This window comes from Mustela nivalis, assembly GCF_964662115.1.
Source record: "Mustela nivalis genome assembly, chromosome: 2".
In the NCBI taxonomy this organism is placed as follows: domain Eukaryota; kingdom Metazoa; phylum Chordata; class Mammalia; order Carnivora; family Mustelidae; genus Mustela; species Mustela nivalis.
The window spans coordinates 89,311,293-89,455,471 of NC_139021.1; the positions used below are offsets into that span (position 1 = coordinate 89,311,293).

At 37.5% G+C, this 144,179-nt stretch overlaps 1 protein-coding gene across 1 annotated transcript; it reads right to left on the bottom strand.

The window, feature by feature from the left end:
• Positions 1-81,714: 81,714 nt before the first annotated feature.
• Positions 81,715-83,596, bottom strand: PPDPFL (pancreatic progenitor cell differentiation and proliferation factor like; the record flags this gene model as incomplete). Its single annotated transcript, XM_082719262.1, is given in 3 exon segments — positions 81,715-81,836; positions 81,938-82,007; positions 83,537-83,596. Coding segments are annotated over 3 exon segments (252 nt in total).
• Between the last annotated feature and the right edge of the window lie 60,583 nt (positions 83,597-144,179).

The window sequence follows — 144,179 nt, forward strand, 5'->3', positions numbered from 1 at the left end:
ATGACTCCAAGGAAAGTTAAGAATAAAGGAGACACTGAAGAGTAAAAAGGAAACTCTGTCTTTAAATATATATTATTTACTTATTTGAGAGAATAAGTAAATAAAACTTATTTCCCCTGGGGAAAGGACAGTGGGGAGGGAGGGAGAGAATCTCAAGCAGAGTCTACACTGTACATGGATCCCTATGCAGGGCTCAATCTTACAACTCTTAGATCATAACCTCAGCCAAAATAAGGAGTCAGATGCTTAACTGACTCAGCCACCCAGGTGCACCAGTAAACTCTGTATTTTACCAAATGAGAAAATGTACCAGAAAAATCCACTGACTAATGCAAGATCTAAATAGAAATTAATAGAACACAGTTTTACCAAGTACTCCATGTCTTTACATGCATTTTTAAAATTGCCATATTCCACAATTTTGTTTCATAGCCTTCCCTTAACGATTTGTCTGAACTTAATGTCTTGATCGTTTCTAGTACTACTCCAATGCAGTTTTGTATCTGCTTTTATTTTTGGCAGTATACAAACTAGACACTAAAGCAGCTTTTCAGCTTAAACATGTTCGGCCATTTTTTAAATATTGAAAACAGCTAAACTAGGGGTCATGTCCAATGTTTTTATAAAATATTTGGAGTTTTGAAACACAACCAAAGTAAATAGTAAAAACTAAAACATTGGGGGAGCCTGGGTGGCTCAGTGGTTTAGGCCTCTGCCTTCGGCTCAGGTCATGATCTTAGGGTCCTGTGATTGAGGCCCACATTGGGCTCTCTGCTCAGCAGAGAGCCTGCTTCCCCCTCTGGCTCTGCTCCCCACTTGTGACCTCTCTCTCTGTCAAATAAATAAATAAAATAAAATAAAATAAAATAAAATAAAATAAAAAACCTGAAACATTGAAGATTTGAAATCTGAAAACTCTGAAAATCTGAAAAACTGAAATATTGAAGAGTTAAGGATTATTAATTGTTAATGCCAAGAACATATCTCCAAGAATTTTTTCAGTGGTACTTATTTGTATGTTTTACATATACATTTTTAAACGTAAATATTTTAAAATAAGTGATTATATAAACACAATACAGAAACTGCATGAGGCACTATTTATATTACAATCTATAAAAGTGACACCCCTACAGTGTATAATAGGTACACTGATAAAATATAATCATTCCAAGATTCATTACCAAAGAAAAATTATTTATTTGGAAACTGTTTGGAGAAGTCTAAACAAGCTGATTACAATGAAATGTATTCAATTGAAGTAAAATTTAAAAACACAGCACTTTACCACATGCTCTCTTTCCCCTCTGGATGTTAAATCTGGACAGTAATACTAGAAATTTTTTTGTCTTCCAGACCAGGGGAGGAGGACAGTTCCTGGAGAAAAGAAGAGATGACATACCTGGCAAAGAGGGCATGGGGACTTGTACGTAAGAAACAAAACCTGAACTTCCTTGGTTTCCACCAGTATTTTGTGAAATTGAAAATGTTCACCAGACAGAGATGTTTTATTTAATTAGATGACAAAGCAGTTTTGGGTCATATTTTTATACAGCCAAATGGTTCATGCTCTTGACTAGAAGCAAGGAAAGAGTAACTAAACCAATACTGAACAATATTTATTATCCTAATTTTGAGCCTTGGAATCTCTGAAGATTGTACATCCAGGAAAAACTTTTTTTTTTTTTAATTATATGTGTGTAAACTGCACTGTGTCTAAAACTTAGCAACTATACTCAGAATGGTATATGTGGAATATTTAAAAAGTGTTACCTGTTTGAAGCCAGAGTGACATGCCCCTCTCTCACAGTGGTATATCCTAGAGTGACCTTGTTTGGAATACCAAAGCCCTTTTACTGTCATGTTCCAGAGAATTTTGGAAATGTTTTGTTGCAGAATACTGATGCTGTGGTTTTCCCTGTCTAGACAGGGTGATCGAATACAAAATAGTTATAAGAAATTAGAAGAAGGGGACACCTGGGTTGCTGAGTCAGTTAAGTGTCCACCTTTCAGCTCAGGGCATGATCTCAGGATCCTGGGATAGAGTCTTGCATTTTTCTGCATTGGTCTCATTTCTCAGAGAAGAGCCTACTTCTTAATCTGCCTGCTTCTTCTTCTCCCTGCTGGCCCCCCTGCTTATGCTGTCTGTCTTATTCTCAGACAAATAAATAAAATCTTAAAAAAAAAAAAATAGAAGAAGGGCCAGACTGAATAATATCTTTTTTCAAAAGAAGAGGAAGAAGGGCAAGTCTCCAAATGAGAAGCAAATTTTAAATTTGAAGACAACATGGTAAGAGCTTATATGAAGGACTTAACTATTTTTCTCCTTTTGCACTAGACTATAGGAATATTTATGATTAAAGTTCAATTTTTAACTTGACTTTAAAAAAATTCTTTATTTTAATTTTGTTTAGTTTATGTATCTTGATTTTCTCTGAGATACAAGTGAGCATTTATTAACATTTATAATGGTGGTGAGAAAACTAAAGGAAAAGATAATAAATAGGTATGGCTTTCTCTGTTACCTTTCTTTTTTTTCAATTTTTTTTTAATTTTTTTAATTTAATTTTATTTTTTTCAGTGTTCTAAAATTCATTGTTTATGCAGCATGTTTATTGCCGCATTGTTTTTGCATCATTGTTTATCCAGTCCTCTGTCCAATACATGGCCTCCATGATAACCACCACGAGGCTCACCCAGTCTCCCACCCCTCCCCTCCAAATTCCTAAGTTTGTTTCTCAGAGTCAACAGTCTCTCATGGTTTGTTTCCACCTCTGATTTCCCCAAACTCACTTGTCTCCATCTCCCAGTGTCCTCCATGTTATTCCTTATGCTCCACAAGTAAGTGAAACCATGTGATAATTGTTTCTCTCTGCTTGACTTATTTCACTCAGTTTAATATCCTCCAGTCCAGTCCCTGTTGATAAAAAAGTCTGGTATTCATCCTTTCTGATAGAGGCATAATACTCCATTGTATATATGGACCATGTCTTCTTTATCCATTTGTCTGTTGAAGGGCATCTTGGTTCTTCACACAGTTTGGCAACTGCGGCCATAGCTGCTGTGAACATTGGGATACAAATAGACCTTCTTTTCACATCTTTATCTTTTGGGTAAATACCCAGTAGTGCAATGACAGGGTCATAGGGTACTTCAGTTTTTAATTTATTAAAAAATCTCCACACTTTTCCAAAGTGGCTGCACCCACTTGCATTCCCACTGAGAGTATAAGAGGGTTCCCCTTTCTCCACAGCCTCTCCATCACTTGTCATTTACTGTCTTACTGATTTTGGCCATTCTAATTGGTGTAAGGTGGTATCTTAATGTGGTGGTTTTTGTTTGTTTGTTTGTTTGTTTTCAGCATAACAGTATTCATTATTTTTGCACCACACCCAGTGCTCCATGCAATCCATGCTCTCTCCAATACCCACCACCTGGTTCCCCCAACCTCCCACCCCCTGCCCCTTCAAAACCCTTAGATTGTTTTTCAGAGTCCGTAGAACCATGGACTCTTACCGGGTTGACTGTTGGATTCATGTGCCTCAGCTAAGGAGACACAGCATCCTCAAATCCCAGGAAGACTGCCTCTAATGGTGACCTGATGCTGAGGGTCCTTAGGATCCACCCTAAGTCCTGGAAACAGCTAGTCTTTGGACATATAGACAACTTCTACACCAGATTCATAGAACTAGACCATGATTGTCACTTTCAATCTGCATTTCTTCTCTAGTCTAGCTACTTTTTCCTCTTCCTGGCTTATGGTGACTTTATTTGCCTATAAGTCTTCTCCCATTCCGTGGGTTGCCTCTTTGTTCTGTTGACTCTTTCCTTTGCTGTGCAGAAGCTTTTGGATCTTGATAAAGTCCCAAAATTTCATCTTTGCTTTTGTTTCCTTTGCCTTTGAAGACATATCTTGAAAGAAGTTGCTGTGGCTGATATCGAAGAGGATACTGCCTATGTTCTCCTCTAGGATTCTGATGGATTCCTGTCTCACGTTGAGGTCTTTTATCCATTTTGAGTTTATCTTTATGTATGGTGTAAGAGAATGGTCGAATTTCATTCTTCTACATATAGCTGCCCAATTTTCCCAGCACCATTTATTGAAGAGACTGTCTTTTTATCACTGTATATTTTTTCCTGTTTTGTCGAAGATTAATTGACCATAGAGTTGAGGGTCCATATCTGGGCTCTCTACTCTGTTCCACTGGTCTATGTGTCTTTTTTTTTTTTTAAGATTTTTATTTATTTATTTGACAGAGAGAGATCACAAGTAGGCAGAGAGAGAGAGAGAGGAAAGGAAGCAGGCACCCTGCCGAGCAGAGAACCCAATGCAGGGATCAATCCCAGAACCCTGGGATCATGACCTGAGCGGAAGCCAGCGGCTTTAACCCACTGAACCACCCAGTTTCCCCAATGTGTCTGTTTTTATGCCAGTACCATGCTGTCTTGGTGATCACAGCTTTGTAGTAAAGCTTTATATCAGATAACGTGATGCCACCAGTTTTATTCTTGTTTTTCAATATTTCCTTAGTGATTTAGGGTCTTATCTGATTCCATACAAATTTTAGGATTATTTGTTCCAGCTCTTTGAAAAATACGGCTGGAATTTTTATTGGAATGGCATTAAAAGTATAGATTGCTCTAGGCAGTATAGACACTTTAACAATGCTTATTCTCCTGATCCAAGAGCGTGGAATGGTCTTCCATCTTTTTGTGTCTTCTTCAATTTCTTTCATGAGTGTTCTGCAGTTCCTCGAGTACAGTTCCTTTACCTCTTTGGTTAGGTTTATTCCCAGGTATCTTAATGGTTCTTGGTGCTATAGTAAATGGAATTGATTCTCTAATTTCCCTTTCTGTATTTTCATTGTTAGTGTATAAGAAAGCCACTAATATTTGTAGGTTGACTTTGTATCCTGCCACATTACTGAATTGCTGTATGGGTTCTAGTAGTTTGGGGATGGAGTCTTTTGGGTTTTCCATATAAAGAATCAAGTCATCTGCGAAGAGAGAGAGTTTGACTTCTTCATTGTCAATTTGGATAACTTTTATTTCTCTTTATTGTCTGATTGCTGTTGCTAAGACTTCTAATACTATGTTGAACAAGAGTGGTGAGAGTGGACATTCTTGTCATGTTCCTGATCTCAACGGGAAGGCTGTAAGCTTTTTTCCATTGAGGATTATATTTTCTGTGGGTCTTTCATAGATAGATTTGTTGAAGTTCAGGAATGTTCCCTCTATCCCTATACTTTGAAACATTTTAATCAGGAATGGCTGTTCGATTTTGTCAAATGCTTTTTCGGCATCAATTGAGAGGACCATGTGTTTCTTCTCTCTTCTCTTATTGATTTGTTCTATCACATTGATTGATTTGTGAATGTTGAATCATCCTTGTAGCCCAGGGATGAATCCCACCTGGTCATGGTGGATAATCTTTTTAATGTGCTGTTGGATCCTGTTTGCTAGGATCTTGTTGAGAATCCTAGCATCCATATTCATCAGTGATATTGGTCTGAAATTCTCCTTTTTGGTAGAGTCTTTGCCTGGTTTGGGGATCAGGGTAATGTTGGCTTCATAGAAAGAGTCTGGAAATTTTCCTTCTGCTTCAATTTTCTGAAACAGCATCAGGAGAATAGGTGTTATTTCTTCTTTGAAAGTTTGGTAGATTTCCCCAGGGAATCCATAAGGTACTGGGATCTTGTTTTTTAGGAGGTTTTTGATCACCGCTTCAATTTCATTACTAGATATAGGTCTATTCAGGTTGTCAATTTATTCCTGGTTCAATTATGGGAGTTTATAGTTTTCCAGGAATGCATCCATTTCATCTAGTTTGCTTAGCTTATTGGCATATAACTGTTGATAATAACTTCTGATGATTGTTTCTACTTCCTTGCTGTAGTTGTGATCTCTCCCTTTTCATTCATAATTTTATGAATTTGGGCTTTCTCTCTTTTCTTTTGGATTAGTGTGGACAATGGTTTATTGATCTTACTGAATCCTTCAAAAAAACAGCTTCTAGTTTCATTGATACATTCTACTGTATCTCTGGTTTCTATCTCATTGATCTCTGCACTAACCTTGAGTATTTCCCTTCTTATGTGTGGCGTTAGTTTGATTTGTTGTTGATTCTCCAGTTCTTTAAAGTGTAGAGACAGCTGCTGTGTTCTGGACTTTTTAATTTTTTTGAGGGAAGCTTATATGGCTATGTATTTCCCCCTTAGGACCGCCTTTGCTGTATACCATGGGTTTTGGACCAAAGTGTCTTCATTCTCATTGGTTTCCATGAATTGTTTCAATTCTTCTTTGATCTCCTGGTTGATCCAAGCATTCTTAAGCATTCCAGGTGCTTAAGCTTCCAGGTGTTTCTTTAGCTTCCAGGTGTTTGAGCTCCTTTGGAACTTTTCCTTGTGATTGAGCTCCAGTTTCAAAGCATTGTGATCTGAGAATATGCAGGGAATAATCTCAGTCTTTTGGTATTGGTTGAGTCCTGATTTGTGACCCAGTACGTGGTCTATTCTGGAGAAGGTTCCATGTGCACTCGAGAAGAATGAGTATTTTGTTGTTTTAGGGTGGAATGTTCTGTATATATCTATGAAGTCCATCTGGTCCAATGTGTCATTCAATGATCTTGTTTCTTTATTGATTTTCTGCTTCGATGATCTGTCAATTTCTGAGAGAGGTGTGTTAAGATCTCCTATTATTAATGTATTCATATCAATATGACTCTTTATCTTGATTAACAGTTTTCTTATGTAATTGGCTGCTCCCATATTGGGGGCATAGATATTTATAATTGTTAGATCTTCTTGGTGGGTAGTCCCTTTAAGAATTATGTAGTGTCCTTCTGTATCTCTGACTACAGTCTTCAGTTTAAAATCTAATTTATCTGATATGAGAATTGCTACCCCGGCCTTCTTTTGAGGCCCATTGACATGAAAGATGCTTCTCCATCCCTTCACTTTCAGTCTGGGTGTATCTTTAGGTTCAAAGTGGGTCTCTTGTAGACAACACATGGATGGGTCCTGTCATTTTATCCAATCTGCAACCCTGTGTCATTTTATGGGCACGTTTAGGCCATTCACACTGAGAGTGATTATTGATAGATACATTTTTATTGTCATCGTGTTACCTTTGAAGTCTTCTTTCTGTAGATTGTCTCTATATTTCTGTTCAATGCTATTCTTAGGATTTTTCCTCTTTTATATTACCCCCCGCCCTTAATATTTCCTGCAGTGTTGACTTAGTGGTTGCATAGTCTTTTAAGCCTTGCCAGTCTTGGAAACTCTTTATATTCTTGGCTGCATGTTCTTCTCATTTAGTGCCCTGAATATATCTTGCCAGCCCTTTCTGGCTTTCCAGATCTCTGTGGACAGGTCTGATGTTATTATGATGAGCTTTCCTCTGTACTTAAGGAGGCTCTTTCTCCTAGTGACGTTCAAGAGATTATATCTACAATTATGATTCCTCAATTTGACTATCAGGTGCCTTGATGTTTTTCTGGTATCTATAATCTTGGGTGGAGACCGTTCGGCCTCTAGTACATGAACACTGGTTCCATTTGCGAGATTGGGAAAATTTTCATCAAGAACTTGTTCCATTATATCTTCTAGACTTCTTTCTTTCTCCTCCCCTTAGGAGATTCCAGTAATTCTGATGTTGGAACGTTTCTTGGCATCATTTATTTCCCTGATTCTGTTTTCATGGATTCTAAGCTGTTTGTTCCAGGCTTCCTCCTGATCCTTTCTCTCTATTTATTTGTCCTCCAGATCACTAATTCTATCTTCTGTCTCAGTTATCCTAGCTTTGAGGAATTTAGATTAGATTGGAACCATTGAGAGCTTTGTGAACCTCTTTCCTGGTAGCTTTCAGCTCAGCCCTAAAATTGTGAACATCTTCCCTGGTCGCTCTCGGTTTGGCGCTAATCAATTCCATTTGGTCATCCATGGATTTCTCCAACCTAGCTATTGCCTGTATAATTGTTAGCCTGAATTCTCTTTCCGACATATTGTCTATGTTGATAGCTGTTAGCTCTGTTGCAGAAGGCCCATCCTCTGTATTTTCATTCTGTTGGGCATTCCTCCTCCTTTTCATTTTGGTGAGAGATGACTGAATGGATGTAGCTGGATGTATCAACCGTGGTGCAGTCAAGGTGCACCCTAGAACGCTTCTGAGCCGTCAGGATTCCCCACCCAAATGAGAGAAAAAAGAAAAGAAAAATTAAAAAAAGAGAGAGAGAGACAGGAAGAAAAGGGAAGATAAAAGAGAAGGTTCAGCCCAAATGGACCCCAATGTAAGATTTAGGAAGTATACAAACAAAAACAGACAAACAAAAAGACTATTTGCACCATTTCTTCATTACCAGCTTGTCCATCAGCTGAAGTCCTAACCTCTACTAGAGTGGCCGCTATCAACCAAAGTGATAGAAGAACCATCATGAGTCGAGTTCACTTTTCAACTACTAGGAGAAGCCAATGCCCAGAGTAAACCCCCCAAAATAAGTTTCTTTAAAAAAAAAGAAAGGAAGAAAGAAAAAGAAAAAATGCAGAATCCAAAAAAAAAAAAAAAGAAAAAGAAAAAGAAAAACAAACAAACAAAAACACTGTATTTGCTTCAATGAAAATGAAATTTGAGCTCTGAGACTGGCCCCTCGGCTCCACAGTCCTTCCCACTTCACCTTCTCACCTCATCCTCCCAAACTGAGTGTGCAGGAGTGAGTGAGAAGGTGCTGCGAGCTGGGCACGGGCTGTGCCGGGAGAGGGGGAAGGGACTGGGGGCTTCCGACTATCTCTGCCCAAGGTGGCTTTCCCTGGGCTTTTCAAGCACCACTGGTTCCTGAGGTTGGCACAGAGAATGCTTGGGTGCCCAGGAGCACAGAAGGGGTAAGTAGTGGTGAGAGAGAGGAGTGAGCAGAAGCGGGAGAAAGAGGCAGAGAAAAGGCGACTCTGTTGCTCACACAGAGGTGGGTTCAATGTGGTTTTGATTTGAATCTCCCTGATGACTAATGATGATGAACATTTTTTCAAGTGTCTGTTAGCCATTTGTATGTCTTCTTTTGAGAAGTGTCATCTGTATGTCTTCTGCCTATTTTTTGACATGATTATCTTTTTTTTTTTTTTAGTTTGAGGAGTTCTTTATAGATCTTGGATATCAGCCCTTTGTCTGTAGTGTCATTTGTGAATATCTTCTCCCATTCCATGGGATGCCTCTTTGTTTTGTTGAATCTTTCCTTTGCTGTGCAAAAACTTTTGATCTTGATGAAGTCCCAAAAGTTCATTTTTGCTTTTGATTCCTTTGCCTTTGGAGATGTGTCTTGAAAGAAGTTGCTGTGACCAATGTTGAAGAGTTTACTGCCTGTGTTCTCCTCTAGGATTTTGATGTATTCCTGCCTCATGTTGACGTCTTATATCCATTTTAAGTTTATATTTATGTATGGTGTAGGAGAATGGTCGAGTTTCATTCTTCTACACATAGCTGTCCAATTTTCCCAGCACCATTTATTGAAGAAACTGTCTTTTTTTCACTGTATATATTTTTTTCCCTGCTTTGTCAAGATTAGTTGACCAGAGTTGCAGGTCCATATCTGGACTCTCTACTCTGTTCCACTGGTCTATGTGTCTATTTTTGTGCCAGTACCATGCTGTCTTGGTGATCACAGATTTGCAGTAAAGCTTGAAATCAGGCAATGTGATGCCCCCAGTTTTGTTTTTGTTTTTGTTTTTGTTTTTCAACATTCCCTTAGCAATTCAGGGTCTCTTCTGATTCCATACAAATTTTAGGATTGCTTGTTCCAGCTGTTTAAAAAATGCCAGTGGAATTTTGATCGGGATGGTCATGGTGAATAATCCTTTTAATGGATCCTATTTAAAATCTTTTTAATGGATCCTATTAGCTAGGATCTTGTTGAGAATCTTGGCATCTTGTTGAGAATCTTGTTGAGAATCTTGGTAAAGTCTTTTTAATGGATCCTATTAGCTCAGATCTTGTTGAGAATCTTGGCATTCATATTCATCAGGGATGTTAGTCTGAAATTTTACTTTCTGACGGGGTCTTTGCCTGTTTTGGGCATCAGAGTAAAACTAGCTTCACAAAAAGAGTCTGAAAGTGTTCCTTCAGTTTCTATTTTTTTAAATAGCTTTAATAGGTATTATTTCTTCTTGAATGTTTGGTAGAATTCTCCAGGGAGTCTGTCAGGTCCTGGGCTCTTGATTTTGGGGAGGTTTTTGATCACTTCAACAATCTCGTTCTTATATATTGGTCTATTCAGGTTGTCAGTTTCTTCCTGATTCAGTTTTGGAGGTTTATAGGTTCCCAAGAATGCATCCATTTCATCTAGGTTGCTTAACTTATTGGCATATAACTCTTGATAATAAATTCTGATGATTGTTTCTATTTCCTTGGTGTTAGTCGTGATCTCTCCCTATTCATTTATAATTTTATTAATTTGGGTCTTCTTTCTTTTCTTTTTGATTAGCTTGGCCAGTCATTTATCGATCTTATTGATTCTTTCAAAAACCAGCTTCTGGTTTTATTGATATGTTCTACTGTAACTCTGATTTCTATCTCATTGATCTCTGCTCTAATCTAGATTATTTCCCTTCCTGGGCATGAGGTTGGCTTAATTTGTTGTTGATTTCCAGCTCTTTAAGGTGTAAAGACAGCTGGTGTATTCTGGATTTTTCAATTTTTTTGAGAGAGGCTTGGATGGCTATGTAACCGCCCCCCCCCCCCTTAGGACTGCCTTTGCCATATTCCATAGATTTTGGACCAATGTTTCTTCATTCTTATTGGTTTCTATGCATTGTTTAAGTTCTTTGATTTCCTGGTTGATCCAAATACTCTTAAGCAAGGTGTTCTTTAGCTTCCAAGTGTTTGAATTCCTTCCAAATTTTTCCTCATGTTTGAATTCCAGTTTCAAAGCATTGTAGTCTGAGAATATGCAGGGAATAATCTCAGTCTTTTGATATCAGTAGAGCCCTGATTTGTTACCCAGTATATGGTCTATTCTGGAGAACATTCCATGTGCACTCGAGAAGAATGAGTATTCTGTTGTTTTAGGGTGGAATGTTCTGTATATATCTATGAGATCCATCTGGTCCAATGTGTCATTCAATGCCCTTGTTTCTTTATTGATTTTCTGCTTGGATGATATATTATTGAGATTGCCACCTTAAGATCCCCTACTATTAATGTGTTCATATCAATATCTCTTTATCTTGATTAACAGTTGGCTTATGTAGTTGGTTGCTCTCATATTGGAGGGATAAATGTTTACAATTGTTAGATCTTCTTAGAGGATAGACATTCTAAGAATGATGTAGTGTCCTTCTTTATTTCTGACTACAGTCTTTAATTTAAATTCTAATTTATCTGATATGAGAATCACTTCCCTGGCTTTCTTTCAAGGCCCTTTGGCATGAAAGATGCTTCTCCATCCCTTCACTTTCAATCTGGATGTATCTTCAGGTTTCAAATGGGTCTCTTGTAGACAGCATATGGACAAGTCCTGTTGTTTTATCCAATCTGCAACCCTGTGCCATTTTATGGGAGATTTAGACCATTCAAGTTGTGAGTGATTATTAAAGATATGTTCTTAATGACATCATGTTTCCTGTGAAGTCCTTGTTTCTATAGATTGTCTCTGTAAACTCCTGTTCTATGTCACTCTTGGGTTCTTTCTTCTTTTATGGAACCCCCCATTAATATTTCTTGTAGTGCTGGCTTAGTGGTAACATACTCTTTCAAACCTTGTCTGTCTTGGAACCTCTTTATCTCTCCTTCCATTTTGAATGTCAGCCTTGATGTATAAAGTATTCTTCGCTGCATATTCTTTTCATTTAGTGCCCTTAATATGTCTTTCCAGCCATTTCTGGGTTGCCAGGTTTCTGTGGACAGGTCTGAAGTCATTCTGATGGACGTTTCTCTGTATGTAAAGAATCTCTTCCCTCCAGCTGCCCCCAGAAGCTCTTGTCTAAAATCATAATTCATCAGTCTCACAATCAAGTGCCTCGAGGTCTTTATAGGTTTGTCGATTTTGGGGGTGTTCTTTCTGCTTCTAGGACATAATGCTGCTTCCATTCCCCAAATTGGGAGCATTTTCATGGAGAATTTGTTCAACTATATCTTCTAGTCTTCTCTCTTTTTCCACCCCCTCGCGGATCCCATAATTCTGATGTTAGAACATTTAATAACATCATTTATTTCCCTAATTCAGTTTTCATGGCTCATAAGTTGTTTCTTCCATGCCTCTCCTGATCCTTTTTTTTCTATCAGTTTGCCCTTTAGATCACTAATTGTATCTTCTGCCTTGGTTATCCTAGCTGTTTGAGTATTTAAATTAGATTAAATATCATTGACAGCATTTTTAACTTCTTTCCAGGTGGTTTTCACTTTTGCCCTTGGAGATTCTATGTTGTCACTAATGGTTTTCTCCAACCTAGCCATTTCCTGGACAGTTGTTACTCTGAATTCCCTCTCTGAAATACTGTTTATGTCCATATCCACTAGTTCTGATGGGTAGGGCACAGTCTATGAATTTTTCCTCCCTTGGGTATTCCTCCTTCTAGTCATTTTGGTAAGAGGTGGTTGAGGGGATGTATATGAATATATCAACCATGATCCAGGCAAGATGCACCCTGGAATGCTTCAGAGCAATTGGAAGTCACCACCAAAAAGAAAGAAAAAAGAAAAAAAGAGAGAGAGAGAAAAGAGAAGACCCAACCAGAATGAACCCCACAAGTAAGATATATATGTTATACAAACAAAAAGGGAAAACAAAAAGAATGACAAAAGTAAATGACAAGGAAAAAAAAAAAGAACCCAGCCAAAATGAACCCCAAGGATAAGATTTATATAATATCAGAACAAAAACAAATACACAGAAACACTAACAAAGATAAAAGATGGGAGGGTGGTTTTTATATCTTCGATGTGGGCAAGGTCAGTTACTTTGATTTTTCCTGGGTGTGTCTTGATATCTTGATATCTTTGCTAAGGGACTCAACTTTTCCAGAGATAAAGGGAGGTTGAAACTGACTCTCTCTCTCTCTCTCTCTCTATATATATATATATATATACACACACACACACACATATATGTATGTGTATATATATATATATATATAATTGATTATATATATAATATATATATTTTACCTTGAAGCTTATATCTATATGTATATTTTAAAAAATAGTAAAGGAAGAACACAGTTATATGTATGAAAAAAGGTTTAAGTTAAAAGGTTATTATGTAATATGTTGTATTAAACCTCTAGCTATAATGGTAAATAGGTTAAAAAATTAAAAATAACAAGAATAATGAGAACAAATTAAAAATAATAGTTGTATCTATGAAATATGCAGGTTTTAGGCAATACTAGGAGCTTAATATATTGTTCTCCCCTAATATTGAGAATTTACAGTTTTATGGGGACCCTGTGGTGATTGTCCTCTCTTCTTTTGGCTGACTTTTTGGGGGAAGCACCTGCTGCATTGTTTTTCATTCACTTCTGCTTGGGTTGAGTTCTTCTGCTCCCTATCAAGGGGCTTGGCTCTGTGGAAACCGGTTTTTCTGGCTTTTGTTCTCTGGAGGTTTTTTTCTTTGCAGATTTTTGTGGCCTTTTGGAGGACTGGAGGAAAGCAAACTGCACCCAGACCTCCATCTCAGAGAAAAGCCTCAGTCTGCTCCCCTCTGGGTGGTCCAGAACACACAGACTCGCCCTCTGCAAAATCCACTGAGCCATGCAACCTCTTACAGGTAGTGCACATCCCAGCCATCATCTGATGGGTCACCCGAAGCACCTGTTTGCCTCTAAACCTCTGTGCCACTAACCATGAGTGATATTGGTCCAAGGAGCCTGCTTCTGGTGGCTTCCTTTGCCGGGACTGCTGTGTGGGGTCCAGACTTCATGGTTGCACAGGTTACCACCATGGGATTGGGACCAGAGATGGCACTGAGTTCCTTCAGGCCCAGGTTTGCAATGTCCAGACCCTTGGCCAGTCCTATAGACTTCTGGTTAGCATCCACACGGAGCTTTCTCAGGCACGGATGGGGAGTGGGTCAGATCCTAGTGTCACAGTGCTCACAGAGTGCAAAAGGCTGTGAGTGTAGGCTGGCACCCACACTAGACTCCCTTAGGCAGGATGGGAGTGCGTCCAGCTCAGTGGTGGTGCAAGCTGTGCAATCTAGGGGCCTCAGGGACCAGGAACTGGAGGCTCTGCTGCACTTTCTCTGTCGGGGTGGTCACCAGCGGTGTCCATCCTGGGTCCATGGGCTTATGCCCATGCCCATGACTGCCTATTTCCACCAGTTGTCCCTTAAGATCTTTTGTTCTTTTTGAATGCTTTTAACTGGACTCCAAGTTAATGCTGGTCCCTAATCATAGGCCACATTCATATTGGGGTATTACTTTCCAATGGGCCACTTATGGTGACTCCCTCCTTCTTCTGTTTATCCTTTGATATCAGAGTGTTCCCACTCTGCTTTACCTCTCCACTAGTGTCTTCTGCTCCCATAGAGATCCAGAAGTATATAATCTTACATCTCAGTCTGATTTTGTGGGTGTTTAGAGTGTTCTGGTAGATAATTAGCTCACTTTAGGGGACTGGTTGAAATAGGGTGTCCTACTTCTCTGCCATCTTGCCCCTCCTCATCCATTTATTCTCTCCATTACCTTTAAATGAAAAGAAGAATGTAGGTAACGGAGTATGTTCCAAGCACAACTAACTACTGATTATAAGGTATTCATCTCCATCTTTATTTGGAATAGTTTAACTTATTCTTCAAACTTAGTTCACATATCACTCCATCAGATTTTTACCAACTCCTCAAGTCTAGCATTTTTTCTCTTTGTGACTACATTTTACTTTACATATACCATCTCTGATACATTGCACATATGTTTCCTTTCTTCTCTAGATGTATCCTCTATTCCTAAAGTTATCCCAAATACCTGTGTCTTTAGCATTACAACAAGACATTGCATATAGAATATGCTTAATACTTGTGGGGTGATGATGGCTGAACATGGCTCTTGAAAAGAATCTGTAATGGAAATGGAAAGGAAGAGTGAAAGAAGAAGGAAGAAAAAAAGGAAAGAAGGGAGGAAGGGTGGGAGGAAGGAAGGGCTGTTTGTGAAGGAAACATGAACTTGGCTACGCTAATATATATAAATCCACCTTTTAACAAATATTTGTGAAAATATATTTTATCACTTGCTGTGTGCAAGTACCAGTCTAGGAGTGTCATTGAGCTCCATGTGGAAGCTGTCTATGAAACTCTGGTATATCCACATATATTGATTATATTACCTATTTTCAAATTCTAATTGGAATTCCAAATCCAAATTTGAAATCCAAATTTCCAAATTCCAAATTAACCTTGAGAACAGGTTTGTTGGTACTCATTTTTGGAAGTAGTAAATGAATGTTCAAAATCCACTTGCTAAATTTTCTTAGATGCTTATAAAATAATTAAGGGGTCAAAATGATTTGTGTACATTTAAAAATCTGACTCTCAAAAGGACTTAAAGTCAAAGTTAGAAATAAGCAGTCTTTGATTTATTACTACTGCTCTAAGTTCAGTTTCTAAGTTGAAACAGGATCTAACTATCTCCCAATGTCTTCTTTCTTCTGGTTCTCTTCCTATACTGAGTCCCTCTTGATAAAATTTTTGTTTGTTTCCAATAGAATCAACTTGAAATGTTGAGAAAAAATGTGACCTTAAAGAAATAGTCATCAATATTAAAATGTGGATGCCATTGTTGCTTTGCCCAGATATTCTTTTTCAGCAGATGCTTCTCTTCCCCAGAGGCTGTAAATATTGCTTAATAATGGCTTGCAGTTAACTTTTCTCTAGAACAATGCCTTCCTTCAAAGAGGAGCTGCCTAATGCAAGAGTATGCACTGGCACTTTCCATACTGGAGTGATCAGGACAAAAGATTGACTGAAAAACAGGTGTGCAATTCCAGTCCCTCACCTCAAGGAGAAAAGCAACTATATGGCCCGATTCCTGTTCCACAGTTTCTCCCATGGGATCAGAATGAACCTGTGGGTAGGGGCAATTGCATTCTTGTTAGACTCTCCCCCTGCTCTAGCCAACTATTCTTTTCTTGAGAGCACTCCCCGAGTAAATAACTTGAACTAAAATCTCTCTCCAACTCCTCTAGGGAAACTGATCTAAGACATCAGCAAAGTTTTTAGAATTGTTTTTCACTTCCCAAAGAATTTCATGGCATTTCTCCTTTATCCATAAACAAAATATATTTGCTCTTTGATTATTTTTAGATAAACAATTTTCTTGTTGGAAAGAGATTTCAGTGAAGAACAATGTTAAAAGTTTAAAGTTTTATTATATGAATAAATATATATGCAATTTAATGATATATTTTTCTAAGACACTGACACTTTACTATGAATCAAATTCTATTACTCATAAATCAGAATTACTAGATGGTTAAGAAAGTGTGAGAGCTTGCACCATTTTCCCCACTAAATACACCCATTTCTCCATGTCTCTGGTCTTTCTGACATGGAATCTACTCATGTGATGCTTTTTGTGCATAGGCCATAAAATGCTTCCCTCATTATTAGGCATTGTCTCTTCTTAAGTATAACCACAAATAGAAAAAAAAAAATGCTATATTTAGTCTTGTACATAGTTTAATAGTTTTTGAACTTGAGCTTGAGTATTTGTCAAGTTTCTCCAGAGAAGCAGAACCAATAGGAAAGATGATAGATAGATAGATAGATAGATAGATAGATGATTAGATACAGACAGATATAGGTATATATGATGAAGATATTTATTACAAGGAATTGTCTAATGCAGTTCTGAGAGATAAGAAGTGCTATTATCTGCTTTCTTCACGCTAACATCTGAGGGAAGTTGGTGGCATAATTTAGAATAAATCTGAAGACTTGAAAATCAGGAGCACATGCAGCCACCCAAGAAAGTCACTTTAGATTTAAAAATATTTACTACTTATAATTTAGCTGTTAGATAAATTTAAAGAGATTGCAATTTAAAATCTAAGTTTGAGGGCACTTGGCTCATTCAGTGGGTTAAGCTTCTGTCTTCGGCTCAGGTCATGGTCTCAGGGTCCTGGGATAGAGTCCTGCCCTGGGCTCTCTGATCAGCAGGGAGCCTGCTTCCCTCTCTCTTTCTCTGTCTGCCTCTCTGCCTACTTGTGATCTCTCTCTGTCAAATAAATAAATTAAATCTTTTAAAAAATTATAAAAATATTTATAAAGTAATAAATTTTATAAGAAAATCTTTGTTATATTTTCTAGCTTGCTGAATTATATTTATTAATCTCACAGTAAAGTGAATTATGTCAAAAATTACTCCTTGTCAATTTTAAACAGAGGACAAAGGAAATAAATGCAAATGAAGAATAATTTTCTAGTGTTTAAAAGAGGAAAAATAGATGACCCTCTATAGAGCAATAGGTTTTCATTTACCTTTAGTTAATAAGCCATTTAACTCAATTTCACTCATTTTAGCCAAAATAGGGATGATTAAATCCAAATCACTGTATGATATAGAGAAACATATTATAAGTCTAGACAACCTGAAATCAAGGTTTCGATTCAACAAAAATTTAGTTGTATTTGGTATAGAATTCAAGTTAATTATTCATTTACACCACCACTACAAAATATAGTCATTTTTCATGTTTTTCAACATAAAAGAAACTTATTAGAATTATGAGAGAATCATAAATTGCTGCTTAAAAAAAAAAGCATCTACTAAAGTGGTTATCACTTAAGTTATTCATGAAGAATGAACTCTGAAGAAATGATCACTGGCCATGCTCCCTTTGAATTTATGAAGAAATGGGTGAACAGAGAAAGTCAATGAGGAGGTGGAAACAAGAAAGGAAACCAAAGCTGAAAAATCTGTTTCTGAGACAGACCACCTTATTGTATGCAAAGAGCTCCAAAAATCTCTTAGAAGTACAAGTGGGGAAAAAAAAAAAAAAAGGAAGGATGAAATAGGGAGGCAGAAAATTGTATATTAATTTTACTTCAATTAAAAAAAGACTACCTAAAATGGACACATTGGTAGACCGGACACATACAAGAAAAAATATTCAGTGAACTTGAAGACGAGTCAATACAAAATTCCCAAACTGAAAAAAAAAAGAGAAAAAAAAAATAAAGAAGAACTCAGGAAATTTTTAAAAAGTAATATGCACATACAGGAACACCAGAAAAGGAGAAAGCAGAGAAAGAAACAGAAGAAATATTTGAAGTAGTAATGGCTAAGAATAACCCAAAATTAATGGCAAACACAAAATCACAAAGCTAGGAAGCTCCAAGAACACTAAGCAGAAAAAATCATGACAAATATGCACCTATAGCATATCATCTTCAAACAAACAAACAAACAACAAAAAGAAAATCTTAAAAGAAGCCCTAGGTGGGGAAGGTCTGATATCATTATGCTTTACATATAAAAGAACAAGAGTAATATTTACATTGGATATTTCTTTAGAATTTATGTAAACAGAAGGGAATAAAGCAAAGCATTTACAGTTTTTAAAGAAAAAGAAAATGAAAACCACTAATGTAGAATTCTGTATATAGTAAGTTAATCTTTAAAAGTAAAGAAAGAAAAAACTTTTGTGAATGAAATGTAAGAGAAAGGAATTTGTTACCAGTAGACCTGCTTTGCAAGAAATGCTAAAAATGGTTCTTGGAAAATAAAGAAGATAATATAGGTCTGAAATTGCGATTTATGTAAAGAAACAGTTTTAGAGAAGGAATAATAAAATTAAAATAAAATGTTTTATTTTACCAATTGGTGATAGTTTCTTCAAGATAATAATAACAATGTATTGGACAATTATAGCTTATGGAAAAGTAAATGAAAGACAACAAATGTGCAAGAGCTAGAAGGGAGGAATTGGGGATGCTCTGCTATAAGGCTCCTATATTTCCCAAAGTAGTTTAGTATTGTTTGAAATTGGACTTCAATTATTATAAATATATGTTGCAAAATGTATGGCACCTATTTAAAAAATGATAATTTATATGTTAAGAAAGAAAGTGGAACCATATTAAATTTTAAAATAAAAACAGAGAAGGAAGAAAAGAATTAGAAAACAAAAACTAAAAACAAAAATAATATCAACAATAGAAGAGAGTTACAAATAGAGTAAATATTAATCCAATAATATCATTTAAATGTAAAATCCTCAAAATATACCAATTGAAAGACAGATTGTCAAAGGATTTAACAAGACCAAATAAAGCAACACCAAACTATATGTTGTCTACAAATAACCTACTTTGAATATAAAGACACAGATAGATTAAAAGTAAAGGAATAAAGAATGATATGCCATACTAATACTAATCAAAGTAAAGCTAAAGTAGCTATATTAATTTCAGTTGTAGCTCACTTCAGAGCAAAGAAAATTATGAGATAAACAAGAGCTTTACATACTCATAATGTAGCCATTTCTTCAACACATCAAAACTCTTAATGTATGCAACTAACAACAGAGTGTCAAAATAGATGACAAAAAAATAACAGATCTTCAAGGAGAAATATACAAATAGTTGGAGATTTCAATAACCCTCTATCAGTAATGGAAAAATTTAGAATACATAAAATCACTAAGAATAAATTTCAACTGAATTACATCATCAATCAAGTATATCTTATTAACATTTATAAAATACCTTAGAAACAGTGGAATGCATATTCTCTTTAAGCTTACCTAGAACATTCACAAAGACAGACCACATTCTGGAACATGAAGCATGTTTAAACAAGTTTAAGTGAACAAAAATTATAGAAAGCATACTTTCAGACCACAAAAAGAATTAAACTGGAAATCAATAACATGAACATAGCTATAAAAATCCCAGAACACTTAAAGACTAAACAACATATTTTTTATTAACATATAATGTATTATTCATTTCAGGGGTACAGGTCTGTGAATCATCAGTCTTACACAATTCACAGCACTCACTGGGGCATATACCCTCCCCAATGTCCATCACCCAGCCACCCTATCCCTGCCCCCACTCCAACAACCCTCAGATTGTTTCCTGAGATTAAGAGTCTCTTACTGTTTGTCTCTCTCCCCTTTCCCATCTTTAAACAACATATTTTTAAATAACACAGGGGTCAAAGAAATTTCAGGAGAAATTTTTAAATATTTTGAAATAAATGAAAATGAAAACACAATTTATCAAAATAGGTGGATACGCTGAAAGGCAAGCTAAAAGGGAAATTTATAGTATTAAATGTGTACTTAGAAGAAAGACATAAAATCAATAATCTAAACATACATCTTAAAAATGCAGAAAAAGAACAAATTAAATCCAAAGTAAGTAGAGGAATAGAAATACTACTAATTAGAAAACAAGTTAATGAGATTGAAGGAAGGAAAACAACAAAAATAAATCAGTGAAAACAAAAGCTTGTCCATTAAAAAATAAGAAAATTGATAATTAGTCAGACTAAGGAAAAAAGAAGACAAAAATTAGTAATATCAGAAGTGAAAGAGAAGACATCACTAAAGATCTCAGACATTAAAATGATGATGTTAATATTATATATAGCTTCATGTTCTAAGATCCATAATTTAAATGAAATGGACAAACTCCTGGAAAGATATAACCAATAGTAGATATTCTAAATAGACCTGCAACTGTTTTTACTGTAGCTGTCTGATGCTTTTGCCATATAATTTTGGAAATGACCCAGGTTTTCTACTTGTTTTAGAAGAAATATTGGCTCATCATTAGCTATCTACCTCATTAAAAATAATAGTGTCTCCACAAAGCCTTAGTATTTAAGATTTACATTACTATTAAGGAAGTATCAACACAAGCGTCTATGCTTTTTTTTTTTTAAGATTTTATTTATTTATTTGACACAGAGACATCACAAGTAGGCAGAGAGGCAGGCAGAGAGAGAGAGGGAAGCAGGCTCCCTGCCAAGCAAAGAGCCTCATGTGGGGCTCCATCCCAGGACCCTGAGATCATGACCTGAGCCGAAGGCAGAGGCTTAACCCGCTGAGCCACCCCATCTATGCTTTTAAAAAATATATATTTATTTATTTGTGAGAGAAAGAAGGAGAGAGAAGCAAGGGGAGCAGATGGAGAGAGACAAGCAGACCCCATGCTGAGGTCAGAGCCTGACACAAAACTTGATCTCAGGACCCCGAGATCATGACCTGAACCAAAACCAAGTCAGATGCTTAACTGTATAAGACACCCAGGTACCCCACAGCATCTGTGCTTTATGAGAAGATATTTACAATCAAAGTCAACCTCAGCAAATCCACACCTATACATATGGAGATAAAGAAACTATGCCCAGATTATCTTTGTAGTGTCTCTGCCACTCTGCATCCCCGGAATATATTTTCCTGCTCACATCAGTGGTATCAAAAGTGGATGAATGTAACCCAATAATATTCAATATTTAACATCTAAACTCTTATACTTGATCAAAGCACAAGCTCCACAGGTTTGAAGAGGCATAGCTACTTGACTTGAAAATGTGAAAGGAGAAAGACTTTAATCATAAGCCCCATGTTATTCATCTTGTGTCTTATATTCATTAACTCTATTCATCTGTTTAATACACTCCAAATATTAATTTGGAGTAATCAAACACAAAACAAGGGACTTGATTGTTCAGTATATTCTCTCCTTCTAAATCTACACAGAACAGGTATTTATTTCCTAGCACTATTTTCAAAGGCAGGTTGTAGTGTTCCCTGGGAAGATGACCAGCTACAGAAAAGGGTTCAATAGTTTTGCATGGGAAATGACAAGAGGAATTAGGGATATTTAACATGGGTACATGATTTAAGTAAAATTAAAACTATAAATAGTTTAAAAGCTGCAGATTAAAGTATGGTTGGATGCATTTTATATTTTTCAAAAGATCAAGCTAGCATAGGGAATAAAGGAGACATAGAGTCAGCTTTCAATTACCAAAAACTTAAAATATAATTAGATCTGTCTGAACAAGGATTAACTAAGTACAATGAAGAATATATCATAAAAGTCAAGACTCTGGGGAAAAGACACAGACTGCTTTAGAGAATAGTGTTTTAAAAACAATCCTACTCATAACTGTCCTTGGAAAATTAATGAAGGTACAAAGTATTCCTATAGGAGAAAAAAATAAATCTAAGCTTGAACTGATGAAAGAAAAATGGAAAATAGTTAAATCTTAAAAAAATAGAATTTATGAAAATTTTTAAAAATCCTATTGAAGGGATAAGATGGGGAGGACATACCAGTAACAGATTTGCGGTCTCTGTAAACCATATGAAGCAGACTGTAGTTTGATAAAGTTTAATCAGACATTTATAGTGAAAGGATTCATCTGGCAAAAAAATTTAGAGAATGAGTTCCAATTAATGGAATAGTTTCAACCTATAAATTTTAATGAGATACAATTTGGTCTATAACTATCATGAGTATAATATTCAACATTGCTCATATTATTCCAGATTTTATAAACTTACTAATTATGAACATAATTTCCCTTTATGGTGTACTGAAACAAGTCAGTCTAAATCTATACTCAACCTAGTACATATCAAGGAAATGTTTTAAAATTTTATCCAAAAGCAGCAATCATATAGAAGACTGGGAGGGGGATCAGGTCTTATATCAACTTCCCTCTTTTTTGAATAAAAAGAAGCTAAGATTTGATTCTGGCTATCCCTACAATTTACACTATTACTCTTTTAAAACTACAGTAACAAAATATGTGAACATATTTTAAAATAGAATATAGAATATAAAAATAATTTTGTCAGAAACTTTTCTGTATGAATTTTATTGTTAAAAGTTTTCATTCTTATCAGCAAAATTCCTTGTTTAACTATGTTTAACTATGCATTAGGTCATAGTTAGACTCCTTGTTTAACTATGCATAGGTCATCAACTCGGTCAGATTTTAAAATTGCCATAATACCTAAACATTGTGTTACGCAGATCATTAGCTGAATATTTTCTATGCTTCATATCTCATGATAGGAACTATAGAGAGTGCAGAAGTTTATCTTTATATCCAAATGTGGACACATTGAACTATCTTCTGGGATCATGGATGTTGACTTAGTAAGAGATAAACATCACTAGTTTTCACAAACTATTGAAGGTACATTTGAAAAGAGCATTGGTCCTAGAAAACACAGATAAAGAAAGCTGGAGGGCTAACCTAGTCTTTTGAATGTCCCCTATGTGTCAGGCATGATGCTGACCCATTCACCCCTAAGGAAAATGATTTCTGTCCTTTAGTCCAGAGGAGCAGGAATTCTTGGAAAATCATATAAAGTGATTATCCCTGCCAAAGCAAAAGAAAACACATAATAACATAAAAAAATATTTTTCCTCTAAAATGACAAAAAATTCTAAATGTTACATATTGAATTTCTAAATCAACTAAATTCTAAAAATAGAAAAATCTTGCAAGTGCAGATATCTTTTAGAAATAGTATTTTCATTTCCTTTAGATGTATATTCAGAAGTGGAATTTCTGGATCAAATATTTTTAGTTTTTTGAGGAACTTCTATAGTGTTTTCCACAGTGGCTCTACGAATTGACATTCTCACTAATAGTACAATTACCTAGTGATGTTGAGCATATTTTCAGGTAGCTGGTTGGCCATTTGTATGATTTCTTTGGAAAAATTTCTATTCAGATCTTCTGTCCATTTCTGAATCAGATTTATTTTTTGTAATTGAGTTGTAGTTCTTTATATATTTTGGATATTAATTCCTTATGCTGCTTTCTGTGTGTGTGTGTGTGTGTGTGTGTGTGTTTATGTGTGTGTGTGTTTCCCTTGGCTGTGTAGAAGCTTTTCAGGTTGATGTAGACCCACTTGTTTAATTTTGCTTTTGTTGTCTTTGTTTTTGGTATCAAATACAAAAATAATCATTGCTAAGACCAGTGTTAAAGAAATGTATTTATTTACCACATACATTTTCTTTCAGGAGTTTTATGGGTTCAGGTCTTATGTTAAAGTCTTTCATCCATTTTGAGTTTAATTTTGTTCTATTTATCCTAATAAGGGTCCTGTTTCATTCTTTGGCATGTAATTGTTCAGGTTTCCCAAAACCGTTAATTGAAAGTACTGACATTTCCTCATTGTATATTCTTGGATCATTTATCATAGATTAATAGTCCATAAGTGCATTGGTTTATTGCTGGGCTCTCTATTCTGTTCCACTGTGGCATGTGTCTGTTTTTATGTCAATACCATACAGTTTTGATTTCAATAGCTTTGTAATAGAGTCTGAAATCAGGGAGTATGACATATCCAGCTTTGTTCTTCTCTCTCGAGATTGCTTTTACTATCTTTAGGGTCTTTGGTGGTCCCATACAAATTTTAGGAAACTTTGGTCTATTTCTGTGAAAAATACCATTGGAATTTTGATAGGGGCTGCACTGAATCTGTAACTTGGTTGGAGTAGCATAGACATTTTAACCATATTAATTATTTCAAACCATAAGCACAGATGTTTTTTTGCCATTTATTTGTGTCTTCTCCAATGTCTTTCATCAGTGCCTTATAGTTTTCAGTGTACAGTTCTTTCATTTCTTGGTTAAATTTTTTCCTTCTACTTGGGATTATTTTCTTAATTTCTCTCTCTATTTTTTTTAAAGATTTTATTTATTTATTTGACAGCCAGAGATCACAAGTAGGCAGAGAGGCAGGCAGAGAGAGAGAGGAGGAAGCAGGCTCCCTGCTGATCAGAGAGCCCAATGCAGGGTTAGATCCCAGGACCCTGAGATCATGACCTGAGCCAAAGACAGAAGCTTTAACCCACTGAGCCACTCAGGCATGACTTAATTTCTCTTTCTGATAGTTTATTATTAGTAAATAGAAATGCAACTGATTTTTTTTGTTGTTGTTTTGAGTTTGTAAACTTCAGCTTTACTGAATTTATTAGTTCTAACAGGTCTTTGGTGGTGTCTTTAGAGTTTTGCATATGTAACATCATGTCCTCTGCAAATAGACACAGTTTTACTTCTTCTTTCTTTCTGATTTGGATGCCTATCATTTCTTTTTCTTATCTAATTACTCTCTAGGACTTCCAATATTATGTTGAATAAAATTAGTGAGAGAAATCATCCTTGTCTTATTCTTGTTTTAGAGCATCCTTGTCTTATTCCTAACCTTATTTTTGATCTTTCTTATTCTTCAGTATGGTGTTAGTTGTTGACTTGTCACAGATGGCCTTTATTATGTTGAGGTACATTCCCTCTATTCTTATTTTGTTAAGAGTTTAAACCAAGATTCAGTGTTGAATCTCGCCAAATGCTTTTTCTGCACCTATTAAAATGGTCATATTATTTTAATCCTTCAATTTGTTGATGTGGCATATATCACACTGATTGATTTGCAGGTAAGAAACATCACTACATCCAAGAAATAAATCCCCCTTGGTTATTTTAATGTATTGTTTAATTCAGTTTAATATTTCATTGAGGATTTTTGCATCTATGCTTATCAGGAATATTAGCCTTTTTAATTTTTTATTTCTTGTGGTTTCCTTGTTTTATTTTAGAATCAGGGTTATTCCTGCCTTGTAAGATGTTTCAAGTGTTCCCTCCTCCTCCTCCTTCTCCTCCTGCCCTTCTCCTCCTCCTCCTCCTCCTCCTCCTCCTCCTTCTTCTTCTTCTTCTTCTTCTTCTTCTTCTTCTTCTTCTGAAAGAGCTTGAAGACAATTATCATTCAATCTCTCTGATATGAGGAATTTGAGAGGCAAGGTGGGGGGTTATGGTTGGTAGGCAAGGAAAAAAAAATGAAACAAGATGGCATTGGGAGGGAGACAAACCATAAGAGACTCTTAATCTCACAAAACAAACTGAGGGCTGCTTGGGGGATGGCATGTAGGGATAGGGTGGTTTGGTAATGGACATTGGGGAGTGTATGTGCTATGGCAAGTGCTGTGAAATGTGTAAGTCTGATGATTCACATACCTGTATCCCTGAGCAAATAATATATGTTAATAAAAATACTTTAAAAAAAAGAAAGAGCTTGACAAGGATTGGTACTAATTTCTCTTAAATGTTTCGTAGAATTCACCACTGAAGCTATCTGGTTCTGAACTTTTATTTTTGAGAGGTTTTGATTAAGGATTCAATCTCCTTACTAGTAATTGATGTGTTCAAAGTTTGTATTTCTTCATGATTCAGTCTCAGTAAGTAGTATGCTCCTAAAATTTATCAGTTTCTTCTAGGTTGTCCAATTTGTTGGCATATAATTATTGATAGAAGTTTCTTATGATTCTTTGTATTCCTGTTAAATCAGTTGTAATGTCTCTTCTTTTATTTCTGACTTTGGGTCCTCATTATGTCTTCTTGATTATATTTTCTTGGTGACCTAGCTGAAGGATTGTCAATTTTGTTTATCTCTTCCAAAAAAAAATAAAAAAGCTCATAGTTTCATCATTTCTAATCTTTTCATTATTTTATTTACTTCCACTTTGTATATACTTCCACTTTGTTATTTCTTTCCTCTTACTTGTGGTTTTGTTGTTGTTCTATTTCACTAAAGTGTAAAGTTAGGTTGTATGCTTAAGATCTTTTGATATTAAGATCAAATAAATCTTAAGATCTTAAGAAATCTTTGATTTCTTAATGTAGGCATTTATTCCTATGAACTTCAATCTTTTAATTTCTCTTGCTACACTGTGCCCATTTGGGTGTATTATATTTCCATTTTCCTTTGGAGATTTTTCTGATTTTTGTTTAGATTATTTTTCTTTGACTTATTGTTGCTGAGTAGCATGTTGTTTATTCTCCACAGATTTGTGAGTTTTCTAGCTTTCTTGTAATTGATTTTATTCTTCTCCTACCCCTTAGCCCCTCCCCCATTGTATCTCCACTTCCTCATATCAGGGAGATGATATGATAGTTGTCTTTCTCCGATTGACTTGTTTCACTAAGCATGATACCCTCTAGTTCCATCCATGTTGTCGCAAATGGCAAGATTTCATTTTTTAATAGCTGCATAGTATTCCATTGTATATATATACCACCTCTTCTTTTTTTCTTTCTCTCTTTTTAAAAAAATATTTTAGTTATTTATTTGACAAAGAGAAATCACAAGTAGGCAGAGAGGCAGGCAGAGAGAGATGAAGAAGCAGACTCCCCACTGAGCAGAGATCCCAATGTGGGGCTCCATCCCAGGGCCCTGGGATCATGACCTGAGGCGAAGACAGAGGCTTAACCCACTGAGCCATCCAGGTGCCCCTATACCATCTCTTCTTTATCCATTCATCTGTTGATGGACATCTAGGTTCTTTCCATAGTTTGGCTATTGTAGACATTGCTGCTATAAACATTCGGGTGCATGTGCCCTTTCGGATCACTATGTTTGTATCTTTAGGGTAAATACCCAGTAGTGCAATTGTTGGGTCATAGGGTAGTTCTATTTTTAACTTTTTGAGGAACCTCCATGCTGTTTTCCAGAGTGGTTGCACCAGCTTGCATTCCCACCAACAGTGTAGGAGGGTTCCCCTTTCTCCGCATACTCACCAGCATCTGTCATTTCCTGACTTGTTAATTTAAACCATTCTGACTGGTGTGAGGTGATATCTCATTGTGGTCTTGATTTGTATTTCCCTGATGCCGAGTGATGTGGGGCACTTTTTCATGTGTTTGTTGGCCATCTGGATGCCTTCTTTGCAGAAATGTCTGTTCATGTCCTCTGCCCATCTCTTAATTGGATTATTTGTTTTTTGGGTGTTGAGTTTGCAAGTTCTTTATAGATTTTGGACACAAGCCCTTTATCTGATATGTCATTTGCAAATATCTTCTCCCATTCTGTCAGTTGTCTTTTGGTTTTGTTAACTGTTTCCTTTGCTGTGCAAAAGCTTTTGATCTTGATGAAATCCCAATAGTTCATTTTTGCCCTTGCTTCCTTTGCCTTTGGCAATGTTCCTAGGAAGACGTTGAGGTGGCTGACGTCGAAAAGGTTGCTGCCTGTGTAGGAGAACAGAAGTTTTAAGTGAAGTTTAGACTTTGATTAATATTACTTAACATTTTAATTTTTCAAATGAAATTACTTTTGTCATTTGACCAGAGGAAATTCCATTATATTATTGTTCAGAAAATTCAGAGGTTCTGCTCAATAATTTATCCAAAAAATGAGAGAGAAATAGCCTCATAGATTGTGTTTGTACAAGCAGTCTTGGTAGGATAGAATAAACGTGTTTTTGTTTTAAACTATAATCCCCCTTGGACAATTCCAGTATCATATACATGAATAAGCTATTATTTCCATTAATCTTGGTATATAGACAGATATCATAAATGCTAACCATCCATTCAAAATACTTCCTGCCATTACCAGGTAGTATGCTAAACTTGTTAGGCTCTGGAAGTATAGTAACAAGTGAGAAATGAATGTGAATGAAGCAGGCTCAAATGAAATATAAAGGTATAACTATGATCTTGTTATATCTTTCCTATAATATAGGGATTTGACCTGTTCTTTTTCATTATTCAAGGTATACCTAAGACAATAACAGTGAGCTAAGCTAAGGTTAAGGCCATAAAAAATTAAATCTAGGGTAGTAGGAAGAACATCTGGGGTTTATGTTGTGGTAAGAAGCATGGAGTATATGAGAATTAGAGAAACATCATTATGAACGGAGTAGAAAGAGTAGAGGAGGTTTTGGATCAGAAGTTAGGAAATTAGGTAGAGGGTAAACCATTCAGGCCTTTATATGCCTAATGCATGAGTTTTCTAAGAAAAGGGCTGGAAAGCCACTGGGATGTACATATCAGCAGCTTAACATCATCCATACCACGTTTCCTATCTCCCAAGTGAAATTTCTATCAGGTAGGGGGAATTAAAAATAAGATTAAGTCCAAAATCTAAAATAAAATTTAAAAACAGAATCAACTGAATTAGAACATAAAATGTGCAGATTGGACTTGTTAAAAAATAACTACTTTTTGTTTGTTTTTGAGGAGTTATTTTATTATTATAAAATGACAGGGGATGCCTGGGTGGCTCAGTGGTCTCTCTGCCTTCAGCTCAGGTCAGGATCCCAGGATCCTGGGATTGAGCCCCGCATTGGGCTCTCTGCTCAGCAGGGAGCCTGCTTCCTCCTCTCTCTCTGCTTATCTCTCTGCCTACCTTCAATCTCTGTCTCTCAAATAAATAAATAAAATCTTTAATAAAATAAAAATAAAAATAAAAAAAACAAATGACAAGATAGAAAATTCAACCTTAATCCAACTGTCAAGTTAAACTTTTTAATTATACTAACCTATTTTAGTAGTGATTTTTAGCAACCTAAAATTTTATTGAAAACACACATACATAAGCAAAAGGAAATAAATTGTGATATCAAAATAATTTGGGGAGGGAAACAAAAATGTAAAACATTGGAATGTGTTCAAACTTAAGTTGTTATCAACTTAAAATATACTCTTGTAAACATAAGTTGTTTTGTGTAGTTTCATGGTAACCACAAAGCAAAAATATATACTAGATATATAAAAGATAAAGATAAAAGAATCTAAGCATACCAGTATGGAAGCTCATCAAGTAATAAGGGAAGAGATGAAGGGAAGAAGAAAAGAATGGAGGAACAACTAAACAGCCAGAAAGTGATGAAGAAAATGGCAACAAATCCATACTGTCAATAGTTATTTTGAATGTAAATGGACTTAATTCTCCAACAAAGATACATAGTGGCTAAATGGAAGAAAAAGCAAGACTCAACTATATGCTGCTATAAGACATTCACTTTAGATGGATGAACACAAATAGACCAAAAGTGAAGGAATGGAAAAAGATATATCATGAAAATGGAAACCAAAGAAAACTGGGGTAGCTATAATTAATTAGACAAAATAGAATTTAATAAAAGACTTTAATAAAAAATCAAAATGATCATTATAAAATTATAAAGGGGTCAGTCCAACAAGAAGATATAACATTTGTAAATGTTTATGAATATGACATAGCAATACCTGAATATATAAAAGAAATATTAACAGATCTAAAGGGGGAAATAGACAGCAGTACCATAAAGTAGAAGACTTTGATACCCCATTCTCATCAGTGGATAGGAAACATTGGTCTTAAACAGCATACTAGATCAAATGGACTTAATAGACATATTCAGGATGTTCACTCCAAAAGCAACAGAACACACATTTTTCTCAAGCACCCATGAAATTTTGTCCAGGATAAGTTATATATTACTCCACAAATGAATCTTAATAAATTTAAGATGATTGAAGTTGTGCCAAGGCATCTCTTTTGACTACATTAGTTGAAACTAGAAATGAAACAAGATGAGATCAGGACTGCACAGCAAAGGAAACAGTCAAGAAAACAAAGAGGCAACCTACGGAATGGGAGAAGATATTTGCAAATGACAGTACAGTCAAAAGGTTGATATCCAGGATCTATAAAGAACTCCTCAAACTCAACACACACAAAACAATCATATCAAAAAATGGGCAGAAGATATGAACAGACACTTCTCCAATGAAGACATACAAATGGCTATCAGACACATGAAAAAATGTTCATCCTCACTTGCCCTCAGGGAGATTCAAATTAAAACCACATTGAGATATCACCTTACACCAGTTAGAATGGCCAAAATTAGCAAGACAGGAAACAACATGTGTTGGAGGGGATGTGGAGAAAGGGGAACCCTCTTCCACTGTTGTTGGAAATGCAAGTTGGTGCAGCCTCTTTGGAGAACAGTGTAGAGATTCCTCAAGAAATTAAAAATAGAACTTCCCTATGACCCTGCCATTGCACTCCTGAGTATTTACCCCAAAGATACAGATGTCATGAAAGGAAGGGCCATCTGTACCCCAATGTTTATAGCAGCAATGGCCACGGTCGCCAAACTGTGGAAAGAATCAAGACGCCCTTCAATGGATGAATGGACAAGTGGACAAGGAAGATGTGGTCCATATACACTATGGAGTATTATGCCTCCATCAGAAAGGACGAATACCCAACTTTTGTAGCAACATGGATGGGACTGGAAGAGATTGTGCTGAGTGAAATCAGTCAAGCAGAGAGAGTCAATTATCATATGGTTTCACTTATTTGTGGAGCATAACAAATAGCATGGAGGACATGGGGAGATAGAGGGGAGAAGAGAGTTGGGGGAAATTGGAAGGGGAGGTGAACCATGAGAGACTATGGACTCTGAAAAACAATCTGAGGGTTTTGAAGGGGCGGGGCAGTTGGAAGTCGGGGTACAAGGTGGTGGGTATTTATTATAGAGGGCACGGATTACATGGAGCACTGGGTGTGGTGCAAAAATAATGAATACTGTTATGCTGAAAATAAAAAATAAATTTAAAAATAAATTAAAAAAAAAAGATGGGATTGGGAGGGGGACAAACCATAAGTGACTCTTAATCTCACAAAACAAATTAAGGGTTGCTGGGGGGAGGGGGGTTGGAAGAGGGGGGTGGGGTTATGGACATTGGGGAGGGTATGTGCTATGGTGAGTGCTGTGAAGTGTGTAAACCTGGCAATTCACAGACCTGTACCTCTGGGAATAAAAATACATTATATGTTTATTTAAAAAATAAAAAATAAAAATAATAAAGATTTTTAAAAATTATTTTTTTAACAGAAAAGAAAACAACAACAGCAACAACAACAACAAACCACTTCTGTTCTCCTTCAAGTATGGTGTGATATAAAGGAGATTCTGTGTGGCTGACATTTCTTAGTGTTAGCTCCCTTAACTGAGATTGGAAGCTGTTTAAAGCAGATTAATTCCATGTAAAATTTTGGAAACCAAGAATTCTCTATAGATGGTGGAGTGTCATCTGCAGTTCTGTGATATAGAAGTGAAGGTTTTCCTGCCTGTATTTTTTATATCTCATCTTTCAGTTCCTGGCTCCTGGGGGTTCATCTTTAACATTTGCTGAGATCCTATCCTCATACTTTCCTTTTTAAAAAATATCTTATTTATTTATTTTTTGTTTTTGACAGAGAGAGAAAGAGAGGGAAGGAACAGAAGCAGGGGGAGTGGGAGAGTGAGAAGCAGGTTTCCTGCTGGGCAGGGAGCCTTTTGTGGGGTTCAATTCCAGGACCTTGGGATCATGATCTGAGCCAAAGGCAGACCTTTAATGACTGAGCTACCCAGGTGCACCAGTATACTTTCCATTTTTTAACCTGAAGGACCAGAAAGAATAGTTAAGAACAAAAGAGAATAGAAAACAACTCAGGGACAAAATGGAAGAATCTAATATAGTTGATTCTAAAACAGGTGCTAAGCAAGTGTCCTCAGTAGTCCTGCTGACACATGTAACTTCTCTTAATGCACAGCAATTATTTTGTTTATTTATTTATTTATTTTTAATTGGGGAAATTGGCTGGCTCAGTCAGTACAGCATGTGACTCTTGATCGCACGGTTGTAAATTCAAACCCTATTCTGGGTGTAGAGATTATTTCAAAATAAAATCTTAGGGGTGCCTGGGTGGCTCAAATGGTTAAGCATCTCTCCCTTTGTCCCAGGCCATGATCTCAGGGTCCTGGGATCCAGCCCTGTATTGGGCTCCCCACTCAGCTGAAAGCCTGCTTCCCCCTCTCTCCTTGCCTGCCTCTGCCTAATTGTGATCTCTTTCTCTCTGTGTCAAATACATAAATAAAATCTTTTTTATAAAAATTTAAAAAAATAAAATCTTAGATTTTTTATTAAAATAAATTTGATGTATAACATTGTGTAATTTTAAGAAATACAACACGTTGATTTGATATTGTAAGTATAGCTATGATATAATATAATTTATATATTTAATATAATTATAACATTTATGTATTGTATTCTTATATTGTCATATTTATATTGTAATATATTCTAACACTAGCATCTCCATCAAGTCATATTGTGTGTGTGTGTGTGTGTGTGTGTGTGTGTGTGTGAGAGAGAGAAAGAGAGAGAGAGAGAGGTCTAGTTTTAGCAGATTTGATATCTAGGCCTTATTTGTAACTACTTGCAAGTTTCTAGTCTTAAAGTATCTCCTTCCCCCTCCCCCCTTTAATCCACTGTTTTAGTCTCTGTTTTTATTACTTTGGTTTTTTTAAATCCTTGACAATTTTCTTTTAAGCATTTTTAGACTGGTTCAGATTAAAAGAGTTTGCAATTTGAAACAGTTCAAAGCCACCACCATTAAAAGTATGGGCACTTTATTTGCAAAGCACATTTAAACTGATTTCAGATAATTTGTATTTGGATTGTTAACTCACTTTGCCAAGAAACAATTGATTAGAGTAAGCCAGTTTGCCTCTTTTAACAGACTAAACTATACTTTGATGGAACAGTTTTGGTTAACTTGTTCTATAAAAAATAGTTTAGTTTTCTCTTAGCTCCTTTCTTTTCTTTCTTTCTTTTTTTAAAGATTTTTATTTATTTATTTGACAGACATAGATCACAAGTACGGAGAGAGGAAGTCAGAGAGAGAGGGAGGGAAGCAGGCTCCCTGCTGAGCAGAGAGCGATGCACAATTACACTAATATAAAATTTACTATTTGCATTCAAACCTGAATTCTTTTTTTTAATTTAATTTAATTTTTTTCAGTGTTCCAAAATTCATTATTTATGCACCACACCCAGTGCTCCATGCAATACGTGTCCTCCTTAATTCCCACACCAGGCTCACCTAACCCCAGTTTGTTCCTCAGAATCCACAGTCTCTCATGGTTTGTCTCCCCCTCCGATTTCCCCTAACTCACTTCTCTCCATCTCCCAATGTCCTTTGTGTTATTTCTTATGCTCCACAAGTAAGTGAAACCATATGATAATTGACTCTCTATGCTTGACTTATTTCACTCAGCATAATCACTTCCAGCCAGCCCATGTTGATACACAAAAGTCGGGTATTCATCCTTTCTGATCAAGGCATAATACTCCATTGTATATATGGACCATATCTTCAAACCTGAATTATTGAAGTTGATCTTAAGATTCTTAAGGAAGAAAAAATAAATGCTTTATTCAATAGAAACTTGAACCTGACCTTGTTTTTTATAATGCAAAGCAAAAAGAATGAATATCTTATAAGCACTGTTTTTTAAAAGTGAAAGAGAATGATTATGTGTAAGTGGGTCTAAGCAGACTCAGGGTTAGGTCAGACAGTGCAATATATACATACAAAAATAAAATGAGCAGAAAGGAGATTGAAAAGGTTAAAAGCAGATGCAGAGGGGGAAAAATACTATTTGGCTTATTTTAACTATGTGCTTCTAAACAGCTTTTTATATAGGGAGGCTAATTCTAGGTCTTACATTCTTTAAAGGGGTCCTGAAATTGTTTGCTTCTTACTTGTTTGCCTGAATACTCTGAAATTTAAAAAAAAAAAAAAAAAAGGCTTCGATTCTTATACCCTATTTAATCACTGGGAAATGCAGACCTGCGGAGGAGGCACAGAGGCACAGCTACCAAACTTAGTTTCAAGTGACAGTTTCAGCGGGGAGTGGGCTCTCAGCATGATGTTTAATTTAGAGCAATTGAAAAGCCATACTGTACGCAGTGTGAGAAAATTATTTACAGTAAGGTAAACTGTGCGACCAGAGGAATCTGCCCTAAAGTGCATTTCTTTACCAAGCACCCCCTACACATGCCTGCCTTGTGCTTTTCAAAGTATTATATTTCAGAAAAACACTGCAAGGTGATAATTGCTCTCAATGTCTTTATTATTCACTTCAGGCATTAACCATTTGCTAAATCTAGAGCAACTGGAAGAAATATATTGAAATGTGAAGGGTGCCACAAAAACAGATTCCTAAGTGCATGGGGAGATTCAAAGCTTCATCAATGCTGCTTTCATTTGAAGGAAAGTCAATAATTGGAAAACTGCCAGAAAGACAGGGAAGGCAGCTTGCCTTACCTGCCATTGAGCAGGAAAGTGCCCTAGCCCTGCAATAAGGCTGTATTCTGATATGATTTATCTTTGCCAGAGAACTTTGTGGTAGGCAGAATAATAACATCCACAAAGTTATCCACACTCTAATCCCTGGAATATGCTAAATATACTATTTTTTTTATTTTTTTAAGATTTTATTTATTTATTTGACAGAGAGTGAGATCAGAAGTAGGCAGAGAGGTAGGCAGAGAGAGAGGTGAAAGCAGCAGAGAGCCTGATGTGGGGCTCAATCCCAGGACCCTGAGATCATGACCTAAGCGGAAGGCAGAGGCTTAACCCACTGAGCTACCCAGGCACCCCTAAATATGTTATTTTATATGGCAGGAATGGACTTGGCAGATGTGATAAATTAAATACTTAGAGTTAGGGAAATTACTTTGGTTTATTCACATGGTCCTAATGGAATCACAAGGGTCCTTAAAATTGAAAAAGAGGGAGATCAGAGTTATGCATTGCAAGGATTGAATACTTTGTTGCTAAAGTTGAAGGTAAGGGAAGGTGGCAATAAACAAAGAATGTGGGCAGCCTCTAACAGATGGAAAAGGCAAGGGAATTAATTCCTTCTGACAGCCTCCAGAAGGAATGTAATCCTGCCAGACCCCTGATTTTAACTCTGTGATGGACTTCTGAGCTCTAGAACTGTAAGTCAATAAATTGGACCTTTAGATGCAAGTATGTTAACTCAGCAAACATTCACTGGGTACCACCAAGCTTTTGGCTAAATACTGGCAAAAGAAAATGAAAGACCTTCAGAAAGCTCACAGTCTATATTGCCAATATCATTTAAAAGAACATTTAATGACTCTACCATTCTTTGACATTATTCATTTAACTCTAAGTCCTTTCAACTATGGTTCTCTAGTCTTAAGATCAGTAAAGAAAATAATTACTTAAGAATTCTTGCTTTGGAACTATTACTAGTGCAAAACACAGAGAAGTGAGGAGACAGTAATGTAAACTTCTCAGTCTCTAAAACAACTGATGTGGGAAACAAAGGCAAGAGAAAAAGTATTAAATTTCTTTACTACCTAGAGCTCACTGACAAGTTTTTGAAACAGGCATAGTGACATTCCTTTACAGACTCAACTGCTTCAATGTTAATACTTTGCTAAGGGCAAAAGGTAATCCTAGCCTGGTTCTCCCTCCCCAGGATCCTGTAAGCCTGCTTTAATGGATAAAAATTTCTTTGGGAACTTCCTTTATCTCTAAACCCTTCTAATATACGTGTTGGCAATCATCCCCCAAACATAAGGCCCATGATATACATCTGAATGGTCTCATGACTAAGGTTTTATTAGATGGCAATAAATGACCTTTTCCCAATAATACCTACACCCCTGGAGGTCCGGGAAACCTTGCTTCCAAAACTCCTTAGAGATTTACGCTATCACTCATCTTCTCCCAACTTGAAAGTATATAATGTGCCACTCGTCATGACCCCTGTGCAACTCTTTCTGCCAATGGGTCCTTTGCCATGATTCAATAGAATCACCTTTTATGCTAAGATATCTCAAGAATTCTTTCTTAGTCTTTGGCTTTGAACCCTAACATCTTTCTTACATCAGCAATCTCTTGGAATGGGATACTCTTGTCACCATTGTAATATCACAGAAGGAATTTAGAGGTGTTACACGACTTGCTAATGATCACACAGCTATAATTCACAAAAACAGTCCATATCTATCTGCCCCCAAAAACAGAATGCCAGCCACTTCACCACACTGATTCCAACTTCATGACAGTATTGGTAAAAACTCATCACATGATGTTTTAAAAAGAGAAAGGGAGAAATATATTGTTATTCCTACTATTTTTCTTCCAGTTTGCTCTGGATACCTCACTGTGATAGGGAAAATCTGCACTCTAAGATGGCTGACCAAACCAGCAATGGAATTGCAGTTCCTGTCTCAAAGCCTTTCTGGATTCTTCTTTCCTACCCTGTTCCCCAAACACACCAAAAGGAACAAGTATATGAAAGTAGAAGGGTATAAATTCCCTTCCCTGCTTGTGCTTGGGGCTCAGACCTTTGGAGAACAACCTCCTCTGAGCCCACTGCTGTTAAATAAACCTCTAATCCTCCAAAGTCGCTGAGTGCCACTTGGTTCTTCTGCCAGGATCCAGTCCAGTTTCATAATATTTGGTTCCCTGACTGGAAAACCCAACCACGCTGGCTCATTGTTGCCATTGGTTTGGAGCAATGGCAGGGCAGTGACCGAATGAGGGATCATAAGGGAGAAGGCCTGCCCTGCCTAATTTTCAGCAGTCTCCCACCCGGTCACCTCAGGATGGCCAGCCCTTCTGTTCCCACCTGAATTCAAAGGAGACTTGGCAGGTGAGGACCTGGTCCTGACATTGGATTCTGGTAAGGCCTGGAGCCCCACAACCCAGTCAGGCCCACCTGCGTGGGTGGAAGGGGAAACTGATCACCTCCCAGAGACCTCTTAGAGGTTTCACAGGTAAGGCCTCCAAGGAGGGAGGTCCTTCTGGTCAGGAACCCTCAAAAGTGGAACAGGAAGGAATTTCTGAAAAGAATTCCACAGGTCAGGGCCTCCTGGGGAAGGGGAAGGAACTATAATAACTTCAGTGTGAATGCCTGAGTGAATGTGCAGTTTGACCTGGGTTGTCAGGTGGACTGATTCTGCAGTTTCATGGGTGGGCACCCTTAGGATCCCCAGAAGCCTTTGGAGTCTGAGTAGGCCCTAACATGCTTCTGTGGTGACCTCTTAGGATCTAAGGTAAGCCCCTTAGAGGTGCCAGTCCAGGGTTTATACAGACTGACCAAGGCTAAGAGGCATCAAGGTGTCCTCTGGGATGGCAGACAGGCAGGCATCTGACTGGTCTCTCCTTTGGAGGGAAACCCACCCTTTGTTTGTCTTTATGCCGGTGACATAGGGAGGGAACACAAAGGGTGGCCAAAAGAGCCCCTCTGCTCATCATGGGTGGTGTTGTATCCAAGTTTTTGCATCCAAGAGACCACCAAGGAGCCAACACAGATGCAATCACACCAGGGTTTATTCCACAAGCTTAAGCTTGGGCCCAAGTATACCCAACACAGTGGAGTAGGGACTTGGACCCCGAGCTTAGTTAAGGTAGGGGAATTTATGGGTTCCTGTTACTAAAGCAGGGTGGAGGTCCTTAGAACTAAAGTAAAGTAGGGGAAAGTTCAGCTCTTGGGCACAGGTGTCTGACATAGCTGCCAGAGCTAAGATGGCTGTATTTATGCTAAGGCTAAACCTGAGGTGGGATGGCCTTAATTTTTCTCAGCCTCCACAGGTGGAAGCTCTTCAAAACCTATGGTCTCAGACTGTATACTCAAATTTTTAAGAAGGGATTCTTAAGAAGGGACTATGGGGTCAAGACCTCTGGAAAATTAGATACATTATGTGAATTGGAATGGGCCACCTTTGGGGTCAACTGGCCCTCTGAGGGGCCCTAAGACCCACCCACTGTCCAGGACCCCCTGACCACTGTCCAGGTCATTTACAAAATTATGGTCAGGACTCCCAGACACGCTGACCAATTCCCATATATTCATTCTTGGCTTCAGATAGCCCAAACTCTGCCCCTATGGGTCCAATTCTGTGCTAACAGGAAGGACCTAAGTAGGATATTTGTATCCCAAGTAAAAAAGCTTGAAGGCTATAAGAAAGCAAAGCCTATCACGGAGGCCCTGCCCAGGGGTATCAGGTGCAGCAAAGCAGATGAGCTCTGGACAAGGATGAACCCATCAGAAAGTGTGGGGGCCACAGTCCTCTGACCCAGGACCTAAAGCTGAGTTGCAGGAAGATAGTGCTCCTGATTCTTGTAAGGCATGTTGGGGGGATACCTAATTTAGCATCTCTGATAGCCCACAGGAAACTTGGTTCAGACAGAAACAGGATGTAAAATAACAGGAGCTTTCATATTTACCTTTAAGAGAAAGTGAGGGAGGCAAACTGGTTGTCTCAGATGGTTAAGCGTATGCCTTCCACTCAGGTCACAATCCCATGTGTCCTTCAGGAGGGGAACTTTAAGGAATATTCCCAAGCAGCTGCCAAAACTCCTTTGTTTAGGAGAAATTCCCTGTCTTCTCTGGCCCAATATGAATTGTCTATCCCCACTTGTTGGTGGGAAAATATGGTGTCTGCTCCTCTGGAACTGATGATCTCCTGAACTGGGAAACCTTTCTCTGGCAGCACTTTGTCTCTTCTGCCTTCCCATCTCCCTTTTCCTATTTCTGCACCACCTTGGGTATGGCCTGCATTACTGGCTTCTAGACAATTCTCAGTGCCTCAGGCACCATGGCCCCTTATTTCACTGTCAAGGAGTGAGAAGAGCACCCCTAGGACCTAACACCACCCACTCCACCTGTCTCAGGTGAAAATTGACCATTGGGAAGATCCTGGTGGAACATAATTCAGCATTTCAACTAAGTTTGTTGGTTTAGTTTAGACAGATATGTCTTTTAGGTTATTAAAGTTATTAAGTTCTTTAAGTTATTAAGTTCTTTAAGTTATTTTAAGTTATTTAAGTTATTAAATTATCTATAGTGGTTAACTTGAAAGTTTTATTCTATCAAGGTTTACTGAAGGCCAAATAACCTTGTGTTACCTCTGTTGGGTTGTTAGTAAAAAAATGATTAAAATGGTTAATTATCTCATCAAAATTTTCTTGGGCAATTGCTAAAGTAGCTTTCAAAGTCTTTGGTAACCTGAAACTTTAAAGTTTTGGTTAGATGACAAATGGAATTAAATTTGTTGGACATCTAAGTTTTTTCTAAATGGGATAAAATGTGAAAACATTGATTATTGTACACGGGCTTGTGCTTTTGACTTACTGCAAAGAACTAAGGATATTTAAATCTGTCAGTAAACATATTTTGTGCTTAACTGATTCACAAATTTGCCACTTAAGAATTTTGTTCACAATTGGTTACTCCTTAGTCTTCACTGGAGATTAAGGTTTCTAAAGAGTGCAAAATTCTGCTAAGACTCATGGAAATAAGGGAATCAGCTCTGTATGTGGGAAAGTAGGAGATATGTAAGAAAGATAAGGAATGGCAATACATTTTATTGAGGATAAGAGAAGGTAATTTTGTCCTAAATGAGATGGTTATTTGGAAAGAAATGGCTTGGGACAAAACCTGAATGTGAAGGAAAGTTGTAGAAGGTTTGTGATGGGAAATCGTTGAAAATGAATTTTAGATGTGGTCAGGGTGAGCTAAGATTGAAATAAATTTTAGAAAGACACTGGTGTAGAAAGTTAGTTTTCTCTCTCTGTTCAAAAAGACAAAATATTCTCAATTGTTGGTCTGCTCTTTATAAGAAAATGCAAATAGTTGTTTTCTTTCCACCTACTTAGAAAAACCAGTTTCTATATCTTGTGTTTATCAGGTCTTCAACATACCTAATGCTATGGAGGCACATGCTTTAAAACTTTCTAAGGTTTTAAAAAACTTCCCCAAGATTTAAATCATGAACAGAGTCTTGTTGACTAATTAGGCTTGCTTGTGTGGTATGTAGTGTTCTGGTTCTGGCTATTGAAGTGTTATGTATCACAAAATAACTGAGTTTCCTTGTCAATCGTATAATAATGAACTCTCCTATCAGATCATTAACCATGTCTATTTTTAGTTTGTCATTTATAATTGTTCTAATTGTCTTGTAAAATGAGTTATATCTTCAAAGAGATTCATATAAAGGACTTTTAGGACAGATACACATATTCACTATATTAAAAATCCTAAAACTGAAGTGAATAAGAACTTCTAGACTAAGAAACTGCATTCAGACTGAACAAGAATCAGTAACATGGGACTAAGTGAACTAAAAAGATGATTATAGTTTTGTGATCCTTGTTTGAAAAACATTGCTGTTTCCTTAATATTCACTCTTCCGGATTAAAGAAATGTAAGATTTCTATGGCATACAGAAACATGATAAAATAATCTTTTGTAAGCAAATTAAATCATTCAACTTTTCTATCTGAACCCTCTGAAACTCAAAAGGTTTCAGTAAGTGTACTTTCTTCCATGACAATCCTAGCCATTTGCATAAGTTTAGTAAGAATCTGTTCTCCTTGTAACAGGACACCATTGGAAACATTGGTTATTTTACCAAGGCTTTGACTGGAATGTCATATTTGAGAAAGACATTCATAGACTCAGATATGACCAGACAACTTTAAGGAGCTAAGGTGGACTTTATAAAACCTGGAGCCATAAAGCCTCTTGGAACTGTTGGCCTGAGACCTTGCTTACAGAGGTCCTGGGAACTTCACCATGTGAGTAAAGAATGTCACTTCTTTCTTAGCAGGTAGGTATAAGAACCTGAGGATACTTTGTGGACCTCATGAAGAGGAATCTGCCTAAATCTTACATCTGTACATCAGACATTGCAGGCATATCTGATGACACATACATGGCTTAGGACATGGTTTGTCTTCTCGCCTGGAGAAGCTACTAAAAGTTCAACCTAGAGATTCCTTATAAAGTTCCAGCAAAGCAGATTCTAAAAGATCTATATGATCACTCACTGTTTATTCTTAGCTTATGTAAATAATTAGGCCAGGTTTGTTAGAACTGGACTTGTTTCTCAAGTAAATTAGTCCTGATTTGGCCATCTCTGGAAATGAGGATTATTTTAGAGAGAAAAATTTTTTAAATAATACCCACCTTTGTGGATGTTAAATTCTAGATTTGATTGTCTTTAAATGTTTGTTGTTTACCTAAGGTAGACAACTTTAGGTAGACTTAAGAGAAATTACCACAGTAACTCATAGATAATTTTCTGGCTTATTATTCTGTGGGGATAGTAATAATAGGACCCCATGGCACATGATTAAACAACTGGAAAATGGAATTGATTCCCCAACAGTTGTGTAACTTATCACCTTGACAAGTTCTGTGTGGCTGGGATAATGAAATCATTCCCTAGAAACCAGAACATACCCAACTCCATAGGGTTAACTGTGGATTTATGGAGATAATGGATAATCCTCTTTCTTTGTGATTGGTTGGATAATGCACTTGCCTTATCTCCTGAGACAACTTTCCTCCCACTTGCCAATGATCTTTTGTAATTAGAAAGTTAATTCTTTACCTCAAACAAAGAGGTCTTCTTAATGGTATTTTTCAGTTACATTTATCCTAGAAGCCACCTCTACTGAGGTACGATTGCAAACAAAGGATTTAGCTAAATATACAACAGTGCTCCTGGTAAAAGGAGCCTCCAAGTGTGCTATGGGACAGCCCCTGACTATAATGACTTCACATCAGGTCCAGAGTGTCTTAGAAACCAAAGGTCGCTGATGGATGATGGAGTCCAACTTATTAAATACCAGGCTATACTGATAGATATGCCTGAAATAATACCAAAAACCTGTCATACATTAAATCCAGCTACTCTTATGGCTGGACCTGAACACTGCACTCAAATAGGGCATATATGTTCATTGATATTGTATATTCTAATCAACTGGATTTGAAAGATTGCCACAGCTATAATTCACCTCAAAGGCTCTATGGCAGGCCAACCCCCCCATAATAAGTAGGCTTAGAGGAGACCTCGAACAGATCGGAAACTTAGAAGTTTCCCAACACCTCCAAGCCCTGGGGAAAACTTGAGGGTGTATCTCCCGAGAAGTTTTAGAAAGTACTCCCTCAAACCATGGTGGACAGGGCCGCACACTGCTGTTCTAACCACCCCTACTGCCCTCAGGGTCTTAGTCAGCAAATGGGGTCCACCACTCAGGAGTAAAAAAGGATCTCACCAGTTGGATGAATCATACCAGTGGAAAACCCAACCAGATCCTATAGACCTGCTCCAAGTCCAACTTCAATGAGACCCCACCAACTGATGGACACCTGTTCACCCTGGTCCCTGGCTATTGTTGGCATGACACCAACACCTTCACCTCGGGAGATGAACTTTACATTGTTGCCGCTTCTGACTGAACTTTCTCCCAGAAAATTGTTAGTGTTATTATTTTCTGGGCAGACTTAGGAACCTTAAGATGGATTGCTAAATTCAGAGAAAACCTGTTACCAGGCAAGCTGCTGCCCAGATACTAGCCTTGCAGTACATCATAATAGATGATAATGATGCCCTCTAAACTAGGTGCTTAAAAGGTCATCATGGGGGGGATTATAGGGAAAAACTGTACTCTAAGAAGGCTGACCAAACCAGCAACAGAATTCCAGTCCCTGTCTCAAAGCTCTTCTGGGTTCTTCTTTCCTACCCCATTTCCCACATGAACCAAAAGGACCAAGTATGTGGAAATAGAATGGTATAAATTTCCCTCCCTGCTTGTGCTCAAGGCTCAGACCTTTGGAGAACAATCTCCTCTGAGCCCACCAGTGTGAAATAAACCTCCAATCTTCCAAAGTCTCCAAGTACCACTTGGTTCTTCTGCCAGATCCAGTACGGGTTGCCAGGATCCAATCCAGGTTCTGTAACAACTGGGTTGCTGTAACTATCAAAGGGGATATAGGGAATACCTGCACAAGTCATAAAACACTATTGTTTCCCTCAGACATTCATGTTATTATATGGCATTTTAAAAAGTGGATTTTTTTAATTAAAAATGTCCATAGATAAAAATCTCTTTAGCTAATTAATTCACTTGGTTACAATATGCACTTATTATGTAATGTTCTACATGTATTAAGATAGCTAACTTTAATAGCTAATATGCATTAACTATTTGTTATATGCCAGCCACCATGCTAAAAGTTTTAATGTACATTTCATTACATAATTACAATACACCCAAATGATAGCTTTGTGTTTTGTTTTTAATTATCCCTATCCTGAAGATTGAAAAATGAGACTTAAGTTCAGTAAATGACTCCAAGTTACACAGATAGTGTTAAAGATGTGTTCTCAACCCATACCATGTAAATCTCCAAAACCACTTTGTAACATACACTTAGATTTATGTTTTATCTTCATGCAAACCACTTATTTAATTACAGCATTAAGCTCTATGCCACCAAAGATGATATGTAAATAATTATCATTGATCTCAAGAGCGCTAGCAAGATATTTTAGGCAAATAGTTTGAATTAATTAATCCTGTGGTGAATAAAGTTCAAAGCACACATTCTGGTGTGATGGTATTGCATATGTTTATTTCAAATACTAAAATTAATTATTCTTTCTCTATTTGTATATGAAGTTAACACAAGCTAGGACTGAGAAAACCAGCTTTAATATGGCAACATCAAGTTGGGGTTTTATATTACTCCCCCTAAAATTTATTTAAGATAACCAAGAGAGGGGAGAGGAGTGGGAGGGATAGGGGGGCTGGGTGATGGACATTGTGGAGCATATGTGCTATGATGAGTGTTATGAATTGTATAAGACTGATGAATCACTGACCGGTATCCCTGAAACAAATAACACAGTAAACGTTACTTAAAAAAACAAACAACAACAACAACAACAACAACAACAAAAAACCTGTCCTCTCCACACACAAAACGGAAAAAAAAAAAAAAAAGCAAAACCCCAAATAGCAGAACTGAATAATCAACCTCCAGTGAAAATCAGATAATTTTTAGACTACAAAATCTGAGAAAAGTAAAAAGAGTAAAGATGAAATAGAAGTGCCTAGAGATACTCAAAAAGAATTTTGTCAATGGAGAGGAGAGAAAGTCAATGGATTGCCTTATGCATAGGAAATGAAACAGATTAAATTTTCATAATCTGTGTGAGGCTGACCAGCAACACTGTTTTGATTCCTAATTAAAACAGACTCTTAAAAAGAAGAGAAGATAGAAGAGTGAAAACTCACACAGAAAAGCCATATTTTGAAAGAGCAACATACATAAAACATGGGTGGAGGAAACTTTGTGTTGCAAACAATGCTGCAGTGACAATTTAAAGTTACACTGGAACAATATGGTGTTAAGAACTCACAGGTATATACTAAACCCTGTGAATGAAGGAGAATTACTATTTGCCCACAACACACAATTCTTTTTTTTTTTTTTTAAGATTTTATTTATTTATTTGACAAACAGAGATCACAAGTAGGCAGAGAGGCAGGCAGAGTGGCAGGCAGAGAGGGGAAGGCAGTCTCCCTGTTGAGCAGAGAGCCTGATGCAAGGCTCCATCCCAGGATCCTGGGATCATGACATGAGCCAAAGGCAAAGGCTTTAACCCACTGAGCCACCCAAGCACCCCTGACAACACACAATTTTTATTCCACATACAAAACTTTCAAAAACAAAAACAAAACAAAACAAACAAAAACAAAATAAAATTAAAAACAAACAAACACAGACTTGTTTAGAAATAACTTACTAGAAGGTCTTGTGTATATGTAGGGATGTGCACCTACCCAGGAAAGACCTGAGAAGATACTAAGCTTATAGAAAAAGCACAAGTATAAATCTTCAACAAACAATTGTTTCTTAGATGTGAAAACAAAACCACAAGAAACCAACATTTCTTAAAAGATAAATTGGATTTTATTAAAATAGAAATTTGTGCTCTAAAGGACATCATCAACAAAGTAAAAGGACAACCCACACCATAGGACAGTATATTAAAAAATCATATATCCAATAAGAAACTAATAATCGCCATATATAAAGGGTACACATTTCAAAAGATATAAATATTTCAATAGACATTTCTCAGAAAAAGATACAAAAATGGCATAAGAAAAGATGTTCAACATTATTAGTCTTTAGGGAAATGCAAATCAAGACTGCAAAGAGATTAATTCTATTTCACATCCAATAGGATGGCTATCATCAAAAAGATGGATGATAACAAATGTTGGAAATGATGTGAAAAAATTGGAACCCTCATAAATTTTCAAAAGGAATACAAAATAGTTCAATTTTGTGGAAACTGCTTCTCAAAAAAGTTAGACATTAAGTTACCATATGTCTTAGTAATTCTATTTCTAGGTATATAGCCAAGAGAACTAAAAACATATTCACATAAAGACTTATACATGCATGCTCATAGTAGTGTTATTTGTAACAGCCAAAAAGTGGAAACATCCAAAGTGTGCATCAACTGAAGAATGAATAAAAAAACCATACTATACTCATAAATAGACTAATATCCAGCCATAGAAGGAAGAAAGTACAGATAATTTCTGACAGTATGGATGAACATTTAAAGCACTATAAGTAAAAGAAGCTGCACTGAAAAAGTTCCTGTATTGTATGATTCCATGCATGAAATATCCAAACTAACCAAATCTATAGAAATAGAAAGTAGGTTTTGAGTTGCCAGGATCTGGGGGTAAGGAGTAAGGAGAGATGAATGCTAGTGTGTATGGAACTACTAGAATTATATAATAGGGATCGATGCAGAATTTTATGAAAACACTAAAATCCATTGAATTGCAAAGTTTAAAAGAGCAGGTTTTGTTGCATATGAGTTGCATTTCAATTTTTAAAATATATTGGTAGAAAATATGAAAATACAAAAAATGGAAGTTAAGTATACAACGAGTGTGTCCATGGAAACAACTAGAACAATGGAACAGGAAAAAATTATTTACAATATGCCATTAAAGAAAAATTTCCAGATATAATTACTTAAATCTTGATATTTAAAGGAAACACTAAGTATATAAGGAGGGGGAGATGACACCAAACAAGCAACCCTAATATAGCTTCATGAATTTACTTAAAAAATAATAATTTGAATAATTACATAAAGTATTATACTTTCTATACAAAAAGAAAGACTTAGCCATCATATATTCTCAAGAATAGACTACCTTAGGACAATGCCCACAAAATCTTCAGAGAAAAAAAGAATGGTCAAAGATTTTTATGTGTGGCCAAACAGTATTGCAAGCAAAAAATCAAAATTAATACACACACACACACACACACACACACAGAAACACAGAGGCATATGTGTGCCTAGGGAGCATTCTTCTCATAAGTTATTCTTTTTTTTTTTTTTAATTTTATTTATTTGACAGACAGAGATTACAAGTAGGCAGAGAGAGCAAGGGAAGCAGGCTCCCAGCCAAGCAGAGAGCCCAATGCGGGGCTCGATTCCAGGACCCTGGGATCATGACCTGAGCCAAAGGCAGAGGCTTTAACCCACTGATCCACCCAGGTACCCCTATAAGTTATTCTTGATGAAACTACTGGAGAATGAACCTCAGCTAACTAATTTGTGAATTAATTAGTGTAGCAAAATTCCAGCATTAAATATTGAATACATGAATTGTTTGACTAAAATCTAAAATAAATATAGTAATTATGGTCACAAATAATGGAAAAATTAGAATCCTTGACAAAATAAAAATGATATAAGATTTCTAAAATTGGAAGGTTGAAAGAAGGTAAAAGTTCCTGTGCATCTCTGGTCTGGCTTTCTCAATTTTTTTTTAAAAGCTGATATACAGTTATAATTAAAAGCTAGTAAGCAATATTTTTGATACATGGATAGATTTAAAATTATAAAGATTAAGCAAAGAACAAGAATATAATCAGTTAATATGTTATGGAGAAAAAAAGGAAACCTCGTACAAACATCTTTTTCTGAAATCCTTAAATCCTAAAAGTTCTGAAGATAGCAACACTTAAATAATCATTAGGTTTAAAACTTAATCTGAATGTGAGGAATATCCCTTTCTCTACACTGTGTGACTGATCACATATTTTACTAAAGTAATATTAGTGTGCTCAATTCTATATGTTAATATGTAATATATGGTATTGTAAGTACGATGTTGGCTTTCTAAACATTTATTTTTTTTAAGATTTTATATATTTATTTAAAAGAGGAACAGAGGGAGAAGGAGGAGCGGACTCCACACTGAGTGCAGAGCCCCACGCTGGGGCTCAATTTGATAACCCTGAGATCATGACATGAGCTGAAATCAAGAATCGACACTTAACCAACTGCACCACTCAGGCATCCCTCTAAAATTCTAATAATGTTGAATTATGTACATGTGGCTCCCAAGATTATTCCTGAGAAAGGCTTACATTAATTCTATCATCAAATAGAATAGAGAAAAACAGATATTAATTAAGGAGGTTTAAAGATTTTTTTTTTAAGTTGTGTTTACCTTAGATATCCACTGAAGTAAGTAGTATACATTACAAAATTTTAAAGAAGGAAATCTAGAAAGTCAAACATATGTAAAATAAATTTTTAAAGCTATAAAAAAATATCTACAGCAGAACATATGAGCAAAGAAATAATATCATACTATATCATATTATACTACATATAAGTAGATATAAATGAAATACACTCACATAATAAAAATAATAATATAATATGTCTACTATATCATATTATACTACATGTATTATACTATACTATACTACATATAAGTAAATATAAATGAAATAAACTCACATAATAAAAATGAAAAATGGAATTTAAAGTAAATAATAAAATAAATATAACTAAATAACTAAATATAACTAAAATTGTAGATAAATCATACCCACAAAACAAAGAAACTCAAAAAGTTCCTACAGAAAACATTACAGACAAATGAAAATAAATAAAAACACAAATATAATAACCTTAACAAGGTGTGTGATTGAATTCAGTATTATAAATAAGGAAACGAGTCATTGTTACAAAGATGGACACTCTATAATGACAAATTTCATATCCACAGTGCAGATCTAATAGTTATTATTGTCTATGTAAGAATAGCATAGCATTAATGTTATGAAAGCAACAACCATAGGAACACAAGGAAAAGCAAAAAGTATATACATTAATTGGAGATGACAAACTTACTTCTCAATTTTGGCAGTGATCAAAAATAAGGTTTTATATACACAAATATAAACTCGAAATGGATAAAAGACCTCAATGTGAGGCAGGAATCTATCAAAATCATAGAGGAGAACATAGGCAGTAACCTCTTCAACATGGCCACAACAACTTCTTTCAAGACACATCTCCAAAGACCAAGGAAACAAAAGCAAAAATGAACTTTTGGGACTTCATCAAGATCAAAAGCTTCTGCACAGCAAAGGAAACAGTCAACAAAACAAAAAGGCAGCCCATGGAATGGAAGAAGATATTCACAAATGACATTACAGACAAAGGGTTGATATCCGAGATCTATAAAGAACTCCTCAAACTCAACACACATAAAACAGATAATCATGTCAAAAAATGGGCAGAAGACATGAACAGACACTTCTCCAAAGAAGGCATACAAATGGCTCACAGACACTTGAAAAAAATGTTCATCATCATTAGCCATCAGGGAGATTCAAAACCACATTGAGATACCACCTTACAAAAGTCAGAATCAACAAGACAGCAAACAAGCATTGGAGAGGATGTGGAGAAAGGGGAACCATCTTACACTGTTGGTGGGAATGCAAGTTGGTGCAGCCACTTTGGAAAATAGTGTGGAGATTCCTTAAGAAATTCAAAACAGAGGTACCTTTGACCCTACAATTGCACTACTGGGTATTTACCCCAAAGATACAGATGTAGTGAAAAGAAGGGCCATCTGTACCCCAATGTTCATCATAGCAATGGCCATAGTCATCAAACTGTGGAAAGAATCAAGAAGATGCCCTTCAACAAACAAATGGATAACAAAGATATGGTCCATATATACAATGGAGTATTATGCCTCCATCAGAAAGGATGAATACCTAACTTTGTATCAACATGGATGGGACTGGAAGAGATTATGCTGAGTGAAATAAGTCAATCAGAGAGAATCAATTATCACATGGTTTCATTTACTTGTAGAGCACAAGGAATAATACAAAGGAAATTGGGAGATAGAGAGAGGTGAGATGGGGGAAATCAGAGGTAGAGACAAACCATTAGAGACTGTGGACTCTGAGAAACAAATGGAGGGTTTTGGAGGGGAGGAGGGTAGGAGTTGGGTGAGCCTGGTGGTGGGTATTATGGAGGGCACGTATTGCATGGAGCACTGGGTGTGGTGCATATCCAATGAATTTTGGAACACACGCACACACACAAATAAATTTAATTTAAAAAATAAGGTTTTGGAAAACCAAAAAAAAAAAATTAATAATTGAGAAACTCTAATCAATATAGTAAGCAAATACAAGCATGACCCCCAGTAACCCATACAACTGTACAACTATACAAGAGCACCCCCTTGACTGTGGATAGTGCATGTAAGTTGTTTCTAACAAAATATGACTAAGGTGATGAGTATCACTCCTGGGTAACTTGTTACCTTAAATGGCAATGGGGAAGTTTTTTTACTCATGTAAATAAGGTCTCAAATCAATTGACTTCAAGTTAATCAGAAGACAGATTACCTTGGATGGGCTTGACCTAAATAGGCAAACTCCTTCAAAGAAAGTTTAGAGGTCAGAGAACAGAGAAGTCAAAAAGATGCTCTACCTCTGGCATTGAAAAGGCAAGCAAGCATGCTAGGAACTTCCCATGAGAGATTAAAATTTAAGCTACCTGAGTCAACAGATTAAACCCCCACTCAAAATGTACTGCCAATATTAAGACTGTTAACACCACATACATACCAAGAAAGTATGTATGAAGAGGATGAAAAGTTTTATTACTTACAAAATTGAGGCTTTATGGTGAGAGAAAAATGGGCCTATCATGTTGTTTCAAAAATAGCTTGAGAAACAAGGAAACGAATATGACTGGTTTGAGAATTTTTTAATGTGGGGCTAAGGGCATGTAAGGGTTCCCACCATGAGAAGGGCCTGGCATGGTTTGACTTTCCCACTGGTGGCAGAAGATGGAACATGCAGGCTTTCCTGTTAGCTTCCTCAGGTTTGGGGCAGAGGGATGTAAGGGAGGCATGAGGCTTAAAATTCTGTCAACTAAACTCAGAAAACTGAAGTCAGGCTTATTAAAATTCACCTATGATATTTGACAGATGATTGAAACATGCTATTACAATGTGATTGATAGCAAACTGGGTTAAGTAGGTCATTATAGTGCTCTGTGGGGCCTGTAACCTGAGGTTAAGTAGATCATTATAGTGCTCTGTGGGGCCTGTAACCTGAGGTTGGGAAGAAAGGTGCAGGATCTGTTGAATGCTTTAGGAGTACAATATTGTGTGTTCTTAGAAGTCACACAAACTCCTTCAGCTTTCTCAATAATGTCTGTAACTCCAGAGGGGAAAGTGGTGTCCTGTTGAGGTCTCATATTGTGGCTTTAGTAAGTGTAGAGACATGTGGGAACTTGATTTATATTTTGGTTATCTATAAGGCAAGAGATTCTGAGGTTCTTTGTGTTAATCTTTGACATCTATCCTTTATTAGGACCATCCCCATTAAAAGGTGAAAAGCAAGAGCTTTCCAGTGAGGTCCATCATGTGTAACAAATTGTGTGAATGCACAGTAGTGTTCACTCTATTGATCCTAAGGGGCTTCCCAGGAACCCAAGGATTCTGGGAGATAAGTGACAACCTCCTCAACTGTACCAACTGGCAAGAGACTAAGGACAGAAGAAGCCACTCCCTCTTGCATGTGGAATATGTCAGATGCCCTAGGCCAGCTCCATCCCATATTAAGAGGCCCTTAGTAGCTGAGCTCGTGGGATGGTTCTTCTATGACTCAAGGTGTATGGGCAGCTGGGCACAGAAGATCACAAGCTCAGGGTCTGTGGGAGCCTATATTTCTAGGAGAAACCAGGATGTTTACAGCAATTACACTCTAATCATGTGTAGCAAGGTCTAAAGACTGCAGTTTCTTCCATCAGATGCCTTCGGGCAACTTGTGGTCAGCACAGGATGTATAAAGAACCCAGAGGTATGAGAGGAGATTGCAAAAGCCTCCATTAAGAAGAAATGTTTTCTTGGGTAGGTGGGGACAATTATGGGAGTACCTGTTGTATTGCTGTTTGGACTTATTTAAGAACTTTTTGTTGGAGGGGGTTCCATTTAGTGTGGGCTGATTTGCAGATAACAGCATAAATGAACTTAAGTAAAATTTATAAATGAAGAATGTGTTCGCCCCAGAACCCAAATGCCTAAAATAAGCTGTGAATGCTGAGGTCAGTAACTGTTTCATGACCATCTCAGAGATTGAGTAGTTCTTGGTTTACCAAATAATTTTTAGGAATTTAACTGAGTTAGAGAGACTTACACAGTCAGGCACCACTTACTCTTTCCAGGTATAAGAACAGACCAAATTGGGATGTTAGTTAGAGAATCCATAGGCATATCACCTTTTCACTAAAGAGGTCATATATAATGTGGATCAGTTATTGAAGGTCCAATGTAATTTGCATCAAACCATACTGTTTTACTGGAGGAAGGTCCACTGGGTCTTTTTTGTGCCAATTTGGAAGTGACAAACAATTTCACCTTATTACTCATTAGGTGAGAGCATCCATGCCCACCATGGGCTATTTTAAGGGAATAGGTGTTGTGACTGTGGGGTATAGTTCCAATGGTCAAGGTGAATCATACCTGTTTGGTCTCTATTTTAAATTCAAGAATGCCCGTAAAATTGTAGGGAGTACCTTATTTAAACTTAGTGACATTACAGGTGAGCTCTGATACTAATTAAGGTCCTAAAGTTTGCCAATTGATGCATTAGAGCACATATTAAATTTGATTCAGAATCTGTGTCATAGAGGTGCAGGAGCCAATAAGAGGACTTTTAACTCTTTGTTCTTTTAGTAGATTATTTTAATAAATATTGAGTTGGGTATATTTCAGAGTGGTTTTTTTTTTTTCTCTGCTTTATTTATTTATAAGTTTCTTCATCCAGAGAGTCTCAGATAAGTATAATAAGGGCTAAGGGTGTCCACCATGACAATGGCTACATGTAGGGATGAAGGACCCGGGGCTTAAGTCATATTTTCATTAACACCTTTGTTATCCCACAGGATGCCATGGGTGTTTCCCCCTACACTCCTAAGGATCGGGATCCCGTCATGGGCAGCAACAGTAGCCAAAATATGTAGTGTCCCGGTAAGTCAACTGCTCTCAGGAGTTTGGAGCTCACCACACCACCTAATGACTACATTTTTACAAGCACCCACCTAGTGGCTAGGCCTACATCTCACACAGGGTGAAGACATTTTCCTGGTCACTGTGTACATGGAGGTTAAAACCTGGCTTAGACACACAACCAGTTGGTTATAGGTTAAGGTTTCTCCCCTAAGCCTACAGTCAGTCAAAACTACATCCTGACATCCTACATTAGTCAAGGCTCTCCAGAGAAATAGAGCCAATAAAAGATCTATCTTTACATAGATGTTTGCTTATAATAAGGAATTGGCTTATGTGGTTATGGAGGCTCAGGGGCCCCAAGATCTGCAGAGTGAGTTGGCAAGCTGGAAATGTAGGGGAACTGATGATATAAGTTCCGGTTAGAGTCTGTGACTGGAGGCAGGTAAAGACCAATTCTTTCTTACTCAGTCCCTTTGTTCTATTCAGGCCCTCAAGGAACTGAATGAGGCACACATTGGGGAGGAAACCCTGCCTTACTCAGCCTATAGATTAAAATTTTAATGTCATCCAGAAGCACCCTCACAGACACTTCCAAAAAATTTTTTGTTTGCTTGTTTGTTTCTTTGTTTTCAGAAAAATGTTTAACTAGATCATGTTTAAACATAAAATACTCTATGGTCCAGTCAAGTTGCATATACAATTAACTATCACAGATGCGCAGTTAAGTCCAGACCAAGTAACATGACTCAGGGCTACTTTAGGAAGGGCCCTAGTTCCATACTCCTGTCCCTAAATACCAATTAATTCCTTCAAACTCTGGTACCAGTGAACTAAATCCACGACAGAGGCTTAGTAGGACTCTGCAAATGCAGCACAGGCCAATCACAGGCTTGCATAAGACAGCAGGGCCAACTAGCCAGCTAGAGCAAGAGCTCTAGGAAAGGAAAAACCTGCAGCAGTGGTCATTGACTCAGCACCCTGCAAACAGCACCAATTATTGCTACCACCTGCATGAGGAGAATGGAGCCCCCCCCCCAACACTGTGGCTTGCATGTCACAAAATGACACATGCACCAAGAGGGTATGAAAAGATTTATTGCCATATGATGGAGCCTTTCCCAACAGGTAAACTGCATAAGCTGGATGGAAAATGGCTTGAGAGAATAGAGGAAGAAGAAAGGCAGGGGTGGGGAGATGCTGTTGTGATTAGGGGTGGGGCTGAGATAAGGGTACTTCATTGGGCAGGAGCTGGGGTGCTTTGAATCTCCTGCCAGCCCCACAAGGGGGCAGTACCCAGGCTCTCAAGTCAACTTGCTCAGGTGTGGGGGGCAAGAAAAGAGAGAAGCCCTCAGACCTGCAACCATAGGAACCTAATCTACCAACAATCTGAATCAGCTTGGAAGAGGACCAAGAGTGGGGCCTGTGATACCCTAGGTGCAGGACCCAGCTAAGCTGCCCTGACTCCTGACCCATGAAAATTGCCAGGTCACAAGCCTACATTGCTGCCAAACTTGTGGTAGCATCAGAAAAATGAATGCAGGAAGTCACAATTCTTGAAAACAAAGGTAAAACCTTTTTCCCCCCACAAGCATCCACAGAGGTGTTCATAAAAAGTGATGTTATATTAATCCACAACATTATCTGTTAGTAATGGAATGTCACTGGGAATTGATGAAAAAACTGGGAAATAAAACAATATCAGCACGTATTCTTTAAACGGTTAAGAGTCTCTTAAATATATTTCGAGTCAGAAGGAAAATCAAACAAAAATTATAGACAATGTTGAAAGCAACCAAAATTAGAATACTCTATTGAAAGAGGACTCAACTACCTCCATTTGACCTCAAACTTTGTAATTACATTCTGCTTTCCAGTTTATTTCTTAACTCAGGCAAAATATCCTATGGGAAAAGCATCCCCTGATGGGATCCCAAACTTCCCCTTCAATAGGAACTACCTTGAGCTGGAAGACCCTGACTGTGATCCAGCCCTAGACATTGATGGACTGACCTGACATTGAGTACCCACCTGCATGGACCCACCCACTGACCTTTGTCCTATATTTTCCTTATTATATAAACCTTGGATATTTTTGGCACTTGGGAACAGTCTTTGAAATGTTAATCTGCTGTCTTCCAGGCATTGGCCTCACTGAAATAGATTCCTTTCTTGTTCCACCACAGCTTGTTTCTGTCTTTGAGTTTTTCAAGTGGTATGTGGCTGAACCTGGTCTGTTTGAGACCCCTGACCAGGTGTTCTTGCACCCCTGTGCCTCCAGTATAATACCAGAGCTTTGGATCTGGAGATAAAGGTGACAGAAAAATTCATACCCTTAGACACCCATGTTATTAACAGTTTTCAAGTGGAATGAAAATTAATCAGTTAAGCTCCAACTGAAGAATTAAAAAATAACAGAATGATGAAATAAATGTAAGGAAAGTAAAATGATAGATAATATAAGTTCAAAATTTATATATTCAAAATCATTTTTAAAGAGTTGAATTTTTAAAAAGACCACAAGTTAGTTATTTCTCATAAACAACAAAATATATAAATGTTTACCACACAGTGAATAAAAGAAAGAATAAAATATTGAAAAATAAGAAATATAATTATGGGAATATCATAAAAACACAGCAGATTAAAAGAATTCCAAGTGAGTATCTGGATCAATTGTATGCAAATAAATTTGATAGCCTGTATAAAATGAGTAAAGATGATTATATCTGAGAGAAAAGCCATTCAAAGAGCCACCCTCTTGCAACCTCATACTGTTTCCAAAAAGCCTTGCTCCCAGGTGGATTTGCTGGTTATTGTTCCAAATGGTTAAGAAACAAATAGGGCTAATGCTGTTAAAATTTTCCGGAACTTAGAAAGAAAATATTGCAAGTTATTTTGAAGACACGGGCCAACAGTAAAGAGTTCAAAATGATATCACAAAAAAAGAAAATTATAAATCAGTTTACAATTAAATAAACTGATTCCTATGCTCAACTCTGTAGATATTTAAAATGCACTTAAAATATCACCTTCTTTACTTTTTTAAAAAGCTCTTAAACATAGGAATATATACATATAATATGCAAATTTTATCTATCTATCTACACGCACACACACACAATATCATAATGAATCCAAAGCAAAATGGAAAAGCACTGGAAATATTCCAGTTGTAGGCAGACCAAAACAAGGATTTTCAGTCCCTGCTCTATGGTCACTGCACTGTAAGACAGAGGTATGTTTTTAAGGAATACAATGTGAGTGATGACTCCTCCCCACCTTGCGCAACTCAGCTAAATTGGACATTTTTATTTGACATTGCTCTGAATGAATTGCCCAATAAAATTAAGTAAGAAGAAGAAAAACTATTATAATGACAGAAAAACTGTTATAAATGACATGAGAGTTCATAACCTATCTAGATATAAAATTTATACACAGGAGTCACTAGTCTGCAATACACAAACACAAGCAATTAGAAGAGGAGTGGGAGGATATGTAATATAAAGTGTTTATGAATAGAACCACCTCCCCAAATGCAGATCATTGTGAGTAAAAGTTTGAAACACTTCCAACTGTCATGCCATTTGGATGTCTAAATGGTTTTTAAAATAGTGCAAAAACATTTTTTCTGGTCTCTATACAGACCTCAAAAATTTACTTTTTTGTATTTCAATAGTTGGAAGTATGAATCACATTTAGGGATGATATCAGGACTACACATATTGGTACTTGGGATTAAGCAACTAGGGATTCTATATAAAACAATCTGAGTGGGTGACGTATAATAAAACATAACAGATTATTTTTATGCCCCCCCAAATTTTTCATTAAAGGGAGCAAACACGATGGTACAGAGAAAGAAAGGAGTGTTGCTGAATGAGGTTTTTGATTTTCAGACCATGATGGGATCCAGTTCACAACTGTAGGGTTGGGACTCAGAAGAATGGGGAACTTTTTTTCTAAAATCTATGAAAGAGGGGTACCTGGGTGGCTCAGTGGGTTAAACCGCTGCCTTCGGCTCAGGTCATGATCTCAGGATCCTGGGATAGAGTCCCATTTCGTGGGGTCTCTGCTCAGTAGGGAGCCTGCTTCCTCCTCTCTCTCTGCCTGCCTCTCCATCTACTTGTGATCTCTGTCTCTGTCAAATAAATAAATAAAATCTTTAAAAAAAATCTATGAAAGAAAATTCATAGGCACAGATGAAAATATATACATAGGGTTTATCTATTTGAAGTTTTCTACCCATTGAATTTTACCTTTTCAGAGAAATAAGACTTAAGGCCAAAAGCTTTGAGTAAAGATGGGGAGATGTTTTTGAAAGCTTAAGAAGAAAGAATTCAGGATGAAGTAGTCATTAAAGTATTAGAAAATGGAATGTACCTGGAAATGTGGAATGATTCCTGGGCAGCATGGAAAGTCCACACAATACTAAAGGGAATGAGTACAAAGGGAAGTAGTAACCTGGTCATGCATTTTTTCCAGCAACATTAAGATGCATGAGTGCTATATTAGACTATGAAGTGTTGCATTTAATAAGAATATGTGGTTCAGTGAAGGAAATATTTTAATGCAAGACAGGTGGAGGGAGCTACAAGCTTATAAGAAGTAATAATGGTAAAAGGATATAAGCTGGATCAGGAGAGAAGTGAGGACACTTTTGAAGGACAGTGGAAAGATGCTAAGATGAATGAAATGGCATAAATTAGGCTGAGAAACTTTAAAATTAGAATAAGAGGTCCCACACATTTCAAAGACACTTGCCTTGCAGTACACAACACTAACTTCTTTGAACACATGTGACTCTCTCCAGGTGGGATTGCTCTGTCTGTGGGAACATGCCACATCTAAGTGTAGGGAAGTCTGGGCACTTTTTATAACAGAAACCATCCCTCAACAAGTAATAAGAACTAGTAGATAAGGATTCCGTCTTCTCTTTTAGTGAAATTCTAAGATATTCTACACAGTACTCAGAGGTCCCCACTGAGACACGATTGATACTTACATTGGGAAAGCCAAAACATTTTATAGTACTTGTTAGGGAGTGTTGCTGTGGCCAATTGATTATAGGACTCCTAACCTAAATTGTCTTAGTGTGTGTTCAAATTTACAGACTTTCCTCTGATATTTTCTGTAGTCCTGGGTTGAATAATTGGAATCCATACATATGGCAAATAGCAGAAAGCCATAATGTTTCCTAACCTGTGTACTAAGACTAATTTAATAAAAAAATTCCAATATTTGAAAAAAAAAAGAAAGTTTGAAACACTAGTGAGAAACACAAGTGAATCCATGAGCTATGGAAAGACATACTTAATCTTAGGGGAAAATAATTCAATAAAAATGAAAATTCTTCCAAGTTTTGAAATTTAATGCAATAACAATGAAATAGCAACAACATTAAAAAAATAAGGGGAAAAGGCAAAGTTTTCAAATCTTATATAGAGAAATAAGAAAGAGAGAAAAAGGATATTTCTGAAGAAAAAAAGTATGGAGGGAAAATTGGTTCTGGGGAGATGGAGCAGACACATTCCTCCCACCAATTAAAACTAACAACCCTGGACATTACCTACAAAGCAAATATAAGAAGTCTCTAAAGAGGAATGGCTAAGATTCTTAGATTCAAGGAAGAATGTGGTGGTGAATTCCCTGGGTTTAATTTTTCCTTCATATATCTCAAACTGAATATTGGAGAAGTCAGCAACCAGCAAATACCAACAGGCAATAAAACAAAACAAAACCAAACCCAAAAAGAGCAGACAAAAATAAAAGCCCAAGGAAAGTCTGCAGAGTCAGATCCAAAGCACTCCAGTCAGAGTACTTCTAACAATAATCATTCTGCAGCAGCAGACTGTGGCCACACCACCCTCCCTGCCAGCAAAGGTGAGTGGGGAGCTGTATTCTCAACCTGCCAGGCTGTCACAGGTACCCCAATCCTTGGCACTGGTGTTGGAGAAGGTATTCCAGTGAAGAGCCAGGACGTGATGGTCCCCAAGCTCTTGGGAACTTCCTAGGTGTGGTTTAAAACTGGCCTTATTCAGAGCAGGGAAAGAAGAAGGAAGAGAGGCAAGTACTTGAGATGGGGAAGATGGGGATGGAGAAGATGCGAAGGGAGCAGGCTCAAAAAGCAAGGGAGCTTACCTACACGGTTTGTCTTGGGCTGCACAAGACGTCTGCACCCGCCTGACATATTTTAAGTTCTGTACTTTTCAGATCTCAGCACCGTGTCAACCTCTCTAGGCTGTGTCCTTGGAACAGCCTCTGGGAGTGGAAAGGCAAGCAGAATACACATTCTGAAGATGGGAGGAGTGGGAAGCCTCTGACTGCCTGGTCTAGCTCACAGATCAAACAGCAGTCTTGTTCTCTTGGGGACCTCCCCTGACACTCCAACTCCCAGTGACCCACTCTTACAATTTCATATGTACCCCTCCCCCTCCTGTCTTATACATTCTTCCCTGAGGTGTCAGGAGTTTCATGAGGATGGAGGTGGCCTTTTGGAAGCTTCCTGGCTACACTAGAGGCAGAAGCCACAGCAGCAATATTGGTTAATGCAAGAGAAACACAGATAAAGACAATGATTCCCAAAGTCAGTGAAAACTTTTTTTTACCACGAGCCCCATGATCTGAACCACTGATAAATCTCTTACACTGGGACATTCACTTATGTCCTCAAGTGGCTTAATAAAAACAATATATTAGCAGACTCATGGGTATGAACACATGCATTCTGTTTGGATAACAGTACAGCTTTCTCCTTCTGAGACAGTTATAATGTCCAACGCCATCCTATATTGGAGGACGGTTCTTTTCATCCGTGGCCCCAGTGTTCAGTGTTCAGAAAGGACAGGTTTTGTTACTACTACTCAAGACCCTCTGGCAAATTTAGTAAGAGCTTCTACGTCTGTTATAACATCCTCCAGCCAGTGGAGGGACAAAGATGGCAATCAAGTGATTAATCAGTGGAAAACAGAAAGTACCCACCTGGCCTTGAGGAGAGAGGGAGGCTGGCAGCCTTTTGGATTGTGACCAGGTTGTGCATACCATATATGTTGGGAAAGCAGACAATGAGGTATGAGTAGATGGACTGGGAGTGGATATGTCAGACCAGGACTCCCATCTGCTCCCCTCTTTCAATGGTGGATATTCCATTCCAGGTATAGTACATTTAAACGGGTCCAGCTTGTAGCAGGGAAATGGGGTCCCACTGGAGATTGATTCGTTCCCCTTCATCCAAGGGTGCAAACTAATGGACCCATTGCAAGTTCTAGTAGGTAACTCCTTTCCTAAGTGTGATGGGCTCTGGGGTTCTCAGCAGCATATCATGTGGATCCATGATGAGAGTTGGGGCAATGGTTGTTTCCTGTGACTGCTATACCTTTATGGTGTTGGGTGTCTCAGCAGAGGTCCCCAGCCTGTCACAGGGAGCAGCAGGCCTCACTGGTTGATCATTCAAATGTATTAAAGCCTGGGACAGTACTTTAGTCCACCCAGCTCAGGTGGTTTTACCTATTAACAATTTAATCTGCTATTATTCCATTTTTCCTTTTTACCAACCCTGTCTTGTGTAGATTTAGAGGAGATGGAACCTCATTTAATTCTACGTTCTTTTGCCCCATCTTACATATCATGACCTCTGAAATGTAACCCCAATCACTCTCTATTCCATGAGGGTATCCATATATAACTCAGCTTCTGCAATGCCCTAATGGTGGTAACCTGGTTTGCATCTCAACAGAGGAAAGCTTGGGTCAGCCAGATGCAGTGTCCACACAAAAATAGAACTCTCATTTAGAGGGAGGGGACCAATATAATCAATTTGCCAATCTCTTACTGGTTGGGAAATCCAGTGGATGGTCCAATCTCTTCTGACAGTTGCCTTGTGCATTGTCTAAAACACACAGGACATGGCATTACTGCATTAACCAAGTCACTATACTTCAAGGATGCATCATCATGCTTGGCAACACACCATCTCCTCTGGGGACTGTGGTCACCACTCTTTCCATGCACTCAATCTGCTGTAATACTGCAGGGTCAGTTGCTATAGTTTGTACACAGCTAGAGCATAATAATTTTGATTGCCAGGGAGTATCAGTGGCTTAAGAACCAGGATGTGCAAAACAGTGAGGATTGCCTCAGGTTCTTGCAGATGGACTCAAATGCCCTTTCACATATCTTGACCCTTTTAAGGGCTTATATATAATCATCTACCCTTTAGCTTTTATTGTCCAAGTCAGACTGTTAATCTTTTCAGAACAGCCCAAATCTCCATGCAAGGGGATCATCAGTCAAACCACTCTGACTTCAGCCCACTGACTGCTGTGGTTCCTCCCTTCCTGACAGGCCCCACTCAAAGTAGTACTCTGCACACTCCTAGGAGCTGTCACTCTGTAGGGGTCTATCAGACTCTTGCCACCTTCCAGAGCTGGGACCCAAAATCCTAGGGGCATGCCCCCTTTTGTTGTCTTAGCCATAATGCCTGACCCACACCTTCTAGAGTCACAGACACATCTAACTCAAATGGTGGTCCTGCCTGGGGGATGCCCAGAGCTTTAGCCTGGTTCACCGGTATTTTTGCCTCCTCAAATGTGGTTTGTTGCTTTATCCCTACTCCCACATTTGCCCTTTTTTTCTGAGGTAGTATAAGCAATGGGAATACTACAAAGAGTAAGAAATGAAAGTCCTCCAAACCCCCCAAATCCTACAAAGGCTTGTATCTCCGTTACATTTTTAGGGCTTGGTTAGGCTTGTATCTTATCAAACTCAACTTCTGGGACAGCATGAGTTTTACCCAACCAAAGGACTCCCAAAACCTTGTGATAGTACATGAGCCTTGAGTTTTCTGTGGTTTATCACACATCCTCTCCCTCACAAATGTTTCAGGAAAGTCTGCAGAGTGTCCTGCAGCAGGGAGATGTCTTCATATATTGATTATGTTATTACTTTAATGTGGCCATTTACTGATGTGGAGAAGGAAGAAGGGGACAGCTCTCATGTTACCCATCTCAGGACATATTGTGAGGATGCAGAGATGGCTTTAGGGAAGCACTTGAAAGATTTATTATTATCACTCCCACGTGAAAAAAAAAAAAACAAAAAACGATGTTGGCTATATCAGAAATTCATAGAAGTCTTTTTGTCAAAACATTGGAGTTAAACAGTGTTAGCAAATGGCGAAGGACTTAAAAATGGTTATGGTTAAAGATATGGGAGTTTATTATAAAACAACTGACAAGGGAATTTATTGCTGTGACATGCATTTTAAATTTATGAATGATAACATTAAACCAAGATATATCAGATTTTGGGGGATTTTACATAAACAAACTTTAAAAAAATTATCATCACCTCTATTTGACGTTTCCCATGAAATTTAACATATACAAAAATTACATAAAAATTACATAGTTGTATTCATCCTTTCTGATGAATACCCAACTTTTGTAGCAACATGGACGGTACTGGAAGAGATGATGCTGAGTGAAATAAGTCAAGCAGAGAGAGTCAATTATCATATGGTTTCACTTATTTGTGGAGCATAACAAAAAGCATGGAGGACATGGGGAGTTAGAGAGAAGGGGGTTGGGGTAAATTGGAAGGGGAGGTGAATCATGAGAGACTATGGACTCTGAAAAACAATCTGAGGGATTTGAAGTGGTCGCAGGGGTGGGAGGTCGGGGTACCAGGTGGTGGGTATTGTAGAGGGCACAGATTGCATGGAGCACTGGGTGTGGTGAAAAAATAATGATACTGTTATGCTGAAAATAAATAAATGAAAAAAATTACATAGTTGTATAAATTTTTAATTTAATCTTTTAATTTAATTTAATTTTTAAAATTTAATCTTTTAGTGGAGACTCCATTCCTTGACTAATCAAAGACCTGATAAAAACAAAACACAGAATATTTGTTCTCTAGGCAAATTACATCAAAGGTAAAATCAAACAAAAACAAAACAAAACAAAATCTTTGTTATTTTTTCCTTAAAGAGCAGGACATTAAACTAAGACAACTTTGTTCTTTTAACAGAGAGAAAACCAAGTCTTTGCACCAGTATACTTTTGGTATTAAAATTATTCTCTTTCTTTCCTTCTTTTTCTTTTTTTTTTTCTTTCCTTTTTAATTGAGGGCAGTGTTTTGGTTATCTCTTAGAGTGTTTAAGGCAGGACAAGGTTTACAAAGGTTGGATAAAGAAGTCAAGTTTTCTCCTAGGAGCTTTGAGGTAACCGCTATTTAAAATATTCTTTTGTAGGGGTGCCTGGGTGGCTCAGTGGGTTAAAGCCTCTGTCTTCAGCTCAAGTCATGATCCCAGGGTCCTGGGATCGAGCCCTGCATCAGGCTCTCTGCTCCGTAGGGAGTCTGCTTCCTCCTCTCTCTCTGCCTGCCTCTCTGCCTACTTGTGATCTCTGTCAAATAAATAAATAAAAATCTTTGAAAAAATAAAATAAAATTTTCTTTTGTAGTAGGGGTCAGACAACATGAAACATTTTGTCCATTTCTTCATCACATCCTCTTTGTTCTCATTTTTCCAGGGGGCTCGACAGCTTAGTGTCCTAATCAGGTTTTGTTATAAGCACTCAGATCTTAATCTGAGGCAGTTTGTGCTCTCTTAGCTTTACAAAATACCATGCTAAGGTTTTCACCTCTCCCACCTTGTTCGTTAGCCCAGAAGCCAGCAGAGCAGTTAGCACTCTTCTCTCACCTCAGTTCCTCCAACTTTCTAACTTGAGCTTCAGCCTCTAGTTGAGCATCAGTGGCCAGTGGAACTGCCCACAGCAGAAGCCAGCTCATTGTGTCGGATATGCAATTCTCTTCTTTGCCACAGTGTGCTATGTGCAGCTCTTCCAACAAGTGCATTAGGCCATCTGATATTTTCTGGGTGTCCCTGTATTCAGAGAACAGTTCACAAGCATCTACCTACTGGCCATCCCTACCCACATAGAAGTCACTGCCAAATCAAGAATTCAATTCCCCATGGATACCTCTTTCCCAAGACCCATTTCTTCTGTCTCCTGGTTGGCTTGACAATTGTTGATTCACAATATCCTCAGGATTTTCCCAATTATAATCTGAAATTAACCCTAGTATGCAGGTCAGGGATAGACTGAAGAAAGAGGCAGGCTACTCCAGGTTGGTAGCAGACAGTTTTAATGAGCAAAGGCTTGTCTTGAACGGTTGAAAGATGAGTAAATGTCTGCACCTGCTGGCCAAATCTTAAAGTTTATATGGCCTTAACTGGACTCAGGGAGGTATACTGTTCAAATGGCCTCAACACCACATCACTATCTCAAGGCTATGTCCTTGGAGCAGATTCTGGGATGGAAAGGCAAATGGAAAGCAAATTCCAAGGATGGTGGAAGGGTGGGAAGCATCCAGTTTGCCCAGGGTCCAGCTCATGGATCAACCAGCAGTTACGTCCCGCCAATGACCTCCCCAGTAGACTATCATCCCCACTAGCTCTTAATAAATCTCCTCACGCTTTGTGAAATTGATGACATGACCATAAGGGGGCTCATACTTCCAACATCATTCAACACTAACACGGGAGATCTCCTCCCCAGTGGGTGCTGTCAGTTGAGGCCAGGTGGTGAGTCAGGATTATGGACCCACTGCGCAGTAACAAGGAGCTCCTCTCCTCCCAAGTGTCGAAGAATCTAGTGGACAGGGTAGATTCCCACATACACCTAGCAATGTTGAGGTACGGCCCTACTACCACCCCTTGGAATCGTGTCAGAGGAGTTAAAAAAAAAAAATCTAAATAAGATCCAGAATCTCATAATGTTATACTCACAACGTCCAGCATTTGATTGAAACCCACTTTTCATACTAAGAACCAGGAATATACCAAAATGAATGAGAAAATTAAAAAAAAAAACAATAAATGCCAATGCTGAGATAAAACAGATGTTGAAATCATCTGACAAGGATTTCAAAGCAGTCATTATAAAAATGCTTCAATGAGCAATTTACAAACATGCTTGCAACAAATTTAAAAAAGAAAAACATAGTCTTAGCAAAAATAAAAAGAAGTATCAAATGAAAATTTTAGAACTCATAGTTACAATAAGCAAAATTGAAAGCTCAAATGTGGACTCAACAGTAGGATAAGGGGGACAGAGGGAAGCATTAGAAAACTTGAAGATAAAACAGTAGAAACTACTCTTCATGAACAACAGAGAAAAAGTAGACTAAAAAAATGGACAGAATCTCAAGGATTTGTTAGGCTATAACAAAAGATTTAACATTTGGCTCATTTGAGAGGAGGAGGTACAAAAGGCTTTCCATCTCTTTTGTTTTCTAAATGATAATTGATAATTGAGTTTTCTAAATGATAATTGATAATTGAAGCAAAAATTAGATAGCACCACACAGTTATCAAAACAACTAAAATAACAAAAAAGTGATGACATAAAATTTTGGAGAAGATATAGAAAAACTGAATCACTCATTCATTACTTGGGGAAATGTAAAATGGTACAACACTCTGAAAAGAGCTCTTCAATTTCTTATAAAATCAAACTACTATATGATCCAACAGTTACATTGAGCATTTATTCTAGAGAAATGAAAAGTCATGTTCAAATAATACACATGTACACTGATGTTTTTTGCAAGTTTGTTTAACCCTTCCTGGAAAGATGCCCTTTGTGCAATGAATGGTGAGACAAACTGGTACATTTAGAGACTGAAACACCACTCAGCAATAAAAGAAATGAGCTATTGACATATACAGCAACTTGGAGAATCTCAAAGCAATGATGTTGAATAATAATAATAAATCCCAAAATGTTATATCACATATATACTTATCTAATACATATAATTATCATACATATAATTATCTAAATGATAAAATTTTAGAGATGGAAATATGTTAATGATCGCCAAGGGTTAAGACTGGTGAAGAGGGAGAGGTATAGGTAGCAGGAGGGAGGAAAACTACTGCTGATGGGATAGTTCTGTATCCTCGAATGTGGGGGTGGTGACACAAATTTACATGCGATAAAATAGCATAGGACTATACACACACCTTATATCAATGTAAAATTCCTTCTTTTGATATTGTTGCATAAAAATTTAATTTGTTTATTTGAACCAGAGCAAGAGAGCATAAGCAGGGGGAACAGCAGAAGGAGAGGGAGAAGCAGGTCCCTGTTGAGCAGGAAGACCCATACAGGGCTCAACCTTAGGATCCTGGATCATGACCTGAGCCGAAAGCAGACACTTAACAGACTGAGCCACTCAAGAAAGGAAATTATTAGAAATTTGAAAACTTTGTATGAACACTTTTCAACAAAAGTAAATTCTTTACCTATCAATTTCCTAATTGTTGTAAGATTCTATTCCATTTTTAGGAACTATTGGATGAGCATAGTATATTTTAGAAATCATACTTTTTGGGAAAAATGCAAAACAGAATTTTTTTAAAAGATCATTCTTAAAATACAAAATACATCATATAAAACCTCAAGCAAAAAAAAAAAAAAAGAAAAAAATGTCAGGCAATAATAAAAACTCATAAGTACATGTTCTCATTTTTGTTTCCTTCTTTAAAGCTATTTTAAACATTGCTGTTGTTCTACTTTCTTAAAGTTTAAAGACTCAGTGATTATTTTTAACTTCAGCCTACCAGTTATTCTTCCCTTCTACCATTCCACATTCTGAAAACTTCATTAGCAGGTGTTTAGCAGACTCATTTCCTCAGCTCTACAATAGAACTAGTGTGAATTCCAGCCTGCCCAAAAGTCACAGTGAAGTAAGAATTTGGAAGACTGGAGTCTAGTTGAGTACCTGTCATATGGCAGACACAAAATAAATAATCACTGAATGAATACAACAAATATCACTGTGTGTAATCTTCTTAATCTACAATGATATAAATTATATTCATGTACTACTTTTGAAGATTAGATAATTTTATAAGCCAGTTTTTTTTATATTTACTTTGAAAGCCATAGTGCTAATCACAGAATCACAGAAAAAAAAAATTAGCATCAAATAAGCACTTTAGGTGTTTTATGTGACAGATATGCATTGGAGATAAAGAAAAATTATCACTCTTTTAGATTGCATTTATTTCTAACATAGGTAATAAATGAATTAGTACTGAAGAACAAGAAGTTCATTTTTTTAAAAAGATTTTTTATTAATTTATTTGACAGACAGAGAGAAAGAGATAGCAAGTAGGCAAAGAGGGAGGGGGAAGCAGGCTCCCTGCTGAGCAGAAAGCCTTGACCCCAGGACCCTGATATCATGACCTGAGCTGAAGGCAGAGGCTTGACCCACTGAGCCACCGAGACACCCAATAAGTAAATTTTATTAAAACAAAACAAAACAAACAAACAAAAAACACAGTTTTGGGGAAAAAAAAAAGAAGAACAACTCAAGAATTTGTTTTCTGTCATCATTAACATTTGAGGATATAGAAGAAAACTACTACAAAAGTAGAAAATCCTTCCAAATCCCAATCTTTCTTTCTTCAGTCTTTGAAGTCAATTCATTATGCATGTTCTCCACTAACCCTTTGTCACTTGAAATGACCCTATATTATGTGATTTACTTCAAGAATTACTCACATGCTCTCTCAGGCCAATTGAGCTTTTCATATCTAAAGTTACAACCACAGCAAAACATGTGCTTGTTTCCCAAGTTCTGGGAGAGGGACAGTTGCAGTTTTGACAACCTAATAAAGCCTTCTATATATCAGATACAATTTACCAGGAGGCCTTATTAAGGAACGAGATTCTTAGGTCTCAGCTCAGGACCATTGATTTAGAACTCCTGAAAATGGAGCTTTGACTTTCGTATTTTATCAAACCCACACATGGTTCTTAGGCACACTGAGTTTTGAGAATTGCAGGGGAGCAGCTTTGCTAAAACAAGTATCTTCCTCTCTAGGCAACAATCAAGGCTCTTACAGATTTGTTACACTCTTGTGATATGCCTCCACCCTATACCTGTCATTTTAATTACTTAGCATTAGAGAAGCTATTATTGCCATTTGAAGAAACACAAAGTGTTTCACCCAAGCATTGTAAATAATGAATTTGAATAATTAGCTGTAGAGAGATTTGACTTGTAATTTAATATTTTCTGGAGCAAGGAGTATAGAATAGTGTTAAAAAGTTGTTTTCAAAAGGAAAATACTTGGTTGAGTTGGAATGAACTGGTCAGTTACAGATTGGTTAAAATTTTTAAAGATAAGTGTAAGAAAAATTAATTCACCTCCACATTTCCCCAAATTTCTATTCCAGTCCTACCCTGCTTCTTTGAATGAGGCATGCTTTGCTTTCAGGTTGGGTTCCTACTTCTGGAGTCCAGGATGCTGGGCAGATTGAATTCCTGTATTTGCCATCAAGCGGACTCAAATGTGTTTCTACCTCAGGGACTGCAAAGAATGTCAGCCAGACATAAGGAAGCTAGAAGGATGCTTTCTGCAGAGTAGAAAGAATCATATGGTGTCCTTCCAGAATATTAAGCAGTATCAGCAGTAACAGGAAATAAATGGATATGTGAAATCCATCTAGGATCACTAAGAAAAAGCAACATGATCAGTTTACTTTATGAGCTTTGTCTGTCTTCTCTCTTCATGCTAAAATTCAGCTTGAAATATGAAGATAGACAGCTCTCTAAATGTGCTTTTTAAGATTGCATAAATATTTTCAAGGTAGTTTATTTGAAAATAAAATGCTGGTCACTCTTTCTTGCAAAGGAATTTCGAAATCCTAACCCTTATAGTCGGTTGACAGACAAATCATAGTTCTATTAACTGTTCAATCATTGAGTTAAAAACCTCAGCTAGGCACATAAAAAGGACAAAATACTTATGGAGCTTACATTCCAGTTGGCTGTTAATCAAATAATTACTATAATTCAAATGATATAACATATTTTTGGGTTTACAACCTGGACCCAAATAAATTTCAATCTATCTAATTAAAAATTGTGAAGCAAAACTTGTATATCTGATCTATTTAGATGAAACTGTAACTAAAAAATTCAAATCATTTTTCCTGAATAGCTGAAATACATATTTGGTTAAAATGAATTTAATTAACATGTACTAAAATGTTGAATGAAAATTGTTTGAAGCACCATATTAGAATCACATACTTTTCTCCCCTCCACCTTTTGGAAACCAGATAATTATACTGTAACAGGAGAGTATTTTTCAGACCTCCAAACTGAAATACATTGTTTCTAAACTATTGAGGAAGGAAAGTAACTATGTAGCATTCTCTTCCGCTAGGGTTTTTTTTGTTTTGTTTTGTTTTGGTTTGGTTTTATTTTTATGAAATAGTTGTAGGAAAATGTTTTTTGAAATGAAACTCAGCAATAATTTTTAAAATAATAGTCTTTTTTTATCCATTTGGTATGAGATGTGGGGAAAAAATGACAGGATAAAACTTATGTTGTGGTTTAGAAAATTATTTCAGGGATTGGAGACGCTCATGAGACTGTGCCCACAGGATTCAAGGCATTCTGAAGAGCTATGGGATATGTTTGGTGACTTTACATGAATATTGCTATGCAGTGTGATTTTGGACAACGGTCACACTGAAGGACTTTAAGAAAAAATTATGTAACCTCAAATCTGACCAGACTATTTCTTATCCTGATTTTAGTTGGAAAGAAACACAGCAGACAATTTGATCCCTATAGAAAATACCAAATTCTTGTAAAGCAGCTGTTTCTTGAAAATAGTGTAACAGGAAATTAGATACATTATGTAGAGCATAGTAAATTACACTATTTTTTTTTTTTTTCTGTCTAGAGCGCTTTTCACCAGACTGGCTGCTTCCCCTCTTTTAGGATTCAGTCCATGTCCAGTTCTCAGTGAGGCTTTCCTAACTACACCAATTAAAAAGCAGCCCTTCCTCAACCTTTGTCCTACCTCAATCACTCTCCAACAAATGTACTCATTTCCTTTACAGTGCTTGCCACTGCTGGAAAAGGTTGTCTTTATTGATTTAGTGTTTACTCTTTGCCAAAACATAACACTTCTTGAGAGAGGGGCCAGCTCTAGCTAAAGAACCATTGTCATTCTTTTGACAAGTATTTGTTGATCTGTGGGAAGCTGGGTATAAAATGTTGAGTAGAGCAGACATGATCCTTGCCCTCATATAGATTATGACCCAGTGGGAAAAGTGTATTATAGTGCAGCAGAGAAAACAAACACTTAGACAAACAACTGTAAAATGAAAACTGTAGGAAGAGCTAGAAAGGAGAGAAAATGGCCTATGAACGCCTATAATAAAAAATCTAACTTATTAAGTAGATTAAAGAAGTTTTCTCTGAGGAAGAGACTTTTAAGCCAAGATTTAAAGGATGAGCAGACATTAATTAAGTGAAGAAAGTCCAGGCCTATTGAGCTACACATCAGGAGAGAAGCTGATGCATATGAGAAACTGAAAAGAGAACTGACATAGTCAGAACACAAGATGCCTTGGGGAGAGAGACATAAGAATAGACTATGGAGATCTGCATGGGCTGGGATATGTGGGGATTTCTGTGAGTTGTGACTTAAACTTGAGAATCATGGGATTATTGAATACTGTGGGTGTGCTAGTGTGTTGGGGTGTGTGTATGTGTTTACAGGGGAGTATAATCAGATCTGTGTTTTGTTAAGAAGACTTTGATTGACCTGTAGAGGACATTCAATTGGAGAGATCTAAAAAAGGGGTGCAGGTAGACCATTTAGGATGTCATGGCCGTTTTTCTCAAGAGAAAAGATAAAAGTCTGGGTTCAGGTAGTGCTTATGGAAAAGCAAATAGGTAGGTAGATTCAAAAAAAAAAAGGGAAAGAAAAAACACAAACATGTGGTGTGGTGTTGGCTTGTTTATTTTTGTAATTTTTTTTAAAGATTTTATTTATTCATTTGACAGACAGAAATAGATCACAAGTAGGCAGAGAGAGGAGGAAGCAGGCTCCCTGCTGAGCAGAGAGCCCAATGCGGGGCTCCATCCCAGGACCCTGGGATCATGACCTGAGCTAAAGGCAGAGGCTTTAACCCACTGGGCCACTCAGGCACCCCTGTTAGCTTAAGTTTAAAGGCAGATAACATGAATAACAAACTTGTTTGTTGGGATGAATGTATAGCCATTTTCTGAGAAAGAAGAAGCAATTGTGAGCTATTCAATATGAGCTGGGTTTTGGTATGTTCATTTGGATGATGTCATTGGGAGGATGGATAAATTATGACTCTACATTGTTTTAGTTTCTCTGTGTGAGAAGTTTGGCTACTCCATTTGACTTAAAACATTACTTTCCACTACTGCTTTTTAATAGGCAAATGGGATTCCTGGATTTTATTTCCTACAACCTTAACTTCTGCATAAGGTATAAAGCACCAAGTAGGCTGGAAATCCAGCTAGGTAACTTTAACTTACTAAGAATTCATGAATTGCTTGTTGCTGATTTTATCTGTAAAAAAACATTGGGTTCAGTATCTTTGTACCTGCTATCAAAATCGTATCTTGGGATGCCTGGGTGACGCAGTCGGTTAAGTATCTGCCTTCAGCTCAGGTAGTGATCACAGGGTTCTGGACTCAGTCCCATCTTGGGCTCCTTGCTCAGCAAGAACCTGCTTTTCCCTCTGCCTACTGCTCTCACTCTCTCTGACAAATAAAATATTTTTAAAAAATCATCTCTCAAAAATTTAGTTGAACTTTGGGGAGGAGGAGTCAAGATGCCAGAGAAGTAGCAGGCTGAGACTACTTCAGCTAGCAAGAGATCAGCTAGATAGCTTATCTAAAGATTGCAAACACCTACAAATCCAAGGGCAGATCGAAGAGAAGAAGAACAGCAATTCTAGAAACAAAAAATCAACCACTTACTGAAAGGTAGGACTGCGGAGAAGTGAATCCAAAGTGACGGGAAGGTAGACGGCTGGGGGAGGGGCTGGCTCCCGGCAAGCGGCGGAGCAACGGAACACAAAATCAGGACTTTTAAAACTCTGTTCCGCTGAGGGACATCGCTCCAGAGGCTAAACTGGGGCAAAGCCCACGCGGGGTCAGCATGGCCTCAGGTCCCGCAGGGTCACAGAAGGATTGGGGATGTCTGAGTGTCGCAGAGCTTACAGATATTAGAATGGGGAAGCCGGCTACAGAGACAGAGCCGAGGAGTGAGCTCCCAGCTCAGGGTTACCTTGAACCGGTCGCAGGCCCAGTGAGCTCAAGCGTGGCCGGAGGCCAGGGAGACGGGAGTAATTGGGCGCTGTTCTCTGAGTGCGCACTGAGAAGTGGGGCCCCGGGCTCTTGGCTCCTCCAGGCAGGAGACCAGGAGGCTGCCATTTTCATTCCCGTCCTCTGAAACTCTATGAAAAGCGCTCAGGGAACAAAAGCTCCTGAAAGCAAACCCGATGGAATTACTCAGCCCAGACCATGGTAAGGGCAGTGTAATTCCGCCTGGGGCAAAGACGCTTGAGAATCACTACAACAGGCCCCTCCTCCAGAAGATCAACAAGAAATCCAGCCAGGATTCACCTACCAAGGAGTGCAGGTTCAATACCAAGGAGAGCAGTGGAATTCCAGAGGAGGAGAAAGCAAAGCATGGAACTCATGGTTTTTTCCCCATGATTCTTTAGTCTTGCAGTTAATTAATTTTTTTTTCTTTTTCAATTTTTTTTTCTATTCTTCTGCTAATTTTTTTAACTTTTAAGCTTTTCTTTTATAATGTTTTTAAGTACTTTATCTAATATATATATATATATATATATATATATATATATTTTCTTTTTAATACTTTTGTTTTATTTGTTTTCTTTTTTTATGTTTCTTTTCTTGGCTTTTTTTTCTATTCTTTCTGAACCTCTTTTTATCCCTTTTATCCCCTCTCACAATTTAAGACCTCTTCTGATTTGGTTAAAGCATATTTTCCTGGGGTTGTTGCCACCCTTTTAGTATTTTACTTGCACCTTCATTAACTCTTATCTGGACAAAATGACAAGGTGGAAAAATTCACCACAAAAAAAAAAAAAAAAAAAGAACAAGAGTCAGTACCGAAGGCTAGGGGCCTAATCAATACAGACATTGGTAATATGTCAGATCTAGAGTTCAGAACGACAATTCTCAAGGTTCTAGCTGGGCTCGAAAAAGGCAAGGAAGATATTAGAGAAACGCTCTCAGGATATATAAAAGCCCTTTCTGGAGAAATAAAAGGACTAAAATCTAACCAAGTTGAAATTTTAAAAAATAGCTATTAATGAGGTGCAATAAAAAATGGAGACTCTCACTGCTAGGATAAATGAGGCTGAAGAAAGAATTAGTGATATAGAAGACAAAATGACAGAAAATAAAGAAGGTGAGCAAAAGAGGGACAAACAGCTACTGGACCACGAGGGGAGAATTCGAGAGATAAGTGACACCATAAGACGAAACAACATTAGAATAATTGGGATTCCAGAAGAAGAAGAAAGAGAGACGGGAGCAAAAGGTATAATGGAGAGAATTATTGGGGAGAATTTCCCCAATATGGAAAAGGGAATGAGCATCAAAATTCAGGAGGTTCAGAGAACACCCCTCAAAATCAATAAGAATATGCCCACACCCCATCACCTAATAGTAAAATTTACAAGCCTTAGTGACAAAGAAAATCCTGAAAGCAGCCCGGGAAAATAAGTCAGTAACATACAATGGTAAAAATATTAGATTGGCAGGAGACTTAACCACAGAGACCTGGCAGGCCAGAAAGAGCTGGCATGATATTTTTAGAGTACTAAACTAGAAAAACATGCAGCCAAGAATACTATATCCAGCTAGGCTATTGTTGAAAATAGAAGGAGAGATTAAAAGCTTCCAGGACAAACAAAAACTGAAAGAATTTGCAAACACCAAACCAGCTCTACAGGAAATATTGAAAGGGGTCCTCTAAGCAAAGAGAGAGCCTAATAGTAGTAGATCAGAAAGGAACAGAGACAATATACAGTAACAGTCACCTTATAGGCAATACAATGGCACTAAATTCATCTCTCTCAATAGTTACCCTGAATATTCATGGGCTAAATGTCACAATCAAAAGACACAGGGTATCAGGATGGATAAAAAACAAAACCCATCTATATGTTGCCTACAAGAAACTCATTTTAAACCTGAAGACACCTCCAGATTTAAAGTGAGGGGGTGGAAAAGAATTTACCATGCTAATGGACAACAGAAGAAAGCAGGAGTGGCAATCCTTATATCAGATCAATTAGATTTTAAGCCAAAGACTATAATAAGAAATGAGGAAGGACACTATATCATACTTAAAGGGTCTTTCCAACAACAAGATCTAACAATTTTAAATATTTATGCCCCCAACGTGGGAGTAGCCAACTATATAAACCAATTAATAATAAAATCAAAGAAACACATCAACAATAATACAATAATAGAAGGGGACTTTAACACTCCCCTCACTGAAATGGACAGATCATCCAAGCAAAAGATCAATAAGGAAATAAAGGACTTAAATGACATACTGGACCAGATGGACATCACAGATCTATTCAGAACATTTCATCCCAAAGCAACAGAATACACATTCTTCTCTAGTGCACATGGAACATTCTCCAGAATAGATCACATCCTGCGTCCTAAATCAGGTCTCAACCGGTATCAAAAGATTGGGATCATTCCCTGCATATTTTCAGACCACAATGCTCTGAAGCTAGAACTCAACCGCAAGAGGAAATTTGGAAAGAACCCAAATACATGAAGACTAAACAGCATCCTTCTAAAGAATGAATGGGTCAACCAGGAAATTAAAGAATTGAAAAAAATTTATGGAAAGAAATGATACTGAAAACACAACGGTTCAAAATCTGTGGGACACAACAAAGGCAGTCCTGAGAGGAAATTATATAGCGGTACAAGCCTTTCTCAAGAAACAAGAAAGGTCTCAAGTACACAACCTAATACTACACTTAAAGGATCTGGAGAAAGAACAAGCAAGAAAGCATAAACCCAGCAGGAGAAGAGAAGTCATAAAGATCAGAGCAGAAACCAAAGAAATAGAAACCAAAAAAACAATAGAACAAATCAATAAAACTAGTAGCTGGTTCTTTGAAAGAATTAATAAGATTGATAAACCCCTGGCCAGACTTATCAAAAAGAAAAGAGAAAGGACCCAAATTAAGAAAATCATGAATGAAAGAGGAGAGATCACAACTAACACCAAAGAAATACAAACTATTATAAGAACACACTATGAGCAACTTTACGCCAACAAATTTGACAATCTGGAAGAAATGGATGCATTCCTAGAGACATATAAACTACCACAACTGAACCAGGAATAAATAGAAAGCCTGAACAGGCCCATAACCAGTAATGAGATTGAAACAGTCATCACAAATCTCCAAACAAACAAATGCCCAGGACCAGATGGATTCCCGGGGGAATTCTAACAAACATTTAAAGAAGAACTAATCCCTATTCTCCTGAAACTGTGTCAAAAGATAGAAATTGGAGAAAAGCTTCCAAACTCATTTTATGAGGCCAGCACCACCTTGATCCCAAAACCAGACAAGGATCTCATCAAAAAAGAGAACTACAGACCAATATCCTTGATGAACACAGATGCGAAAATTCTCACCAAAATACTATCCAATAGGATTCAACAGTACATTAAAAGGATTATTCACCACGACCAAGTGGGATTTATTCCAGGGTTGCAAGGTTGGTTCAACATCTTCAAATCAATCAATGTGATACAACACATCAATAAAAGAAAGAACAAGAACCATATGATACTCTCAATAGATGCTGAAAAAGCATTTGACAAAGTACAGCATCCCTTCCTGATCAAAACTCTTCAAAGTGTAGGGATCGAGGGCACATACCTCAATATCATCAAAGCCATCTATGAAAAATCCACCGCAAATATCATTCTCAATGGAGAAAAACTAAAAGCTTTTCCGCTAAGGTCAGGAACACGGCAGGGATGTCCATTATCACCACTGCTATTCAACATAGTACTAGAAGTCTTAGCCTCAGCAATCAGACAACAAAAGAAAATTAAAGGCATCCAAATCGGCAAAGAAGAAGTCAAACTATCACTCTTTGCAGATGATATGATACTATATGTGGAAAACCCAAAAGGCTCCACTCCAAAACTGCTAGAACTTGTACAGGAATTCAGTAAAGTGTCAGGATATAAAATCAATGCACAGAAATCATTTGCATTTCTCTACACCAACAACAAAACAGAAGAAAGAGAAATTAAGGAGTCAATCCCATTTACAATTGCACCCCAAACCATAAGATACCTAGGAATAAACCTAACCAAAGAGGCACAGAATCTATACTCAGAAAACTCTAAAGTACTCATGAAAGAAATTGAGGAAGTCACAAAGAAATGAAAAAATGTTCCATGCTCCTGGATTGGAAGAATAAATATTGAGAAAATGTCTATGCTACCTAAAGCAATCTGCACATTTAATGCAATGCCTATCAAAATACCATTCATCTTTTTCAAAGAAATGGAACAAATAATTCTAAAATTTATATGGAACCAGAAAAGACCTCGAGTAGTCAAAGGAATACTGAAAACGTACAAAGCTGTCATCATCAAGACAGCATGGTACTGGCACAAAAGCAGGCACATAGATCAATGGAACAGAATAGAGAGCCCAGAAATAGACCCTCAACTCTACAGTCAACTAATCTTCGACAAAGCAGGAAAGAATGTCCAATGGAAAAAAGACAGCCTCTTCAATAAATGGTATTGGGAAAATGGACAGCCATATGCAGAAAAATGAAATTGGACCATTTCCTTAAACCACACACAAAAATAGACTCAAAATGATGAAGGACCTCAATGTGAGAAAGGAATCCATCAAAATCCTTGAGGAGAACACAGGTAGCAACCTCTTCGACCTCAGCCACAGCAACATCTTCCTAGGAACATCGCCTAAGGCAAGGGAAGCAAGGGCAAAAATGAACTATTGCGACTTCATCAAGATCAAAACTTCTGCACAGCAAAGGAAACAGTTAACCAAACCAAAAGATAACTGACAGAATAGGAGAAGGATATTTGCAAAAGACATCAGATGAAGGGCTAGTATCCAAAATATATAAAGAACTTATCAAACTTGAAGCCCAAAGAACAAATAATCCAATCAAGAAATGGGCAGAGGACATGAACAGACATTTCTGCAAAGAAGACATCCAGATGGCCAACAGATACATGAAAAAGTGCTCCACATCACTCTGCATTAGGGAAATATAAATCAAAACCACAATGAGATACCACCTCACACCAGTCAGCATGGCTAAAATTAACAAGTCAGGAAATGACAGATGCTGGCGAGGATGCGGAGAAAGGGGAACCCTCCTACACTGTTGGTGGGAATGCAAGCTGGTGCAGCCACTCTGGAAAACAGCATGGAGATTCCTCAAAATGTTGAAAATAGAACTGCCCTATGACCCAGCAATTGCACTACTGGGTATTTACCCTAAAGATACAAACGTAGTGATCTGAAGGGGCGCGTGCACCCAAAAGTTTATAGCAGCAATGTCCACAATAGCCAAACTATGGAAAGAACCTAGATGTCCTTCAACAGATAAATGGATCAAGAAGATGTGGTATATATACACAATGGAATACTATGCAGCCATGAAAAGAAATGAAATCTTGCCTTTTGCGACGACATGGATAGAAGTACAGGGTATCATGCTTAGCGAAATAAGTCAAGCGGAGAAAGACAACTATCATATGATCTCCCTGATATGAGGAAATGGAGATGCAACATGGAGGCTTAAGTGGGTAGAAGAAGAATAAATGAAACAAGATGGAATTGGGGGGGAGACAAACCATAAGTGACTCTTAATCTCACAAAACAAACTGAGGGATGCTGGGGGGAGGGGGCTTCAGAGAAGGGGGCTGTGGTTATGGATATTGGGGAGGGTATATGCTCTGGTGAGTGCTGTGAAGTGTGTGAACCTGGCAATTCACATACCTGTACCCTGGGGGTTAAAATATATTATATGTTTATAAAAAATAAAAAATTTTTAAAAAAATTTAGTGGAACTTTAACATATAATTTCACAGAACCTGAACAGAAATAGTCAAAACTTAGTTGCATTTAATACAGACATCCCAGCCAAGTCAATTAACATTTTATAATATCAAATTAGAGTGATTATAGCACATCTCAAGTCATTTGGAGTTATGGCACCCCTGTAATATATTTAGCCTCCACTCTTTCTTATCCAGCCAATATATAACAAAGCCAGGCAGCGGATGTTTGAACTAAAGTAACACAGTTAAGCTGAGATAAATGTGTGAAGTACCTTTTAAACATATCCTCAAAGTGTCTGAACTGTAGGAAAACTACATTAGAAATAACTAACTAGAATTTATCTAGAAGATTTAGTTTTTCTCCCTTTATATCATCCTCACCCTGTACAAACTCTGGGATAGCACAAAGGAATCCTTTCAATTTTTTTTTTTTTAATTCACCTTAACATTACTTTTCTGAAAGAATCCATATATATATATATTTTTTTTCAGGATCTCTATCATCTACCTATCTCTCTATCATCTATCTGTTTATCTATCTATCTAGTCATCTATCCATCCATCCATCCATCCATCCATCCATCCACCATCTATTCTCACATATATATGTATAATAACCACTCTAAAATGCTTAGTCACTATTTATGGTCATTATGTTTGACTAAAAATCTTATGTAAAATCCAACTACTTTAAACAATAACTTTCCACAACAGTAACAGTAATCTAAACTACTATAAAAACAATAATTCTAACACATGAAAAATAGGCAAATACATAGGCAAAAGGTATAAGTTAATAAATGCTATCTTTCTGAGTGAACACAATAAATATCAACTTGATATCTTATTTGGGAAAATTCATCAAATAACCTAAACAGTCTGTTCACACATTAAGTGGCTAAGAAAATGGAATTTGTTAATAATCTTAAAGGAAAAAACAAAAAACCTCCCACGATTTACCATATTGTTTCATGATATTTTTCACTCACTTTAGAAAAAAAAAATTAGTCTTCCATAACTGTTATTTAATTTTATACTAAAACCAAGTGAGATACATAGTCCAAAAATTTAATCAGCCTCTACCAAAAAAAAAAAAAAAAAATTATAAATGCAAGCAACCACCAGAGAAGCAATAGCATGTAAATAATGATGTACTGTTGGGCCAACAAGGTATACGAGTCTCTTCATTGACAGCAAAGTGATAGGAAAACACAAAATTGAAGGAACATATGTTGCATTTGGAAAGAGTAGTAAGTAATTGGTCAGTTGTGTCTATCACTGCAAATGATCAGTCCTGATATTTTCTCATGGTTATACAGCTGGCTAAGAAGACAGTCTTAAGACAGTGTGTTCCTCTGGATGTTTAATGAAACATAAGATTAGTGACATCAACCTGAGTGAATTCACCATCCATAATTTTGAAAGTCTTACATCTTCATTGAAAAATATATGCAAGCAGTATATAGAAAATTTTCAGCTGAAACTCATTTAATATTGTCTACCCCGTATCGAGCATATTGAGGAAAGAGGGAATATTCTAGACAAAGTAGGGAATATTTCTGTTCACAAAATGTGTCCAGTGCTTCTTTTTTTTTATAATAACATCCATTATTTTTTAATTATATGCAAAAACATATTAGAAATTTAAGAAGATACAGAGAAGGAAATGAAAATCACCTATAATTCTATCTCCAGAAATAGTCACTATTACCATTTTGGTGTATTTCTTCTCAGTCTATTATTAAGGACATATCTAACACAACTAAAATCACACCATTTATAGATTATTCTATATTGTTAAATATTATTTAAAATAATTAATTTTATTTTTTTATTATGTTCAGTTAGCCACTGTATAGTACATAATTAGTTCTTGAAGCAGTTTTCAATGATTCATTAGTTAAGTATAACATTCAGTGCTCATCACAGCACATGCCCTCCTCAATACCCATTAGTTGTAAAAGTCTATACAATAACAAATTAAATATGTATACAGGAGTATATTTTAACAGGTAATATATTTATGGGGATGTTTTCTATTTCCAATGTTTATGATTAGAAATACAACTTTTGCAACTGCTCTCTACATTTCTTAATTCAGTGACATTTAAATCATTCTTAAGCATCAATGTTTCACTTTAAAAAAAAAAAGTTTCACTTTTAAAGGTATAATAAATCATTCATCAGACATATAGAGTACCTAAAAATTTTTAGAAACTTCTGAAAGCTTTTTGAAAAATAATGTGGATTTTAAAAACAGTCTGCTTCATACAGATCACTACATTTAAAGTCTCTTATTACTTTAAAAAGGCACGTGTTTTCAAAGGCATTCTTTTTCAATGTTCTCCATGTTGCACTGATGCCACTTGCAGCAAGTCTGTATAATGAGGAAAATGCCTAATCTTTTGCCATATGGGTGGCTATAGAGATACTATCCCAGAAATGTGTTCTCAAGCAGACTTCTGTCTTCTTATAATGAAGAAAAGTCATCTGGAATAGCTAAGTACTGAAAGGTGTGGTTCACAAATATAGCACCTTGACAGGTAGAGTCTTGTTGATTGTCAGAATCAACTACTAGTGCTGTATAAAATAGTCAGCAATTACAACAATGTTCATTGAATTGTCATACACAGATAGTTAGCTAAGAAATGCTTAGCTACAAGTTGTCTTTATAGTCAAAAAAAGTGGAAAAATGAGTGAAACAGTTACCGAGGTAGTTCAAATTAATATACTTAATAGAGTGAAAAATACATATTTTCAACAATTAACCTCACCTTTTTCTCTTTGATTTTTAAAATTATAAATATTTAATTGATTATATTTCAAATTTATATATGTAAAAAATTCATTAAACCCTTATGTTAGGATCTATGAAATCCATTATTACTCTTTTTATTCTATTTAGTAAATAGTCATTAGTTAAGTGTGTAAAAAGTAAGTATTTTAGAGACTCTTAGAATAACAACTGTGTTATCCAGTGTGTTAGGGTTCAAAATATGTAGAAGCACTTGTATGCAAACCCACCAATTCAATCTTCTATCTTGTAATTAGCACCATAAGGAGGCCAGTCAAAGCCAGGAGTGGGACTAACCTAGGTTGTCTAGGACACGGACTAAACAACTGTTTTCTGGTTTTTGTTAAGGAAGTATCTGATAGTTTTCTCCATTGGAAAATTACTATTTTCCCCTTTGAAATTAATAAATATTTGTGGAGAGAAACTCCCTATAAATATTTATTTGTGGGCGCCTGGGTGGCTCAGTGGGTTAAGCCGCTGCCTTGCTCAGGTCATGATCTCAGGGTCCTGGGATCGAGTCCCGCATCGGGCTCTCTACTCAGCAGGGAGCCTGCTTCCTCCTCTCTCTCTCCGCCTGCCTCTCTGCCTACTTGTAATCTCTGTCTGTCAAATAAAAATAAATAAAATCTTTAAAAAAAAAAAGAAAAAGAAAAAATATTTATTTGTCACCATTTATTTTAGCACCCATTGTTAATCCTTGCCTAGAACAGTTACTACTATAAAATATGTCAAAAGGTAATTCTCTATCATTCCTTCTACATTTATTAATTGCAATACTGCAATAAAGAACTTTCCTTTTATTAGAGTAGATAATTGTTATATGTTTCCTGAAAGTACTGGAAAAACAAATTTAGAACTTTGCCTTTAACTCCCAATCCATAACCTCTAAACAATGATAAAAATTAGCCTGTGACTTTCAATTTCTCTTTAGTGACAGAATTAGAAGGAGTGCTCATGATTTGACTGACAGTTAACAAAAATGGGGGAACATATGGTTTCTCCATCTCAATCCCCCAAGTATGCTTTATATTAAAGCCTTCACCACCCTCAAGAAACAACTGTGATTTATCCCTAATGTTAATAGTAATTACTACCTATATTGTTTTATTCTGATAAGGAAATACCTTTATCAGAGAAAAATTAAAACGTACCCACTAGCAGACAGATCTTCTCTTCTTACATCTGAAAGGACAGGGTCACAATGGAAAAAGGATTTAAACCACCAGCTGGATTCTCCCACTTTCAGTAACCCTATCAAATAAAAGTCATATTACCCCCTTCTCAAACACATTTGGAAGATTAGAAACAAGGAAAATAATGAGGGTGATGCTGATAAGAAATAAACCAAATACCTTGCTGGGATTTGTCATCAAGTATGATGTTAACAGAATCAGTTAAAGAGCTAACTGAAGAAATACTGGCCTCTGTAAGAAATAAATGAGAATCAATAAACAAATAAATAATGACCAAACACACATAGACATATTGTTTATGCATAAACTCCCAATTATCAAGTAACATGGTCTGAAATCACTTACTCCTGGATCATTTTCATAAATCAAAAAATGGATTGAATTGTCAATTAAGAAGTTCTGGAAAAGGCATATTGCATTTTTTTTAAGTTTAAGATAATTTTTAAAGATATGTTATAACATATGAATGTTCATTCCACAAAATTGTGATGACAGAGCTTATGATACACCTAGTTGGTAGTAACACTCGGGTTTTCCAGATAGGCATCATTTTTCTCTTGTCTGCATAGACCTATTAGCTGCCTTCTTGTTTTGCTACTTTATTTCAAAGTCTCTCAGCTTTCTCTGAGATCCCTTCCTAATTTTCTGGGATCTCTTCATGCTTTTCTGGTGGGCAAGTTCTTGCTGATATCTGTGGGCTATGTTGACCACCAGACCAAGCCTGGAAGAGAGTTACTTGGAAGAGAAACAAGTCTCCTAGCACACTCTTACATTTTCTATTAATAAAGTATATTTATTTCCATGCTGGACAATGCTGTCTCTCTCCATAGATATAGATGTAGAATTTAAAATATGTGTCATCAAATTCAAAATCTTAGTACAAAATCAAGAATGAATATTAGAAATATTATATGGGCATACATTTAAATTTTCTACAAAAGTTACAAATTTAGAAATAAAGGAATTATTTCTAAAGAATAAACATTTTATTTGTTTTATCATACTTGTATCTTAGACCTGTAAGTCTTTTAAGTGATCAGAATATAAAAACAACTTTTATGGGTATAATAACACTAAGTAAATGGAAACAGTTTAACAATTTTGAAAAAGAATAAGTCAATAAACATTTCTAACTTTTATCTACAAACAAAACATGAAATTAGAATTTTCTATGGGTGGGTGTATTTTCAGTAAATGATCATTTGTTTCCGAAACGATTGCTTCATTCTAGAAATTTCCAAATTTTCCTTAAGAAGCTATGATTTTCTATTCAGCTATGAATATTCACAGATGGATATATAAATAAAGATAAAACTGCCAAACAGAACCTGACCTATCATCCAAGAGAAAATGGAAATTAAAGAATCCTTCAAGCAGTCATGTTATCCCTTCTTTTCTAAGAAATACATAGTATTTTCTTTATGTAAAATTATCAGCTTTTAATGTATCCTATTAAATGCAAGATACATGAAATTAAAACACAATTATGAAACATAAGCTTATTTTCACTTATTTATAAGTGTAATGGTTTCATCAATATGCTATAATATAACAAATTTAAACAAAGAGCTAAGCCTTGACAATATTGATTCAGAGGGGTCTGAATGAGTTCTAGTCCTATTTTCTTCACTTTCACAAACAATTGTCAAGCCTTGTCCCTGAAGTTCTGACCAAGACACAATATTTAGGTTAATAATATCTCAGAAACATCACCTCAAGTCACATTCTCTAGGAATATAGTACGCTAGTGATGATACAACTTACTCCATAATACTGATTTTTGGCCAGCAGGCAACCAGTGGAAGGTACTGATGCCATTGTTTTCCCTGTGCAAAAGCGCCAGAGACACTGTGAACAGCAATCTGGAAACAGTGACAAGGAAAGAGAGGTTGTTAATTGCACAGTTTCCTTTCATATATATATCTCCAACTACAAAAAATGCCCACAACTTGCTCGATCTGAAAAAATCCTATCAGAAAAAAAAGCGTTAACACAGCCATGATGTAGTCACTCACCTATTTGTTTTCTCCAACTTGTTCTTTTAAAATAAACATGTTCTAAGTATTCCTCAGAAAGCATGCACTGAAAAAGTGGAGGTGATCCAGAAAGTACTGAGTTCTGCAGGCCAGGAGCACACTGCAGCAAATATGGGTGTGCTCCGGGACCCCTAAGCACACCTTATATTTAGAAGGTTGAAACCTGAGCTGTGGGCACCACAGAGGGAAGTGAAGCTCTTCATCTGTCCGCCCCTCAGCATGTCAGAGTGCCAACCAGGGCTGCTGGCAGCAGGGACAGATTCTGAAAGGTCAGGGCTTATGACTGCTGGTTTCTGCAGAGTGGAAAGTGATGCCCATGAATTCTCTTGGCCTTCCATATTATCTCACACTGGAAAGCACCAGTCTAGGTACCATTGGGGTTGGGGGTGGGTGGGTTACCGTGGAAGCCAGTCTCCAGGTCAGCGGAGGAAACTGGCCATACCCACAGACATAATGATGCAAAACAGAGCCACAGGAATAGCTCACAAAGAGGAGCTCCTTGAATCACTGAAGTCCTATGGAAAAGGACATGCACTGCAGAAATGTATGGACAGTGAGGTAGAAATTCCAGTAAGACTGATAAAAGACAGGTGGCAATCATCAGTAATGAGGGGAATTAGTGACATTATGACATTGTATCAGTATTATTTATTGATTCAAAAGTTATATTTATATTCTATTTTTGCAACGTCTCTTAATGTGAACTATTTTGCCATTTTATAGACTCGGTTTATCATGAATCTAATCAGGACTCCCCTTTACACAAGGGTGGAGGGATTTTCAGTCCTGTTTCAATTTATTTAGTAGCTATTATTTTTATCAGCTTAAACCACACAAAATTACTTATGTTAGTTAGTTTCAAATATATTTAAAACTTTGATTTTAGTATGCCATCATGTGTGTGTATATATATATATATATATATATATATATATATATATATATATATACATACACCTCACACATTCTTTATGCATTCATCTGTCAAAGGATATCTAGGCTCTTTCCATATTTTGGTTATTTTGGACACTGTTGCCATAAACATTGGGGTGCATTCCCACCAACAGTGTAAAAGTATTCCCCATTCTCCAAATCCTCATCAACATTTGTTATTTCTTGAGTGGTTAATTTTAGCTATTCTGACTGGTGTGAGATAGTATCTCATTTGGTTTTGATTTGTATTCCCCTAATGTCAAGTGATGTTGAGTACTTTTTTATGTGTCAGTTAGCCATTTGCATGTCTTCTTTGGAGAAATGTTTGCTCATGTCTTCTGTCATTTCTTGACTCAATTATTTGTTCTTTGGGTGTTGAGTTTCATAAATTCTTTATAGACTTTGGATACTAGCCCTTTATCTGATGAGACACTTGCAAATATTTTGCCTATTCTAAGTGGTTGTCTTTTGGTTTTGTTAACTGTTTTCTTTGCTGTGCAAAAGTTTTTATTTTGATGAAGTCCCAATAGTCCATTTTTGCCCTTGCTTCCAGGGCAAAAGCAGATGACAAAGGACTACTCCATGCTTTATAACTCTATGCTTAATACCTAATGCTACAGGGGCGCCTGGGTGGCTCAGTGGCTTAAAGCCTCTGCCTTCAGCTCAGGTCATGATCCCAGGGTCCTGGAATCGAGCCCCACATCGGGCTCTCTGCTCAGCAGGGAGCCTGCTTGCCCCCCCCCACCGCCTGCCTCTCTGCCTACTTGTGATCTCTGACTGTCAAATAAATGAATAAAATCTTAAAAAAATACCTAATGCTACAGACAAACATGTGTAGCAGATGTTTTAAAAAAGGCATGACAGTTTGCATTAAAATAGTTTCATTTCATAGTTTTTGTGGAAAAAATTACCAATAATTAGTCTCTGAATATCTCTGGGCCTCCACAACTGATTGATAAAATGGAAATAATAATATTTTACTTTATTTGAAATCAAATCCAGTCCCAAAGTATATGATTCAATTGTTTGTTTAAAATTTATATTTCTCTGAATTACATATGGTCTTTCAGTCAGTTTTAATGACTGTACAAAACAGAAATCAATTCCATCTAGAAGCAGAGAAATAATTTATTGGGAGCATAATGGTTAGTTCATAAAATCAATAGGAAACATAGAGAAGTGTGGTCTGAAAACCAAGACCATCCAATGAGATTTTGGGAGCTGACATGGAGTGGTTTTGTCAATGAAACACCTGAGTGGCGGTTGCAGCAGCAGGTGTGACCAAACCAAGCTTTCTTCTATGGCTCGAGAGGCTCAAATTGCCACAGGTGCACATCCCAACAGCTGCTGCCTTTCCTGGACTATTCCTCTACAAAGTGGGCACCCCAAATCCATTCTTCCATCTGACAAGCAGTGTTTAGTTCTGCACTGAGAAAGTTGTTCCTGCTTCCTAAGAAGGGAGAACTGCTAGAACGAAATACTGAAGCATGTTCACCAGAAAATCCTTGCCCTGTATGCCTTTTACAGGGATAATGAGAGCTTGAGGTTAAGAATGCCTTCTCTCACTGACCCTTTGCTCATAAACTTTTGCAACAAATCCTATTTCTCAACCCATACACTGGGCACACTGACCTGAGAGCTACTGGACTACTAGGAAGCCACCCAGAAGGAATTAGTCTTATAATGTGGCAAGAACTAAATACACTTGATCAGGGAAGCACCTGCTCAGGTCACATCCAGACAGAATACGGTAAGGGGTCTTCTTTCAGCTATGACTAATTATCCAAGCTAAAACTCCTAGTAGAACTGACCTTATTGACTAAGTTTAGGTCATGTGCTCACATCAAGCTGCATAAAAAGACAACATAACCTTGCAGCAAAAATTGCTAACCATACTTCAGGAACTATTCTCTCCTTTTCTTTTTAATATTTATTGGGCATAGTCTACCCAACTGGAGACTACATTTCTCAGCCTCCCAACCAGCTAGGAATTGGCATGGGCCAGTAAGATGTGAGAAGTGAGTGGTTCATCCTTAGGGTCATCTCTTTAAAGATCAATCCACTTGACTTGAACTTTTTTCACAGAAGTAAGGGTCATAACTCACAGGGTGGCACAACTGTTCTTATGTTAGACTGAAATGAAGTTCTCTTTTTAGTTATTGTAACTTGTTACTGTTATTTAACTTACACTGCACCTTGACCATTAAAATAACTCTGACCTCTGTAGTGAGTGGTATAGAGTGCTGGATCCCTCAAATAGAATGGATCCTAATATGATGGACTTCCAGGTATAAGAGATGAGGTCACAAGCACACCCTGCTATCCCTTTTCTTAACATGCAACTGTCTTTATTGAACAGTTTTAGAAACTTTCTTCCACTAAAGCAACTCACCCTCACCACATGTTCCTATATACCGTTTACCTGACCTACAAGTCTCTTTTCCTTGATTCCTTGAAGCAAAGGAGAATTGAGCTCAATGACTTCTTCATGTCTGTGTAACTGCTAGGTGGGATAATGAGTCAGTTTCCAGTAATACAAATAGTCAAATATTTAAAAAAAAAATCAGTTCCTTCTTACCTTTGGGCCACTTTCTCCCTGGTTTGTCTCCAAACATTAGTCACAATGTAAAAACATTGATTGATCACTTATTAATAAGCACTGGTCTTGATTCTTGAGGCTCCCCTCACCAATGCAAAGCCACCATCTGTAATAGCCAAACCTGTGAGGGCAGCAACCAGATCCTTCCTCAGTACTAACTCAAAGACAGGAGAAGATAGATGTCTTTCTTGGTGCAAAGACCATTTCTCAGTAGGCAATCTCTTCAGGATTCTCTTAGTTGTCAGTTTCCAAATTGCTGTCAGCATTTTTCCTCTTGTGGCAAGCATATAAACGAGCATAATAACTGGCAGAACTCCCCAAGGCTCAGCACCCTACATTCTCCAGGCCTGGTAGGTCAGATTCTGGAGAGCTTGTGAGGAGATTCAAAGCAATTACTTCATCAAATGCCTTTGTCTTCCTGCATGCTGAGATATTTAGGTAAGCAAATGCACTGAAAGTAATAAATACCCAAGAACTGAAAGGATTTCATTTCAATTTTCTCTTGGTTTTATAATTTGAGGCATAGATAAATATTCCTAATTATCTAAGCCAATATCTCTGGCTTGTGAATCCTATGCCTGCTGAGTTAGGTATCTGCTCTCAGTAATGATCAATACAACAAAAACTTGGAGCCCTATTAAACAGTTTAGAGGCATGAACACAATTTCTCTTTCATTTTCTCTTTCATTTCTTCGCTGGCATCTGTAAGAGAAAAAAAAAATTAGATTTTTTTTTGAATTTTAGATTGCTTTTAAATATCAGATTAAACTCCTAAACATCTTTTTTTCTTTGTCCTAATTGAATTGCTTCCATTTCTCATAAATCTCAAACCTGAATAAGAAAAGTGTGCTTGTTCTGATACACACAAAGATCTGAATCTGATGCATGGAGTACCAGATGATCTGCCTCTAGGTGTCTTAGGCTCTGTTCTCAGGAAAACAGATTCATCTGCATACAGTTTTACTAGAGAATTCTCTCTCCCCACTAAATAAATAAATAAATACCAAAAAACCTACAAAAGAATGGACAAGGTATAGTAAGAAGAGCTGACCTATGACCTTGCATGTGCTGAAGAAAACAAAATGATGCTTCTACATTGTTCCCAACTGAGGCAAGACTTCAGGTCTTTGTCCCTATACATTATGAGTCTTTGAATATGGGCTTCCCCATGGGGACACATGTCAGTGGAGGGATGAATGCATTTAGCTAACGCAGATCCCTGGAGGACAGCTGCAACCTGCCCACAAATGAGAAGTCGTGATTTTTGGGGATGAGCACCTTTTCCTGAAGAGAATCTGGGCAGCACAGCCAGTCCCCAGAGGCCACCCCTACATTGCTTGAATAAAATGCTTTCAAGAGTAAGTTCATCCTGTTTGGGGCTTCTTTTCCTGGGAAAACTTAGAAGAGGAAGGTGAGTGGAAGAAGTGTAATTCCTGCCAGGGCAGCTGGACTTATGTCACATCAGATAGCGATGCTCCCATAATTTACTGTTATATCTTGTGTTTCCCTAAGCCTTGGTTAGCACCTCTGCTCGTCCAAATGCTCTACCTGGAGGACTGACCCAAATCTTCATCTTTTGAGTTTTACAAGCTACTAAATTTAGGATATTTGTGTGGGAATGTTTGTGTGGGGACATTTGTATGGCGATGGCATCATAAGCTGAGGATATTTGTGTGGAGAAGGCACATTCCCTTCAAAGACCTCTTTTTATGACTGGCCATTGGCTGGCTCCTGGAAACTGAGCTCCTGGAATGTTCTGTCTCGTGGGAGTGTTCTTCATCTTTTGGCCTTGAGCCAAGTTGCACCAGTGGTCTAGAGGATTTATTCTAATAAAGTGATTTATGATGGTCTGGGGTTTCAGTAGCTAAGGTAAGTCATGCAGGGATTATACGTGACTGACTTTCAATAAAAACCCTGAACTCCAAGGCTGAGATAAGCTTCCCTGATTGGTAACACTCCACACATGTTATCACATCTTTTCTGGGGGAATTTAGTATGTTCCAAGTGAGGCTGTGAGAAGGGACACTAGAAGCTTATGCCTGGTTTCTGCAGACTTATCCTAAACAGGGGAGTTTTTGGCAGTCCATCATCACCTACAAGATCGATCTGGTTTCTATAGGGACCAGGCAATTAGAATAAATAAGTGTATCATGGCTACCACCACTCATACATTCTTCATACCTTTAGAAGCAGAATTAATATCAACCATTTCTCCCAAGCCACAATTTTAAAAGCTTACTGTCTTAGCCATGGTGTGTGTGGGGGGCAGTGTTAGAGGCTTCCACCTGGCTTTTCCCCCCAGCAAGTCCTATACTACAGGATAATGACAATTATGATGGTTCTGTCCACCAAGAAAATGACCATTAGGTCCAGTGGACAGAGCAAGTGTGACCCAGACCTGGGTCAGGGCTCTATTAATGACCTGGATTCTTTTTTTTTTTTTTTTTTAAGATTTTATTAACTGATTTGACAGAGACACAGAGAGAGAGGGAACACAAGCAGGGGGAGTGTGAGAGAGAGAAGCAGGCTTCCTGCTGAACAAGGAGCTGGATATGGGGCTCATTCCAGGAGCCTGGGATTATGATGTGAGCCTGAGGCAGATGCTTAATGACTGAGCCACGTAGGTGCCCCAATGACCTGGCTTCTATACTTTTCACTCTAACAATGATGTTTCTGATCCCTGGGAATCAATTTCAGTATAGTCCTTTTGTTTAGAATTCCTCAAAATGTGTATGTATTCTTATCTCATGGTGTATGAATGCCTTCCTTTTGGGGCAGCCCTGGGGAGGTTCTTTTCAGATTCCATGATCTCACAGGATCATAAGTCATGGGAACCCAACACTCCTTAGACCAATCAGTTCCAGGTATGAGAACTACCTAAGATCCAGACACTAGAATAGGGATCATGAGTATTTATTGATGAGCTGCTGTTACAATCCTTGATTTTATCTTTTTTTTTTTTTTTCTTAATCGTACAATTAAGCAAGATTCTTGATTCTTGATCCTGCTTATTTATATTGGCCTTAGGAACACCACATTCTACAAGCCATCTCACTGTAAGTAAGGCTCCCTTTGTGGCCACTCTGACCTTATTCCTGTTCTGATAGTTGTATTCACTGAGCTTCTAATGGCTAAATGTCATCACCCTGCCTTCTTTTGGGGATCTTGTTATCCCCATTGCAATAAGGGAGTCGATTCTAACAACACCTTTTATTCTGAGACTTGACCTATAGAAAAGTCCTCACTGTGCCTCTCAGTGAAGCTGATGCTCTTCTCTCCAATGTGTTCCTTCTCATTTTGTGAAAGGGGAATTGTAGTCAGTTGGGTCTTTTGGCCTTAAGTAGGATATTCACTCTAGCATGCCTATTTCTATTTCAACCATTTTCCACAGCAATTCTGGAATTTCTTTTACTTTGTAGGGGTCATTCTTGCTTCCAAGAATCTTCCTGACAACATATTACCTTTGTATGGTGGCCTTGCCATGGTGTTAGATTCTATATCATGGGAAATATCACCTTTACCAATAGACTTTCCTATTAACTAACTTCATGACAAGAATTCCTTGACCCAGTACTATAAGGACCTAGTTCCATTTGTATGCACCCATGTACATGTTGGAAAATCTTGCAACTCCTTTAGAGTATACTCCCTTTGTACCTTAGCAGGCCCAGCTGCCTCAGCAAGCTAACATACTTGACCTGAGTTCCTTGTCCAATGACTGAGATAGGACGTAGGGGGATATCCTGAAGGAACATGTAGTGTCTTTCAAGCAAGAGGCCTATGCATCACCTTCAAGCAAAAGAGGGACTCCAATTTTTTTTTTTTCTTGCTAGGAGATATTCTCCTTCCCTACTTTTTTTTTTTTAATTTTTTATTTTTTATAAACATATATTTTTATCCCCAGGGGTACAGGTCTGTGAATCACCAGGTTTACACACTTCACAGCATTCACCAAAGCACATACCCTCCCCAATGTCCATAATCCCACCCCCTTCTCCCAAACCCCCTCCCCCCAGCAACCCTCAGTTTGTTTTGTGAGATTAAGAGTCACTTATGGTTTGTCCTACTTTTTTTTCTTTTAATTTTTAAAATTTTTTTGTGTTATGTCAGTCACCATGCAATACACCATTAGTTTTTGATGTAGTGTTCCAAGATTCATTGTTTACATATAGCACCCAGTTCTCCATGCAGTATGTGCCCTCCTTAATACCCACCACTGGAGCAAACCATCCCCCCAGGTGGGTTCTAAAATCCTCAGATTTTTCTGGGAGTCCACGGTCTCTCATGGTTCATCTTCCCCTCCAATTTCCCTCCCTTCACTTCTCCTTTCCTCCTCCTAATGTCCTCTGACTTTAAGAAAGAAGTGTTGGCCATTTCCATAGACACAGAGTTTTGGGATGATCCTGACAGTCAACATTTTTCTAGTGCATTGGCTCGGATGTCCTTATTACAAATATTTCTTTACAACTGGACCCCTGAGCTTGAAGAATCAGAATTGCCAGGGTTGGGAATTCAACTTTCTTTGAACTCTGACCCCTTTATAATTAAGTCTTTGAGACTTGAACTCAGTTTTTTTTTTTTTTTTCTGCCACTTAGTTGCAAGAGATAATATACCTTTTATATCCTGCCAAGGAGCTATCTGACTTTCATCATTTACCTTATACCAGTTAAGGGTGCCTAGGTAGCTCAGTCAGTTGAGCATCTGACTCTTGGTTTTGGCTCAGATCATGATCTCAGGGTCGTGAGATGGAGTCCACAACAATCCCTGCATTCAGCTCTGTACTCAGTGGAGAATCTACTTGAGATTCTCTCCCTTTGCCCCTCCCCGCCTTGCACACTTGCTCTCTTTCTACACTACATCAGTTAATAATCATTCTCCTCCTTTCACAGAATTTTCTTTTCCACTGTGTAAGTGATACACAGCTACAGGCAGCTCATCCCATAGCCCGATTATTATTTCCTCTGACCCTCTCAGACACTAGAGAAAATGCTAGTGCATCCCCTTCCACCATTATCCTATTTCAGTTCACTACTGGTAGACATTTTAACAGTAGTCCTGTTTCTTCATTTGCTAGGGCTTCTATAACAAAATATCTTAAATAAAAGAAAATTATTTTATCTTTCTTAAATAAAATTATTTTCTCACAGCTATGGGGTGAAAAGTCAAAAACCAAGGTGTCTGCTTACTTGGTCTCTTCTGAGGCCCCCATTCTTGACCTGTAGATGGCTGTCTTCTCTCTGCATCTTCCCATCTTCTGTATGTGTCTGTGTTCAAATTATTTCTCTTATATGACTCTGGTCATATTAGCTTAGGGGCCCACACAAATGATACATTTGGATTTGGTTACATCTTTCAAAGGCCTGTCTCCAGGCAATAGGGGATATAAGAGATCAGAACTTCAATTTTAGAGGAACACAGTTCATCCTATAACAACCTGCTTAAACCATTTTAGGTAGTATTATCACTCCATCTATCACCAATGACAGGATCTACATTGACAGCCAGCTGAAGGGTGATCCAGCTTCAAAATCTCAGCTTTGCTATCATACTGTCTTTGGCTGGGTTTCCTGGGAAGTAGACTTTGAGATACACTTGGGGAGGTTTATAGGGCACACCAGAGGGAATAAGCATCATCTGTTCGAACCATCTAGCTCTTCATCAATTACATTATAATATCACTCAGACAACTTACCTAAATAGAAGTAAAATCTTAAACACTAATTGTACACTAAGGATAAGATTTTTAATTTTGGACATGAATTATCTGTTTAATTGAATGTCCTGAATTTTACAAATTTTTGTTATCTTTATCCATAAATATAGGCATCGCTATTGCTGGAATGTAATATACATAGTTTCTACCATAAAACTTCATGCACTGAAGTCATCTTTTGCACTGATCTTTTGACTAAACTTACACAAAACAATTTTGTATTATGAATTAAAACCAGACAAAATGAGCTTTAGAGGTAGAGATATAAAATACATTTTAATAACTTCCTGTAATTAGCAAAGAACCCAACTCAAGGCACTATGTTGTAAGCATTAGATTGTACATTATTTATCTGAAATAAAAATTTTAAGTAAGACCTACATATAAAAAGAAAGAATAGTTTTAACACTGATTTTTTTTTGTACTTTTCATTCTTTATTCCTATTTGAGGATATAATTTTCAACTACAGTGTTTTGTCGCTTCCCATCCTTTTTTTTTTTTTTTTCCCTTTCTCTTATGGAAATACACACTGCTGGACTTTCAGGTTAAATGTTAACTTTTATAGATAATCCAAAGCTCAAGATGGAATTTGAATTTCAACCCAGGGAAAGCTTTGTATCTTGATGCATTTCATCACAAGAAGATACTTGGCAGTATCTTCAGAAGCTATTTCCAGAAACCACAGAAAACTCACTTGTATTGCAAATCCATTATGACACTTATAAAAGTGTCGTATATTTTTTATAATAAAGATCAGTAGTTCAAAGTAATTATATAGTTAACAGTAGAAAGGCACAATGTTAAGTTACTGATAGAGCACTTTTCTAAATTATTACATCTATATGTATTTATATGCCTATGCTTAATTACAAAAAATGCAAAGATATATGGAATTTTAGGTGTTTGTATAGTAAATGCTTGTGAAACAACAGTTTTACTTACAATCTAGGGAAAACTTTAGTAAAACACTTGCTGAAAACATAGATGTCTCAACATACAGCACAATCTTCTATATGTGCATCTGTAACACTGAACTCAAAGGTAAAATTTGATGTTCTTTCATGATTCCACACTCATTTCAAATGGTTGGTGAATTTGTACAAATATTTTGAGGTTTTAGTATTTCTTCACCAAGCTGTGTTTCCCTCCCCAACACATTCCGTTCTACTACTATGATCACCTTACACTTACCCCACTTTATTTAGAGTCAGATGTTTGGGGTTTTCCTCTGTTTTATCTTACCCTCCTGTCCCAACCTGGGACAACATGGAATACATCTAGATCTAGCATCTTGAAACAAGAAAGCAACATTGAAGGGCAAATGAAACAGTAAAAGAGTGAGACAAAATACAGCTATCATGTTTGTAGTGTTTTCATTCTAATTAAAGTAGGGAGAGATGGACACTCTATTCTTGTGGAATGTGTTCATTTCTAATGGAGCCATAATAAAAGTTGTTCAGTCCACATCATTATTCTGACTGTACAATATTTCTCAAGCATAGTGTGGAAGCAAAAGAAACACCCCTCACATTACAGTATTTATAGTCCAATGGCTGGAGATAATTTTACACACAGTCACCTAGAAAGAAGATCCTTTGAAAAGAATCTGTAAGTGGTGAAGGTAGCATTCAGGGTACTGAGGGAGAGGCAGAGGGGGAGTCTTGGTATGGAGCTGAGCTAGCAAATTTCCTGAAGTAATATTTCTAAGGTTAAGATTTCTTTGAAGTTCTTTATTACATAAATAAACCAATCATCCTTTCTGGTGACTTTTCTTATGGTGAAATCAGAAACCTTTGTAGATAAAGCAATGCTTTAGATATCCCATTGCAAGCAATGTGCTAACTGTAAAATATGGAACTAAGGGAAATAAGGTGTTTCAATCTTTGTCATATTAGTATTCAGACTGCATTTAAGCTGTAATTAAAACACATTTTTCTTTGAATGTGCATTTAATATGCTCAGTAAGATTGATTAAATAACTCAAGCAAGCTTATATTTTACTGTTTGATTTCCAAGATGGCATATACATTGATTCAGTATCTCACTTGGGATGCTTTCACTGTCTTCATCTCTCACATATTCCAAATGAGGACCCCCAAGCAACAGAAGAATGTCTAAACACCGAATTTGAATAACACATCATAGAATTGCAAATTTTAATAAATGATGTATAATATATGATTTGGTTATAAATTGCTAATATTTTCAGTAAGACTATTTACATTGCACAGAATTGGATAAAAATGCAATTCAGATTTCAGGATTGAAAGAAGTCAGAGTTTTCAACTTTAAATTAATCATATAAACCAAGAAAAATGTCCTTGTATTTAATCCCCACAATATTTAATTTTCATTTATATCTGTTGGTAAAGAAAGCTAATGAAATTCAGAAGTTAGTCCATTTGGTCTGGATTTTGTCTAAATGTGCTGGGATAAGCAAGATGGCAAATAACTACACTACATTTTTTGTGTGTGTGAAAATAGAGCTATTAAAATTTAAATAGCTTTCCAAGTATTATATATAGGAATCTTTACATTATTGTATGCATTTGGAAAGCATGATACATTATACCACTTGTTACCAATTTAACCCAATTAGTGTTCTCCTTTTACTTTTAAATTAATCTCTAATTGTACATTAGACATCTGTGAAAGATCATGAACTATTTGCAGCCTCTTTTAGCAAATCCCCAGAAGGATAGATCTCCTGGAGTTAGGTTACCAGAGTTTATAATCATATTATAGGACATGAATGGCTTCCTTCAGCAAGCTTCATTAAAACTAACTTTTCTTGATCATTAAAATACAGTTTGCTTTTGGAGCAGCTTTTATTGGTGAATGTAGCCCTTTTGTAAAGCATCCTATGCTGAAATTTGAGATTTTGTTTAGAATGACTAACATAATTACCATATCTTTTCTGCAGAGCTTATGCTATCAACACATATAATGACTTCAAATTCACTATTATTTTATAAAATATAATCTGTAATGGGTTTAGAGTAAATATAACAGAATCCACTCTCATATCTAATGGGAATACTCTGAGTTTAACTTTTAATTAATTAAATTTTCCATACAAGGGATGAAGTGTTTATGATTTTTCAATGAATATTTATGAACACTCATTGTCCAAAATTCACAAGCCTTCATTCAGACTCATAAAAGAGTTTATGAATATTTCATCAAAAAACAAACCAAAATGAACCACTTTATAATTCTTTCAAGAGCCACAATAATGTCCATGAATTAAAACCATGCATATGTCGACAAATATTCAGTTTTTTGTTTTTTGTTTTTTTCCTTCAGAACATATATCACAAATGCCTACTTAAGATCAACAGTGCTTCAAATAACATTATTATTTTAGGAGCAGTACTAATGACTCTATAACTCCCACATATCACAAAATCTTTCAGAAAATTTGAGGGAAAGAAAATTATCATACCAAGTTTAAAGATAATAATGATCAAATCTTAAAACAGTAGTGGGGAACTAATTTTACAATCTAGAAATCATGGGTCTGCGCATCATTGAATGACAGACTAAGATTAGAACAAATTTTCCAACATGTAGTTCAATGTGATAGTTATTTATAGAGTGATTGCTCTGTGGCAGGCATTATGCTGCTATTTTTATCTCCAAGATTCCTGTAGATTTTAAGAATATTGACATTTAATCGAATGTCACTTCCCTATCTACAGTAGAATGGAAAGGTACAGATTGAAATCCTGCTTTTGTTTTGTTTCCTGGATATTGTTCTATAAACATGGTGAAAGCCAGTATTCTATCTGTAAATTCTCAGTACCTATTCAGTATTTGGGTTCCTTACCACACAGATACTAATGATCATCAAGTCATTCATTCATTCCAGGGAATTTTCGAGTGTATATTATATACTAGGACATCATGCAGATGTCTAAGGTTAATAAGACAAAGCCCTTGATCTCATAGACTCTAGTTATTAAGTAAATTAGAGACTATCGACTCTGAAAAACAACCTGAGGGTCTTGAATGGGTGGGGGGTGGGAGGTTGGGGGAACCAGGTAGTGGGTATTGGAGTGGGCACGGATTGCATGGAGCACTGGATGTGGTGCAAAAATAATTAATACTGCTACGCTGAAAAAATAAAAAAAAAATTTTTTAAATTAATAATATAATTTCTAGTAGGAAAGCATGCCACAAATAAAATAAACAAGCAGAAAGAGTGCTGGAGGAAAACCAATTTAGGTATGGTCATGAGAAACCATCTCTGAGGTGGACTTCTTTGGATGAACTCTAAATGAAAGAGCAAATTCATATATTACATTAGTTTGAGAACAATTCAGACAACAAGAAAAGTTACAGAAGCTCTGAGGTAGTGCAAAGCTCAGAAAGAGAAGGAAAGACCGTTATAGACTTAACTGGTTGGATGAGATGGAGAGAAGGGAAGTAATAGGAAATGCAGTCAGAGAGGTGAGTGGAAACCAGTTCCCATGTGGACTGGCAGGACTTGATTTTGGTTTATGGTGAACATAATGGGCTGCTACTTACAGGTTTTCATTAGATGCATGACATACCTGATTTTCATGTTTAAAAGCCGTTCTATGGAAAAAAGACTGAAATTGTCAAAGTGGAAGCAAGTAGTTAAGTTAGGAGGTTATGGCAAACCTCTAAGAGAAAATAGGAGCATGGACAAAAATGATTGCGTTAGAGCTCAAATTGCATATTTTAAAAGTGGAACTGATTTTTAAAAATGCTTATTAGCATAGGGAGTAAATGACTAAAAAAAAAAAAAACCCAAAAAACAAACAAAAAATAAATAAACAAAAAAGACTCCAAGATCTTAGCAACTGAGCAACTGATGATGTCACTGACAAAATCAATTATAGATAACAACAAATTGAGTCCAGAGTCTTCTGTATCAGAGAATAGAGACCAAAGGTTCTATTTTGGATAAATTCAAAAAGTCTGTTCAAATGGAGATGAGGTTGGAGATTCCAATTCTGGGTATTCTTAACGTAACATGGTAGTTAACAACATAAGATTATCTAGTGATATGGTGTACAGAAACATGGAAAGCTGAGCCTATGGCAGACTAAGCCAACACATAGAAATCAAGAAGAAGAGCAGAAGCCAGCACAATAAATGGGGTATGAGCAAACAACACAGTAAAATATTTTACAAATTTGGCATCTGAGGAATAAAGTAAGACAAAAGGTAGGAAGAAGGAAGATAAGGCAGTTGCCATTAATTTGCAATATGGAAGCCACTGATGACTCCACAGGAGATCTAGGTGAGACATAGTGAGGACTTTCAGTAACTGAAACAAGAGAATAGCAAAGAGGATGGACAGAGGGAAATAAATGAAGGCTATTTAATAAAACAGAACTCAGAAGCCAATGGACCATAGAGTCAAGATGACTTGCAGAATGAGATCATGGTGCTATTCTCTGAACAGAAAACACAAAGAATTAATCTCATTTTAGGAAAAGTTGTTGTGTTTAATTTTAAATCTATTTATATTGAGGTGTTTGAAGCACACATGGAGCTGTGAAGAATCTAGAAAACTGGCCTCAAGCCAGGGTTAAAAGATAAACACACATAAACAGAACTTTACACAACACTAATACCAACATTTCAAGAATGCATTGGACAAAATGAGCCTGCCCTAGAGCACAAAGAAGAGAAGGTTGAGAGAATTAATTGATTTATATGTTATATGCTTCTTGAATGGTGATGATAAGGTATTTTAAATTCCCTTGTCTTAATCTTTCCCAAACTTCTTCAATCTGGCTCCAAATCTGTGCCTGGAGAATAGGTAATCTATAGTTACCACCACTGGGGTAAAAAGAGAGAGAAAACCAGAAGATTTAGAAGGGTATTAATATATACTTTTTTCTTAAAAAAATAGTTTATATTCAAACACAGAATTCTAACAAATATTGGTTATTTGAGCATGAAGGAACTCTAGTTTGCTATACTGGGAAAGGAGATCGATCCTGTGCAAACTTACTGAGGTTGAATTCTGATTTTCCCTCTGGCTAGCTGTGTTTTTAGAGCTGGCAATTGACCTGCTCTCCTTCTCTTTTGAGTGAGGATTACTAAACAAACTTCACTAGGTTTCTGTAAATATTAATTATGACAAGGTAGATGAAAATTTCACCATGGCACTTGGTGTACGAATGCTTAAGAAATACTAATTCACTTCTTGTCCCTCCAATACGGTACATAATTGTGTTTTCAAACCTGTTTTACAATGTCAACAGTTATCATTGTGGGAAGTTGAGATAATACATGTTGTTTTAGTTATTTACAATTTCATTACTTTTTATTGAGGTAAAATGTACATAGAGTAGAAGGCACATACCTTAAGTGTGTAAATGAATGGTTTTTGATAAATGTGTACACCTGTATAAACACCATTCCAGTCAAGGCATAAAGCACTTCATCACCCCTTTGTGTCACCCATGTTCTCCCCAAATAGCCAGTGTTCTGAATTACATCACTACAGATTAGTTATGCCTGTTTTTAATTTCATATAAATGGAAATATGCATATTCTTTTGTGAATAGTTCTTATCACTCATTTTATATCTACATGTATATACATACACACATATAACTAATCCATGTTATTGCATGCATAAGTAGTTTATTCTTTCTTTTTCTTTTTATTGCTAAGTAGAATATTCCATTATATAACTTTATCAACTTGTTTATTCATTCTTTTGTTGAAGGACCTTTGGGTCATTTTTGTTTTTTATCATGAGTAAAGTTGCTATAAACTTTCATTTCCAAGTCATTTTGAAGACAAGCATTTTCATTTCTCTTGAGTAAATACTTAGGGATGGAATTGCTAGGTCATGGGATAGTGTATGATTCCTACCCTCCCTGATGTTTATCATCAGGATTTTAAATATTATCCATTCTTATAAATATGAAGTTATCTAATTATGCTTTTAATTTGTGTTTCCCTAGTAATAGATGATGCTGGGCACCTTTTCATGTGCCTATTGGCCATTCATATATTTTCTTTTGTGAAGTATCCAAGTTTTTGCCCATTTTTACTAGGTTGTTTGTCCTTTAATGATTTGTAGATCTTCATTTATTCTAAATACATTTCTTCTATGTGAATATTTTTTGACAATGTGTGTACTCCCTTTTCTTTTTCCTCATGATGTCTTTTGGTGGGTTCTTTAGCCATAGTTTTTAATTCTGTCAAAGGCCAATTAATAATTTTTTAAAAATTATGTATAATGTTTTTGTGTTTTCCCTAAGAATTTTTAACCTATGTCGATGTTGTAAAGATATTTCTATGTAGATGTTTTACGCCTTTAGATTTCATGTTTGATGTATGATCCATCAAAATTATTTTCATTAAATATTAATATTAAACAATGTGTTTTCATATATTCTGGATTTTCTTCAGTGGTTAACTTATTTTAAAGATTTTATTTATTTATTTATTTATTTATTTGACACGGAGAGAGAGAGAGATCACAAGTAGGCAGAGAGGCAGGCAGAGAGAGAAGGGGAAGCAGGCTCCCTGCTGAGTAGATAGCTCAATGAGGGTCTCAATTCCAGGACTCTGAGATCATGACCTGAGCCAAAGGCAGAGGCTTAACCCACTGAGTCACCCAGGTGCCCCAGTGGTTAAATTTTTAAGTACCTTATTATCAGCTGATGTTTATGACTAAGTGTGCTTTTTTGGGGTTGGAAATATGATCTCCCTTAGAAGCAGACACATTTCTAATCCTACCAGTTTGACTAGTTACCTTGTAAACAGAAATATGATTCAATTAAGAAATATTGCACTTTGCATCTCTAAAATTTAAAAAAGCAATCTCTGTTTCACATTAGCACTCATCAAAAATTATAACAATAATAATATGAACAAAGTGCTTCAAAGCTTTCAAAAGAGCACATGAATATATAGAAGTAACGATTAGTAACTAGTAATTGTAACTTTAAGAGCTCTTTCTTTGAATCTGTTAACAGTGTCTGAAGAAAAACAGATTCAATACCAGAATTCAGAGGAAACTTTATTTCCTCTGAATTATTTATATTTATAAATACAATACATTTATAAATATATTTTATATTTATTCTTAAATATATAAAACAATCTACAGAACACTTCCTGTTATTTTATACCATAATGGAAAAATAATCAGGATCCCAAATTATTTTTATATTAACCTTTCAGAAGATAATGATTTCTGACTTTGAAAAGTAAGAGGAAGTCCATTCTATATTACTCTGTAATGAAAAGTGTTATTTCTCTAAATTAAAGCAAGAAAATGACCAATATAAGTAATCTGACCATTGTCATTTTGCATTATGCTTCCCACAGTTGTAGTTCATAAATAAGGCCAGTTTTATAATTTTTATGTCCAAAAACACTGTATATTGAGAAAGTATCTGTAATCTTCATCAATCTTCATATGCACTATTAAAACAATGGTTTTCTTCCTGCTTTTTACATTATATATATTTTAACTTGATGCTACTCAATTTTATCTATCATCCATCTATCCATCTATCTATCTATAACCTATCTATCCACTCATCTATCATCTATCTCTTATCTATCTACCTCTGTACCTACATGTCAGTTTCAAGCAGACATGTGTCCAGAAGTCAACCCTCTTACTTTCTCAGACCTGATATGAATGGCTTTCCCATACTGGGGTACAGAGGGAAACTATGAGAAGGCAAGGGGCACAAAGATATGCCCCAGGGACACTACATTTGTTTCCAAACAATGCCTACCAAATTTCTATTTTTCCTAAAATCGAGTGGATTCACATGACCACACTTGTTGCTCCTGAAACAAAAGAAGAGTCATTCTGTCCAAGGGTCATCTCCCTCTTCCAAGTCTCAGGGACTCCAGATGCCCACTCCTTGACACCAAGGCTGTTGGTGACTGAAAATGAGGGCACTGCCTCTGTCCACTGCTGCAGAAGCACTAGCACCCAGAACTTTCAGTGCATTGTGGATGAGTTCAGCAAAGTTGGACTTTTAATTTTTCTGCACTTTTTAATACAGCCTTCCCATACTGATGCATGCCTTAGTTCTACAGTTAATCAGCCTGAGGAGACTATGCTCAGAACCAGCACTTCCCTTTGCCCTGTCCACTGCCCTAACCCGAACATTCATTCAAGTGCCTTCCTTTCCTTAGGATTTTTCTGTCCCAGAAATCTTTGCCAACATCTGTAGAAAGGCTACTCAAGGACCAATGTCACCAGATACACAGATTGTGTTCATGGTCAGCAAAATTCCTGGGACTTGACGGATAGCCTGCCCCATACACACCTCTAGAAATAGGGTGTTGTGCTCTCTCCCTTCAAACCTGCTGGCTTGGTCTTCTTTCCCTGGCTTTCTGCACCCCCTATTCCAAGCCCCAGCTGCTAACATCACTCTCAAACTCTCTGCTTTTGCAACATCTGTGGATGCTCTTCTTTTGTTGTTTTTGTTGTTGTTTTTATAATTTTTATTATGTTATGTTAGTCACCATACAGTATATCATTAGTTTTTGATGTAGTGTCCCATGCAATACATGCACTCCTTAATACCCATCACTGGGCTCACTCATCCCCCTCTCCCCTCCCCTCTGAAACCCACAGTTTGATTCCTGGAGTCCATAGTCTCTCATGGTTCATCTCCCCCTCTGTTTCCCCCTCCTTCATTTTTCCCTTCTTTCTCCTAGTGTCCTCCATGCTATTCCTTATGCTCCATAAATAAATGAAACCACGTGATAATTGTCTTTCTCTGTTTAACTTATTTCACTTAACATAATCTCCTTCAGTTCCATCCATGTTCATGCGAATGTTAGGCTTTCATCCTTTCTGATGGCTGAGTAATATTCCATTTTATATATAGACCACATCTTCTTTATCCATTTGTCTGTTGAAGGGCATCTTGACTCCTTGTGACTACTGTGGACATCGTTGCTATGAACACCAGGGTGCACAAGACCCTACTTTCACTACATCTATATCTTTAGGGTAAATACCTAGTAGTTCAATTGCTGGGTCATAGGGTAACTTTATTTTCCACCTTGTGAGGAACCTCCATACTGTTTTCCAGAGTGGCTGTACCAACTTGCATTCCCACCAACAGTGTTAGAGGGTTCCCCTTTCTTGACAACCTCCCCAACATTTGCTGTTTCTTGTCTTGTTTATTTTTGCCATTCTAACTGGTGTAAGGTGGTATCTCAATGTGGTTTTGATTTGTATTTCCCTGATGGCTAATGATGTGGAACATTTTTTCATGTGTCTGTTGGCCATTTGTATATGGATGCTCTTCTGGCACAAAGATGCCCAACTTGTAATGGAAAGGAGGGGAGTCAAGAGCTTTACAGGGGAAAAAATGCCAGCAGGATAAATCTTATCTCTCAAGTTATTTTTCAGTGAGGAAGATTAAAAACCCCCAGAGCTTTTACCATTGTCAAATCACTTCAATATGCAGCTCAGTGAATTTGTTGTTTTAATTCAAATAGAAAAGGACCAGTAAAGTTATACTTCTAAAGCACCATGTAATTCAAAGTAATTATGTTTCATCTTTTCAAATACATTAAATACTCTCCTCAATTATTATTTCTTAAAATAGTGAAATGGGATTATTGGCTGGTACAGTCACACAAGGCCTGACTCACCTGAACAGATGAAAGCCTGGTGGCACAGAATTGCTGATCTGCTCACACCAAACCACCTGGTACCAGCTTTCAGTGATCACACCTGTGCTGGCCCATGCTTCAGGACTCACACAGGTTAACTAAACTTCCCTATTTAGATGAGACTAAATCATATACAATAACCACGAATAACACACAGTGATTCCTCACAAAACTTCATTTCTTCTCACTAAACCCAGACTGAAAGGTCTAACAGAATAGTTCCTGCCTGGTGAGAAATCTGATGAAAGCTCACTGCCTCTGGATGCCTCACACACTCTGACTGGGGACATCCTTTTTGTTTCTTGCCCACTGTCACTCTCTGAACTTCTCAGTCTCTCATATCTAAATGTTAACACTTCATTTCAGTAGAGGCTCTACCAAATCAGAGCTTTAGCTTCTTTGAAATGTTCCCTTGAAATAGGGCTGCTTGCCAGTTTCACCTGTTAAACTGAGAATTATCATTCAAGAATCTGTGTTCTGTGCTGTGACCCACATTCTTGTCTGTGTGCCCACCACTCAGACTGTGTGAGGGCCTGTAGTGGACACCCCCTCGCCCTGTTGTGTGCTTTCACTGACCACCTGTGACTGCAGCCATTGCTCTGACAACCCTTTAAGAAAAGTTCCCAGGTTTTCTCAAAGCCCAGCCCTGTGAACATTGGGGCCAGATAATTCTATGTTGGAGGTGGGAGGTTGGTTTGCTCATTGTAGGATGTTTAGCAACATCCTTTGCCTCCATTCTCCAGAGGCACCCCTTCACATCATAAGGACCGACCATGTAACATAATAAAAATGTTCCCTGGGGACTACAACAACTGTCCTGGTTTAAGAATCCCAAGAATAAACTAACAGCACTCCATCTGAGCTCCATTATGCCTCTCACTTTGTGGCACCACCATGAGGGATGGCAGGGAGAGCCCACCCTCCTGCATCATAGCCTATACAAACAAGGGGCTGCCTGGAGGGCATTCCTAACCAACAGAGGCTGGTAACCTGTGGGCCAGTGCCTCTGTTTCTTTTTCAGAGTCAGAGACACTGGCTTGAAAATACTTGCCTTGGGCTTATCATCTCATACCACTATAATTCTCCCAAAGAAAGTAGCTCAGAGCAGCATCATTATAGACTTTACAACCAGTATTAGCTGGACTACATTTTGCTAATGCAAGCCATTACTAAAATACCAATTCATGAAGAGATGCTCATCCAACTGATCAATAAGGCTTGACCTAATATCTATGGCCAGACAACATGAAACTTATTATTTCTGAATATTATAAGTTAAATAGGATATGGATTCTAAAACAATTTTTATTCTCTATTTATTATAGCTGCCTATGTGCTGTAATCGTTTTAGATGTTTGGATGAAATCGTTCGGTGGCTGAGTCATTGAATGCCCTAGCTAGACAGTTATTCATTACATTCTATACATAATAGAAAGACATTCCTCTTACTATTCGTCACTTAAGTTGACATACTCACATGTATGCACACGCATACAGGGACACACACACTCTCATGCATAGGCCATGAGAGAGAACCCTAGGGAACTCTGCACCCAGCAGCACCCCATGTCCAGGTGGCTTTATCTCAGCCATGAAAAGGATGATAGCTGTGATTATTATGCTTTTTCTCTGACTATGATCCAAATTTAACCAGATAGTAAGACAGCTGAATGGCTTGTCCATCAGGATCAAATTGAAAAACATAGTGGAAAGGTAGTTTTTTTATCCTCAAATGTCTAGTTCTCTTTATAAGTAGCTTCACTTATTCATGCTTATGTAAATGGGATGGACATGGGGATGTATTTGGAAATTTGCAGCACAGTTCCAAATTTAGAGATATTGACAAGCCACAAAAGGATTCCAACTAAACAAAAAACAAACAAACAAACAAACAAACAAAAGAGTCTTAAAAGACCAGAAAGCTTTTAGTTTAAAAATACAGTTATGCTGAAAATAAATAAAATAATTTAAAAAAATACATGGATTCCCTAGGGCAAAAATAGCTGCCTTATTAGATAATGGAAATATGTTTCAGCCTGTTAAAAGAAGATAGACTTATAAATAAAAGGGGCTATACATAGGAGAAGATAGAAAACGTTGTGATATGAATGATTGCTGACAGGTAGACATAGAAGCATTAAACAAAACATTGCACATTAGTTCAGTGCTAAGATATTTTTGCTGGCACAAATGATGTAAGTGCAAACAAATTAGATTGTCCATAGTAGGAAGCTGTTCATATCTTTCCACTTGCTTTATCTTCCACCTCATTTAGAGGGGACTAAAGGATAGTAGGGCACCACCTTCTTTTACTTACATGGCTGCTTTAGAATCCCCTTCTTTGCATGGGGAACAATGGGGTTTGGTTTTCTCTTTGAATCTAAGAATCATAGAGGTCAGTTCCAATATGCCTTTCAAACACAGCCATCTTTTTCAAAGATGATTTTCAAACCCTGTTTTCAGTATGCAGACACATTTGTACACTGGTCAGGCTTGGGTCCTTCTCTGGGTTTTCCTAGGTGTGCCTTAGGGAGGTCTGAGGGAGTCACTCACCTCTGGGTATCAGCAGGGTTCTCAACATAAAAGAATGATGCCCATTCCATCAGTCTCAGAAGGAAATCAGGCTTACTTTGTCAAACCAAAAATTCTAGCTGGTGATACTGAATGAAACCTACCTGGTGAGCAATTTTGAAAGCCAAAGTTTCCCCCCACATATCCCCCCGCCCCGTTGAAGTCCTCATTACAGACAGCTGCTGGCCAACTCATGGAGAAAGCATACTTCTATTGACAATATCAACCCCTTTAGTTTATATAGATTCACTGGGAGTACCTCACCATATTCAAAGTTAATAAGCCAAGAAAACTTTTTGATAGTGTAGTTCTCAGAGCTGGAATTTCTCTTGTTCTTTCTGTCTAGGCTAGCATAGTTTTTATTAACTTAACTATAAGCTTTATAACCTTATATATTTACCAAGGACTAACCATAGGGAGGTAGTGCATTCTGCTATGACTTTGCTTTCAAGATAATCTGTGCACATAACAAAGTCCAAATACTATCCAGGTGTTACTGAAAGCAAATAAAAGTAAAATTGGACTTATATGACCAGCAAGCATTTAGCCAACGTCTTCTGCCCCGGAGGCCTTGTACTAGAGGCAGTATGTGAGACACAGCAGAGCAGAGCAGCAACATTGGTCTCAGACAGAACAGGGTTTGAATCCTGGCTCTACCACTTGCCGTGATAAGCACAATTCTTCATCTCTTGAATCCCAGCTCTCTGTAACTATAACAATACTAACTTCTGAAGATCTTTATAAGGATTTAAAGATTAAGGCATATAAATTACCTACTCAGTGCTGACACAAGAATTTATTTCCTATTCTCCTTTCTTAGAAGATGGGGATGCAAGGAGATACAGCAGCCCCTGGGATGGAAGAAAGTTGCAATTCCTTGGGGGGGGGGATTGAGTTCTTAAAATTCAAAGCAATAAAAGGTCAGTTACATAAGAAGTAGAAATTGGTATAAGTCATATACCATTTACAAGCTAAGGCATATAATCATGCCTTTGGCAAGAACATTAATTTAGGTATTACAGACCTCCTAGGAGAAAATATTTTCATGTGCTTACCTGGCTTCTGGGTATAGACATGTTTTGGAGGCTACAGCATGGTTGGAGTTAAGGACCAAACCAGGCCCTGACTTGTGTCTCCTTCAAAGTCCGGACACCTTGACAAGGTTAAGGACGGGAAAGTTGAGTGCACTGAGAAAGGGTCTGGGCAATGTGCCATGTGCTCGCCTACATGACTTCCCACACGCTCTCCCTACAGTAGGGAACAATGTGGCCAGGGTCCTGAGTTCTTAGTTAGTCCTTCTTGTTCTGTACCTCCCATAACCCACTCCCTGGTTGATTGTCTTGCTAATGGCTTTAGCAGAAACTACCTGGCGTCACAAGGTTTGCTTGTAGTAAATGTAAACTTGTTATAGAAACTTGTGGTCATCTGACTATGTACTGATAATGTTCCTTCTATTCTGGTCTGCCTTATAAATGATTGTAAGATGTGGAATAAAATCAGCACTGTTGGACATCATCTTCAGTGTCCCTCCTGCCCCCATCTCTTTGTCTCTTAATTTCTTTTCACCATCCTCTTAGCCTTCAAAGTTTTCCTGGTCGATTCGTCGCACTGGCCACGACAGACATGTGTTTAGCCAGTGCTTCACATATGAGTTCACTGCACCTGCTTCTTGATATTTGGTACATTCTGAGTCTTTTATGGGGTCTCAGGAAATACTAAATTTAGAAAATGTATCTTTTGAGTAAATTCATCCTCTAGCCCAGAAGGAAACTGTTGAGGGTGGAACCCTTCCCCCTTCATCCTCCCATTACTACCTTTCCTGTGGCCCAGACCTGTAACAGCAGAAAAAAGGCTCATTGTCATTGCATCTAGTGAAGAGCAAAGCATTTCTAATGCAAAGAGCACAGGGCCTCTGGCTTCCTTGGTCACATGCTGCAGTGAAAGCGGTGGGATCAAGCTGCTGGGGCTGCAGAGACTGTGTCACCATGGGCCTCAGACAGTGGGAACAGGGGCAGTGGTAACATGCACATGTCCTGTTTCTCCTCTAAGTTTTATGAATGTGGTGGTATCCTCTGTCCTCTGTCTGGATGTTAATACCCTCATGATTTGGTTGAGCTATACAAATTACTGATGCTTGGTCACTTTTGATCTATAAAAATGACTGCTTTGTGTGACCCAACCTTATCATTCCTACTTAGCCTTTAAGCCTCAGTTCAGACTTCATCTGCCTAGGTAGCCACCTATGACTGGCCAGCTGGGTTGCACATCCTTCCTCTGCATTTCCAGTGCATACTGGAAGCTGGTCTTTAAACTTATTTCCCTACGTTGGAACTATCGGTTCTTCTGACTTCCTCATTCTTAGATCGCTAGACACGGTGTGATAGTGCTGACTGCATAAAAACAAGTCTAAAGAGAGGGTTTCTCATATTTAAAGATTGGTGATTCTAAAACTACTTAAGGCTGGTTCAACATTAGTTCTCACCAGGACTAAGTAGCTAAAATGACACAAATAATTCATGCACTTATGTTGTCATACCCACATACACATGTAAACACATAAAAAGTTTTAAGTAATTTTCAGTTTAAAATTTTATTATTCTTATGCTCTATGAGTAAAAGCCATCTGTAGCTAGCAGCTTCATTGACTTGAGAGAGAGAAGGGGAGCATTTAAACATGACCTTAGGCCTAATCACAATTTTCCTAGAATCTGACAGCAACATGTTCCACATGATTGAAGCCCAAATCTTGAGAAATAACTTCCCTTCACAAGTCTGCTTAAAACAGACTAATGTTCTGCACTTGGTCAGACATAGAACCAAATTCACCTTCCTGAGATTCCTGGGCTAATAGAGTATGGGTTTCAGCAAAAAACTTTTTTTTTTTTCGTTCAGCTAATAATCAGAGGTAAAGAGCACTATGCCTTCTTTTTACAACAACTGATTTCCAGGAAGATTGTTTAGTAGAAATAAAGAAGAGACATAGGGACAGCCAGATAACACATATCCATTTGGGTACTAATTCTACCAGATTTTCTATTCCTGGTCTCAGTATAGAAACTGGTCAGCAATGGGCTTTCCCTTAGACAGAAGCTCCTAGGGCTTAAATACATGCTATCTTTTGGACAATGACAATCTGGGGCATGGGATGTTCTGGACTTCTGAACTCTGGGATTAGTCCATGATTTCAAAAGCAAGACTATTTACTTCCCCTCTCAAAAACAAACAAATAAAAAAGACAAAACAAAACAACAACAAAAAAACAAGACACTAACGTGGAAAGATATGTGTACCCTTTGTATATTGTAGTAACATTTATAATAGCCGAGATATGGAAACAACCTAAGTGCCTTTGATAAATGAATGGATGAAGAAGATAAGAAACACACACACACACACACACACACACACAGAGGAATATTACTTAGGTATTAAAAATAATGAGACCTTACCACTTGCCACTACATGGATATACCTAGAGGGTATTACGTTAAATGAAATAAGTCAGACAGAGAAAGATAAATGCCATACAATTTCACTTACTTGTGGAATCTAAAAAACAAAACAAACATACAAACAAAACAGAACCAGAATCATAAATACATAGGATTGGTGGTTGCCAGGGAGAGGAGGCTACAGGGAAAGTGGAAAAGCTGAAGGGGATTAATTCGTATAAACTCCCAGTTATAAAATAAATAAGTCATAGGGATAAAAAATACAGTATAGGGAATATAGTTAATAATATTGTAATATTATTGTAAAAGATGTTAAATATACTTTCTGTGATGAGCATAATGTAATGCATAGAATTGTTGAATCACTATGTTGTACACTTGAAATAAATATAACATTTTATGTCAACTATATTTCAACTTTTTTAAAGTGAGTGTTATGTAGAATATGGAGCCAAAGCTGAATCTTTGAGTGATACTTTTTGGGTTGAATCCTGGGCTCACTATTTGTTTGTGACATTAGGTAAGTTTTTTTTAACATTTTGTTGCTTAAGTCTTTCATCTATAAACTCAAGAGACCAATAATAAGACTGTATAAGAACTAGGGGTATATTTCCTATAAAGTGTCTGACATGTTACTTGCCACAATTCCTGAAAGCTATGTTAAATGAAAACAGTCATCAGTAAGCTATTTGAGGGCAATATTGTTCATTTCTAACAAAGAAAATAGCCTTTGACAGGTCTTCAGCAAGAATAGATGCACACATACCAAATGGATCCTAATGGCCTAAAATAATCAAATGGCTCAATTATAAATAATAAGAAATTAGCTATAGATTAAGATTGATCTACTGTATTTAATGTTATTCAATTTTCAACAGTATAAGAATAAAATTGTAATAATCAATTATTACCTACATCCTCAGATGAGGGAGTATTACTTTCCTTTCCTTTTTCTTTATGAGAAAGTTATGCTTATAAAGATATTTAGTCAATTATAATTATTCACAGAATCCATATATGCGAGTGCAACCCCAATAGCCAACCTGCAACACCCAAATCAATAGTCATGGCACTTTTATCTTCATTTGTGAATGTGCTTGTAGGAGCAAAACATTTGAGTTACCTGATAAGTGCCTTCCCAATGAAGTCAAACAAGGTGTATCTCTGTCTTCTTGCTTCAGGTTTCATACTCTAAATGAGTATCTTCTTTATGGTCTATTAAGTGTCTTGTTTTGTTTTGAATTTTTGTGCTTTTGATTTTTCTGTTTTAAACATTCCCTGAGCATAGTGCTGAAGTGTTTTCTAATGTTCCTAAGGACAAGATTGTGATGTGCTTGTGAAGAAATTATAGGTGTTCGATAGGATTTGTTTAGGCATGAGTTATGGTGCTTTTTTTTTTAAGATTTTATTTATATTTTTGACAGACAGAGATCACAAGTAGGCAGAGAGGCAGGCATAGAGAGCGGAGGAAGCAGGCTCCCTGCCGGGCAGAGAACCTGATGTGGGGCTCGATCCCAGGACCTGGGATCATGACCTGCGCCAAAGGCAGAGGCTTTAACCCACTGAGCCACCCAGGTGCCCCAAGTTATCGTGCTGTTAACAGTGATTTCAATGGTAATAAATCAACAATATACATTAAATAAGTTGGTTTTATTTAGGGGCACCTGGGTGGCTCAGTGGGTTAAAATCTCTGCCTTCGGCTCAGGTCATGATCCCAGAGTCCTGGGATTGAGCCCTGAGTCCAGCTCTCTGCTCAGCTGGGAGCCTATTTCCTCCTCTCTCTCTCTCTGCCTGCCTCTCTGCCTACTTGTGATCTCTATCTGTCAAATAAAGAAATAAAATCTTTAAAAAAAATAAAATGAAAAAAAATAAGTTGGTTTTATTTTTATTTATTTATTCTAAAGGTTAAAAAAAAAAAAAAAAAGAGTATGAGTGGGGTGGTGGAGGGAGGGGCAGAGGGAGAAGGAGAAGCAGAATCTCCACTGAGCAGGGAGCCCAACTCAAGGCTCTATCCCAGGATCCCAGGATCATGACCTGAGCTGAAGCCTAATTGACTGAGCCTCCTAGGCAGCCACCATGGACTGGTAGAAATGCAAACAGAATACTGGTTATTTACCCTGGAATTATCTTCAGTAACCAAACATCCCTTTGTTGTTCAACTGAGAGTTATCCACAAGGCTCTGGGTTCTAGCAATTCCTCAGGTAGCTCTAATGTTGGTCCTAGAAGGAAAATAGCACCTGCTCTGGGATTTGGTGGGTGCCTCCTTGAATTCCCCTGGAAGCATACTCCTTTATGAACCATTGCCATTGTATTATGGAATTCTTCTGAGCACTGTCTTTCTTATTAGAATGTTCCTCTGATAGCACCCAAGACATTATAGGTATCTCGGGCCTCATGATTATGTTGTGTCCTTCTGTCATTGAGGCAGTTTCAATTAATATCTAGTTATTGTTTCTCAAATGATGTGTTCCCAGCAGCAGCATCTGGGAATTTTCTCATCCAACAGTCAATGGTTGCTGTTGAGAGGCATTCATGGGTTTTTACCATAAACTCTGGTCTGCATGAATACATAGCAGACAATTCCAAAGTCAAATATGAATGGGGGTCAAAATGGCCCAATGGCATTGAGACAGCTAAATTTTTTTGTAATTTAGACATGGCCTGATATATAGGCCCCCACTGAAATACTACTTTCTTTCAGTTAATCTTAAATATAGGAGCTTGCAATATTCCCAAATGTTGAAAATGTTTTCTCCAAAATCCAAATAAAAACAACCAAATGCTGGGCTTCTGGTTTGGTTTTGGGGTTGCTTAGTGATAGCAATTTATTTTTTTGTCACTTGTGGAATACCCTACATGGTTCTTGCCCAGGTTATTCCTAAGAATTTTGCCATTTGGGTGGGCCCTGGAATCTTTGCTTGTTGCTTTAAGCAGTTTTGGTTGACCATGTACATCATCATTGTATCTGAATCAATCCCAGCTTTCTTCTTAGTTTCTGATATTATCACACTATCACAAATATGGCATACTATTGCACTTGAGACCTGCATGAAGCTCAAATCCCTTTTGACCAAATCATGACAGTAAGCTGCTAAGTTGAGGTAGTACTATGGTGGCACAATATAGCAGTTTCCCCTTATAAAGGGAGATACGATTCAAAACCCCCAGTGGATCCCTGAAATACTGAATTGTACCAAATCCTGTATATGCTGTGTTTCTTCCTATACATACATACCTATGATAAAGTTTAATTTTTAAATTATGCACAATAAGAGATTAATAAGAATAACTCATAACAAAATAGGACAATTATAATAGTAAATTGAAACTTAAGTAACTGTAGCCCCCCTTCCATTTCCCAAAATATCTTATTATACTGTACTTAGTCTTCACCATATGATGATGAAAGAGAATAAAATGCCTATATGATGAGATGAGGTGAAGCATAAGAATGTGATATAGTATTAGGCTACAATTGACCTTCTGACAATATGTCAGAAAGATGACCATCTGCTTCTGAACCTCAGTTGATCTCAGGTACCTGAAACTGTGGAAAGCAAAGCCATGGATAAAGGGAAACTACTGTAAAAGTAAATTAAGGTCTTTCCCATGTGGAAGCAAACTGTAGCTGTTTGTTTTCTATGGCTGAGATAGAGAAGGAAGCATTTATAAGGTCAGTCAATAAGTAGCAGCTTTGGTTAGCCTGTTATGTTTTCTATATTGTTGAGACCACATCCGAAGCCACTGAAGCTGTGGGTGGTACCATTCTATTTCAGCCCTCGTAGTCTCCATGAGCATCACCTTCATCGCAGGCCACACAATACAACAAATTCATTGATACCATTATTTCCAACTTCTAATGTATCATTAATTAAAGTGGTAATATCCTTTTGCCCACCAGGTATTCTATAGTGCTTCAAGTTAACCACCTATGTGGGCTTGGGAGCAGTTCTAGTGCTTCTCATTTAGCATGCCCAATTGAAACTGGCCTTAGGGTGGGCTTACATGTCTTCCACTTTATAATATAGGTAGCAGAAGCAATTCCCAGACAGACATCATATCCACCACAATGATAATGGTAAAGAAGATATGACCACCTCACACAAAATCTGTTCAAAACCACAATTTTCACCCAAAAATTCACCTTAATCCCATCAACTGTTGCATCTGTTATACTCAGTATACTCATGTTATTCTCAGTATACCCTCAACCCATTAAGACTTCAAAATCACAGTGCATTGGACTCCTGTGTTAAAGAGCTCCAGAAAAATCTCCTCTCCCTACCCCAGCCATTCCATCCACACATGTGCATATGACCTTGGGCCTTTACATAGGTCTCTACCTTAATTAATTGGCTTAACCATCACCCCAGTTGATTTCTTTTCAAGTTTCTCCTTAGAATCTGGGCCTTCCTACTTGTGAATTGCTCCAAACTAGGATAAATAACACAAATTACTCAGGACTCTTTAATGTCAGGGAACCAAAAAGGGGTCCCAATTGATCCTCCCAGCCTATGATAGTGTTATATCAACACCTTTGTTTCAGCTTCACTGATGTCTGCTTGATTAATTCCATTTCTTAACAACTATCTAAAGACTTCCACCCTATAGAGTCAGTCTCTTGACTTTCTCCTATAGCTCTCCTCATTTTCTTGTTAATTAACTTAATGTTCTTGGTAAGACACAGGTGAGAAAGCTGAGATAGCAAATTTCTTTAGCCTGGAAATGTTAGATTTTGTAGCAGTACAAAATGGGGTACCCATGCAAAAGGGGCTGCCTTAATTATAGCCTTAATATATACCCTAACTTGGGGACAACCTGGGTGGCTCAGCTGGTTAAGTGGCTGCCTTCGCACAGGTCATGAACCCAGCATCCTGGGATTGAGTCCCACATCTGGCTCCTTGCTTGGCAGGGAGCCTGCTTCTCCCTCTTCCTCTGCCTGCCTCTCTGTCTGCCTGTGCTTGCTCTCGCTCCTCCCTCTCTCTGATAAAGAAATAAATAAAATCTTAATATATATATATATATATATATATATATATATATATATATATATCACACACACACACACACACACACACACACACACACACCCTAACTTGGGTAACAGGCATATTCAGGGGATGAATATCCCAGTCATCATAAAACCAATCAAACTATAAAATACAGCTGCTGTATCATACCACTGGTAACCATGTAATCACCCAAGAATCAAAGATTCCTCATCCTTGATCCTTTCATCCTTTCTCTTCTCAAAGCACATGTTTCTGTGAACCAGGGACATTCTAGTAAATCTCACTTCACTGGTACAAACTACAATTTTGACACCAATATGTGGCTTTTCCTATACACACCAAGTAATTCCGAAACACCAGCCTCGTGTCCTAGGATTCAATTTAATTCTGAAATTACATCAAAATAGCACCAGATCCCACAGGTTAAGGGGTTCGGTCCTACAATCCTGCCCCATCACCCAGGGTAATGGCCTGTCACCCAGATCTAGGTTGTCATACATGCTCCTGACCCACTTGTTATAGATCAAAGGTTTCAATATCTCCCTTCTTGGGTTTGATTAATTTGCTAGAGAACCTCACAGAACACAAAGAAACACTTTATTTACCAGACTATCTGGTTTATTATAAAAGGGTATAACTCAGGACAGCCAATGGAAGAGATGCAGAATGAAAAGTTGTGGAAAGGGGAACAGAGCATCCATGCTATCTGAAGACACCACTTTCCCTGAATTTCCATATGTTGACCATCTGGAAACTCTTGAGCCTCATCCTTTTGGGTTTTTATGGAAGCTTCATTAAATAGCACAATTGATTAAATCACTGGCCATCATTAATTGGTTCAACCTCGAGCCCTTCTTTCTTCTCTGAAGGTGGAAGTGGTATGGAATTGAAAATTCAACCCTCACTCACCTGGCAACCTGCTCTCCTACATTGGTGTTTTCCAAGAGTCGCTTCATTAACATAACAAAAGACGCTTTTTATCCCTCACCTCACTGAGGAAATTTTGAGGGATTTAGAACCTTTGTGCCAGAAACTGGACAAAGACCTAATACATTGGGGTGCCTGGGTGGCTCAGTTGTTTAAAGCCTCTGCCTTCAGCTCAGGTCATGATCCCAGGGTCCTAGAATCCAGCCCCACATCAAGCTCTCTGCTCAGCGGGGAGCCTGCTTTCCCCTCTCACTCTCTGCCTATTTGTGATCTCTGTCTGAGAAATAAATAAATAAAATCTTTAAAAAAAGACCTAATACATATTTCTTATCATAAATCACATATCTCAATAAATTATTTTTGTAAAATATAAATGAAAGAAAAAGATAAATTCTAATAAAGGATAGCCAGCTTTTTAGGAAATGGCAGAATCTGCTTAGCTGTGCTGGCTTATCTTCCTAGAAACAACTTAAGAAATCATTGAATTTGGTGGGGGGGGGGTGATCTTTTGCTATGAAGTAGAGGAAGATCCATGAAGATGCTTCCAGTCTTCAAAAATTTGCATTATGAGATAAAGTATACTGTTTGGAGAATATGCCTTAAAGTGCTATTCATTATTCTAACCAATATTTTTACCTTTAAAGTAGTATAATACTTTGCATATAAAGGCACAGACACTAAATGCCTTTTGAAACTATATAGAAAAAATCTGGAAAATGATAGGCAAAATTTCATCTAACGGTTACTTGGTACAATGGTACAGAGAGAAGCCAGGATGTTCTTTCCGGCAACAGATGGTAGACACATGGCCATTGATTTCATTGTTATTTATACCTTACCCATTTGTTATAAACCCTTATCTGTAAATTTTCAAAATGTCCTTCCTTTTTTGAAAAAGAGTGTAGTGAGTGAATAAATTTCAAGAGGATAGCCAATGCATAAGCATCTGCTAATACTCTGGGTTTTTTTTAATTTTTAATTTTTTTATAAACATGTAATATATTTTTATCTCCAGGGGTACAGGTCTGTGAATCGCCAGGTTGATACTCTGGTTTAAAAAAAAATTAGACAAGTTATTTTAAAAATAATGGCTATTTTTATTTTTATTAACTCTCAAATCCCATGTGACATAGAAGTATTCAAAATTTAGCAAATTTTAAACTCAATAAAACTGAAGTATTAATACAAGTGACTTCCTCAAGGTCACCTATCAAGAGAGTATTTGAAGTCAACTTAAGTTGTGTTAGTTACAGGCGACTGAATTTCCCTGAGTATTAATCACCGTGAACTTCACTGAACTTCAGTGCTGTCCATATGAGTGACTAGCTTGGCCAACAACTCCAGCTTGGTCCATGCATGGAACATGAGGTGAAGAATTTCATCTTTATACCTATTCTTGAGCCAAGAGTCACCTGTGTATTTAGTGTTTAAATTAATGGATTAAAGATATCTTAATTATAAAAAGCTGTTTTTCGGGACGCCTGGGTGGCTCAGTTGGTTAAGCAGCTGCCTTCGGCTCAGGTCATGATCCCAGCGTCCTGGGATCGAGTCCCACATCGGGCTCCTTGCTCCACAGGGAGCCTGCTTCTCCCTCTGACTCTTCCTTCCACTCTGTCTGCCTGTGCTCGCTCTCACTCACTCTCTCTCTGACAAATAAATAAAAAAAAAAAATTAAAAAAAAAAAAAAAAAAAAAAGCTGTTTTTCAGTACTTTGCCTTTGGTGTCCATAGAGAGTCATGGAGTTTTACAAAGAGTTATTCAAGGCTGAATTACCTTTGGTTGTTTATAATCCCAAATCAGTTTTGCCAACAATTTTATTTTAGTTCCCAGTGATAAATAATTCCTTTGCATTCAGTTACAGAAAGCAACTGAATTTAAATGAATTTAGAACAGTCCAGTGTTGTTTCAGTGTATTTCAATCAACTTCAACTGAATGGAGGGCAACAAAATGTAAGGATACAACCTGCAAAATAAAATGTGTACATTTATTTAGAGTCTTAGGTATTGTAATCTGGGAAACAGAGTCAACTAAAATCAAAATCATGCTCCAGAAAGACAAAGGAGGCTAGAGCTTTTAAAGAGGAAAAAGGCGGGGGGTGGGGGTGCCGGGGTGGCTCAGTGGGTTAAAGTCTCTGCCTTCAGCTCTGGTCATAATCCCAGGGGCCTGGGATTGAGCCCCGCATTGATGAATGGATAAAGAAGAAGTGGTATATGTATGTGTATACATATATGTATATACAATGGAATATTTTTTAGTTATAAAAAGAATAAAATCTTGTCATTAACAGTGACATAGATGGAGTTAGAGAGAATAATGTTAAACAAAATAAATCAGTAGAGAAAGACAAATACCTTGTGATTTCACTCATATGTGGGACTTAAGAAAGAAAACAAACAAGCAAAGAGAAAAAAATAAGAGAGAAAGATAAAGAAACAAACTCTTAAGTATAGAGAACAAACTGATGCTCTGCTGATATCCAATGTGTTGGCAGTAGGCAAGCCAGTTCACATAAGCCTAAAACATTTTCCAAAAACACTGTCACTACCCAATGTTGAAAATGCTTAAACTACTCTACAACTGTCCAAAGATCAAATGCCCCCCACAAACCGTCTCCCATTTTCTCCCTTTTTCCTACAATAAGTAGGATCTTGCTTCATCACCCCAGTACCTGTAGCCAACTGTCTTCAGGGGCAGAGCACATTCTGTCTTTATTAGAAGTCCCCAGAGACCTAATAGGGATGAAGTTTCACTCTTCCTGGTGGCAGTGGAAGCAGGATAAGACAGCTGGCTCTGAGACCAAGGCCTACTGCTTAGAAGCTATATGACCTTGGGAAGTGTTTGGCCTATTTACACCTCAGTCTTCTAAATTGTAAAGAGGAATACCAATAAGGTTGTTTGAGAATTTCATTAGATAAATCATGTAAAGCATTTAGGGCATTAAGTATTCAATAAATTATTTAATAAATTACTCAATTTATTAAAATTACTCAATTTATTGGATAAGAACTCAACAAATGCTAGCCATAAATAAAATTATTACTAACATTAACATTATATATTGCCATATTCTTTATGTGCTGCCTACTATATTTACAATTTGAATTCGTGATTTATAGTCTTTTCTTCTCCCAGGCTTTAACAAATGGAAGGCAATGCCATACAATATATCTAAATGCCTGGTCAATCTTACAGAACTGATCAGTTGCAAACCAAATGAATATATCCTGGAGAGAAATGTATAGGCATGGGATGATAATGAGTCCATAAAAAGAAAATAATATATAATCTCAGAGTATAAAAGGCCTTTCTAACCCTGCCTCAAAATCTACAAGCCATAACTGAAAAAAATAAATTGATAAATTCTACTAAATCAAATAAAAACTTTTACATGGTATAAGACACCAAAGAATCTTGCCCATCAGACTTGCAGTGTCTGAAGTTTGATGATACATTCTATTGAAGGCATCTTTGAGCATTGTTGATAAGCTGGGTATTTGTACAACCCCTTTGGGAGGAAATCTGGCACTATATATTAATTGCAAATGCATATTCCTCAGAAATACATATTCCCAGTATTTAACCCACATATATGTACAAAAATAAAAATTAATATACTTACAAATTTATTCATTTCAGCACTTTAAATAAGCAGAAAATTAAAAATTAATCTGTGTCTGTCAGTAAGGCACTATGTAAGTAAATTGTGATCAAGCCATGTAATAGTAAAATTATCATGTGCCTGTTAAAAAGAACATCCCTACTTAGTAATATGAAAGGCATTCAAAATACGTAGAGTGGAAAAAAGAAAAGTTTTATAGAGGGTGTATGGTATCTCAACACTTGTTTAAAGTAATTGGAGGAAGACTATATATTATTAGTATCTTTATATGCATAAAACTGCTCTGGATGGTGACACAAGACACCAAGAACTCTGACAAGAGGGGTCTTGTTAGAGAACCTGCAGTAGATGAGGGTCAGCTCGGTTCTTCAGGTGTTAAGGCCAAGCACCAGTCTAAACAGTGGGTATCTGTGCATAGGAATTGGCAAACATTTTGAATACTGTTCCCAAGCTTGGGGTAAGTAGTGCTGATGACAGAAAGGAACTAGAAAGTCACTACCCCATCTTCCTGGTCCAGAGGACGACACCCAGCTTGCAGTACTGAGAAGCTATGTGCCCCCCACACCTGCACCATCTTCTAGCTCAGCCCTGGTGAGTGCCCAAAGCCTGAATCAGCCTTGATGGGAATATTTACACCACAGGAAACAAAACACCACAAATCAGGTCTCTTGCTTTTCTAAAAGCTGGTAGCTCAACATTGAGTAGCACGGCACTGGAAAAAATTATCACAGGTAGGTAATAACCATAGGACAGTGTCAATGAGACTTGAAAGAATATTTTCTCTCTCCAATCTTTCCGGACTTTCTGCTAATCAAAGCTACCTATTACTGCAGATATCTAATCTGAAGAATGAAAGGGATTCTACATGTGCTGGTTGCAAAGTAATGATGCTTTGCTGAGTGTAATCAGCACCCAAATCACAAAACCCAGAAGGATAGAGATGGGAGAAAGTCTCCTGGTGCATGCAAAGTGGGGAGCTCTGGAGTCCATGGGACCGCTCTAATGACAGGATTGAAGGGAGTTTATGTCCATCCAGCTTTAAAGTTACAGTTCAAAAAGACATGATTTCTATGGTTAGATCCAGAAACACAACAGTTTTGTAAGATGTGTCTGCCCCTAAATTTTATAACATTGTGAGAATTTCCAAGTGGACAACGTTTCTGAGTGTGATGTCAATTCAGTGATTCCCTTGGATTATTACATTTCTTCATGAGAGGGGAGAAGCCTAAATCCCTTATACGCTATAATTGAAAACAGTTTCTAAATCATGAACCTGAGTCATTACCAATAACTCTATGGACAGCTGCTACATAAGTTACAAAACTCCCACACAGATATTCAGGTTCCATGGAAAAGGAAGTTCAATATCTTGGGAAAATTTGCTCTTTGAAAGCAGTACTTATAATATTACACTAAGAAGATGCCTGGGAGGCTCAATCAGTTAAGCAGCTGTCTTCAGCTCAGGTCAAGATCCCAGAGTCCTGGGATCAGAGTCCAGCATCAGGCTCCTTGCTCCACAGGGAGCCTGCCTCTACCTGCCACTCTGCCTGCCACTCTGCCTGCCTGTGCTCTCTCTATCTCTCTGACAAATAAATAAATAAAATCTTAAGAAAAATATTACACTAAAACTTCGAAGAATATTCTGTTAGCCAGAGGGCAATGTGTGGTGAAGTAATTACCCAGAAAATTTCAACCGAAATCTCCAGTCATTCATCTGGGATACTGTAAAAGCAATCTTTTAGAGCACTCATCTTCAAGCTGAATTCTGAAATGTGTTGAGCATATACTCCCAGCATATATAAAAATATTCATAAATTAAACATGTTCAATGCTGCACTGATTGTACACATTATTAAAGATATGCAAAACATAACCACAAGTAGGTGCTTGTGTAAAATGCACACTCAAACTATAAGATAAGATTCTGGGCACATGTTGAAAGGGATCTGGGCCAATGCGTTTTAACCACCTGGTGGTTTTTATACCATGTTATGAGAGGCAGTGTGGAGCCTAGGTATTTATTATGTATCATGTTTGGCTGGTCCTCCAGTGACTTTTCATTTTGTAGTCAAAATCACTGAAGAATTAAATCACTCAAATTTCTCGCTATAAGAAAGGAATATTTAAAAAGAATTTATTTCCCCAGTATTTATTATGTGTATTACCTGTCATCTTTTCATCAGAAAAGAAGAAAAGAGAGAAGAACTTCAATGGAATATTTAAGGAAAAAACTGTTCTATTTTAGCCTTTGTAACTAAAGAAAAAACTCATTTATTTTCTTTGGCTTTGTTTCTTGAAAATATAGTTTGCTCTATTAAAAATTTCTTTATAACAAAAAATTTTCAAAATGAAAAACCTTTATTCAACACAGACAAGACAAAAAACACCAAATATTAAATAAATAAAATGATGAAATGTTCCCCAGGAGATATAATATATGCCCAAATCATCTAAAAGAGATTTAACATATGTTTAAATCATCTTATATTAAACTATATAATTCCAGATAAGTTGTAAAATGAATGATTACTTAGTTTGGGAAAGTTGTGACATATTGTAATGTGTCCAATTTCAGTATAAGCTCTTTTATTTGACTATATACATTTCATAAAACACGTTTAAATTTCTATGTTTTCAACTTTTAAGCTTTTTAGGTATGTATAGGCATATCCTTTGAAATGTTCAGTTAAAAAAATCATACTTGATTCTTTTATTAAATCTAGGAGAAATGAATCTGAGAAAGTAGAGGGAAATTTTATATATTGTTTATATATTGAAAATATCTTTCACATAGTAAAAAAAAAAATCACAAAAATAATTGTTTTTCTTTCTGATGTCTCTGCTTAATAAAGATAAATGGAAAGAAAGAAAGAAAAAAGAAAGAATGGGTATTAGAGCAAACGTTAAAAAAATAAGTAGGTTATTTAAATATTTAAAGAGACCAAGATCTTCAAAATAATCCTTTAAAAAACATTTCTTCTAACTTTTAAGAGGAGAGGGTTTGTCTTATTTAACTCATACTAATTTGGGAAGTTTAAATATTACTGTATACAGTTCATAACACTTGAAATGATTATAATGTCAAGTAGTTTGAATATAATCATTGACTTTATTGATAATCTTTTCTAAGAAAACTATGAAATTTAGAGACCATAAAAGAAAATTTTGATAAATTTGTCCATATAAAATGTAAAAATAAGCTTCTATATTACATAAATAATATCAATTAAAAATAATTTCTGCCAGCTTATTATGTGCTTATTATGTCTTTATGATAGTTATAATATTTATTATATACTATGTGTTAAGCAAATACTAATTATTTAACCATCACAAACAGAAGTGTAACAATGTTAAAAATGAAATGACTTGAGGGGGAGACAAGATGGAGGGGAAGTAGGAGGAGGCACCCGTTCAACCTGCACCCTAAAGTGAGCTGATTACCTTCCAAAGATCTCCAATCACCCACGAAATCAGCCTGAGATCAGAATTATACACATCTGGATCTCTACTGGAGCAGAAGATGCCAGTGGGCAGGTAAAGCTGAGTGGGAAAGTCGGACTGATATTGGAAGATAAACAAAAGGGGGAGGGAGCCACCAGAGGTGACCCTTGGAAAGTAATACCCCAATAGGAGACTGCACTGCTCCTGGGGACCAGCATTAACTCAAGAGTCTGGTAGAAAGCACTCAAAAAGAGCAAAGGATCACGGGGAGGGGGGGATTGCGGGAATCGGGGTGTTAGGGTCGGGGCTTAAGTCCCCAGACCCAGGACAGCCACCCCTGGCACAGAGGCAGAGAGTGTGCAGCAGAGAAACCACTTCTCAGTCCCTGAACCGCCAGCGCGCTTGAGAGTGCATGGTGCCTGGCTCCTGTGAGGGGCTGGGAACCTTGCCAGCCAACAGAAGCACAGCCTTTTTGCAGTTCCCACACAAGTGTCCTGCTGTGCCTTCAGAGTCGGAGAGTCATGCCCCGTGCCCTCCCTTGAGAGACGTGCACACAAATGCCAGCCAGGTGCTCTTGGACCGAAAAGACCAGGCACTCCCAGCCCGGGCCAGCGGGAAAATCTCAGTGTGCGATCACTGCTTGGAACTTCTCTGGCAGTCTGGAGCTGCCCAGACAGCCGCGGCTGCCCTGGTTTTGGGTACAAGCAAAAAATCCTGAGTCCCCAGGGACCGTGACTGGGAACCTGCTCTGCCAGCAGCCAAGGGGGAATTTATATGGGCTCTGCAGCTGGACTGAGGCTTCTCTCTGAGAGGGAGGTCAGGGTGCAGTTTGCTTTCCTCTAAACCTACAAAAACCATCAAAAGCAGTCAAGGCAAGAGAGAAAAATAAAAGTGAACAAATATAAAAACCTCCAGAGAACAAAAGCCTGGAAAAACCAGTTTCCTCAGAGCTCACCCCCTTGAGGGGGGTGGGAGTACTTAGCTGAGAGAACTTCAGGGACTGAAAACCCACATGGCAGGCTCCTCCCCCAGAAAACCAACCAGGAAAGGAAAAAAAAAAAAAAAAAGACAAGAGAACAACCACCACTACTTCATAGGGCAATTTTTCTTATTAATTCGATCCCACTATTTTGGCTCATTTTTTATATAGTTAATTTTTTTTATTATTATATAGATATTTTTTAACCTATTTACCATCACAGTGAGATGTCCAGTACATCAAATTTCATAATAACCTTCTAACCTAAACTTTTTGATACATACACCTGTGTTTTCCTTTTGCATTTCTATTTTTTAAATTTCTTTTTTTAAATTTTAGTTTAGTTTAGTTTATTCCTTTTTTTAAATTTTTATTTTCTAATATTCATATAGAGTCAAACTTCAAGGTAATCTCCTTTCCCCACTCAATGCCACCACTATAGGTAAAGCAATTCCTAATCCCCCCTTATCTTAGGAAAGTTGAGTCCTTTAACAAAGATATCAAGATACATCCAGGAAGAATCAAAACAACCTTCCTCACCCACACTGAGAATTTACAACCACTCTCCCATCTTTTTCTTCCACCAGTATTTCTGTGTTTTTGTGTTTGTCCTGATAGTATATAAATCTTACACTCAGGGTTCTTTTTGACGAGGTTCTTCCTTTATTTGCATATATATATATATATGCAAATATATACATATATTTTTTTTTCTCTTGTCATGCACTTGTATCAGTCTTTTTGTTTGTCTGTGTCTGTTTGTATACTTCATAAATCTTACCTTGGGATCCATTTGGGCTAAACCTTCCATTTATCTCACCTTTCTTTACTGTCTCTCTCCCTCTCTCTTTTTTTTCTTTTCCTTTTCTTTTTCCTCTCACTTGGGTGGGGAACCCTGGTTGCTCAGAAGCATTCCAGGGTGCACCTTGACTGCACCATAGTCGATACACCCAGCTACACCCGTTCAGCCATCCCTCACCAAAATGACTAGGAGGAGGAATGCCCAACAGAAGAAAAATACAGAGGATGGACCTTCTGCAACAGAGCTAATGGCTATCAACATAGACAATATGTCTGAAAGAGAATTCAGACTAACAATTAGCCAATCAATACCTAGGTTGGAGAAAGCCATGGGTGACCAAACAGAATTGATTAGGGCTGAACTGAAAATGACCAGAGATCATGTTTTCAATATTAGGGAAGAGCTGAAAGCTACCAGGGATGAGCTTCACAATGCTCTCAATGAGTTCCAATTTAGTCTAAATTCTCTCAATGCTAGAGTAACTGAGACAGAAGATAGAATGAGTGATCTGGAGGACAAACAGATTGAGAAAAAGGATCAGGAGGAAGCCTGGAACAAACAGCTTAGAAGCCACAAAAACAGAATCAGGGAAATAAATGATGCCATGAAACATTCCAATGTCAGAATTATTGGAATCCCTGAAGGGGAGGAGAAAGAAGTCTAGAAGATATAGTGGAACAAATTATTCATGAAAATTTTCCAAATCTCATGAATGGAATCAGCGTTCATGTAATAGAGTCCGAAAGGTTTCCCCCCAAGATTACAGATTCTCGAAAAGTCCTCGAGACACCTAATAGTAAGAATAAATCATTATAATTGTAGGCAGAACCTCTTGAAAGCATCTAGGACAAAGAAGATCCTTATGTACAGAGGAAAGCCCATCAGAATAACATCAGATCTGTCCATAGAGACCTGGCAAGCCAGAAAGGGCTGGCAAATATATTCAGGGCACTGAATGAGAAGAACATGCAGCCAAGAATACTTTATCCAGCAAGACTGACATTCAAAATGAATGGAGAGATAAAGAGTTTCCAGGACCGGCAAGGCTTAAAAGACTATGCAATCACCAAGCCGATACTACAGGAAATATTAAGGGGGCTTCTTTAAAGGAGGAAAAAGCCCAAGAATAGCACTGAACAGAAATATAGAGACAATCTACACAAAGAAAGACTTCAAAGGTAACACTATGTCAATAAAAACGTATCTATCAATAACCACCTTCAATGTGAATGGCCTAAATGCACCCATAAAACAGCATAGGGTTGCAGACTGGATAAAACGACAGGACCCATCCATATGTTGTCTACAAGAGACCCATTTTGAACCTAAAGATACACCCAGACTGAAAGTGAAGGGATGGAGAAGCAACTTTCATGCCAATGGGCCTCAAAAAAAGGCTGGGGTAGCGATTCTCATAGCAGACAAATTAGATTTTAAACTAAAGACTGTAGTCAGAGATCCAGAAGGACACTATATCATTCTTAAAGGGACTATCCACCAAGAGGATCTAACAATTGTAAATATCTATGAACCCAATATGGGAGCAGCCAATTACATAAGAAAACTGTTAATCAAGATAAAGAGTCATATTGATATGAATACACTAATCATTGGAGATCTTAACACGCCTCTCTCAGAAATAGACAGATCATCGAAGCAGAAAATCAATAAAGAAACAAGAGCATTGAATGACACATTGGAACAGATGGACCTCATAGATATATACAGAACATTCCACCCTAAAACAACAGAATGCTCATTCTTCTCAAGTGCACATGGAACTTTCTCCAGAATAGACCACATACTGGGTCACAAATCAGGACTCAACTGATACCAAGAGACTGAGATTATTTCCTGCACATTCTCAGATCACAATGCTTTGAAACTGGAGCTCAATCACAAGGAAAAGTTCAGAAGGAACTCAAACACCTGGAAGCTAAAGACCACCTTGCTTAAGAATGCTTGGATCAACCAGGAGATCAAGGAAGAACTGAAACAATTCATGGAAACCAATGACAATGAAGACACTTCGATCCAAAACCTATGCAATACAGCAAAGGCGGTCCTAAGGGGGAAATACATAGCCATGCAGGCCTCCCTCAAAAAAATTGAAAAACCAGAACACAGCAGCTGTCTCTACACCTTAAAGAACTGGAGAATCCACAACAAATCAAACCAACTCCATACATAAGAAGGGAAATAATAAATATTAGAGCTGAGATTGATGAGGTAGAAACCAGAGATACAGTAGAACATATCAATGAAACTAGAAGCTGGCTTTTTGAAAGAATCAATAAGATCAATAAACCACTGGTGACACTAATCCAAAAGAAAAGAGAGAAAGCTCAAATATACATAAAATTATGAATGAAAAGGGAGAGATCACAAAAAACACCAAGGAAGTAGAAACAATCATCAGAAGTTATTATCTACAGTTATATAGCAATAAGCTAAGCAGCCTAGATGAAATGGATGCATTCCTGGAAAACTATAAACTCCCAAAATTGAATCAGGAAGAAATTGACAACCTGAATAGACCGATATCTAGTAACGAGATTGAAGCAGTGATCAAAAACCTCCCAAAAAACAAGAACCCAGGACCTGATGGATTCCCCAGAGAATTCTACCAAACTTTCAAAGAAGAAATAACACCTATTCTCCTGAAGCTGTTTCAGAAAATTGAAGCAGAAGGAAAACTTCCTGACTCTTTCTATGAAGCCAGAAGCCAGCATTACCCTGAACCCCAAACCAGACAAAGACCCTACCAAAAAGGAGTATTTCAGACCAATATCATTGATGAATATGGATTCTAAGATTCTCAAAGATCCTAGCAAACAGGACCCAACAGCACATTAAAAAGATTATCCACCATGACCAGGTGGGATTCACCCCTGGGCTACAAGGATGGTTCAACATTTGCAAATCAATCAATGTGATAGAACAAATTAATATGAGAAGAGAGAAGAACCACATGGTCCTCTCAATTGATGCAGAAAAAGCATTTGACAAAATCCAGCATCCGTTCCTGATTAAAACGTTTCAAGGTATAGGGATAGAGGGAACATCCTGAACTTCATCAAATCTATCTATGAAAAACCCACAGCAAATATCCTCAATGGGAAAGAGCTTGCAGCCTTCCCATTGAGATCAGGAACACAACAAGGATGCCCACTCTCACCACTCTTGTTCAACATAGTATAAGAAGTCCTAGCATCAGCAATCAGACAACAAAGGGAAATAAAAGGTATCCAAATTGGCAATGAAGAAGTCAAACTCTCTCTCTCTTTGCAGATGACATGATTCTTTATATGGAAAACCCAAAAGACTCCACCCCCAAACTACTAGAACTCATACAGCTATTCAGCAAAATGGCAGGATACAAAGTCAATGTACAGAAATCAGTAGGTTTTTATACACTAACAATGAAAATACAGAAAGGGAAATTAGAGAATCGATTCCATTTACTATAGCACCAAGAACTATAAGATACCTGGGAATAAACCTAACCAAAGAGGTAAAGGATATGTACTCAAGGAACTACAGAACACTCATGAAAGAAATTGAAGAAGACACAAAAAGATGGAAGACCATTCCATGCTCTTGGATCGGGAGAATAAACATTGTTAAAATGTCTATACTGCCTAGAGCAATCTATACTTTTAATGCTACTTCGATAAAAATTCCACCAGTATTCTTCAAAGAGCTAGAGCAAATAATCCAGAAATTTGTATGGAATCAGAAGAGACCCCAAATCACTAAGGAAATGTTGAAAAACAAAAATAAAACTGGGGTCATCACGTTACCTGATTTCAAGATTTACTACAAAGCTGTGATCACCAAGACAGATGGTACTGGCATAAAAACAGACACATAGACCAGTGGAACAGAGTAGAGCCCAGATATGGACCCTCAACTCTACGGGCAAATAATCTTCGACAAAACAGCAAAAAATATACAGTGGAAAAGACAGTCTCTTCAATAAATGGTGCTGGGAAAGCTGGGCAGCTATATGTAGAAGAATGAAACTCGACCATTCTCTTACAACGTACACAAAGATAAACTCAAAATGGATAAAAGACCTCAATGTGAGACAGGAATCCATCAGAATCCTAGAGAAGAACATAGGCAGTAATCTCTTCTATATCACCCACAGCAACTTCTTTCAAGATATGTCTCCAAAGGCAAAGGAAACAAAAGTGAAGATGAACTTTTGGGACTTCATCAAAATCTGCCCAGCACTGATCTTTATGATTTCTCTTCTCCTGCTGGGCTTAGGGTTTCTTTCTTGTTCTTTCTCCAGCTCCTTTAGGTGTAGGGTTAGGTTGTGTACCTGAGACCTTTCTTATTTCTTGAGAAAGGCCTGTACCACTATATATTTTCCTCTCAGGACTGCCTTTGTTGTGTCCCACAGATTTTGAACCGTTGTATTTTCATTATCATTTGTTTCCATGATTTTTTTCAATTCTTCTTTAATTTCCCGGTTGACTCATTCATTCTTTAGAAGGATGCTGTTTAGTCTCCATGTATTTGGGTTCTTTCCCAACTTCCTTTTGTGGTTGAGTTCTAGCTTTAGAGCATTGTGGTCTGAAAATATGCAGGGAATGATCCCAATCTTTTGATACCGGTTGAGTCCTGATTTAGGACCGAGAAACCCTAAGCCCAGCAGGAGAAGAGAAATCATAAAGATCAGAGCAGAAATCAATGAAATAGAAACCAAAAAAACAATAGAACAAATCAACGAAACTAGGAGCTGGTTCTTTGAAAGAATTAATAAAATTGATAAACCCCTGGCCAGACTTATCAAAAAGAAAAGAGAAAGGACCCAAATAAATAAAATCATGAATGAAAGAGGAGAGATCACAACTAACACCAAAGAAATACAAACTATTATAAGAACATACTATGAGCAACTCTACGCCAATAAATTTGACAATCTGGAAGAAATGATGCATTCCTAGAAACATATAAACTACCACAACTGAACCAGGAAAAATAGAAAGCCTGAACAGACCCATAACCAGATAGGAGATTGAAACAGTCATTAAAAATCTCCAAACAGAGGGAGGAGTCAAGATGGCGGAGAAGTAGCAAGCTGAGATCGCTTCAGCTAGCCGGAGATCAGCTAGATAGCTTATCTAAAGATTGCAAACACCTGAAAATCCATCGGCAGATGGAAGAGAAGAAGAACAGCAATTCTGGAAACAGAAAAACAACCACTTTCTGAAAGGTAGGACCGGCGGAGAAGTGAATCCAAAGCGACGGGAAGATAGACCCCGGGGGAAGGGGCCGGCTCCTGGCAAGCGGCGGAGTAACCGCGCACAAAATCAGGACTTTTAAAAGTCTGTACCGCTGAGGGACATCGCTCCAGAGGCTAAACCGGGGCAAAGCCTATGCGGGGTCAGCGTGGCCTCAGGTCCCGCAGGGTCACAGAAGGATCGGGGGTGTCTGAGTGTCACAGAGCTTGCGGGTATTGGAACGGAAAAGCCGGCTACAGAGACAGAGCCAACAGTGAGCTCGCAGCTCGGGGTTACCTTGAACCGGTCGCAGGCTCCGTGAGCTCGGAATGCGGCCGGAGGTCAGGCAGACAGGAGTGACTGGGCGCTGTTCTCTGGGGGCGCACTGAGGAGTGGGGCCCTGGGCTCTCGGCTCCACCGGGCCGGAGACCAGGAGGCCGCCATTTGTATTCCCGTCCTCCGGAACTCTACGGAAAGCGCTCAGGGAACAAAAGCTCCTGAAAGCAAACCCAAGGGGATTACTCACCCCGGCCCCGGGTAAGGGCGGTGTAATTCCGCCTGGGGCAAAGACACTTGAGAATCACTACAACAGGCCCCTCCCCCAGAAGATCAACAAGAAATCCAGCCGAGACCAAGTTCACCTACCAAGGAGTGCGGTTTCAATACCAAGGAGAGCAGCAGAATTCCAGAGGAGGAGAAAGCCAAGCACGGAACTCATGGCTTTTTTCCTGTGATTTTTTTTAGTCTTGCAGTTAATTTAATTTTTTCTTTTTCTTTTTTTTTTTTTTTTCTCTCGCCTTCGGGTAAAAATTTTTTTTTTTTTAACTGTTACCTTTTTCTTTTTTAACGATTTTTTACTAGTTTATCTAATATATATATTTTTTCTTTTTTACATTTTCTCAGGTGTTTTCTTTTTTAAAAAATTCTTTTCTTTTCTTTTTTTTTTCTTTTCTTTTTGCTCTTTTTTTTCTTTCTTCCTTTTTGAACCTCTTTTTATCCCCTTTGTCCCCACTCACGATTTTGGATCTCTTCTAATTTGGTTAAAGCATATTGTCCTGGGGTTGTTGCCACCCTTTTAGTATTTTACTTGCCCCTTCATTTACTCTTATCTGGACAAAATGACAAGACGTAAAAATTCAACACAAAAAAAAGAACAAGAGGCAGTACCGAAGGCTAGGGACCTAATCAATACAGACATCGGTAATATGTCAGATCTAGAGTTCAGAATGACAATTCTCAAGGTTCTAGCCGGGCTCGAAAAAGGCATGGAAGATATTAGAGAAACCCTCTCGAGAGATATAAAAGCCCTTTCTGGAGAAATAAAAGAACTAAAATCTAACCAAGTTGAAATCAAAAAGCTATCAATGAGGTGCAATCAAAAATGGAGGCTCTAACTGCTAGGATAAATGAGGCAGAAGAAAGAATTAGTGATATAGAAGACCAAATGACAGAGAATAAAGAAGCTGAGCAAAAGAGGGACAAACAGCTACTGGACCACGAGGGGAGAATTCGAGAGATAAGTGACACCATAAGACGAAACAACATTAGAATAATTGGGATTCCAGAAGAAGAAGAAAGAGAGAGGGGAGCAGAAGGTATACTGGAGAGAATTATGGGGGAGAATTTCCCCAATATGGCAAAGGGAACGAGCATCAAAATTCAGGAGGTTCAGAGAATGCGCCTCAAAATCAATAAGAATAGGCCCACACCCCGTCACCTAATAGTAAAATTTACAAATCTCAGTGACAAAGAGAAAATCCTGAAAGCAGCCCGGGAAAAGAACTCTGTAACATACAATGGTAAAAGTATTATATTGGCAGCTGACTTATCCACAGAGACCTGGCAGGCCAGAAAGAGCTGGCATGATATTTTCAGAACACTAAACGAGAAAAACATGCAGCCAAGAATACTATATCCAGCTAGGCTATCATTGAAAATAGAAGGAGAGATTAAAAACTTCCAGGACAAGCAACAACTGAAAGAATTTGCAAATACCAAACCAGCTCTACAGGAAATATTGAAAGGGGTCCTCTAAGCAAAGAGAGAGCCTACAAGTGGTAGATCAGAAAGGAACAGAGACCATATACAGTAACAGTCACCTTACAGGCAATACAATGGCACTAAATTCATATCTCTCAATAGTTACCCTGAATGTGAATGGGCTAAATGCCCCTGTCAAAAGACACAGGGTATCAGAATGGATAAAAAAACAAAACCCATCTATATTTTGCCTCCAAAAAACTCATTTTAAGCCCAAAGACACCTCCAGATTTAAAGTGAGGGGGTGGAAAAGAATTTACCATGCTAATGGACATCAGAAGAAAGCAGGAGTGGCAATCCTTATATCAGATCAATTAGATTTTAAGCCAAAGACTATAATAAGAGATAAGGAAGGCCACTATATCATACTCAAAGGGTCTGTCCAACAAGAAGATTTAACAATTTTAAATATCTATGCCCCCAATGTGGGAGCAGCCAACTATATATACCAATTAATAACAAAATCAAAGAAACACATCAACAATAATACAATAATAGTAGGGGACTTTAACACTCCCCTCACTGAAATGGACAGGTCATCCAAGCAAAAGATCAGCAAGGAAATAAAGGCCTTAAGCGACACACTGGACCAGATGGACATCACAGATATATTCAGAATATTTCATCCCCAAGCAACAGAATACACATTCTTCTCTAGTGCACATGGAACACTCTCCAGAATAGATCACATCCTCGGTCCTAAATCAGGACTCAACCGGTATCAAAAGATTGGGATCATCCCCTGCATATTTTCAGACCACAATGCTCTAAAGCTAGAACTCAACCACAAAAGGAAGTTGGGAAAGAACCCAAATACATGGAGACTAAACAGTATCCTTCTAAAGAATGAATGGGTGAACCGGGAAATTAAAGAAGAATTGAAAAAAATCATGGAAACAAATGATAATGAAAATACAACGGTTCAAAATCTGTGGGACACAACAAAGGCAGTCCTGAGAGGAAAATATATAGTGGTACAGGCCTTTCTCAAGAAACAAGAAAGGTCTCAGGTACACAACCTAACCCTACACCTAAAGGAGCTGGAGAAAGAACAAGAAAGAAACCCTAAGCCCAGCAGGAGAAGAGAAATCATAAAGATCAGAGCAGAAATCAATGAAATAGAAACCAAAAAAACAATAGAACAAATCAACGAAACTAGGAGCTGGTTCTTTGAAAGAATTAATAAAATGATAAACCCCTGGCCAGACTTATCAAAAAGAAAAGAGAAAGGACCCAAATAAATAAAATCATGAATGAAAGAGGAGAGATCACAACTAACACCAAAGAAATACAAACTATTATAAGAACATACTATGAGCAACTCTACGGCAATAAATTTGACAATCTGGAAGAAATGGATGCATTCCTAGAAACATATAAACTACCACAACTGAACCAGGAAGAAATAGAAAGCCTGAACAGACCCAAAACCAGTAAGGAGATTGAAACAGTCATTAAAAATCTCCAAACAAACAAAAGCCCAGGGCCAGACGGCTTCCCGGGGGAATTCTACCAAACATTTAAAGAAGAACTAATTCCTATTCTCCTGAAACTGTTCCAAAAAATAGAAATGGAAGGAAAACTTCCAAACTCATTTTATGAGGCCAGCATCACCTTGATCCCAAAAGAAGACAAGGATCCCACCAAAAAAGAGAGCTATAGACCGATATCCTTGATGAACACAGATGCGAAAATACTCAACAAAATACTAGCCAATAGGATTCAACAGTACATTAAAAAGATTATTCACCACGACCAAGTGGGATTTATTCCAGGGCTGCAAGGTTGGTTCAAAATCCGCAAATCAGTCAATGTGATACAACACATCAATAAAAGAAAGAACAAGAACCATATAATACTCTCAATAGATGCTGAAAAAGCATTTGACAAAGTACAGCATCCCTTCCTGATCAAAACTCTTCAAAGTGTAGGGATAGAGGGCACATACCTCAATATCATCAAAGCCATCTATGAAAAACCCACCGCAAATATCATTCTCAATGGAGAAAAACTGAAAGCTTTTCCGCTAAGGTCAGGAACACGGCAGGGATGTCCATTATCACCACTGCTATTCAACATAGTACTAGAGGTCCTAGCCTCAGCAATCAGACAACAAAAGGAAATTAAAGGCATCCAAATCGGCAAAAAAGAAGTCAAATTATCACTCTTCGCAGATGATATGATACTATATGTGGAAAACCCAAAAGACTCCACTCCAAAACTGCTAGAACTTGTACAGGAATTCAGTAAAGTGTCAGGATATAAAATCAATGCACAGAAATCAGTTGCATTTCTCTACACCAACAGCAAGACAGAAGAAAGAGAAATTAAGGAGTCCATCCCATTTACAATTGCATCCAAAACCATAAGATACCTAGGAATAAACCTAACCAAAGAGACACAGAATCTATACTCAGAAAACTATAAGGTACTCATGAAAGAAATTGAGGAAGACACAAAGAAATGGAAAAATGTTCCATGCTCCAGGATTGGAAGAATAAATATTGTGAAAATGTCTATGCTACCTAAAGCAAACTACACATTTAATGCAATTCCTATCAAAGTACCATCCATCTTTTTCAAAGAAATGGAACAAATAATGCTAAAATTTATATGGAACCAGAAAAGACCTCGAATAGCCAAAGGGATATTGAAAAAGAAAGCCAACGTTGGTGGCATCACAATTCCGGACTTCAAGCTCTATTACAAAGCTGTCATCATCAAGACAGCATGGTACTGGCACAAAAACAGACCCATAGATCAATGGAACAGAATAGAGAGCCCAGAAATAGACCCTCAAATCTATGGTGAACTAATCTTTGACAAAGCAGGAAAGAATGTCCAATGGAAAAAAGACAGCCTCTTCAATAAATGGTGCTGGGAAAATTGGACAGCCACATGCAGAAAAATGAAATTGGACCATTTCCTTACACCACACACAAAAATAGACTCAAAATGGATGAAGGACCTCAATGTGCGAAAGGAATCCATCAAAATCCTTGAGGAGAACACGGGTAGCAAACTCTTCGACCTCTGCCGCAGCAACATCTTCCTAGGAACAACGCAAAAGGCAAGGGAAGCAAGGGCAAAAATGAACTATTGGGATTTCATCAAGATCAAAAGCTTTTGCACAGCAAAGGAAACAGTTAACAAAATCCAAAGACAACTGACACAATGGGAGAAGATATTTGCAAACGACATATCAGATAAAGGACTAGTGTCCAGAATCTACAAAGAACTTAGCAAACTCAACACCCAAAGAACAAATAATCCAATCAAGAAATGGGCAGAGGACATGAACAGACATTTCTGCAAAGAAGACATCCAGATGGCCAACAAACACATGAAAAAGTGCTCCATATCACTCGGCATCAGGGAAATACAAATCAAAACCACAATGAGATATCACCTCACACCAGTCAGAATGGCTAAAATCAACAAGTCAGGAAATGACAGATGCTGGCGAGGATGCGGAGAAAGGGGAACCCTCCTACACTGTTGGTGGGAATGCAAGCTGGTGCAGCCACTCTGGAAAACAGCATGGAGGTTCCTCAAAATGTTGAAAATAGAACTGCCCTATGACCCAGCAATTGCACTATTGGGTATTTACCCTAAAGATACAAATGTAGTGATCCAAAGGGGCACATGCACCCGAATGTTTATAGCAGCAATGTCCACAATAGCCAAACTATGGAAAGAACCTAGATGTCCATCAACAGATGAATGGATCAAGAAGAAGTGGTATATATACACAATGGAATACTATGCAGCCATCAAAAGAAATGAAATCTTGCCATTTGCAACAACATGGATGGAACTAGAGCGCATCATGCTTAGCAAAATAAGTCAAGCAGAGAAAGACAACTATCATATGATCTCCCTGAAATGAGGAAGTGGTGATGCAACATGGAGGCTTAAGTGGGTAGAAGAAGAATAAATGAAACAAGATGGGATTGGGAGGGAGACAAACCATAAGTGACTCTTAATCTCACAAAACAAACTGAGGGTTTCTGGGGGGAGGGGGTTTGGGAGAAGGGGGTGGGATTATGGACATTGGGGAGGCTATGTGATTTGGTGAGTGCTGTGAAGTGTGTAAACCTGGTGTTTCACAGACCTGTACCCCTGGGGATAAAAATATATGTTTATAAAAAATAAAACAAATAAACAAAAAAACTCCAAACAAACAAAAGCCCAGGGCCAGACGGCTTCCCGGGGGAATTCTACCAATCATTTAAAGAAGAACTAATTCCTGTTCTCCTGAAACTGTTCCAAAAAATAGAAATGGAAGAAAAACTTCCAAACTCATTTTATGAGGCCAGCATCACCTTGATCCCCAAACCAGACAAGGATCCCATCAAAAAAGAGAGCTATAGACCAATATCCATGATGAACACAGATGCGAAAATTCTCACCAAAATACTAGCCAGTAGGATTCAACAGTACATTAAAAGGATTATTCACCACGACCAAGTGAGATTTATTCCAGGGCTACAAGGTTGGTTCAACATCCGCAAATCAGTCAATCTGATACAACACATCAATAAAAGAAAGAACAAGAACCATATGATACTCTCAATAGATGCTGAAAAAGCATTTGACCAAGTACAGCATCCCTTCCTGATCAAAACTCTTCAAAGTGTAGGGATGGAGGGCACATACCTCAATATCATCAAAGCCATCTATGAAAAACCCACCGCAAATATCATTCTCAATGGAGAAAAACTGAAAGCTTTCCCGCTAAGGTCAGGAACACGGCAGGGATGTCCATTATCACCACTGCTATTCAACATAGTACTAGAGGTCCTAGCCTCAGCAATCAGACAACAAAAGGAAATTAAAGGCATCCAAATCGGCAAAGAAGAAGTCAAATTATCACTCTTCACAGATGATATGATACTATATGTGGAAAACCCAAAAGGCTCCACTCCAAAACTGCTAGAACTTATACAGGAATTCAGTAAAGTGTCAGGATATAAAATACATGCACAGAAATCAGTTGCATTTCTCTACACCAACAGCAAGACAGAAGAAAGAGAAATTAAGGAGTCCATCCCATTTACAATTGCATCCAAAACCATAAGATACCTAGGAATAAACCTAACCAAAGAGACACAGAATCTATACTCAGAAAACTCTAAAGTACTCATGAAAGAAATTGAGGAAGACACAAAGAAATGGAAAAATGTTCCATGCTCCTGGATTGGAAGAATAAATATTGTGAAAATGTCTATGCTACCTAAAGCAAACTACACATTTAATGCAATTCCTATCAAAGTACCATCCATCTTTTTCAAAGAAATGGAACAAATAATGCTAAAATTTATATGGAAAAGACCTCGAATAGCCAAAGGGATATTGAAAAAGAAAGCCAACGTTGGTGGCATCACAATTCCGGACTTCAAGCTCTATTACAAAGCTGTCATCATCAAGACAGCATGGTACTGGCACAAAAACAGACACATAGATCAATGGAACAGAATAGAGAGCCCAGAAATAGACCCTCAACTCTATGGTCAACTAATCTTTGACAAAGCAGGAAAGAATGTCCAATGGAAAAAAGACAGCCTCTTCAATAAATGGTGCTGGGAAAATTGGACAGCCACATGCAGAAAAATGAAATTGGACCATTTCCTTACACCACACACGAACATAGACTCAAAATGGATGAAGGACCTCAATGTGCGAAAGGAATCCATCAAAATCCTTGAGGAGAACTCAGGCAACAACCTCTTCAACCTCTTCCACAGCAACATCTTCCTAGGAACAACGCAAAAGGCAAGGGAAGCAAGGGAAAAAATGAACTATTGGGATTTCATCAAGATCAAAAGCTTTTGCACAGCAAAGGAAACAGTTAACAAAATCCAAAGACAACTGACACAATGGGAGAAGATATTTGCAAACGACATATCAGATAAAGGACTAGTGTCCAGAATCTATAAAGAACTTAGCAAACTCAACACCCAAAGAACAAATAATCCAATCAAGAAATGGGCAGAGGACATGAACAGACATTTCTGCAAAGAAGACATCCAGATGGCCAACAGACACATGAAAAAGTGCTCCATATCACTCGGCATCAGGGAAATACAAATCAAAACCACAATGAGATATCACCTCACACCAATCAGAATGGCTAAAATCAACAAGTCAGGAAATGACAGATGCTGGCGAGGATGCGGAGAAAGGGGAACCCTCCTACACTGTTGGTGGGAATGCAAGCTGGTGCAGCCACTCTGGAAAACAGCATGGAGGTTCCTCAAAATGTTGAAAATAGAACTGCCCTATGACCCAGCAATTGCACTATTGGGTATTTACCCTAAAGATACAAACGTAGTGATCCAAAGGGGCACGTGCACCTGAATGTTTATAGCAGCAATGTCCACAATAGCCAAACTATGGAAAGAACCTAGATGTCCATCAACAGATGAATGGATCAAGAAGAAGTGGTATATATACACAATGGAATACTATGCAGCCATCAAAAGAAATGAAATCTTGCCATTTGCGACAACAGGGATGGAACTAGAGTGTATCATGCTTAGTGAAATAAGTCAAGCAGAGAAAGACAACTATCATATGATCTCCCTGATATGAGGAAGTGGTGATGCAACATGGGGGCTTAAGTGGGTAGGAGAAGAATCAATGAAACAAGATGGGATTGGGAGGGAGACAAACCATAAGTGACTCTTAATCTCACAAAATAAACTGAGGGTTTCTGGGGGGAGGGGGTTTGGGAGAAGGGGGTGGGATTATGGACATTGGGGAGGGTATGTGCTTTGGTGAGTGCTGTGAAGTGTGTAAACCTGGTGATTCACAGACCTGTACCCCTGGGGATAAAAATATATGTTTATAAAAAATTAAAAATTAATTAAAAAATATCTGCACAGCAAAGGAAACAGTCAAGAAAACAAAGAGGCAACCCACGGAATGGGAGAAGATATTTGCAAATGACAGTACAGACAAAAGGTTTATATCCAGGATCTATAAAGAGCTCCTCAAACTGAACACACACAAAACAGATAATCATATCAAAAAATGGGCAGAAAATATGGACAGACACTTCTCCAATAAAGACATACAAATGGCTATCAGACACATGAAAAAATGTTCATCATCACTAGCCATCAGGCATATTCAATTTAAAACTACATTGAGATATCACCTTACACCTGTTAGAATGGCCAAAATTAGCCAGACAGGAAACAACATGTGTTGGAGAAGATGTGGAGGAAGGGGAACCCTCTTCCACTGTTGGTGGGAATGCAAGTTGGTGCATCCTCTTTGGAGAACAGTGTGGAGATTCCTCAGGAAATTAAAAATAGAACTTCCCTATGACCCTGCCATTGCACTCCTGGGTATTTACCCCAAGGATACAGATGTAGTGAAAAGAAGGGCCATCTGTACCCCAATGTTTATAGCAGCAATGGCCATGGTTGCCAAACTGTGGAAAGAACCAAGATGCCCTTCAACAGATGAATGGATAAGGAAGATTTGGTCCATATACACTATGGAGTATTATACCTCCATCAGAAAGGACGAATACCCAACTTTTGTAGCAACATGGACAGGACTGGAAGAGATGATGCTGAGTGAAATAAGTCAAGCAGAGAGAGTCAATTATCATATGGTTTCACTTATTTGTGGAGCATAACAAAAAGCATGGAGGACTTGGGGAGTTAGAGAGAGGGGGGTTGGGGTAAATTGGAAGGGGAGGTGAATCATGAGAGACTATGGACTCTGAAAAACAATCTGAGGGTTTTGAAGTGGTGGGGGGGTGGGAGGTTGGGGTACCAGGTGGTGGGTATTATAGAGGGCACGGATTGCATGGAGCACTGGGTGTGGTGAAAAAATAATGAAACTGTTATGCTGAAAATAAATAAATTATAATAAAATAAAATAGACAATGAAAAAAATGAAATGACTTAAAGCTTATTCCTCATTAAGGATATTCTTATTTAAAAGTATTGAAATTTATAATCTATCAGATTAGCAATGCTGTACATTAATATTACACAGTATTAAGGTAGAAAGAATACACTTGATCATGTTTATGTATCACCATTTTGGAGGAGAAGATGACAAAAACCATGAAATATTTCCATGCATATCTCTTTGATCCAGCAATCCCAAGTTCAGGAATTTCTAAAACTGATGTAATCACATTTATATAGCAAAACAAATAAATGATGAAAACAATGAAATGGAAAAAAATCCATCATTTGTGTGCCTTAGTAAGGATCTGGATAGATAAATTGTGTTTGCTCACAGAAATAAATTCTACAGGGGTGCCTAGGTATCTCAGTTGGTTATGTGTCTGCCTTCAGCTCAGATCATGATCTCAGTCCTGCATTGGGCTCCCTGTTCTGTAGGGAGTCTGCTTCTCCCTCTGCCCCTCCTCCTAGCTTCTCTCTCTCTCTTTCTCAATAAACGAATAAAATCTTTAAAAATAAATAAAATTTTCAAAAAAAAGAATTGACTTCTACAAAACTATTTAAAAATGATGTTGTGTTCCAAGATTCATTGTTTATGTATAACACTCAGTGCTCTGTGCAATACATGCCCTGATGATGTACTATATGATTACTAACATAACATTATATATATAAATATATATATATATTTTTTTTAATTGGAATTTTGGGACTCCTGGGTGGCTCAGTTGCTGGCTCCTGCCTTCAGCTCAGGTCATGAATCCAGAATACTGGGATGGATCCCCTGTTGGGCTCCCTAATGAGCAGGAAGCCTGCTTCTCTCCCTTTCTCTCTGCCCTTCCCTCCCTCTATGCTCCCTTTCTCTCTCTGCCTCTCAAATAAATAAACAAAATCTTTAACAAACTGAAATTCTGTGTTTTATCTATGGCTATGAAAAGACTTCTGGAATACATTGAATTTCATACAGTACATAAAAACCAAAGTGCAGAAATGTGTGCTGCCAGGCCCAGTGGCCCAGGATCATGTTGGGCCCTGACCATGGGCACAGACACTATGTGGACTGGGTTTCAGTCCTCCATGTGGGACCAATGGTTGGGCATGGTACACACATTCATTTTTCACATCAACTCACGTACTGTTTGAAATTTCACAATTGACATGTGTGATTGTAATAAGAACAAGACAATAAGAAATAATTGAGATGCTGAAGGGTGTCTGATCTGTGTTAATGTCCTGCCTCCCCTTCACTGTGGTCGGACTCGGGTCATGGTTGTGCTATTTGACCCTATGGCTGAAGCTGACTGAACCACAGGTGAATGCTTGATTCTACCTGATCCAAACAAATTTTATCCTCCAAGGAATTTGTAATTGAGACTAAAAGAGAGCAACTGGTGAGTGTGAAATTGTTATTTAAACTGAGCTGTATACCTGGGTGAAAACAGCCATATTATTTCCCTTACTTGGAAAGAAGCAAGGTAACTTGGGGAAAGACGGAGGCAAAGAGAAAAGTTGAGGTAGACAATGAGGGAGAAGTAAGGAGGGAGGAAGGAAGAGAGAACCAGCCTGTAGGAGAGAAGCAGGAAGCAGAGGCCAGAAATCCCAAACAGTAGAGCAGTGGCCCCAGCCAGCAGGAGGGGGCTGTTCTTATTTCAAAATCCTCATTTTCTCCTTCTGATTCATGTGTCCAATTCCTCAAGCCTGACTCCCTATTAAACCTCCCATGTACTGAAGGAATGTCATGATCTTACCTCCGCTAAAACCTTAGTCATCTTTAGGACCTTGCATGGCCTCATTTTCTTCAATATACAGGGACTCAAGATATAATTGATTCTACTTTTCAAGAATTTCTCGCCTCCTCATCATCTCCTCTACCTCAGCTGGTCTCAAGTAGGCATTGAAAAATCCTCTGGTTGTCATGATGATTCAATTTCTTATCACCTAGATAAAGCTTCTTAAAAAGACATGCTGAGCATTTTCTCAAAATCTTCATTATATTATTATGATAGATTACCTATAATGAGTTAAGACTTATATTGGTTGTTTGGGTAAATCAGAGAACAAAACAGCAAAAATCCTTCTTTCAAGGATGAATACTGACAAAAGATAAGTACTCTATTTTATTAAAGCTGAGATGTCACCTTTTATTAGATACAACAATAAAAAAAAATTAAATTATAACAGCTGTGGGTTATAAGGGCATCCTAAGCATCCTGATTCCAGAGCTGTTAAAATGTGGGGAAAAAAAAGTTAAATTGATTAAGCATATGTAATGCGAGATAGTAATAAGTGGATACATGGAGATTAAATAAAACAGAAGGTAAGTAAGTGTCCAGGGATATTCACTGGTATGTCTTGGAAGAGAAGCAGACAGTTGACTGAAGTCAAGAAGGAACTGTCTGATCTGTTTGGATCAGTTGTGTGAACACTGGAGAGAAAAATTCCTAGCATTTTCCAGAAGAAATAGTGTGATCAAAGGCCTTGAGGCTAGAGAATACAATGTTCCTAAAGATCTGCAGATCAGTTGGCTGAGCAGAGTGTGCAGAGAGAGGGGGTGCAGTGAGTGGTCAGAGAATGAAGAGTGCAGTTACATGGCATGCAGCCTATAAATTAAAGAAAGACTTGAGTATTTCCTCTGACGGGGGCAGAAGCTACAAGATTTTGACCCAACTTTTCACTTCATCAGGATAACCCTGGCTGCATAAGCACTTAGAAGCTAGTTGCAATAATCCTAGTGGAAGCTGACAGTGGGTTGTACCTGAGTAGTCAGTTGAAATTTCCACTAAAGTGAGACGGAGAGGAATACAAGAGGAGGAGGCCTGGGAAGCAGTTCCTGATTCTCAGGTGTGGCCAGGCAGGGTAAGTTTGCAATGCCTGCAGGATATCTATTTGAATCTATGAATAAGGCAGTTGGATAGGGCAGTCTAGAAGTTAAGGGAGAGATCCCCAGTGGTGATACAAATATGGAAGTGATCAGTGTATAGGAGGCATTTCAAGCCAGAAGACTGGGTGAGTATCTTAAGATTGAGCAGACATAAGGGCGCCTGGGTGGCTCAGTGGGTTAAAGCCTCTAACTTTGGCTCAGGTCATGGTCCCAAAGTCCTGGGATGGAGCCCTGCAACTGGCTCTCTGCTCAGCAGGAAGCCTGCTTCCTCCTTTGCTCTCTCCCTGCCTCTCTACCTATTTGTGATCTTTTTCTATCAAATAAATAAAAATCTTGAAAAAAAAAAAAAAGATTGAGCAGAGATAGGCATAAAACAGGGCAGAGAGAATCAAGGACTGAGATTAGAGGCAGTTCTGGGCTTGGAAAGAAGGAAGATATGTGGGAGCCAGCAAAGGATATTCATAGAGAAGCCAGAGAGGCTAGAGGAAGGGGTGGAGATGAAGGGAGGGAAAGAGAAAGGAAAGGAACAGAGGGGAGGAGAGGGGAGGTAGGGGAGGAGAAAAAGTACAGGGAGTGGGGGGAAAGAGGAGATAAGGGCTAGGAAAAGGAGACAAAAATAAGATAAAAGACAATCCAAATACAAAACCAAAAATAAAAACAAATGAAGAATGGACAAATGTGAAACTCCAGGGGCTAAGAAGGGGAAGGGGCACTTGGGTGTTTCAATGATTAAGCATCTCATTCTTGATTTTGCCTCAGATTGTGATCTCAAGACTGTGTGAGGGGTGGGGAGTCTGCTTAGGAGTCTCTCTCCTTCTTCCTCTGCCCCCCACCTCTTTGAAAAAAAGGTGAGGCAATGGAAAGTGATCACTTTGCCAAATGTTACTTATTCGTCACCAGGATGAAGACTGGGAATTAAAGACTGATTTAATGATGTACAGGCCATTATTGAACTTCATAAGAACAATTTTCAGAGGCTCTGCTAGAATGAATTTCACAAGAAATTGGGGACCATGAGCATTTACAATTCATCACAGAAGTATTTTCATAGAATGAAAAAAACAAATGGGGTGACACTTATAAGGAAAAAGTGGTTCTTTTGCCATGAGAGAAATTACAGCATGCCGTTATGATGTTGAGAATGATCTGATAAATAAGGAAAAGTGATCATGCATGGGAATGAGTGGGGATGACTAACAAGCAAGAAGGAATGATTGATATCCAGTGTACAGGTGAAGCATTTGTTCTGGCCTAAGAGGGGAAGCAGTTCTTCCATAGTTAGAGGAAAGTAGGTATATCACTGGGCAAAGGTAGAGCCCACTCATGTGTCATGTCTGCATTCCTGGCTTACCAACAGAAATCCAATGACACTCCTACCCTGCTTCCAAGAGACTTCCTGCTTAACACTAGCCACTCTTCTGAAGATGTGCTAAACCACCAGATTGCTCATCCATTCACTCATCAACATGGCATTGAATTTCCTAACCCAGGCTCTATTTCAGCCAATTAGGATATTGTAGTATGGCAAGCAAAGCCCCCTGTGCTCATGGGGGCAAGAGACAGATAAT